The sequence below is a fragment of the Carica papaya genome, chromosome 3 (genome assembly GCF_054855325.1).
Source record: "Carica papaya isolate Zhongbai chromosome 3, ASM5485532v1, whole genome shotgun sequence".
Classification (NCBI taxonomy): Eukaryota; Viridiplantae; Streptophyta; class Magnoliopsida; order Brassicales; family Caricaceae; genus Carica; species Carica papaya.
Genome location: NC_142311.1, coordinates 32,482,724 through 32,590,818, shown reverse-complemented (window position 1 = coordinate 32,590,818; position 108,095 = coordinate 32,482,724). Strand labels below are relative to the sequence as shown.

The 108,095-nt window shown below is 35.0% G+C and overlaps 11 protein-coding genes across 16 annotated transcripts; 6 read left to right on the top strand and 5 right to left on the bottom strand.

The window, feature by feature from the left end:
• The first annotated feature begins 2,829 nt into the window (after positions 1-2,829).
• LOC148268578 (uncharacterized) lies at positions 2,830-3,411 on the top strand. The gene is made up of 2 exons (XM_088216101.1): positions 2,830-3,198; positions 3,277-3,411. The coding sequence occupies exons 1-2, from the start codon at positions 2,830-2,832 to the stop codon at positions 3,409-3,411; spliced, it is 504 nt and encodes a 167-aa protein (XP_088072227.1).
• Positions 3,412-14,463: 11,052 nt separating this feature from the next.
• Positions 14,464-21,200, top strand: SUS2 (sucrose synthase 2). Its single transcript, XM_022042685.2, has 15 exons — positions 14,464-14,999; positions 15,149-15,281; positions 15,725-15,876; positions 16,006-16,198; positions 16,403-16,521; positions 16,690-16,906; positions 17,086-17,181; positions 17,288-17,461; positions 18,045-18,161; positions 18,274-18,440; positions 18,741-18,965; positions 19,275-19,596; positions 19,678-19,922; positions 20,005-20,143; positions 20,847-21,200. Exons 1-15 carry the CDS (start codon positions 14,911-14,913, stop codon positions 20,880-20,882), a joined length of 2,424 nt encoding a protein of 807 aa, XP_021898377.1. The 5' UTR covers positions 14,464-14,910; the 3' UTR covers positions 20,883-21,200.
• Positions 21,201-21,965: 765 nt separating this feature from the next.
• IBR3 (acyl-CoA dehydrogenase-like protein) lies at positions 21,966-29,534 on the top strand. 3 transcript variants are annotated; one of them, XM_022042687.2, is made up of 17 exons: positions 21,971-22,253; positions 22,376-22,510; positions 22,782-22,922; positions 23,012-23,143; positions 23,422-23,607; positions 23,880-23,957; positions 24,185-24,304; positions 25,025-25,123; positions 25,232-25,349; positions 25,913-26,169; positions 26,300-26,494; positions 27,255-27,397; positions 27,610-27,694; positions 27,774-27,983; positions 28,255-28,407; positions 28,676-28,780; positions 29,137-29,534. In XM_022042687.2, the coding sequence occupies exons 1-17, from the start codon at positions 22,119-22,121 to the stop codon at positions 29,326-29,328; spliced, it is 2,484 nt and encodes an 827-aa protein (XP_021898379.2). In that variant the 5' UTR covers positions 21,971-22,118; the 3' UTR covers positions 29,329-29,534. The 3 variants fall into 3 exon arrangements, with proteins under 3 accessions (XP_021898380.2, XP_021898381.2, XP_021898379.2); XM_022042688.2 differs by lacking the exons at positions 28,255-28,407; positions 28,676-28,780; positions 29,137-29,534 and adding an exon at positions 28,099-28,247 and having other exon boundaries at positions 21,966-22,253; XM_022042689.2 differs by lacking the exons at positions 28,255-28,407; positions 28,676-28,780; positions 29,137-29,534 and adding an exon at positions 28,095-28,244 and having other exon boundaries at positions 21,967-22,253.
• Positions 29,535-30,603: 1,069 nt separating this feature from the next.
• On the top strand, positions 30,604-32,884 carry LOC110815072 (putative pectinesterase/pectinesterase inhibitor 58). The gene is made up of 2 exons (XM_022042728.2): positions 30,604-31,908; positions 31,989-32,884. Exons 1-2 carry the CDS (start codon positions 30,900-30,902, stop codon positions 32,678-32,680), a joined length of 1,701 nt encoding a protein of 566 aa, XP_021898420.2. The 5' UTR covers positions 30,604-30,899; the 3' UTR covers positions 32,681-32,884.
• A 1,155-nt stretch (positions 32,885-34,039) lies between these two features.
• Positions 34,040-42,555, top strand: HEB2 (condensin-2 complex subunit H2-like protein). 2 transcript variants are annotated; one of them, XR_015818026.1, is made up of 11 exons: positions 34,040-34,675; positions 34,796-34,895; positions 36,026-36,132; positions 36,214-36,356; positions 36,444-36,885; positions 36,974-37,149; positions 37,234-37,404; positions 37,487-37,585; positions 41,336-41,437; positions 41,579-41,696; positions 41,941-42,051. XR_015818026.1 is itself a non-coding variant. In XM_022042721.2 (11 exons), exons 1-11 carry the CDS (start codon positions 34,483-34,485, stop codon positions 42,319-42,321), a joined length of 2,073 nt encoding a protein of 690 aa, XP_021898413.2. In that variant the 5' UTR covers positions 34,042-34,482; the 3' UTR covers positions 42,322-42,555. The 2 variants fall into 2 exon arrangements, 1 of the variants encoding a protein (XP_021898413.2); XM_022042721.2 differs by having other exon boundaries at positions 34,042-34,675; positions 41,538-41,696; positions 41,941-42,555.
• Positions 42,556-44,486: 1,931 nt separating this feature from the next.
• ATL2 (TOXICOS EN LEVADURA 2) lies at positions 44,487-45,738 on the bottom strand. Its single transcript, XM_022042778.2, has one exon. The coding sequence runs from the start codon at positions 45,567-45,569 to the stop codon at positions 44,709-44,711; it is 861 nt and encodes a 286-aa protein (XP_021898470.1). The 5' UTR covers positions 45,570-45,738; the 3' UTR covers positions 44,487-44,708.
• A 1,628-nt stretch (positions 45,739-47,366) lies between these two features.
• LOC110815030 (uncharacterized) lies at positions 47,367-48,708 on the top strand. The gene is made up of 2 exons (XM_022042658.2): positions 47,367-47,704; positions 47,807-48,708. Exons 1-2 carry the CDS (start codon positions 47,618-47,620, stop codon positions 48,263-48,265), a joined length of 546 nt encoding a protein of 181 aa, XP_021898350.1. The 5' UTR covers positions 47,367-47,617; the 3' UTR covers positions 48,266-48,708.
• Positions 48,709-54,459: 5,751 nt separating this feature from the next.
• Positions 54,460-57,521, bottom strand: LOC110815029 (oxaloacetate tautomerase FAHD1, mitochondrial). The gene is made up of 7 exons (XM_022042657.2): positions 57,210-57,521; positions 56,964-57,129; positions 56,603-56,655; positions 56,029-56,091; positions 55,616-55,666; positions 55,409-55,526; positions 54,460-54,869 (listed from the first exon to the last, which is right to left on the bottom strand). The coding sequence occupies exons 1-7, from the start codon at positions 57,315-57,317 to the stop codon at positions 54,754-54,756; spliced, it is 675 nt and encodes a 224-aa protein (XP_021898349.2). The 5' UTR covers positions 57,318-57,521; the 3' UTR covers positions 54,460-54,753.
• Positions 57,522-57,813: 292 nt separating this feature from the next.
• Positions 57,814-66,898, bottom strand: GEX2 (gamete expressed 2). Of its 2 annotated transcripts, none has more exons than XM_088216585.1 (17): positions 66,601-66,898; positions 66,195-66,530; positions 65,318-65,656; positions 64,750-65,076; positions 64,427-64,633; positions 64,248-64,336; positions 64,037-64,178; positions 62,919-63,227; positions 62,178-62,302; positions 61,340-61,557; positions 61,002-61,205; positions 60,470-60,699; positions 59,913-60,151; positions 59,059-59,215; positions 58,571-58,734; positions 58,278-58,354; positions 57,814-58,094 (listed from the first exon to the last, which is right to left on the bottom strand). In XM_088216585.1, exons 1-17 carry the CDS (start codon positions 66,683-66,685, stop codon positions 57,959-57,961), a joined length of 3,384 nt encoding a protein of 1,127 aa, XP_088072711.1. In that variant the 5' UTR covers positions 66,686-66,898; the 3' UTR covers positions 57,814-57,958. The 2 variants fall into 2 exon arrangements, with proteins under 2 accessions (XP_088072711.1, XP_088072710.1); XM_088216584.1 differs by having other exon boundaries at positions 61,002-61,229; positions 66,601-66,895.
• Positions 66,899-82,142: 15,244 nt separating this feature from the next.
• BCE2 (2-oxoacid dehydrogenases acyltransferase family protein) lies at positions 82,143-87,743 on the bottom strand. Of its 2 annotated transcripts, XM_088216583.1 has the most exons (9): positions 87,504-87,743; positions 86,741-86,887; positions 86,464-86,589; positions 85,795-85,909; positions 85,533-85,710; positions 84,964-85,211; positions 84,057-84,145; positions 82,869-83,096; positions 82,143-82,407 (listed from the first exon to the last, which is right to left on the bottom strand). In XM_088216583.1, the coding sequence occupies exons 1-9, from the start codon at positions 87,678-87,680 to the stop codon at positions 82,294-82,296; spliced, it is 1,422 nt and encodes a 473-aa protein (XP_088072709.1). In that variant the 5' UTR covers positions 87,681-87,743; the 3' UTR covers positions 82,143-82,293. The 2 variants fall into 2 exon arrangements, with proteins under 2 accessions (XP_088072709.1, XP_021898440.1); XM_022042748.2 differs by having other exon boundaries at positions 85,533-85,909.
• Positions 87,744-92,073: 4,330 nt separating this feature from the next.
• LOC110815082 (MATE efflux family protein) lies at positions 92,074-94,214 on the bottom strand. The gene is made up of 2 exons (XM_022042739.2): positions 93,948-94,214; positions 92,074-93,791 (listed from the first exon to the last, which is right to left on the bottom strand). The coding sequence occupies exons 1-2, from the start codon at positions 93,993-93,995 to the stop codon at positions 92,319-92,321; spliced, it is 1,521 nt and encodes a 506-aa protein (XP_021898431.2). The 5' UTR covers positions 93,996-94,214; the 3' UTR covers positions 92,074-92,318.
• Positions 94,215-108,095: the final 13,881 nt, after the last annotated feature.

The following is a 108,095-nucleotide window of genomic DNA, read 5'->3' as shown; positions in this document are numbered from 1 at the left end:
GAGAGAGCCTGGTAAACCGTTGGTTCAAGGACGGGTGTTTGCCATAACAATGCCGGAGGCAGCCGCTACTTCGAAAGTAATATAAGGTATACTTTACATTTCAAATATTCCTGCTAGAGTACTAATTGACCCTGGTGCCACATATTCATTTGTATCACCTAGGTTCGCGTCTAGAATAGGGAGGGAACCTCAGGTGTTGGATCGGGTATTAGTAATAGTTGCGCCAACTAATGGCACTTTATATACTGATGTAATATTTAACTCATGTAGCGTAGAAGTAGAGGGGAGAAAATTTAAGGTAGATTTAATTTTACTAGACACTAAAGACTTTTATGTAATACTGGGGATGGATTGGCTTGCGGCACAACATGCTCATATAGACAGTTTCCGTAAGAGGGTAGTGTTTAAGATCCCAAACGAAGAACTTTTTTCTGTATGGGGAAAATCAATGAATAAATGAAGTTTTGCGTTAACATAATGTGTTAGAAAGAAAATATATGCCTGAGCTACAACTTTATCTATGTCTTTGATAGGGAACGAGAGTAAGAGGCTTACATTTCAGGAGATACCAGTGGTGAGAGATTTTTCGGATGTGTTTCCGGACAATCTTCTAGGATTGCCACCCAATAAAGAGGTCGAGTTCACTATAGAACTCCAGCCCGGCACCCAGCCAATCTCTAAGGTTCCATACAGGATGGCGAGGTCAGAACTACTAGAGCTAAGTAAACAGTTACAAGAGTTACTGGATAAAAAATTCATCCAGCCGAGTGTATCACCGTGGGGGACCCCGGAATTGTTTGTTAAGAAAAAATATGGGACTATGAGAATGTGTGTTGAATATAGAGAACTGAATCAAGTGACAATAAAGAATAAGTATTTGTTACAAAAGATTGACGACTTGTTTGATCAGTTGCAAGGGGCACAAGTATTTTCAAAAATAGATCTACGTTCGGGGTATCACCAGCTACGGGTTAGAGCAGAAGACATTGCTAAGACGGCGTTCCGCACCAGGTATGGGCATTATGAATTTTTAGTGATGTATTTTGGATTAACGAATGCTCCCGCAATGTTTATGGATTTGATGAATCGAGTGTTCAGACCCCTGTTGGATCGTTATATCATTGTCTTCATAGATGACATATTGATTTATTCAAGAAATTCAGTGGAACATGCAGAACATCTGGCAACTGTGCTAGGGATGCTTCGGAAAGCCAAACTGTATGCAAAGCTCAGTAAATGTGAGTTTTGCATACATCAGATAGCATGCTTGGGCCATATTATATCATAAGATGGGGTATCAGTGGACCTAGCGAAGGTAGAAGCAGTGGTGAAATGGGAAAGACCAAAGACTATAACAGATATCAGAAGTTTTTTGGGGTTAGCGGGGTATTACCATTGATTTGTTCAAGAGTTTTCGAGTATCGCGGCACCTCTTACTAGGTTGACGAAAAAGAATGTGAAGTTTGAATAGGATGATAGGTGTGAGGGCAGTTTCCAAATATTGAAACGCAGACTTACTACTACCCCAATACTGGTCATTCCGTCGGGAGAATGTGAGTTTGCAGTGTATAGCGACGCATCTCATGTTGGATCGGGTTGTGTATTAATGCAACAGGGGAAGGTTATAGTGTACGGGTCCCAACAATTAAGGGTACATGAAAGGAATTACCCCACCCATGACTTAGAGCTGGCGGCAGTAGTGTATGCCTTAAAACTGTGGCGACATTATTTATATGGGGAAACTTTTGAAATTTTTACGGATCATAAGAGTTTACAATATCTGTTCACACAGCGAGAGTTGAATATGCGATAAAGGAGATGGATGGATCTGTTGAAAGACTTCAACTGTAGAATCAGGTATCACCCCGAACGGAAAAATGTGGTGGCAGATGCCCTCAGTCGTAAGAGTACTTGGGTATTGGCACATTTGATGGTGTCGGAGTGGTGTTTACGGGAAGCCATGCAATAATTATGTATTCAAGAAGGGGATAATGGAAGGTATGTGGCCAGTTTAAGGGCACAACCTACCTTGGTTCAGAAAATCAGAGACGGCAAATGGTGGACACCGAGATACAGAGGATCCGGAAGGGGGTGGAACAGGGGACAGTGAGAGATTTTGGGGTGGAAGGTGATGGTGTACTCAGATTTCAAACCATAATATGCATTCTCCGTGATCGTACGATACGAGAAGAAATACTTAGTGAGGCACATGACACCAAATTTGCCATACATCCAGAAAGTACTAAGATGTATAAAAACTTATAGAAAAGTTTCTAGTGGAGGGACATGAAAAGAGATGTGGTCGAGTATGTGTCAAAGTGTTTGATATGCCAACAAGTGAAAACGGAACATCATAGGCCTGGGGGTTTGTTACAGCCTTTACCCATACCCGAGTGGAAATGGGAACATGTCTCCATGAATTTTGTGACCGGGTTGTCAAGAAAGCACAAGAAGTATGATAGTATTTGGGTAGTAGTTGATCGTCTAACTAAATTTTCCCATTTCTTAGCAATGAAGGTGACTGATTCAGTGGAGCAGCTGGCCAGAGTGTATGTCAAAGAAGTAGTAAGGTTACACGGTATTCCCGTATCGATTGTTTTCAATCAAAATTCTCGATTCACGTTTTGGAGAAGTTTACAATAGGTGTTGGGTACTAAATTGAGTTTTAACACAGCTTTTCACCCACAAACGGATGGGCAGATGGAACGGACAATACAGGTATTGGAGGATATGTTGCGAGCCTATGTCATCGACATGGGGGGAGATTGAGAGGATATATTGCCTTTAATAGAGTTTACATATAATAATAGTTATCATACTAGGATCGGTATGGCTCCTTATGAAGCTCTGTATGGTAGACCCTGTAGGTCGCCAGTGTGTTGGGGGGAAGTAGGGGAGAGACAGTTGTTGGGACCAGAAATGGTGGAGGAAACTACGACTAAAGTGTTGGTGATACGGCAGAATTTACGAGCTGCTCAAAGTAGACAAAAGGGATATGCAGACAATCGCCGAAAAGATTTAAGCTTTGAAATAGGGGATCATGTGTTCCTGAAGGTATCTTCCATGAAGAGTTTGTTGAGGTTTGGGAAGAAAGGGAAGTTAAGTCCTCGTTTCATAGGGCCATTTGAAATTCTGGAGAAGGTGGGGGTGGTTGCGTACCGGGTAGCACTTCCTTCTCGGTATAGTGGGGTTCGCAATGTATTCCACGTATCCCTACTACGGAAATACCACCCGGATAAGTATAAATCGTTACCATTGGAAAAGGACTTGTCTTAGGATGACGAGCCAATCCGGGTTCTCGAGCGTCAAGAAAGGAAGTTGAGGAGTAGGATAATACTCATGGTGAAGATACAATGGAGACATCACGCGAATGAGGACGCAACGTGGGAACGGAAGGATGAGATGAGATGAAATTATCCGCAACTTTTTGGAGGTAAGGTAACAAAATTTGAGGGACCAAATTTTTTTTTTTTGGGAAATATATGTAATAACTGAAAAAAAAAAGAGAAAATTAGTATGTATGTATAGATGTATATGTAGAGTGAGGATTTTAGAGGTGAAACGGCATCGTTTGGTGAAGAGAGAGAGGAAATGGCATTATTTGGAGAAGAGGAGAAAAACGACGTCATTTGAAGGAAACGGCGTTGTTTGGAGAAGTGGAGGGGGAAACGATGTCGTTTGGAGAAGGGGGAGTGGACGGTTGGGATGAGGTGAGATGGACGGGTAAGATGAGAGGCTGGTGGGGTATAAATAGGAGAAGGGAAAGAAAAAAAATAAAAGAAAGAGAGGGAGGTAAGAAAAGAAAGAAAATAGAGAAGAAAGAGATCGGGGGCAAAAAGAGAAGGTGAGAGAGAGAGAGAGAGAGAGAGAGAGAGAGGAGCTGGACTAGAGAGAAACGAGAAGAGAGAGAGAGCAGGAAGGAGGACCGTGACGGTGCGAGCCACCTGAGGAAGGAAGATGGAGATGGGAGGTACGATAAATTTTGAGTTCTTGTATAGGTGTGGTGTGATTTCAAATTAGTGATTTTAGGTTGAGAAATCTAGGTTCTGTTTAGTATATAGTGCAATAGAACTACGATGTAGGGACAGGTGAGTGTGGATGGCAGATGGAATCGTGGAGGTGTTCACGGAAGAGACTGCGGAAAGAAAGAGAATGAAGACGTTGGAGAGTAGGAGAGGTCCATGGGAGAGTGAGGATATTTTATGTAAAATGAATGTAAGTACATGGTGAAGGTCGCGGGAGGAGAGAGTGAACGAGGAGGTCGGTGAGTGAGTGAGATCCGTAAGGGCGAGGAGATTTTGTGTGTGCGAGCGGGGTGTATGGAGGAGGCTGCGGGAGGAGAGAGAAGGAATAATAAGGTTGGTGAGTGTGAGTTGTGATACTTTGAATAGGCCGTGGGAGGTAAAAGAAGAATGAAAGCAGTGTGTGAGGTTTGTGAGAGAGAGGAGAGTTCATGATTGTGCATGGGGTCCTTAGTATAGGCTGGGGAAAGAGGGAGAAGAAGGAGTTCGGTGTGCGAAGAGGTTCGTGTAAGAGGAGAAGTGCGCTATGGCTGTAGGGAGGAGTAGATATAGAAGGGGAGGAAAGTGTATATGCTGGAAATTTGGGAGAAGAAAAGGGAGGCAGGTAAGGCATGGTTTGAGGTATCGGGATAGAGGTGTGTTGGTGTAGTTGTGTAGTGTGAGGGTGTGGATTGTATATAGGTTGGTATAGCTGCTGTAAATTTAGGGGTTTAGCGAGGGAACATTATTGGCGTGTGTGTGAAATGTTAATGTGTGTCCTATGGGGAGATGTATGTAGGTTCAGTATACCGATTGAAGGTATAGGAGAGCTTCAGGATAACATGGTGAAGCGAGTACGGGATGGTATGGTTCTTGTGTTGGTAGCATTGGGGGATGCCGATATTGGTGGTCGCTACCTAAGAAGAGTAAGTTAATCGCCGATAGTGGTGATGGTCGGGAGACCCCGACGGGCAAGGAGTTGGGTCGCCGATATTGGTGATGGGAGATAATGGTATCTATGTGTGTGTGTGGCCTATTAGGGGTCGAGAGATAGAAGGTTGAGTGTTGGTCGCTGATATTGGTGACGAGTGAGAACATTTGTACTCATGCAGTGACTTCGGAAGGCGGTCACATTTGATATGCAATATAACTAAATTACCGGGGCAGGTTAATTCTGTGTAGTCCCAGGGTGGTACTAAAGTAGGACTTAAGTTGTATAGATAGGATACATACAGGAATACTGGGTTTTCTGTTGTTGCATGTGTTACTTGTAACCATAACTAGATTTTCGAGATAAGTTAATGTTGTATAGTCCCAGGGTGGTACTAAGGTATGGCTTAGGTTGTGTAGGTAGAGTGCGTATAGAAATATTGAATTTCCTGTTATTGCATATGATACTTGTAACTTAATTTTTACCGTATTGAGTTATGTGTACTCACTCTTTATCATTAACAGATAAGGTAGGGATGGAGTCGGGATCGAAGTTGCTAGTTTCCGAGCCTAGTATATAGCGCAACAGGGCAATGATTCTTGTTGTGGGCGAAATGGAGTGTGTAAAAATTTATAGTAGTATGGATAATGTCTACTGGAAGTGTATGAGATAGTATTACTTTGTGATGTATTTCTAGGATTGCATGTTTATCTTGATTTTGAATAATGAATTGCGGAAAGATTTCTAGGTGTCTGATTGATTTGGAATGAGACTTTCGTGGTTGGTTATGGAATTGTCTTAGACTTTACCATTATAAAAAAAGCGGGACGTTACATCTACAGGTTGACCGAAGCAAAACACTCAATCGTAAAGGTGAGCTGGCGAAGCTGCCGCACCAGAGAACCCCACCATCAGTAAGTTTCGATTTTTTAATTTTTTTCGACCAATCGAAATCTCTTAATATGTTTTCTCGTAGGGATTGATATAAACCCGATCGAATTCGACTAAAAATGACCAAAAACAGCCGATTTGAGGCAAACCGTCGTCACCATAGCACGGAGTCGTCGTGTTAGAGTTTCGAAATTGGCCAAAAAGGGTTCCTAATGCTGATTTTAGATTTTTTGAAATATTTTTAGTTACTTGAAGAACGTTTTAATCTCCGAAGAAAAATTCAGGGAATCCGGGGACTGCCAGTAGGTAGAGTCAAAGGTTTAGCATTTCGGATATCAATTTGAGTAAGAATCCCTCACTTTATTCTCTTTTATAGAATTGAAGTCTGATTAATAATAATACAGTATTTTGTGTAATTTAAAAAATATTCATAATTAATTACAAGTTATTAATGGAGCGAGAACCAGAAGTTATTCATTGTTGATTCTGTTGATTTATTTTACAGTTTGAATGCATGATAATACCTGATTGATTGATCTTATAGTTTGAATGTATGTATTGCTTGCTTTATGCATTTACGGTTGAATTGAAAAACTGTAAATTAAAGGAAATTGAAAAATTGTTTGATTAAGTGAATAGATGAAACAACAGCCTTACTGAATATCCTAAGAGATGGTAGACGGACCGGGTACATACGGAATCCTACCGTAAATGTTGTTTCATACCGGACGGGGTATCGAGATTTGGTAATTTGGCGCTCATACCGGACGGGGTATGGGGACGACCCGTTTCACCTTTATACCGGACGAGGTATCGAGGTTCAGTAATTTGGCGCTCATACCGGATGGGGTATGGGGACGACCTGTTAATTGGAAATATTAAAGGAAAAGGTTCACGCGTTGTGAAGACATCCTTATGGACCCCTATGGATACCAGTAGGCTGATAAAAGAGAAAATTGTTGTTTCAACCGATTGCTTATGAAATTATGATATGTGTTACATTATTGACTCTATAAGTTGTTTTGTAAATTTTGCTACGGAAAGTGTACAGTAAATAATTTTATTTATGATAAACGAATTTATTAAATTAAGAGCTCCATTAGTTGTTTTTATGATTTCTACCAACCTTCATTTCTGTGTCGGTGAATGTCGTGATATTCTTACTAGGCTAGTATACCTCACTCTTTCATTAACTATTTTGAATCAAGAGGACGAGGATCTAGAGCCCGATCCACAAGAGGGTTGCAAGTTGGACGTTTAGTTGTTTACTTTTAATTTATTTCTTTGGTTATTAGTTGTTTTTTTGAAAAGGTTATGCCCATAAGTGTTATTTGGTACTTTTAATTATTGTGTAAGAAATGTGAACCCTAACTATTTATTTCGCTTTCGCACTAAATTTATAATTTATCTCTATTTAAAATTTTTGGGATCGTTACAGTTGGTATCAAAGCCGCGTTCTTCAGAACCATTCCTTACACAAAAACCTTATGAAACACCAAAAATAGTAAATTACCGCTCAACCATTTCTTGTGAAATGTAAGTACAGATAGATGATGAGAGGAAGATACCCACTAAACCGAGTGGCCCAAGAGGGTTCGCTTTGAGAGGATGTTGACTAGTTATTTGAAATGCTAGAGAGACTCATCCCTGCCCAGCAGGCCCGGAAGAAAAGGAGAGAGCTACCTGACCCTCTCCCGCTGCCACAGATTGAGCCACCCCTGCAGCGAGAGGATCCTGAACCACCCCAGTATCATGTTCCTCCACAGTACCACCCAGCACCACCACAGTATGAACTGGTGCCACAGCCACAGTACCACCCAGCAGCACCATAGTATGGCCCAATGCCCCAACCGCATCACCCGGCACCACCACAGTACAATCCGGTGCCTCCACCGTATCATCCAGTACCACCACAGGGCCATCAAGTCCATCCCTAGTACAATCCAGCCCCTCTTCCACGGGACTCGGTTTTACCCATGATGGGCCTGATAGAGATTGACATAGAGGACTCTAATGTATTTCCAATGGTGAACTGGTTAGCGATGTATCACGTCACCGTAGATTGTTCCCACAATAAAAATGGTATTGAAGCCTCCTAACGAAGAGTCATTTACAAGCCAATAAAAGTTTTGAATACCATTCCTTCATAGTAATTTTCCTATTACATAGCCCTTTAACTCGGTTGTTTTCTCTAATTAGGCAAATCTAAGAAAGAAATTTACATCCAAGAGATCGCAGTAGTCTGAGACTTCCCGAATGTGTTTCATGATGAATTTTCCAAACTACCAGTGGACAAAGAAGTCGAGTTCACTATAAACCTTCAGTTTGACAAGTAGTCTATCTCAGTTTTTCCTTACCGAAGGAGTCATATAGAAATGGAAGAGTTAAGGAAATAGATCAAGAAATAGTTGGACGGTGGGTTCATCTGACACCGTGTTTTTCCTTGAAGTGTTGGAGTCCCATTTGCAAAGAATGGGAGATGGAACATTGAGGTTATATATCGATTACAATTTGAACAGGGTCACGATCAAGAATAAGTACTCTCTCCCTAGGATCGTGACCTTTTTGATCAGTTATAGGGTGACTAGATCTTCTCCAAGATAGACTTGCGTTTAGACTACCATTAGGTAAATATCAGGGTAGAAGACATTCCCAAAACAGCCTTTCGAACTAGGTACGGACACTATGAGTTCCTGGTCATGCCATTTGGACTAACCAACGCACCAGCTATCTTCATGGACTTGATGAATAGAGTTTTTAGATAATTCCTGGATCAGTTTGTCATTGTCTTCATCGATGATATCTTGGTTTATTCAGAAAGTAGAAAAGAATACATTCACCATCTGACTCAGGTTTTGCAGGTTCTTAGAGAGAAGAAGCTATATGCAAAGTTGAGTAAGTGTAGGTTCTGGCTCGAGCAGGCTACCTTCCTAGGGCATATCATATCAAAGGATGAAGTGTCAGTAAACTCCAAAAAAGTTGAAGCAGTGGTCGGCTGGAAAAAATTGACCTCGGTCAAGAAAATCTGTAGCTTTCTGGGGATGGCAGGTTATTACCGCAAGTTTGTGAAAGAATTTTCTAGCCTAACTGCTCCTCTGACTCGGCTCACAAAGAAAAACGTCAAGTTTGAGTGGAAAGAGAATTGTGAAAGAAGTTTTTCAGAACTAAAAAAATTATTAACTACTGCACCTGTGTTGGCCTTGCTGAGCAAATCGGGCAGATATACAATTTATAGTAATGCCTTCTACTTAGGGTTGGGTTGTGTTCTAATTCAGTATGGGAAGGTCATAGCCTATGGGTCCAAACAGTTGAAGAGTCATGAGAAAAACTACCCCGTCAATGACTTAGAACTGACCACAATTATCCACGTCTTGAAGACTTGGCGCCATTACTTGTACGGGGAGACCTTTTAGATCTATACTGACTATAAGAGCTTGAAATATATATTCACTCAAAAGAATCTCAACATGCGTCAAAGAAAATGGATAGAACTCCTCAAGGACTATAAGTACAACATCTTATATCACCCAAGTAAGGGCAACATGGTAGTCGATGCACTCAGCAAGAAAAGTGCAGGTATATTAGCTCACTTGATGGTTTCAGAATACAGGGTAATAGGGGCCGCACAACAGGTATGACTTTAGGACCTAAAGAGAGTCACATATTTGGCCTACATGACTGTTCAACTTGAGTTGATTTAGAGAATAAAGGAAGCTCAGTCCGCTAATTCCATCTTAACAGCTCTCAAGAAGGATGCAGAACATGGAGTAAATTTAGAATTTTGAGTCTCTACCGATGGATTGCTCAAATTTCAAGACAGGGTGTGTGTTCTACGTGACAGTGAACTGAAAATGACATCATGACAGAGGCTTATATCTCAAAGTTTGTCATGCATCCCGTAAGTACTAAAATGTATCAAAGTATGCGACCCTAATTTTGGTAGAACGGGATGAAAAGAGAGGTAGCTGACTTTTTTTTCAAGTGTCTAATATGTCAACAAGTTAAGACAGAGCATCAACGCCCAAGCGAACTACTTCAGCCATTACCGATCCCTGAGTGGAATTAAGAACACATCATAATAAATTTTGTGACAAAGTTGCCTAAGGCACGCTCATGACATGATATCATTTGGGTAATTGTCGACCGACTCACCAAGTCTTCTCACTTTTTGGCTTTAAAGATGACCGATCCCTTGGACAAACTAGTAAGAATGTATATCTGGGAGATAGTTAGGTTATATGGAGAGCTAGTGACAGTAGTATCCGATAGAGGCTCTAGGTTCACTTATTGATTTTGGTCTAGTTTTCAGTCAGCCATGGGAACAAAACTGCCTGATAGTACCGCATTCCACCCTCACACCGATGGACAATAAAATAGGATGATTCGCACACTAAAAGATATGTTTCGAGCTTGTGTTCTTAATTTCGGGGGCCATTAGGATGATCACTTACCTTTAATAGAGTTCACCTACAATAACAGCTATCAAGCAAGCATCGGTATGGCTCCGTAAGAGGCATTGTATGACCACCCATGCAGATCGTTGATCTGTTGGTAAGAGATGGGTGATAGAAAATTATTCAGCCCAGATCTTGTGGAGGAGACTATAATCAAGATAGTTAAGATCAGAAAGAACATCCAGACGATCCAGAGCAGGTAGAAGAGTTATACAGACACCCGAAGGAGAGATTTGGAATTTGAGAAAGATGATCGAGTGTTCCTCAAGGTCACTCTTTCAAAGAAATTAGTAGGTTTGGCAAGAGGGAGAAATTAAATCTTCGACTCATTAGGTCATTTGAGATTCTATACAAAATTGGTACCATCACCTATATATTGGCACTACCTCCAAAGCTATTCAGGATTCATAATGTGTTTCATGTGTCTATGCTACAAAGTACAACTCGGACCCCTCACACATCTTGGCCCACAAGCCCCTTTTACTTTAGGATGATCTATCATATGAGGAGGTATCAGTAGGCATTATAGACCGAAAGAGTAGAGTACTTCGCAATAAAGAAATTCCTTTCATCAATGTCCTATGACAGAATCATAAGTAAAAAGAGGCCACATGGGAGAATCAGACTTCAAAGTCCAGTATCCCCAACTGTTTGACTAAGTGAGAGCGCGACAAATTTGAGGGACCAAAATTCTTTTTAAGGAGGGGGAGAGTTGTAATACCTGAGCCCAGAATTTGGGTCGGGATCAATTTTTGCATTTAAAAATAAATAAAAATTGATTTATAAATTAATTTAATTTGATTTTTGTTGAAATTATTGGAAAAAAAATAGGTTAGGAATGTAATCAAAAATAATTTTGAAAAAAAGAGGTGAAAATTTAGGTTCGAGGGTATTTTTGAAAGAAAAATTAGAAACATGGGGTCAAAGTGCAAATAAAAAAAATTATGCCACATAGGACTGTCCAGTCAGCAATCCCGACGAACCTAGCACGCGCGCGTGGTAAAGCACACTGACGTTAGTGCCATTCGGGATGCCATGCAGGCGATCCATGTGTCTCGCGATCGGACGACCCAGGATCGATCTCGTGAGGGTGGACGGCCCGGTTTTATTTCTTCTTTAAGCATGATTGGACAATCGAGATCAAATCACGATAGATGACCCATATTCATTTCCTCTTTAGGCGCGATCGAACGAACAAGATCGATCACAATAGACGGTGCAAATCAAAGCGGGATAGATATAAATACTTCACATCACATGAGAACCCAAACCTTAACCGTTAACCCTTGCTAGAGAAGAAAAACCAGACGTCGGAGAACGAGGCCGACCGTCAACCGCCACCGCACTAGAGCCACTGCCGACAGCTAAAAAATGTTGAAATTCCTCTTACCTGCTTGTAATTCGATTCTGAACACCCCTGTGGCCAAATTGGAGTAAAAGGGATGGCGAGTTAGTCAAGAACCACCACGGCCAAAACCCCAAAACCCCTCCGATGAGCCCTTTTCTGGTTCCCGTTTCACATAATTTTTTGATTATTATGTTCACAGTCCTTTTTTGTGCAGGTTACCCGAAGAAAGAACCTCAGCCGCGAAGGAGGACCGGTCAGTTTTTTATAATTTTCCGGTCAACCGAGGTCCCTAACGTATTTTTCTGCAGGGATACCACTAAAACTAGCTAGGCCGAGACGAACCGCCGCTGTGAGTGGTGGAGCCGATGCCGGAGCACGGCGATGCCGCCGTGTTGGAATCCCAAAATTGGTCATAATGAGTTTTGGACATCGAATTTGGATTTCTATGGTATTTTTAGGTACATGACGAATGTTTTGGATTCCGCAAAAAAATTCAAAAAATCTGGTAACCGTTTAGAGATATAGTAGACAGTGTGACGTCTCAAAACACCGAACCGGATAAGGATCCCTTACTCTATTCTCTGTTATGGTAAAATTGAGATTTAATGATGTATTGTTTTATATTTTTATGAAAAATTAGAAAATCCTAAAAATAATTACAAGTTACTAGTAGAGGCAGAACCGATTAGTGCATGTTTGTCCTAATTCCCAGTTTATTTTCCTATTCTGCCCTAAATTTCTTATCATTACATTGTGCATGCTTACATTGATAGTTTTTATAGTCTTCTCGATTATTTGGGTTAATTGGTTCCTTCTGTATGATTTATCTAGTTATCTGATTACTCAGTTATTGGTTATGATAAGTTTAATAGCTTACTTGAATGCCATTTTATTGATCTGTAAATATAAAATGAGATGTTGGTATTGCGTGGTTAATTGTTATGCTGATGGAATCTGTAAGTGAAAGACTTACTAGGTACCCGAAAAAAGGGCGAACGGATCCAGTACATAAAGAACCTTACCATGAATATTACCTTAGTCGGATGGGGCTGAAAAGTTCCTTACTAGTAAGGTTTTAGATATATAAGTTCACTCTCATACCAGATGGGTATCAAGATGGTGGAACATTTGGCACCCATTACCAGATGGAGTATGGGAACGGCCGGTTAATTGTTTAATTGAATATTAGGTTCACGAGTAGAGAGACATCCCTATGGACTCCCAAGGATACCGGTAAGCGAGTAAAAATGAAAAGTGATCGTCTCTTATTATTTTATAAGTGAAAATAAAAAGTGTATGAATATGGATCTTCATAGGTTGTTTTTGAAAAAATTCGTTACGTAAGTACGAAATAAATAACTTTTTTTATATTAAATGTATTTATATCAAATTAAGGACTCCATTAGTTATTTTTCTTATTTTTACCAATCTTCAATTTTTCATATATGTGATTAGTATGATATTCTTACTAGACTAGTGTATCTCACTCTTTCATTAACTATTTCATATCAAGATGACTAAAATTCATATCCTGATCAGTAAGAGTGTTGTGAGTAGTTCACCACCCGAACTCCTTTCAAGTACTAGTGAAGGTTGTCGTAGGATATTTATTTATTCGTTTTGCTTTAATTACCATTTGTCTTTTAGAATTAACATTCTCATAACTCTATTAGGTATTCTAAACTATTGTGTAAGGAATGTAAATATTAGCTCTACCATTCGCTTTTGCATTTAATTCATGAATTTATTTCCATTTAAGTTTCGAGTTCTACATCCTGAACCAAGATATGCTCATGATATCATCAGTGATGAGCTGTTGGATATCATCCAATACGTGAGCATGTGAATAAAGACCTATTTGTAGAGAAAAGCTAGTAATCGTCAACCGGTCAGCACATTTGTTATATTCGCAATAGACATGATGGATACGGACCTACCAATCCTGCTGTAGCAAGTGCTTAATTGTACGAACGAGAACGACATGCACATTAATATCGTAATCATCATTTATAAGTAACTACACTGTTAGAGAGCTATCCATTTTTAGAATGATGTTGCGAAACTAACTTCTTTATTTATACCGGGTAAAAGCAAAGTTCATTTTTCTCATTTATATATGTTAAAACATATTTTATATGCTGAAAGCATAAACAATTTTCAAAAAGTATATAAAAATTACTTAATTGTATATATTAAAAGTATATTTTAGCTTTAAATTTGATCAAAAGTGCTTTCAACTTTATTTTATTTTAGTTTTAGATTTGGTCAAAAATATTCTTAACTATAGCCAAAATTTGTATTCAAATACCCATATCAGCCAATATATATTAGGTTGTTCTAATACTTTGTGGCACAAATTAAATTTTATATTGGGTAAAATATAATTTTATATAAAGAAATTTTAGTTATATTAATATTTATAAGCCATACCCTAAGCACTAATATGAAAACTCATCATTTAGAAGAAAAAATTATAATTAAAAAAACTAAAAAAATAAATAGTGCAGATATTATTATTTTTAAAAAATTCAAAAATAATTATTTTATATAGGACTATTACTTCAATGAAAATATAAATGTGAATATCATATAAACTAAATTAAATTTTAAATGAAAACATTGTTCTAATTTTAAACTAATTGTAATATTCACTTTAAATTAAACTTTAGGTTATAACTATATTAATAAATAAAAATATTAATATTATAAAATTAAAATATAAACAAAAACCATTTTGATTTTATATTAAATATGTAATTTAACAAAAATTGGAGACGAGCATGGGGCATGTACTGCTTCGTTTCAACTCAGTAGTTTACAACCAAAAAGAAATTGAATTTGAAGAAGCCAAACGGTTAAAACTGAGTTTGGCGGGTTCCAGTGCAAACTGAAACGGCCTGTTCCCCACTGCATACGCGACCTCAAACTCCACGCTCCGTTTCCACTTGGCGCGTGCATACACGAACAGGAGATCCGAATGGGCGTGACAGTCTATGTTCAAGCGTTACCTGATGGAGAAGCAGAGCCCATCATATCGAGATCAACAAGCGGGCGAAAGGCTGAGAGCTTTCCGATGAAGTTCCCCAAAGGCGATGCCAAGTGTCGATGCCGGATGAGCAATGCACAGTTTTCAGTGTTTGCTGAGGAGGACGATAATGGCTTCTTTTGTCTGCATTTCGGTTCTATCGTTCTTCTTTCTCCGCTATTTATACCGTTTTCTCTGCACCTCTCCAAACCCTCTCTGTGCTTTATTTCACTTTCTATGTTTGATTTTGAGAGAGAATCATGCCGACCACTAGGTTTGAAACAATGCGAGAACGAGTTCAGGACGCTCTCTTGGTTCACCGCAATGAGCTCGTTTCTCTCTTCTCCAGGTTCCTCTTCTGGTTTTTCATTTTGGCACAATTTATGTAGATATCTGCATGCATGTATGATTTTGTGGCTTTCGATTACTATTTTTTCAGTTATGTTTCGTTTGATGTGTGTATTGAGAATTTTTGAGGGGGTTTGGTGTTTGTGCTAGGTATGTTGATCAGGGGAAGGGGATTCTGCAACCGCATCAATTGATAGATGAGCTACAGAAAATTATTAAAGAGGATGAAGGAGTGCAAAAGCTCAGTGATAGTCCCTTCATGAAAGTCTTGCAATCTGCTCAGGTAACAGTTGGGTTAGCTTCTTGATTAATGGCTCATAGATTCATATTTGAACTTGGTCTTAATCTAGATAGAATTATGCAACAGATATCTAAACCAATACACATACTGGTACTTGGTCGATATAAGATAAATATCTCCTAATAAAGCTTAAGCACGAAGTTTTCCCTTTTCCATGATTGTTAAGGAGCCTTTTTTCATTTGATTGCAATGATTTTACCAATATTGTAAGAAGGATCTGCCATATTTCTGTCCTTCGTCATTGCTACTTCAAAATCATATCAAATGCTGTTATTCCAAAACTTTCTCTTGAGAAAGCAGTGGTTATGGATGCTGCTGCAGTATAGTTTGTAATAGGGGTGTTAAAGCAAGTTGAATACTGGACTTGCTGGCCATAGCAGCACCTCTAGTTTCCCGATAATCTTGTTTTCAATGGTATTTTACAGGAAGCTATAGTTCTACCTCCGTTTGTGGCAATAGCAGTTCGTCCAAGACCTGGTGTTTGGGAGTATGTTCGAATTAATGTCTACGAGCTCAGCGTGGATCACTTGACCGTTCCTGAATATCTTCGATTCAAAGAAGAGCTTGTGGATGGACAGTAAGTTTGTAGCCTCAGTTATGAATTTTGGATATGGATATGTTAGTTTCCTATTTGGCAGATACAGAGTCTTTTTTATTACCTTGAATTGCATACGATATTTTAACAATTGGACTTTATCTGTGCTAGCTGCAACAACAACTACGTGCTTGAACTTGACCTTGAGCCATTCAATGCAACGTTTCCTCGACCAACCCGGTCTTCGTCAATTGGCAATGGGGTTCAATTTCTCAATCGTCACCTATCTTCAATTATGTTCCGTAACAAAGAAAGTTTAGAGCCTTTACTTCACTTTCTTCGCAAACACAAGCATGACGGGCGTGTGAGTATCTTTCAGAGAGCATACTAGATAAATCCTTTAATCCAAAATTAACATTCCGTTCACATTATCTGCTGAAGCTTTCTTGTACAGTTTTTTTAAAATGTTAATATATACTTACAGGAAATTTCTGCAATACTGAGTTAATTGCCAGTTTCATTTTTTCTTGCTGTCTGACTGAAGTACCTGAACTTTGCCTTTGTGCAGGCAATGATGTTGAATGATCGTGTACAGAACATATCCAAACTTCAGTCTGCCTTAGCTAAGGCAGAGGAGTTCCTTTCGAAGCTCCCACCAAATACACCATATTCTGACTTTGAATTTGAGTAAGCAGCTAGCTATATTGGTTCTTGCTGTATTTTTTGTCACTTCGCAGTTCTGGTGAATTTGAGTAAGCATCAAATTGTCAAGTAGATTTAACTCTTTTTTTCCTTTAATACATTGAATAAATAACTACTATTTACTTGATTCATTATTTTATGAACTTTGCATAGATTGCAAGGAATGGGATTTGAGAGAGGCTGGGGTGACACAGCACTAAGGGTATCAGAAATGGTGCATCTTCTCTTGGAGATCCTTCAGGCTCCCGACCCTTCTACCTTGGAGACATTTCTTGGGAGGATCCCTATGGTGTTCAATGTTGTGATCATGTCTCCTCATGGTTACTTTGGGCAAGCGAATGTCTTAGGCCTGCCTGACACTGGTGGACAGGTCTTATCATCAAAAATTTAGTCTAATCAGATTCAACTATGCTAAATTATGTTTTGACATCAGAAATATGCATCCACCTTCTTATTCGTTACACTGGCTAAGATTCTGTAGTTTACATATGTTTGGTTATATATTAGATTCCAAATAACAAAGTCATTTTATTCATTGTCGAGTAATAGATTGTTTATATACTTGATCAAGTGCGCGCCTTGGAAAGTGAGATGCTTCTTCGGATACAGAAACAAGGGTTGGATGTCATTCCAAAGATACTTGTAGTAAGTGCAGTTGATTTTTCATCTAGAAAAGCAGTTTCTTCCTTTCCCTAAGTTGGCTTTCATATAAATTTTCATTTTTACTTCATCCCTAAAATGGCCATTTAAGGTAACCCGACTCATACCTGATGCAAAAGGGACAACATGCAACCAAAGATTAGAAAGAATCAGTGGGGCAGAACATGTGCATATACTTCGGGTGCCTTTTAGAACAGAAAATGGGATTCTCCGCAAGTGGATTTCAAGGTTTGATGTGTGGCCATATTTGGAGACTTTTGCAGAGGTAAGCACTGTCAAACTTTGAAGTGCTTCTGTAGTTCTTTTGTTTTGTTCTTCTCATGTCCCTACTGTGCGCAGATGCCCCTAAATTAATTGTGATAATTCTAACACACAAATTTCATTCTAACTATCAACAGTAAGATTAACATGAAAACTAAACTAAGAATTGACTAGGAATTAAATAGAAAATTAACCAAACAAAATGTTGATGTAAAGCATATTCAATCAGTGATTTCTAACTTCATAGCATTGTAAAACCATTTCTCAAGCGCATAAGAAACTCTTACATGCAAACTCTGCTTTTTTTCATCAAGATTTAATTGGAATACATAAAAACTAGTAAAGAAATATAAAATGTATGAAACACATTTATAGAGTCCTTTTATTGGAATTTAGCATGTATAGGTATCCTTAATGGTTCACATTGACAAACTGTTGAATTTTAGAATAATGTTTTCTACTTCTAGAAGGAAAAGAGGGAAGCAAGAAAAACATAAGTAGACTGTCTAAGGTTAGATGGTATCTTATATGGTTTCTCTCTTTAAAAACTTGGGTTTGTGTCCATTTAATTTTGTGTCTTCTATTAGGATGCAGCAAATGAAATTACTGCAGAGCTACAGGGTCTTCCGGATCTGATTATCGGAAACTATAGTGATGGAAATCTTGTTGCGTCCTTGCTATCCTATAAGCTGGGAATTACACAGGTTCAAATCATCTTGTAATTTTGGCTTTTGGACAAACATACCAAGATTTGAACATCCACAATGATACAACTAATTATTCTGACCTCTGCTATGTTTTTCATTTCTCATGTAGTGCAACATTGCACATGCATTGGAGAAGACAAAATATCCTGAGTCTGACTTATACTGGAGAAAATTTGAGGAGAAGTACCATTTTGCAAGTCAATTCACAGCTGATCTTATTGCAATGAACAATGCAGATTTTATAATCACTAGCACATACCAAGAAATTGCAGGAAGGTAACTGACATTTTCTTTTTTTTCCTGGATAAAATGAAGTTACTCATCTAGCAATGTGAAAAATTATATTATATGGTATGTCCGATTCCTGCTTGCCTTGAAATTGCTTACACACATTTTGTGTCTTAGAAACAACCCATAGTTTTGGCTTTTTGCATCAAGCACTGCTGCATGTAAGGATATTGATTATTGCCAAAGTGGAAGATTGTGGCTCTTGCAATCCTTCATATCTACCTACGGCACTTTCAGCTGATGAAATTCTTCTCCAATTGCTGGCTTATATATTGTTGTTTTTCACAGTAAGAATAATGTTGGGCAATATGAGAGCCACACAGCTTTCACTCTTCCTGGTGTTTATCGAGTTGTTCATGGCATAGACGTTTTCGATCCCAAATTCAATATTGTCTCTCCTGGAGCAGACATGTGCATATATTTTCCGTACTCTGACAAGGAAAGAAGACTTACTGCGCTGCATGGCTCAATTGAAGAGCTCTTATATGATCCGGAGCAGAATGATGAGCACATGTGAGTTTCTTCTCAGTCTAAAATGTAAAACTAATGATACTATGGCCTCTCTTCTGGTTTTCTTTTCAAGGCCCTTCAGATAGCACATTGTGAACTCTAAACTTGATTACTTCACATGCATCTCTTGCTTAAGCTTTCTCAAACTGCTGAATCGCATGCAAATCTCTTAATGTGTTCCAAGAAAATTGTTACTCAACTCCAACATGAAATCACTCCAATGACCATGTTTGTAAATGCATGATGTTTACTTGATGACATATCAAATTGTACATTTTCTTTGTTTGTCTTACTATTTATATGTCACTGCAGTGGTTGGTTAAGCGATCGGTCAAAGCCTATCATCTTTTCCATGGCAAGGCTTGACAGAGTTAAAAACTTAACAGGACTTGTTGAATGCTACGCTAAGAACAGCAAGCTGAGAGAGCTTGTAAATCTTGTTGTGGTTGGTGGCTATATAGATGTGAAGAAATCCAGGGATAGAGAAGAGATGACAGAAATTGAAAAGATGCATGCTCTCATGAAGCAATATGCATTACATGGCCAGTTCAGATGGATACCAGCTCAGATGAACCGTGCACGTAATGGCGAGCTCTACCGGTACATTGCAGACACAAGAGGTGTTTTCGTGCAGGTATTTGATAGATGGCTATGTAGTAAAATAGTTTGTTTAAGTTATCAAAGGTACATTAACACATAATATTATTTCTTGCAGCCTGCCTTTTATGAAGCTTTTGGCCTTACAGTTGTGGAAGCCATGACATGTGGGCTTCCTACTTTTGCAACTTGTCACGGTGGTCCCGCTGAAATCATTGAGAATGGTGTTTCAGGGTTCCATATAGACCCCTATCACCCTGATCAAGTTTCTGCTCTTTTGGTCGACTTCTTTGAAAGCTGCCAGAAGGATCCTAGTTACTGGAACAAGATATCCGATGGGGGGCTTAAACGAATCTATGAAAGGTACGAGCTCTGCCTGATGGAACTGCATGATTAAGCTCTTCATTCACTTCATCATTATCACCAATCCGGTGATTATCTGTAGGTACACATGGAAGATATATTCTGAGAGGCTACTGACATTAGCCGGGGTTTATGGGTTTTGGAAGCATGTGTCGAAGCTAGAGAGAAGAGAGACAAGGAGATACTTGGAGATGTTTTACATTCTCAAGTTCCGGGATCTGGTGAGAGTTCTTATCTTTACTAAATTTGTTTCAGAATCAATAATACCCGTGAGAGATTCTAAATTGGTTCTCTCTTGTCTTAGGACAGTAAATTTGTTTGTGAGATTTTCTGTAATAGACCATTACCATCAGCTCTAATCCCAGATAATCTTCCCAAATTGCAGTTGATTGCTTAACAATTTGAATAAGCTCCAATACCACGTAATCTGTCGCAATCATCGTTGATTAGTCAACAGATTTTCATAATTATTAAATCATCACTACTCTTGGCAATAGTCATTATATGTATATATGTATACAAACTTACTGTTTTATGAAATAATACAACGTTATTTCTCATCGGTTTAAGTTTTTAATAAAATTCAATTCAATTTTATTATCCAACGTGTTAAAAATCTAGGTACTAATAAATGTAATATCTATGCTATGCTTGATTTATACTTTTAGCATACCAGATTTGTATGTGAGAAAGTAAGCAAATTTACAAATAATAAATTGTTCTCTTCTCCCTCAACTCAAATTTTTGAATCGATTGGTCCAAGTCCATTTTATTATATGGTCCGGTTTCACATCAAACATTTCAATTTGAGAGGGCAACATTCTTGTAATTGTAAGGTTAATATACACTGTTTAGACAATAAACAGTATTTCAAATTGGAGAGAAAATGCATTTAATTCCATTTCCTTGCTGATAATGTTTCAGATTAAGTCCATTCCGTTGGCTGTGGACGAGCATTGAACTTCCGTGGGCTGGAGAAGCCGAGAGACATTGCCGTTGGAGTTTGCTCTAGTTATGTAGTTGCCTTTGTTGTTGTTGTGTTTTTCACCCATTATTGTGCTTATGGGTGGAATTTGTGTTTGTTCGTGAGGGTTATTTTTATTGGGTTGGTAGAAAAATGCTTTGGTTTCAATGTGGTTCATGTTCCCTTTTGCAGACAATGACTTTGGAGTATGCGTTAGTAAGTCTCTGTTGATTTTGTCCGTATATTGTTGTTTAGGATTAATGAACTTTGTTTATGAAAATAATAAACTCTTAAAAAATTAATTAATTTCTTAATTCAACTTTAAACTATCAGATGTGAATTTTTATTATTTTAAAAATATTATTTTAATAATATATAATATTAAATCTTAAAATAAACTTTTAAAAAAAATAAGATGAAATTAAAAATATTTTTAAATATACTATTCATATTTTATTGTTTAGGTTTTGTGCCTTTTTATTCTAACATTGTCTTTATAGTTTTAAATTATTTTTAAATAAATATTTTTATTTAATTTTAAAAAAAAAACATCTGGCATTTATTTATTTTTTATTTTCATTCTTTTGCCTTTTTAATTGTTAATTAATTAATTTATTTTTTTTTTTTTTTATCAGAGTAAACAATTATCTCTCTCATGGCAGGTTCAAACCATTTTCTTCACTATGTTCCCCTGTCTGTTGTATTACCTAATTTAGAAAAAAAAAAAAAAAAAAAAAAAAGGACTTTCCCAAGTAGGACATGTGGGACCCACAAAAAAATACAAGAAATTAAAATGGATGATTGATTATCACGATCATCATCTCTACGGCTCCGTCTTGCACGAAACAGACGAACACGACACCGTTTTTACGTACTGCGGCTATTATGCGCCTACGGCAGATAAAAACCGCAGGAGTTCCTTGACCCAGAAAATACTTTTATTCATTAAAAATGCGGCATAATAAATGTTTTTAAAAAATAAATATATAAATGATTTTATTTATTAAATAGAGATATATTTTTTACTGAAAGAGAAAGACAGAAAAAATAGTTATATCCGTTAGGTAAAAGCAATAATTACATCAGAATATATGATAATCTGTGTCAGGTAATTATCCTTAGTATCTATATCTTCTCCTCCATGTCTGATGAATTCAGCACTTGATTCTGGAGCTCGGAAAATTTGTTAAATTCAAAATAAGTGAGAAACAAAGAGAAGCTAAATCGAGAAAATGGGGAGCCGTACGGCTGATCTGGTGACCCAAGTTCAGGCAGCTCACAGCTTAGACCTCGACGCCTTGCGTCGTTATGCAGCTGCTAATATTCCCGGGTTCCCTGTCTTCTCATCGAACTTCTCCGTTTCTCAGGTACTAATATTACCCTCTGTGTACAAAGATATTTATCTGTAACTATCTATTTGGATTTTTTTTTTAAATATTATTTCCTTGTTTTTTAATTTTTTTTTCTCATTTGTGTGTGAGATATTTAGTTTGGACATGGGCAATCGAACCCGACGTTTCTGATGGAGGTTAGCTCGGGAGAATCTGTGAAACGATATGTTTTGAGGAAGAAGCCTCCGGGGAAATTGCTGGAGTCTGCTCATGCTGTGGAGAGGGAATTTCAGGTAATAATTTCTTTACCTGTAAATTTCGAGGGTTTCTTTTCTGTTCTACTAATTTTTTAGAATTTAAATTGTATTTGCTGCTTATTTTTCCTTGCTGAGAAAATATCACTTATGTTTTCATTTGGTGAGAGTTTGGGTATATGTGATTTATCATAACTAATTATCAACAAAATAAGAACAAGAGATTGATTGTAAATTGTGAAGAACTGAGAAAAAAAGAAAAGACAAGGTATATATTATATATATATTTTCTAACACATTGACGCGGCAGGTTCTTCGAGCATTGGGTGAACATACCCAAGTTCCAGTTCCTAGAGTTTTCTGTTTATGTACAGATCCTAGTGTGATAGGAACTGCATTTTACATCATGGAGTTCTTGGAAGGACGCATATTTCTGGACCCTAAGTTACCAGTAAGATGTCACTCTGTTTGAGTGCTTCTGATTTCAATTATCATCACCTTGAATGCTTGAAACCGGCCTTTTTCATGGCTTTAATTCAGGGGGTAGCACCTAAGAGGAGAAAATTGATATATCGAGCAACTGCGATGGCATTAGCTTCTCTGCACTCTGCTGATATTGATGCCATTGGTCTGGGAAAATATGGACGACGGGACAACTATTGCAAAAGACAGGTTCATAAGTTTTCTTATTTTTCACCTCATGACCATTTAATTTGTTTGTTTGGGGAACAAAGCTTATAGATTGAGTAAAGGATGCATATGTGGGATGGTCAAACTATGGATAGAATCTCATAGCATTCTAGAGGCATAACTTATTGTACTCTGATTTAAAGCTTCTTACAAAAGATTATTTCTTTTTCCTACGTAAGGGGCTCATGAACATAAATATAAAGATTAAGAAGTAAAAATAACGTGTACAAATCACCGTAACAATTTTGTGACTATTTCAGATAGAAAGGTGGTTCAAGCAATACTTGGCTTCGACCAGTGAGGGTAAGCCCGAGAGAAATCCGAAGATGTTTGAACTGGTTGATTGGTTACAGCAACACATCCCTCCAGAAGATTCATCTGGAGTAACAGCAGGTCTAGTTCATGGAGACTTTCGCATTGATAATCTTGTATTTCATCCCAGTGAGGTGTGGTGCTTCAGAACTATCTAGTTCATTCTTAGTGCATGTCTCATTGTACAGTGAGATGGTTGATATATCTATTATTTCAAAGGATAATCAAATCTTTAAAATACATACTTCAATATTTATATTATTGTTGGAAAGAAATTTCAAATAGGGGTTTTGTTCAGCACACTCTGATTGATTTTTTAATGCTCCCAATCTCAATATTCAGAATAAGCTTTGACAAGCATAAGAATCTTAGCTTCCCATCTGACAAGATGCTCATAATGTTACAGGACCGAGTAATTGGCATTCTTGACTGGGAATTGTCTACCCTTGGAAACCAAATGTGTGATGTTGCATACAACTGTATGGTATTAAGCTAATATTTGAACTTCAGTTTTGGCATGGAAAGGCTATTCAGTCTCTTTTGTTTTTAGCTCCCAGTGCACACATTATTATGTCCTGTTCCCTCTTGATCTTCATGATCAATATGCTTCTGCATTCCCCTTCATCTGGTTCCTAGAGACATAATCATGTAGAAGACCAAGGGTTATTTGGTTATATTCCTATGCTGATTACTATATCTTTTTATTGTCAGCCTTATATTGTGAATGTTCAGCTTGAGAACAATCATCTGGGTGACGGATTTGAAGTGACTGGAATTCCTGAAGGGATTCCTTCACAGGCAGCGTATCTGACAGAATATTGCTATGCATCTGTAAGTTCTGCTCGAATAGGTTTGATCAAACGATGTTTTGTGCAGAGCTATTCAATCATTAAGTTCATGTATCTTTTTTTTTTTTTGAAATAGAAAAGTTCATTTAGTATTATTCTCTCTTTTAACAGAAAGAAAAGAATTGTGTGGCAGTTGAGAGAAGTCTGCAGTATGCATGCTGCTAATGCAACTAACTGTGGCTATGATTTGACTATGATTTTGAAGTAATTATGATCTTACTTAGTGCTGACTTAATCATCTTTAATAAACAGAAAGTGCTGATGTAATCAGTAATGATGCTGACTCAAGAAAATTGTAGTCTCAAGGCTAGCAAAAATGGGCTGCTTCGTGAGCCTGATACAGAAGGATGCATTGTTTAAATCATTGGCCATGAGTATTGCCTTTGTTGATTATAGAACATCCCAATAAACATTAATATGGGCCTTGTTAATCCGTAACTGAGAACCATCTGTTTGCCAATTATGGCCTTCTTTTGGTATTTATTTCATGATTAAGCCTCATTGTTTAAATCATTGGCCATGAGTATTGCCTTTGTTGATTATAGAACATCCCAATAAACATTAATATGGGCCTTGTTAATCCGTAACTGAGAACCATCTGTTTGCCAATTATGGCCTTCTTTTGGTATTTATTTCATGATTAAACTATTTAGTTCTTAAACTAATTGAGGAACTTATGTACTATGTGAATGTTGCAACCTAGGGAAAACCATGGCCAGTCGCAGAGTGGAAATTCTATGTTGCCTTTTCTTTGTTCCGGGGTGCATCAATCTACATAGGAGTATACAATCGATGGCTTATGGTATTCCCTGAATGAGCACAGATGATTGTTATCGTTTTCTTAAAAGGTTAAGAGGTTGAATACTAATGCATCGCGTTTCGTATGATACTTTGTTCAATGTGATGACAGGGTAATGCTTCAGGAGGTAAACGCGCTCAAAATGCTGGAGCTCAAGCTAATGCCCTTATAGATGCTGCACTGGCTTTTATTGCACGAAAAACTGTGCTTCCTGAGCGCCCTTTATCTGGTAGATTCCTCAACTTTTTGGTCGTGAAATTTAATATGTACAGGACATTCAGTTATTTGCTTTTTGTTCTTGGAAGATAGTGATTTGAGGATTGCACTGAATGTGTTGAGAGTAGAATTAGAAAATTAACAGACAGGGACAATGGCATATGTTTACAATGGTAAAGCTTTGGAATTAAAATGTCTTCTATCCAGTCATGCCAAATAGATTACTTTTTTTTGGGATTTTGTGTTTGGTTCTCAAGGCTGTGCATAAATTCGAATACCTGTAAAAGAGAGTAGATGTCATAGAGATATAGAACAAAATATAAGTTATTGTCATCTCATGAAAAGTTCTTTTCCCTCTTATATTGAACTCCTCCATCTAAAAAGTGATATTGAACAAAACATAAGAAGGCCATCGTTTTCAAAAAGTGTGCAAAAATCTTTTCTAAACCATATTCCTTTTTGTTAAATGTTTGTGAACTATGCTCTGTGTGCACATTTCTTGCCCTCAGTCTGGTGACAACTTGTTCCTACCTAACATTTATCTGAGCTGCATTTCTTTTTATTGCTTGGATGCAGTTGGTCAAGATGCGAAACATGTCAGAAATGAGAGTGAAGTTCAAGGCCTTTCTGATGGGAGAGGGAGGTTTGTTCCCAATGAGAAAGTTCTGGAGTTGAGAAACAGATTGATTAAGTTTATGGAAGATCATATTTATCCCATGGAAACTGAGTTCTACAAACTAGCACATTCTACCTCACGTTGGACAGTTCACCCCGAGGAAGAGAGGTTGAAGGAAGTGGCGAAGAAAGAGGGTTTATGGAATTTGTGGATACCTGTATATAGTTTATCTTCTTCTTCATGAAATTTCCTGCCTTTTTTTATTTTCTGTGTTTCTCTAGCTTCCTATTCTTAATTGGTTGCTTTTCTCAGAAACATGATATTCTTGTGAATTTGGTTTTATGCAGTTTGATAGCGCCACTAGAGCAAGAGAACTACTCAGTAATGATTATAAAAGTATTGGCTCTGGCAATTCATCTGATTGTTTACTTGGTGTGGGTCTCTCAAACCTTGAATATGCATACCTTTGCGAGATCATGGGTCGTTCTATTTGGGCTCCACAGGTGTTTAATTGTGGTGCACCTGACACGGGAAATATGGAGGTAAATATTACTAGTGAATTCATTGGGAACTAAAATGACTAGTTGCCATGACTGCTTATTGATTGTTAATGCTCTCTCTTGTTGAAAAGGTAATATTACCATTTTATTCCCTCCGATGAGCTTATGTGAAGAGCTTATCATTCCTGGAGATTGATTGAAATTTAGGATACATATTTGTTTGTTCTGAGCTAGCTCTTTATCACTAAAGCTTAAGGAAGGAAGGGAACTACCTTAAATATCATGAAAAAAATTTGTAACTTTGTTCATCAGTTCCACCATTTAAGGGTTATTGACTAATATTCTACAATGTATTAGAAGTAAATTCTTTTTTTTTTTTTTAAATAAGCACTAGAAGTAAATTCAGCAGAGAAGATATCTTTGTTAGCAGTCTCAGCTGAAATATGTGCTAGAATGAATAATTTATTTATTAATGAATTAAACATAAATTTATTTTATAAATTTTGTTAAAGTTTACATAATCAATTAATTTTATAAATTAATTTATTTATCGTGTTGTAAGATCCAATTCATACACCCAAACACTGTTTTTGTTCAGTTCTATTTAGTCATACTTTATGTATCCTGTCATATAACATGTATCCACCAAATGAAATAACACTTATTTTGGTTCTCTTACTATGGTGGTGGAAGATACACTTCTTGGGCTACCTTTGATATGCATATTAATACATCTATTACTCGCTATTGGATCACGTACCCATGGGTTATTAATATTTCCTTTTTCTTTTGGTACCTTTAGGTGCTTCTGCGGTATGGAAATAAAGAACAACTATGTGAATGGCTGATTCCATTGCTTGAGGGTAAAATCAGGTCAGGATTTGCAATGACAGAACCACAAGTTGCATCCTCTGATGCTACCAACATTGAGTGTTCTATTAAAAGGTAGATTTATCAGCTTCTTTTGGTATGCTCCTTCGGTAAAGTCATGTTCTTTTGGAAACTTACTAAAATAATGGAGTCCACATTAACAGCATATTTTAATAAAAAATGATGAAATTTTTTGTTATTTGCACCTTGGACTCATACCTAAAAAGGAAAGGCATGCAATTGGACTGGAATTTCTTTATCTGAGCATACATGCATTCCTCTTATAGACATGGGGATTCATATATTATTAATGGGACCAAGTGGTGGACGAGTGGAGCTATGGATCCGAGATGCAGGCTTCTTATAGTCATGGTTAGTTGCTCAAATATGGACTCACAGGAAATTTTGTCAGTTGCTCATGTTTTCTGAAGAGGTAATTTGAACAATGTAGGGAAAAACTGACTTCACTGCTCCTAAGCATAAGCAGCAGTCCATGATCTTAGTGGATATCCAGACACCAGGAATAATCATCAAGAGACCTCTCACAGTTTTTGGCCTTGATGATGCACCTCATGGACATGCAGAAATTTTGTTTGAGAATGTACACGTGCCAGCAAAAAATATTCTATTGGGAGAAGGTCGTGGATTTGAGATTGCTCAGGTATTCTTGTACCATGTCTTCTCAATTCCTAATTAACCTGAAAACTTATGTTTCTGTTTGCATTTCTGTCCATGTAGAGTCATGAATCTTTTCTTCTTTCTGATTTCCAAGGTAGAAGTGGGACTCCATTTATGATCCTTGCAGTAGTATTGACCTTGTCATTTTTACCACACTGAGATTTCTTTTACAAGAACATGGATGAAAGGCATTGCCATTGCAGGTGAGACTAATAGCTACAGTTTCCCCTTTGATATTATTTACGTCTTTGCAGGGAAGACTTGGACCAGGAAGATTGCACCACTGCATGAGACTGATAGGTGCTGCAGAGCGTGGCATGGAGCTAATGGTTCGAAGGGCTCTTAACAGAAAAACATTTGGAAAGTTCATTGCTCAGCATGGTTCATTTCTTTCAGATATGGCCCAGGTAATTTTAATTTGATAGTATCTTTTTCATTTGTGCTGAAATAATTTTATAATATCTTGCACACAATAAAAACTGGAAACTGATGATAGAACCTAAACAAATGGGAACACCATTTTCCCCAGGAGTGATGAGGCAGGGGGTAAATTTTCTTCAGTTGGAAATAAGTTATCTTTGCAGTCTTACCTTCTGAATCCTGATCATCTTCCCCACCTCTGAGTTCAGTAGTGTGTGATGACGAACTGGTCTCATATAATTAAAATTTGTGCAGTGTCGAATAGAGCTGGAAAGAACCAGATTGCTGGTTCTGGAAGCAGCTGACCAACTTGATCGGCTTGGGAACAAAAAGGCCCGGGGAACCATTGCGATGGCCAAGGTGATCACTATTTTTGTTCATTTGAGATGCAGAATTCTGGTAGCTTGTGCCATTACTTCTAAACATGGTGTATCTCTTATATATAGATGTGTTCTTTCTTTTGAAATAAAAAAGGAGAGAATTGTATTAATAATCGGCACTAAGGAGGTGCCTACCCGTATACATCATATTTACATACCTACCAAAACATCAATGAAGTCTCCTAAAACCTCCATTGATCCAGAAATAAAAAAGTCAGACGCCTGAAACTATTTATTCTTTTGGTTTGGTATAAAAAGCAATAGGTTGACCCACCCGTATACATCTATGTATCTGTTCGTACGGGGATATTACAATCGTTTGGCATTGCGTGGCAGGTGGCAGCTCCAAACATGGCACTGAAGGTGCTGGACATGGCAATGCAAGTGCATGGTGGAGCTGGCTTATCATCTGACACTGTTCTAGCCCATCTCTGGGCTACAGCAAGAACATTGAGGATTGCAGATGGACCTGATGAAGTTCACTTGGGCACCATTGCCAAACTAGAATTGCAAAGAGCCAAGCTATGAAGATTCAAGAATAGATTGTAACCGGGGATGCTTGGGAGATAAAAGTGAATGCATAATTCAAAATTCATCTCCCTACTCAATAGAACCAAACTTGAAAGGAGAGAGGACCCACCCTGTAATAAATCTCCTGTAAGATGTGTCCTTGAGGACTACAATACTTGGAAATAAAGCTTTAATAAGAAAAATATTGGAGTTTATTATTTTTATACCATAGTTTTTATTTCATTTTGTATATTACCATATCTATTTATGCAGTCAATCTATCTTTCTTCCTTCATATATATATATATATATATATTTCATTTTTTATAAATGATAAACTTTAGATATACAACATATACTACTATTAATAGTGAATTTATTTTATAAAAATTAAAAAATATATTTTATTAAAAATTAAGTGAATAATCTTAATAAATAAATAAAAAAACACACACACACACACATACTTTGAAAATAGTTGGAGGTATTCAAATATTTGGGCAGTTCCAATTTCTATTATCTACTAATAATATTTTCATTGTACATCAAAATTAATGAAGAGTATAACTCTATGTTTTTTACCTTTTATTTTAAAGATAATAATAATGAAGAGTATAACATTATGTAATACATACAAAAAAAAAATGCCTATAAATGTACATTAATAAAATATTTTGACAAATTAAACTTAATTAAGAACATGTTAAACTTAATTAGTTTATTTATCAATTAATTTATATAATTCAAATAATGAGATTATTAGTTAAAAAATTAACAATTTATATACTATTTTTTTTCCTCTTTTTTTTTTTTTTTTCTGGGAGTAATGCTGTGAATCTTGTTTTGAATTATTCTAATTCTGCAATGAATATATTTCTATTAGATTATTAAAATAAATAAATTATTACATAAAAAAAATAAGTTGACTGATATTATGAAATTATTGTATTTCTTTTAAAGTATATATTAACAAAAAAAAATTATAAAAATTAAATTTAAAATTAAGTAATTATTACATTTTAAAAATAATTTTAAATTTAAAAGCATCAAAAGAGTGAAAAACAAATTATAATAAAGTAACGTGTTAAACAAGTTTCATGCTTGGACATTGCACTGATTTGGACATCTATGGTAAAATATAGCAAATTGAGTATATACATTTACTTTTTTCCTTTTTAATATTATGTACCGCTATATATATATATATATACATGTCCCATATTTGTGGATAGTAGTTACAAGAGCGTGCGGCCCAATGGAAAGTCGCCTATATATAGAAAACTTGCAGATGGAAAATAAGAAGCTAGAAACCTGGTAAGCCTTCAACAATGGCGGAAGATTCTCTTTTCCTCAGATTTCTAAACAGAACTCCTCACATTTTCCTTCATTTTCTTTGTATAAATACCCCCCTTTACATCCCTTCTTCATCAACACAGAGCCCGAGGGGCATCAAGTACAGGAATAAAGAAGCCCCCACCGCTCTGTTTTGCTTTTTCTCGTTCCTTAATTTCATCTTCTTCTTGTTGTTCTTCTCTGGTTTTGGGAAGAACCCAACAAAAAAAATTTAAAATCCCGCAAAACCCAAAAAAATGTCTCGCGATAACAGCTCAGGCAAGCAGAAGAAGATGGCCATCATGGGCATCTCTTCCCTGTTACTGGTGGCTATGGTGATCGGTGTCGCCGTCGTCGTTACTCGCTCCACCGGCGGCAACCACGAAGGCGACGGCGCTCAGATCACGGCGAGTTCCAAATCTGTAACAGCCATCTGCGCACCCAGTGATTATAAAGAAACTTGTACAAACGCTTTGAATTCCGCCAAGCCAAACACCACTGATCCTCGGGAGCTCATCCAGATCGCTTTCAATTTAACCATTCAGTCTCTTAAAGATGGAATGGAAAAGGGAGTGAAAGCTTTGCATGATGCAGCTAAAGACCCACTTACTAAAGAAGCCCTTGACAGTTGCAGTGAGCTCACAAACAACGCCGTTGAAGATCTTCAAAGATCTTTCAACAAGCTTGGTGCTTTTGAATGGGCTAAAGCTGACGAATACATTGAAGATCTCAGAGTCTGGTTAAGTGGCGCAATTACTTATCAACAAACCTGCATTGATGGGTTTGAAAATACAACAGACGACGCTGGGGAAAAAATGAAAGCTTTCTTGAAAACTGCAAAGGAATTGACAAGCAGTGGGCTTGCCATGGTTACTGAAATCAACTCCTTGGTTAAGTCACTGGATTTCTCAGAAGTCACAAATACTGGCCGGAGACTTATGGCTGACGACGGAATTCCGTCGTGGGTCAGCGGGGGGAAAAGAAGACTCCTTGCTGCAAACCCAGGTGGAATCCAACCAGACGCCATTGTTGCCAAGGATGGAAGTGGCAAGTACAAGACTATTACAGAAGCTTTGGCTGCTGTTCCTCCCAAGAACAACAAGACTTTTGTGATTTACATCAAGGCCGGAGTTTACGTTGAGCAAGTCAATGTCACCAGACGCATGCCTAACGTTATGTTCATTGGCGACGGCCCTACCAAAACCAGAATCTCCGGCCGCCTCAACTTTGCTCAGGGCACCAACACCTACCGAACCGCCACCGTCAGTAAGTATTTCCTCCCTTTTGGATTTGGAATTTGGTTTTTTATTCTATAACTGGTGCTTATATATCATCTTTTTGTACAGTTATTAGCGGTGAACATTTCATGGCAAAGAACATTGGATTCGAGAACACGGCGGGAGCCATCGGACACCAGGCAGTGGCGATAAGGGTTTCGGCCGACTACGCCATCTTCTACAACTGTCACATGGATGGGTACCAAGATACCCTCTACGCTCACACCTACCGTCAATTCTACAGAGATTGCAGCATCAGCGGCACCATAGATTTCATCTTCGGTGACGCCACCGTCGTCTTCCAGAACTGCAAACTGATTGTCAGAAAACCATTGGACAACCAGCAATGCATCATAACCGCCCAAGGAAGAATCGACCCAAGAGAACCCACCGGCATTGTTCTCCACAACTGTTTCATCACCGGCGAGGCCGCTTACATCCCGGTGAAAGCCAAGAACAGAGCTTACCTCGGCCGGCCATGGAAGAACTTCTCAAGAACCATCATCATGGGAACCCATATCGACGACATGATTGACCCAGAAGGGTGGCTGCCATGGATGGGAAGCTTCGCTCTCGATACTCTTTACTACTCTGAGTTTAACAACAAAGGCCCTGGTGCTGTTGAGACTTCTAGGGTTACATGGAGGGGAATCAAGAAGATTAGTGCTCGCCAAGCTAAGGGTTACGCTCCCGCCGCCTTTTTCAGAGGGGATGCATGGGTTCGTGAAAGTGGAGTACCTTATACGCCTGGCATGATATGATGATGATGATGATACAAGCATCATTGGTGTATGCATGTACATGGGAATTAAGATGAATATGCATGCATGCATGCATTGATGGGTCAAAAAGTATGTGGTATAAGAAATTGAGAGAGTGAGAAGAGATTTTTTTTTGGATCTAATCTCCTTCTTCTTAAAATAGTAGTTTCTTAATAGAATTGAAGAAAAATATTATTTGTAAAACTATTATTATTATTATTATTATTATTATTATTATTGCTTGGTTTAACTTAACTGGGCATCGCCTTTCTAATAAATTTACATCAATTTGTAACTATACATTTTGCAATCAATGAATTAGAGAACCATTTTTTCTTCTCTCTTCCGACTCTCAATCTCTTTTTTTTTTTATCCATCTTTATTATTATTATTTCTTCAATTATATCTATATATATACATATATATGTTTATATGTTAGTCCTTTCTTTTTTTCCAAAAAAATAAAATAAAATAATGGGTACTATTTATTATCTTTTGAACATAATAATTTTTCTATTAAGATAGTAATTTCTCTTTAAAATTATGATTTCATTGGTGTATTCTATATAAATATTATAATTTATTTACGTAAAAAAATTAAAAAAAAATTATCGAACAAATAAGTAAAAAATTCATTAAACTGCAAAACGTTACCTTGTCGTAATGTGATGTGTTTCCAACACCAATAAAAAAAGTAACTCATCCAATAATATTTAACATTCAAAAAATAACCAAATAAAATACATCACAAGTTAAAATATTACAAATATCATCTCGTCCCAGACCATCACAAGAAAAACTATAACTAAAATTCTTTTTATCTGACATTAACTTAGAACTACGTGCATTTAAAGTATTTTTTATTAAAATCAATATAGTTTTATGTAAATCTAAAACAATAACATGATAAATTAAAAAGTCTTTAAAACCTATTGTTAAGAATAATAAATTACTATTTTTATTAACAACATTTAACTAGCCGTACAACTATATGTTTCAACTTGCATTGAATGCTGGGTCAGTCGTAAAATAGAATTCGAAGATCTAAATAAATATTCTATAAGATTTTGGTTTTTTTTTTTTTCAATTTATCCTCCTAAAATATTAATTTTGGGTTTAACAGTGATTTTAAAATTTTGGATTAATTAATTATAAAGAGGGGTAATATTCATTTTCAATAATAAAGACTCAAATATTATATTTAAAAATTAATAAATGTCATTATAATTAAATCTAAAGCTCAGAAATCCCACAAATTTACTTTATATAAAAATTGGGCCGGTAGGCCCATTAAAGCCCAAACCGGTTTGCTGTTTTTGATTTCTGAGGAAGGAGCCATCGAGCGGGAAAAGATTGTTGTGTAAATTCCCACACGTGTGAAGAAGCTTCTCTTTTCTCCGTAGCCATAGCAAATCGAATCTTCGTCCTTCAAACACAGAAACCTTCGCTCTCGGCAACCACTCTCGCTCTCTCTCTCTCTCTCTCTCTCTCGGCTACCTTTGTTCCTCGGTGACGTCCTTCTCTCTCTTCGAAACTTCTCTTTCTTCGACGCCATCCGCTGAGTGCGATTTCTGGGCAAGCCGGAAGTCTTTTTGCTTCTTCAACGATTTCAGCCTCCATCTCTCTCAATCCGGTCTACGTGAATTATTTTACTACATTTTTTTGGGTTAAAATAGTGCGTATTTTGAGGATTCACGTTCTTAATTTGCAAAAGTCGGATTTTAGGGTTAAAGATTAATGCTTGAGGCGAATGGTCTTAACTGGTTGATGAAGGATATTTTCTGGGTTTCTATGCTGCCATAATGAGCCATCATAGGGAGGAAACCGGCAATGAAGGCGGTGGAAAATTCCATACCGTGCAGGCAAGTCGTGATTTAGAGGCTAATTGGGAAGTTGATTTAGCCAATAAACTCGAAGACTACCTCTTGAAAATATTTTCCGGTGAAATAATTGCAAACGGGGAAGAGTGTCAAATTCGAGTTAATTTTGCCGAAGGTTCGTTCTTTTATTGTTTTCATTTACACTTTGACAGAACTGGATTTTACTTTTTTATGGTCCTTTTAGGGATTTGTTTGTATTAGTGAATTTGGGATTTCCCTTTTGTGCGAAATGTAGCTGCTTTGCTGCTTCAGGGTTCCGTTCAAGTGTATAGCCGGAAGGTCGAGTATCTCTATAACTTGGTTTTGCATACTTTGGAGTTCCTTTCTCAGCAGAGGTTAGCTTTCTTTTTCTCCCTTTTTTCTTCTTTTCCCAAATTAACATTTCTTTGGTTGACTGTTTTAGTTTGAATCGATCTTTTTTAAAAAATAAAATTAAAAAGTTAAGGCGGTACTTATTTCTGATGTAGAATGATAATCTTAAATCTGTAATAGCTCGATAGACCATTTGACGGCTAAGACAGTACTTTTCTTATCTGGGATGTAAATGATTTGGTTCATGCATCGCATCTTATGTACTGCTTTTCAATCATTCAGTTAGGTAAGTACGTAGGCTTCTTCGTTGGGAGAATATATCTTGTTTATATTCGCGGGGTACTTAAGTAAGCAAACTCAAAAAGGATATTTAATCTTTCCTGAAAAGGAATATCCTGGGATGCCCTTCAGAGAACTCGTCCTATAGATGTGCCGAAAGTAGATAATCTTAAATCTGTAATAGCTCGATAGACCATTTGACGGATAAGACAGTACTCTTCTTATCTGGGATATAAATGATTTGGTTCATGTATCGCATCTTATATACTGCTTTTCAATCATTCAGTTAGTTAAGTACAGAGAGGTCTTCTTCGGGAGAATATATCAAGTTCATATTCACGGGGTATTTATGTAAAAGCAAACTCAAAAGCTAATATTTAATCTTTCCGTACAGAGCTCGTCCTATTGATGTGCAGAAAGTAAATAGCTTTTAACTGGGGTTGGGTGCTTGAGCTAGGGTATCCATTCAGTCATCCTTGTCTTCCTATATGATTTTTAGCATACTGCAGTTTGGAAGTCTTATTAACATTTTTCTTTCCCTTTTTAAGTATGAGTTTATACCAGCATCTTCCTCGCATAATCAGGCATGAAATTTTGTGAGGTTTCAAAAGTTTAGAGGAGAGAAGTAAACCAATTTGCTTGTTCGCATAATCATAGAATCAATCAACCGAGTGAACATAAGCATATCCTGGACATTGGCATATTACACGGGTTTCCTTTGACAGTCGGGGTACATGCATTCACAAGATGCTATCTTTCTATTATTACTGGAGTTCTGTAACTCAGACCCATTATGATCACTTCTCCTAAATTTCATAAGTATAAAGTAAACAACTAACTTTTAGCCATTTTCCAAATTTTTGTTTATGTCCAGGACGGAAGATCAGTTAGATGGCACATTAGCTCAGCCTAAAGAAAGCTGTCCTGATGCAGTTTCAGATGAAGAAAATGATCTATTCTGGAGTGTAGATGATGTGCAAGGTAGCTTATGACTTTACTTGTTACTACTTTACCTGGTGAAGTTATGGTGCTAGCTTAGCTATAGTTTTTCTTATATTGCAGTGGATGCAAAGAATCGCTTAGATAGTTCAAGTAGCAAAGATGCTTATTTTAATAACTTTGTGAAGCCCCCAGCAAATCTAGTTGTTCTTGAAGGAGATTGCTTAGATCCTACTGGAGATGGTGGGGAATTAGAGTCCTATCTGGTATTGCAGTTGCTTCACTTTTTTAAAGTATTAATACATTGACTACGTGTAATTTCCTTTATTTAGTAAATTTTTATGTTGTTGCAGTTAGCTACTAGTGATCTCTACCGGGATTTTATCCTATTGGATCCATGTGATGCTGTAGCAGTTAATGAGTTTTTGGGTAATGATGAAACTGCTACGGGGAAAACTGATGCTTACAGGGAGAGCTCAATTCGCAAGAGTTTTCAGTCTCCTACAAGACGATCTGCAGGAACTGCAAATAAGTCAGCTTCTCGAAAGAATCAAGATGCTAATTCCAATCTATCTTCTACCCATAACTGTGGTTTTAATGTTAATAGTTCTAGTAAGGGGCCTAATCCTCATAAATTCGATAACCTTGAAGACAACGAGCAAGTATTTGATATGGACGACGGAAGCTCAGAACCTATGAATATGAATGATTCTGGTTCTGATGATAATGATGATCCATGGAAGCCTTTGAATCCCCATGAACCTGGGAATTTGAGAGTGAAGCCTTTTAGAGAAGGTTCATAGATTGTTTATTTCACTCGCTTTATTTAACAGTAAGATTTCATTCTGCACCTAATGCACTTTGCTTTGACCTTCATGAGCAGTTAAAGCTTCCAGAAGGAGTGGAACAAATTCTATGAACAGGATCTCTATAACTACACTCTTTCCACTTGCTAGAATGCGTGGCACTGTCAGTCCTGAACTTAATGGAATATGGGAAATGCATCGTGATGCACTTCATAGAGAAAGAAAATCTGAGGATCCTCCATTGTACGAAAAGGTACAGTTTCTGAAACATGTATCTGTATGAACTTGTTTATGTATTGTCATACATGAGACCAAGAGGTTTGATATTCTATTGCAGCTTAGACAGTCACTCGTAGATGGTGAATGTCAAACTTTTGATGGCTTTGGTAATCCTGATGTTGAAAATGAGGATAATGGATATGATGATGACATGCCTGATTTTGTGCAACCAGATGGTGATATGCCGGAGAATATGTACATGAATGAAGATGTACTTCATTTTGAAAAGGTTAGCAGTGGTTTGATTATGCTGTCTATCTGCAATTGAAATTGTATTAAATGATATATTGTTCGTCTATTGAGCTCTACAGAACAATGACAGTACCGCTCACTTTGATGCTAATGGAGCATTTCAAGATGGAGGTCCAAATTCTCAAGCAAGCCTTGAAGAGCTTTGTCGTTCACATCTGGTGAGCAGGATTTTTTTTTTTTCTGGTTTAGGAATACAAGTAACTTCTTAATTTTTGTTCAAGAAACTTAGTAGTTGACTCTCGCAGACTTTCTACACTAACAATCTTTATCTTATCAAAGTTTTTTATGACTTTTAATTACTATTTTGTATTCTTTTTCTTTTAGAATGTTGAACAAAATAAAACTTAATGTTCTTTTTAGATTAGAAGGAATTCAATAAATTTAAAAAATACATAATAATTGATTAAAAATTTTACACAAAATGAATTCAATTAAGAGATAACAAGAAGTGGGACTTCGCTCAACATATTTGATGTCTTCTCCTTTGGAGAAAGACGTAATAGCTATTCAATTGGCAATTCCATCAATTTGTCTTTTATCTAGAAAATGAGTTCTACATCAGGACCTAAATAATTCTTAGGAGTGAAGTAATTTTAGGGTTCTTGTTACCGTTAATTTTGTTTTTTGTTTTTTCATTATTTCTTTCTGTTATCTCCCTTCAGTTAGCATATTGGCAACACGTGGAGAATATTCTGATTACCTGCTGGTGACAAGTCTAAAATGTATGACTATCCTCTGTCGTACCAGTGATTGATACCTCAAAAGGTGGTCTGCACCCACCATAATGCGATGAAAATTATTGAGAACAATTTCTAAATCCTTCTCTGCTCTTCTTTCTGTTTCCCCCGGTATTCTCTTTTCTCTCCCTTTTCCTAATTCTTCCTCTATTTCCCTTCACTTTTCTGCTAGTCTAACCTAGCAAAACCCTAATGAGTGGCCCATGATAGCCTGGTCAAAGCATAACGGCTCCGAAGCACCTACTGCAATAGCTTCCAAACTGGCGAAGGGTAAAAGAAAATTTGTAACAACTGGTACCTAGAGGGTGTCTCAGCATGAGGACACTGTCTGTGGAATTGACTATCATTTCTAGGACTTTATGGTTGAAATATATGAGTCCATGGAAGCCAGAATGACAGAGAACAATGCCTTTTATGCAGCCTATGATGGTAGAAACCATCAAGAATTTTCTTGCACCACATCAACCCTTTCAACACCCGTCTCCATCACCAATTAACACAGCCGTCAAGACGAACAAATATCGCAAGCCCCTTTGCCAACTAGAGGTTTTCTGCCCACCCCTGAAGTCAGGATAACATGGGTGGTAGCCAAACATAGATGGCCTTCAGAAACATGGGAGAATAACATACCCATGTTGACTTACCTATTTTCAAAGGGACGAAAACCCCAGGGAATGGCTGTCATGCTGCCAGTAACCCCAGATGAGCTGACGGTGGAGTTAGCTGCCTTGTTCCTTGGAGGTAAGTCGGACACTTCGTACTAACCAAGTGGAGAACTAATCATGTGATCATTTCTTTGAATGTGCCTTTCATGGATGCAGGAAATCCACCAGTCTTACCAAAGAGATATTACCGCCCAAAGTCTCATCACCGAGCTGACCATAACTCCCAAAATGAGACCTCCTTACTCCCATACAAGGGCTTTTGAGGTATAAGGACAAACTGTATATAGGAGAAGGAACTGAACTCAGGGAACAGTTGCTACACCTTCACCGTGACTCTCCAATAAGTGGTCATTTAGGGATGAAGGGAACTTATGATCAACTCAAGCAAGGGTTTTTCTGGCCCAGAATGAAACAAGTGGCAGTCTGAGTTCGGACGTGCAATGTGTGCCAACAGTGCAAGAGAGAAAATGTTCCTTATCCAGGGGTATTGAAGCCATTCCCAATCCCTACGCAAGCATGGGCACATGTTATCATAGATTTTCTAGAATAGCTACCAAAATCCAAACAAAAAGACACAATCCCAGTGGTAGTGAACAGATTCACAAAATTCAGTCATTTTATCACGCTATCAAACCCGTTTACAGCACAAAAGGTGGCTAAAGACTTCTTAGATCATGTCCACAACAATGCATTGAGAACTATCTCATATGCATGGCCTTCAGAAAACCGAGAGAATGGGCTAGGTGGCTGAGGTTAGCAGAATGGTAGTCCAACAGAACCTACCAGAGCAACCTAAAAATGTCTTCCTTGATTGCCTTGTATGGCTGCCCACCTCCCCTCATCACTGAGCAGATAGTTGAGGAGACATGAGTAGCACAATTGGAGGAATGAGTTGAGACCAGGAAGGAAATGGACAAAATGCTGAGGGAACAATTAGTGGAGTCCCAGAATCGGATGAAGTTATTTGCGGACATTAAGAGGACTGAAAGAACATTCTTGGGGGCTAACTTAGTTCTGCTAAAATTGCAGTCTTACCACCAGTCCAGCGTGGCTATTAGGAAATACCTCAATTTGGCTCCAAAATTCTGTGGTCCATTCCAAGTTGAAGCAAAGATACGGTCCATTGCATATCAGCTTCAAAATGTCCCCAGGAAAAAGTATTCATCATATGTCTTATATGTCACTACTCAAAAGGTATATTGGAGATCTCAACCCAAAAGACAGGAAACTACGTATTACAGATTCTGAGGGGCAGATCAGGGGGGAGCCAAAAATTATTCTGCAGAAGAAGACTGTTAATTGACGAGGAAGACCCATAGAGCAGGAAGACCCATAGAGCAAGTTCTTGTCAAATGGCTCAGTATGGGACTAGAGGAGACGACCTGGAAAGATTGGAAATTTCTGAAGGGGAAATTCCCTCACCTGAACCTTGGGGACAAGCTGTTCGGAAAGGGTGATGTCAGGACCTGACTAATTCTTAGGAGTCTATCAGGGTTCTTGTTACTGTTAAGTCTATTAGCAGCACCTGGAGAATATTCTGATGTACCAGCTGGTGACAGCTGTAAAATGTGTGACTGTCCTCTATTTAGTACCTTAAAAGGTAGTCTGCATTCACCAGAATGCGGTGAGAACTATCCAGAAGAATTTCTAAATCCTTCCCTTCTCTTCTCTCTGCTTCCCCCTGCATTCTCTTTTCTCTTCTCTCCCTAATTCTTCCTCTATTTCCCTTCACTTTTCTGCTAGTCTAACCTAGCAAAATCCTAATGAGTCAAGTCCCTGAAATTATATTGTATAGAAAGCATTATAGCCCTTATTATATGACCAAATCATATATCAAATTTATTTTGTTCACAAAATTTTAGAACTCTTTCCACAAGTGAATAATTAGATGAATAAATAAACTTTATACAAAAGGATGCTACAAGTATTTTTGTGCATGAATATACATCTGCAAGCATTTCAGGCATCAAAAGTTGAGCTACTTAATTATATTGCACTTTTATTATGATATGAGGGTTCTGATCATATTGTGGATCTGCACCTTGTTTACTATGTAACATGAAATGTAACACTGGTTCGAATAAATAAGGACTTGCACATTATCCAACATCAGGTTAGCAGTTTGATAAAAAATGTTTTATTTCTGAAATAAGTCCTATGTAGAGAACACATACTTCCACAGAGTGGTCTGGCATACAATGCAGCCGCCTTAGCTATTTTCTGGCTAGAATATTCATTTGCATTATTTAGAAGCAAATACGGAGGTGTTATCAATATTCTGACGATTATGTGTGGTTGCTCACTTATTTTCCCATTTTTCACTCACTTGACAACCTCAGCATCTTGAAATACATTTTCCTGGAGCATTAAGTTCCGGGAACAGGAGTCACAAAGGAAAGAGGAATCCCTTTGGCTTTTATTAATGTGTGCAAATCCAAAAATTCTGTTAGTCTCTTTTATTGGTGATTGTGAAGTTGCATGCTTAATTGTCTTTTTTTGTGTGTAGGATGCTCTCCTTGCTAGCATAGCTGAAACTGAGAAGCAGACTGAGCTGGCTGTCCTGGTTTCATCTTGGAAACAGAAAATTGAGCAGGACCTGAAAGAGCAAGTAATTAGTCATGTTTTGTTTGCCTTTAATTTTTAATTGCTTTTTGAGTTTCTTCTTTTTCCAGTATAAGTTAGATAGTTATTTTCCTTTTTTCTAATAGGATTCACGCTCTCCATTTGATATTCATGAATATTGCACAAGGATTCTTGACAAACTCTCTCTGGAAGGAGACAGCGGAAACATCACTTCTTTTGCTGATGTCGTGAAGGGCCAACAGAAACATGATGTGGCTCGAAGTTTTTCAGCACTTCTTCAGTTGGTAATTCCCTTGCTTATGTTTGAATTTTGGTTCGTAGCATTAGCCCAAACCAGAATGGTTAGTTGAAAGATCAGTTAGCTTTTGTTGTCTAACTAGATTTATACTTATTTCTTTCTTGACCTCTTTTACAAGTTCTGTGTCTCCAAATAATATTCGAGGGCAGTTGGTTGAAGCCATTTGAAAAGAACGGCTGAAGTTATCTGTGTGACATAAACAAATTTGATTTTGATATTTGAATTTTCAGGTGAATAATGGGGATGTGGATTTGGATAAGGGTGGAGCTGTAAATGGTTCTGTCTGCTATGCAGCAACGAATCCTTTCCATATTCGGCTACTTAACTCTGGCAAGACAAAAGAGACGAGACAAATTCGATTGTCAAGAAAGAGAGTTAAATCTCCAATCAGAACCAAAGGGGACAGAGAGAAATCTACAAGGAAGCCAACATCTCCAAATGCAAAACTTTCTCCGGGATGCAGATCAAATTTGTTGTCGTCACAACAACCTAGCAAATTTCCCAGGAAGCCCGGAAAGCTGGGTGGCTTGAGGTGTACGCCTGAAAGCAAGAGGAGGCGAAGGTCTCGGTTTGTTGAATCAATTGACTTGCATTCTGCAGGATATTCTTAACATCAATTTGTTCTCTGCAGCGCAAACATATCGAAAATAGCAAGATTATCCATTGTATTTCTAGTCTGTAGATTAATTGAAAACAATCAGCTCTCCTTTGTAACACTTCATTCTAAGCTATTCCTCATATAAATTAACCAGATCCCCTGTAATAGCACTCTATCCCAAATTCAAGATTAGTCTGATGATGTGTATAATAACATCACTTGCCTTTAATAATTATCATGTTACATATGTACATATATATATATACATATGTATAATGTCATATTTATTTATATCAAAATTAAAGTAACTTATCCATTGTGTTGGTTCAATAAAGCCTTAAACGTCTAAAAAACTCAAGGAAACAAGATTTCTTACACACACACATATATACATACATATATATATATATATATATGCTTTGAACTACTTACCACTCATGTTCAATAAGTTACGTAACCACCCGAAGTCTTCTTTTCACACACAGACGTCTAAAATTTCGAAATATATCATTCATCCAATTTTTCTTTTGATTGTTATTTTGTTGGCCTTGAAAAAAATTAATTTATGAGAAATCACCCTGCAACACAATAAAATTAGTGTTCATGTAGAAAATAAATTATATATTGAATTGAGTTTTTTTTTAAAAAAAAATTACGTATTTATTAATAAATTAATTAATAAAAGTAATTTTTAAATAAATATATATATATATATGTGAACATAACTCAATTCAAATTTACTACCAAATTTTCTTTTCTTCAACTCTGTACCGGAATGTGGGTCCAGGGACTCTTAACCTTTCACAGAATTCACCAAGTGTGTGTCCGGGCGCTCGAGATCACGTTGCCTGCAAGCTTACAGTCTTTGACTTTGACTTTGACTTTGACATTGGTGGGAATTTCTTTCCATCCATGCCACGTCACACCAACCAAGCAAATGGATACATTATTATTTACAAAAGGAAAAACAAAAAAAGGGACATGAAATGTCTAAAATACCCTTATTTGTGTTTAGACTTTTAGGAAGGGGACAAAAACTTTGGTGACTTTTGCAGCAGGTACAAAACGCGTGAGAATAGAAGCAAAACGACAAGCCCTAACCCATTTGTTAAAACAAGTGAGGGGACCCCACCACCTGCGTTGTTTAGGTTTAACCAAAAAATGATTAACACTAATCATAAATTATTTAAAGAAAAGTGAATGGGTTGTGGTTATGGGCGGTCCGGTCAAATGCAGGCAGCTCGAGCTAACAAGCCACCCACTGTTCTGCGTGCGTGCGTGCGTTTTATGTGTCTCGAGAAGTGCCCAATTAAGTTTTTTTTTAAAAAAAAATAATAATTAAAATTTATTTTTAATAATATTATAATATTTTCCAAATTTTATACTAATTAAAAATAATACTATATTTATTGAATAAAATATTAAGAATTAGCCTTAATTATAGCAATAATTTTATATAATTATTGAAATGGTTATTATGATAAATTAATTAGACACACATGATGCCCGTGATCAAATTTCTTGCAAGACCATGCTTCACAACTCATCAATGCCGGTATGTATATACATACATACATATATATATATATATGTGTGTGTGTAAGAATCTAGGTGAAAGAAAAAGGGGTGTTTGGAAGTTTGAAAATAACTAATTTAAAGTGGATTATCTCCATTTGTCTAAGACACACTACCAAGAAGAATTCTGATACGTAATGAGTTCCAAAATGATCTGTTGCCAAACAGACCACTTCCTGCCGATTGGGACTTCTCTCTTTTTATTTTTAGTAATATTTTAAATTACGATATTGAATCCTTTATATATAGATATATATAAATTCATATTTATTTTAATTATAGAAACATATAAATTAAATTATATTGAATTAATCTTCTATAAAATTTTATTTTGCAGTTATGACAAGTGTGTTTTAATTATAATTAATTATAAAATTCAATTATTTTTTAATAATTTACCCATTAAAAATTATGAATGAATCATTAAATTATCTTACGTTTCAACGAGCATCATAATATCTTTGGGAGCTGGAGTTACTTACATTGATTATATATCGGACCAAATCTATCCATTTTGTAAGTAAATATTTATTATATATTTGAATATAATTATTATTTATTGAATAATACGGATGTTGTAAATAATAAAATAATTAAGATTAATTCAGAACCAAAAATTACTTTTATGTAATTAAGAATTATTTTCAAATGAAATGTAAATATATTATATATATATATACAGAGTCAAACATGCTTCGTCTCCAAAAGCGTGCCGCCACGTGTTCGACGTGCATACTGACGTAAGCCGAAATGACATTTATACCCCCGGATGTTTTATCCCACACTGCCGCCACGTCGCTGTTACGTGTACAACTGAGTCAACTCTCACCGAGTCGCGTCTCTTCCGCTCTCAATGTCCGATTGGGTAACCGACCCACTACAACCCGCCGACGGAGAAACGGAAGCTCTCCTGTCCCTACTCAGAATCCTCTTAAACGACAACATCCGACTCATCGGGGATCTAAACTGTTGACTCGCCGGTGAGTCACACGACTCGGACTCGAACCCTTCGTTGTTCCTCCTTGGCACCTCGATTGCCAACGGTTTCCGTCGAGCCCCAAACGACGACGTCGAGGCACCTGTCTGTTCCTCCTCGTGCTGGCACGTCGAACACAACCGGGGATTCGAACCCGGTTCATCTCCGGTCGGATCAGGTATACTGATAGCTACATCAGCAGGGTTATCGGTTACAGAACCAGCTTCCACAGGGTTCCGACAGAGAGGGCATGTGGAGTGAGAATGAAACCACATGTCAATACAATCAATGTGAAAACTGTGATTGCATTTGGGTAGCAGCCGACCCGATTCGTTCTCCTCAAACTCTGATAAGCAAACGGCACACTCGAGCGGATCTGCGTGGGTTTTGGAGGAGAAGGTGAAGATCGGGAGGGACTTGAGCACGGCTGCGTCGAGGCCGCGCGTGGCGGCGGAGTGTACGGGTTGTGCGGCGGTGGGGTCCACGTAGAAAACAAGGTGAGTACGACGATGCCGGTTTCTGCGACGGAACTGACGGCGTCGAGCTCGGAGAAGATACCAGCGAGCGTAGAGGTGGAGACAGACCATGAGGATGACGACGAAGAAGAGAATAATTATGGCAGTTAGCATTATCTTACCGCTTAAGGCATAGCCGCGATTGGGGAAGTCTCCGGCGGGTATTTCTTCTGGGATGGAGTCAGAGTCACCCATTTCGGGAAAGGGCACGGCAGAGAGAGAAGGGGTTTGGTTGAGGAAGGAGAATAGGGGAGATAAAGAGGGAGGTGATGGGGATTATGGAATAAAAGGAGGGAGAGAAGAAGTGGAAGAGGAGGAAAGTTCTTGAGAGTTTCTTAAGGGGCTCAGCGTGAAGGTTTTCCACCTGCTCTGCTAATCACTCTCTTAAGACTGCTAACAGACGCCAATGTTGACGCGGGATTCTTCTTAAATTACATTGATACCCTTTTTTATAACTCATATATATTATACTTCTACTCCATTATTATGTAGTTTAAAAATATATTTTGAGTTCAGTTCACATTTTACCCAACACACCATAAGCTTTCTTTTTATTTTTCTTTTCTTTCGCCTCCTCAAAAATGGGAGGAGAGAAAGGATATTTGCAGTTAGATGGGCTTTCAAATGGGCCTTTAAATGGGACGGACTCAAGAGGGGACTGGCCTCAAATTGGGCACGAGATGAGCCTTAAAGTGGGTCTTTAAATGGGCCCCCAATGGTCCCGAGATGGGTCTAAAAATGGGCCTATATGGGCTTTAGATTGGCGTTATACGGGCCTATAAATGAACCTTAGACGGACCTTAAAATAGACCTTAAATGGGCATTAAAATGGGTCTTGTATGGGGCACTGTATGGCTTCAGTTGGGCCTGAAATTGGGCTTAGATGGGCATCATATGGGCCTTTCTCTTTCTCTCCTTCCCTCTTCCATCTTCTCCAGATTCCTTGCGCCCGCGCCCTTCTCTCTCAAATCTTAATGGCAGAAGCCTCTACTCTATACCTCTCTCCTTTCTCTTCCCTTCCTTCCATTTCTCGGTCCAGGGAATCCAATTCATCCGTTTTCTCTCCGCTCAAATTCTCCACAATTTCTCGTCCTCCTCGACCCTCCTGCTTCCCTACGCTTCACCGTCAAAAGCCTCGGACTACGCGGACGAACCTTTCAGCTTCTTTTCCATGGTCTGATGGCGACGGCGGCCAGTTATTACTTCCTTTTGCACCCAAGTTTTGTTTTGTTTGTTGGGTACTTGACACGATGGTCGCAGGAGAGTTTGTTTCTATTCGATTAATGGGATCTATATCTATTGTTTTCTTGATTTACTTTAACATTTTTAAAAAAATATATATTATGGGTTCAGTTCACATTTGTTCCCACCATAAATTTTTTTACTTTTTTTTTTTGGTTTTGGCCTTTTCTAAAATGGGAGAAAAAAGGATATTTGTGGTAAGATAGGCCTTCGAGGGCCTTAAAATGGGCATTAGATGAGCTTTAAAGGGCCATAGACGGGCCATGACGGGCCTTAAAATGGGCATGAATGAGCCTTAAAATAGACCTTATATGGGCTCTAGATTGTCTCTATATGGGCCTTAAATGGGCGTGAAAATAGGCCGTCCGTGGGCCTCATAATGAGCCTTAAAATGGGCCTTTCTTAATGGTATCTTTGTTGTCTTTTATTGTCTTGTTTGGTTTTCGGCTGACTTTTTAAGACACTAGATTTCAACCCACACTTTCTTGGATTAATTCCCAAATATATATATATATATATATTCACAATTAAATAATTATTCTTTACACAACGTCCGTATATACATATAATGCGTGTCTAATTAAAATAAATAAAAAATTGATAAAAATAATTAAAAATGTCATACAAAATAGACTACCATAATTTGATAATAGATATCTTGGATAAAAAAGTAATACACGTACAAAGTATATTATTCTATTCAACAAATTAAAGGTGATCAAGTGTTTTGCCCATTCATAGTTGAATCGTACGGTGTAAAAAATTCGAAAATATTTTGTAAGAAAAAAATTCAGCAACTACTCTTTATAGTCCCATGATTCACCTTCTCCAACGGCCAATCCCATCTCCTACCTCGAGCCCCGAAAGTCATATTTTTCCACGTCCCACTTTTCTTCTCTCGTCTATCTTTCATTTTCTTTTGCAAAACTTTTCTGATTTCTCTAACCTGCAAAAAACAATCATATACACTACCTAACTCTACCCAATAGCAAATTCAAAAAATGTCTAACAAATCCCCAATTTTTCCAATGCCAGATCCTCAACATTTCAGTGACTATGGCTTTGACCCCCAGATTGACTACTTCCAGGTTCTTCATCTTTCTTCCATCTCTTCCTTTTTCTCTGTTCGGTTTTTCTTTTTAAATTTCTCTGTTCCTTCGCTGACCCATTTTGTTTTTGTCCGTTAAAAGGTTTTGGAAGAAGCAAGGAGACACAAGCGGGATGTATCGAGATCTACAGACTCTTTACACTTCAAGCTTCAAAAACCCATTTCCAAGGACGATTCGAGGAAGCCCAACAAGATTAAAAAGAAGCGATGGTGGAGAAACGCTCTTCTCTTCTTCAAATGGAAATGGGTCAACCACCAGCTCGACGGAAATCTCGATCACGATGTGCATCAAGCAAGAGCTCGGGCTTTCAGGGCATCCATATCGGGTCCGGTGTATATTACAGAGAGCAGAAGTGGGTCAAGCACTCCGTACCGGACCACCAGTCGGCCGTCTTCGGGTCCTCTCGCCGGAACTTTGACTCCGACGAGGAAGGGAGATGTTGAAATTCCGTACCTGAGTCTCAGGGAGCTGAACTTGGAGCAGCAGCAGCAGCAACAGAGGATCTCTACTTCTTCACTGCCTATATATTTGGTGACTTGATAACATAGAAATTTACATTAAATGTCTCATTTTCCATGTCCGATCTCATCTGCGTCTACACTCACTACCCAAATATCGATTTATTTTCCATTTCAAGTTTCCTGCAAAGGTGTTTTAATGATGCTTTGCACAATGGTGGTTGGAGACAGAAGAAAGGTGTGAGGGCGGCAAAGGCTGCATCCTTCGTACTTTTTAGTGTTGTTGGATTTGATGCTTACTCTTGGTTTCTGTAATTAATGGAGTCATCCATTCCTTGCTTTGACTAAACCTTTTTCTCCACTTTTTCTTTTTTCTTTCTGTACCCTTCAATTGAGTGCAGAGGAGGGAGCGTGACTGAAAGTGAGAGCACAGAGACTTTTTCTGAATTAAAAAAAAATGGGCTTATTGTCGAGTTAATTAGCAACGTTAGATTTCTTTGATTATATTATGGTGATCCATGCGCATGTTTTGAAATTGTAAATGGGTATTATTTTATTGTATTGGGTTTCAGTTCGGCATCAAGATATTAGGGTTTTTAAGAAGGTGACAGCAGCTATTCAATGTAAAAAATTCTAGAGTGACTTACAAGTAACGTTTGCTTATTGGTGTAGAAAGTTATAAAACTGTATAAAAGTAGAAGAAAATCTGAGAAACGGTATAAAAGATTTTATGGGATCCATTTGATAAATGAGAAGAGGAGGAGGAGAGAGGAGAGAGGAGATAACCGACAGTTAGGTTGTAACAAAGATATTTGGAAATTGAAAATGGAAGAAGAAATTTGAGGAATGGGAGAGAGGGTGAGAATGGTCAGGGTGTCGGGGTCGTTGTCAGGGGCAAAACCCTCCAAAATAAGGAGCGGCGGAGCCCATGTGCTTCGTCACCTGCCGATCACGTGATCTCCTTTTCTTGTAATGTGCTGCTGATTCTCGATTTGTCAGTTTCGTTACTTTTTTTAAATTTATTTGAAGATATTTCAAGTGGGAATGCAAGCATTAATGATAAAAAGGAAAGGATGAGAGAATTTTCTTACCTAAAATGGCATTTGAGGTGTAAATTCTTATATATTCCAAAGGATATACTTTGGACCTATAACCTTTGGTGCCGCTAGATTTCCTCTTAATTGTTTTGCGAGATGAGCTTCAAGGGGTAGAAGATGGTCTGGATCAAAACATAGTCTTTTGGTAGCTTTTTTGAATATATACCGGTTCTGAGCTAAGTCCTCTTGTTCTTGGTCAGACTACCAAACATTCTTCCTCGAAAATTTGACCCTATCACCGAAAGAATTCAATTCGGAAAACATATAATTGTTCTTGATTTCTTAGGATTTGGAAACAGAAAAGTCTTATGATGGGCATATACTTGTTACGGACTCATTAGTGCTAAAGATAATAGGAAGTCAAATATTAGGTCAGAGCATAATCAGCAACTGTTAAAGTGGTTGTAATTAGTTAGTTAAATTTATTTAGATTAATTTTAGTTTATCACTATTAGAGTAGTTAATTATGATTAGATCTTATATATAAATACCAAATTTCTCATTAATAAAAAAAAATTGTTTATTTTTCTCAATCCTCAATATTCCTTCTCTCTCTTGCACTCTATGTCTGTAAAATTGCCTCTGATTGATAAGGAGAGTTTCACCATTTTTCTTCAATTTCTGGATAGTTTCAAGCTTTAACATGGTATTAAAGCAACATCATGTATTTTAATTCTATTTTCCCTCACCATTCTTCTCCAAATCGATGAACAGAGAGGAGCCATAAATTGAGGTCTGTCAAGTATCAAGGAAAGAAAATGAGATTCTAGTTTGAGTCACTTACAAAAATATTTCAGAATGAATACCACAACTGAATCAGTAGTAATTGAGAACTTTTTGCTATTCCATTCTACCTCTACCCAAGAAAAAGCCCGTCTCTTCAACTCACAACTATGACACTCACAGAAAACAATTTCTATTCATGGTCTCGGAGCTTCTTGCTAGTTCGTTCTACCTCCACCCGAGTGAAAGCCCGTCTCTTCAACTCACAACTATAACACTCACAGGTAATAATTTCTATTCATGGTCTCGAACGATGAAGAGAGTCCTTATTACCAAAAATAAATAGGAGTTCGTAGATGGAACTATTCAAATTTCGAATACGGACGATCCGATATATAAATTTTGGGAGAGATACAACACCATAGTATTGACTTAGATAACGAGAAGTGTTATTTTAATTGATCATGCTAAGGACCTGTGGAAGGACCTATATGATCACTTTGCTCAAGGAGATTTAATAAGAGTTTCGAATTTGCAGTAAGAGTTTCGAATTTGCAGGAAGAGTTAAATAATCTAAAGCAAGAAAGCTATTCTATAACACAATATTTTACACACATGAAAGTACTTTGGAATGAACTGCATAATCTTTGTCCGACACCAATATGCAAATGTGTTATTAAGCGTGCTTGTGATGCTAAATCAATTTTTAGAAAGTACCAAGAAGAAGACAAAATCATAAAGTTTTTAAAAGGGTTGAATGAAATATTTAGTGTGATCAAATCTTAGATTCTATTAATAGTACCTCTGCTACATCTGAGTAAGGTATGTTCTCTTTGGTGATACAACATGAGAAAAGTACAAATGTTGAAACACCAAATGATTATTACAACTGAACATCATAGTGGAATATACCATCTATAATTTCTGAGAACTGAGAGCATTGCTGCTGTTAATAATATTTGTAAGAATAATTCTAGCAAACATTCTCATGTTGTCAATAATGAAACCTTATGATATTTTTGTCTTGAACACCCTTCTTTGCCAAGACTTAATGTACTACATAAACTTGATACTTCCATCATACTTGGTTCAAACTTTGTCGGTGATACTTGTCACTATGCAAACAAAAAAAAACTTTCTTTTCTAATGAGTAATTCGAAAACTACATACTACTTTGATTTGATACATCTTGACATGTAGGGTCTAATTTCCATTGTTTCCTTATATGGACACCATTATTTTGTTACTATTGTTGATGATAAAAGTAGATATATTTGGTTATTTTTCATGAGGACAAAAGGAGAAACAAGAAAAATTATTATTCATTTCTTTACATATGTAGAAGTACAATTCAATAAGAGAATCAAGTGCGTAAGATCAGACAATGACAAAGAATTTGACATGCCAGAATTTTATGCTGAAAAAAGGGTTATTTATCAAAATTTATGTCCCTATATACCACAACAAAACAATGTGGTGAAAAGAAAATATTAACACATTTTAAATGAAGCAAGGGCTCTGTGGTAAACACATCTGCCAACAAAATTTTGGGCAGATTGTGTCCTTCATGCAGTTTATCTCATTAACCGAATACCTTCTCCGATCATCAATAATAGAACACCATTCGATATACTATATGATGTTCCACCAAAATTCAACCATTTGAAAGTCTTTGGTTGTCTTTTCTATGCTTCAACTCATAATATCCAACGATCTAAGTTTAATTCTCGAGCTACCAAATGTATTTTTCTTGGTTACCCTTCAAACATAAAAGGATATAAAGTCCATGATCTTGAATCTCAAAAAAAATTTGTATCCCAAGATGTAGAATTTGTCGAAAATTCTTTTCCTTTTGCCTCCCTTGAAACAGCAAATTCCAGTCTTATAAATATACCATATACTGATTCTTATTTGACAGATATTAATAGTGGCAGCTTCGGGTTCATATCTTCACAAGATGGAGTCCATAACAATTATGTTCAACCAATCACTTCTACTAATGTTTCTGATCCCCTCTTACATTTTATCATGACTTATACACTTACCAGCAACTAGACATAATATTCCTGTCATACAACAACCTACATCAGAGATATCTGAACTTATATAACATAACATACCTGATCATCCTATTATACAACCTACAGAAAATTATATACCTGCAGATAACCATACTGAACAACATTCTAATACACAACCAGTTTCAGACCAATACTCCAGGCAGAATCTTCCAACATATAAACATTCTAATAGGTCTCTAAAGCAACTATCATATTTGAAGGATTATTATTTGTATGGTCTAAAGTCCCAAGTCAAATCCAAGTCATCTACACCACATAAAATTTTAAATGTCCTTACCTATAACCATATAAATGACACCTATAAATCATTCATCTTTATCATATATAAAAAAAAGAACCCAAATCATATAATGAAGCCATCATGCATCCTTGTTGGAAAGAGGCTATGTTTGCTAAAATCCAAGCATTAGAACAAAATAATACTTGGGAAGTGACAAGGTTACCTTCTAATAAATAACTAATCAGATGTAGATGATTTTATAAAATAAAAAGAAAAGCTGATGGGTCTACTGAGAGGCATAAAGCCCGACTAGTTGCAGAAGGTTATACATAATAATCGGATATTGATTGTCTTGATACTTTCTCCCCAATAGCAAAGCTAACAACAATAAGAATGTTACTTGCAATGGCTACTTCCAAAAATTGGTTTTTACATCCATTATATATTAACAATATTTTTTTCCATGATGATCTTCATGAAGAAGTATACATGACACTTCCACCCAAATTTCAAACTGCTGTAGGCAATCAGGTATGTAGATTAAAGAAAAGTCTTTATGGGCTTAAACAAGCAATCCGACAATGACATTTCAAACTTACTGAAGCCTTGAAAACTCAAAGTTTCAAACAAGCTCATTCTGACTCTTTTTTATTTTTTAAAAATGCATATTCATGTTTCATTACTCTTATCATATACGTTGATGATGTTACTCTTGGAAATAATGATATGCATCAGATTCAACTTGTCAAAAACTATTTGCATGAGAGATTCAAAATTAAAGATCTTGGTGAGCTCAAATTCTTTTTAGGTTTGGAAGTAGCTCGTTCTGCTACAGGAATCAACATATGTTAGCGCAAATATAAATTAGACTTGCTACATAATACTGGATTTTTGGGTTGCAAATCTGCACCTACACCTATAAATACCTCAATCAAATTATGCAAACAAGATGGTTCACCTTTAATTGATTCTATTTCTTATAGACGCCTTATTGACAAACTTATATATCTTACTAACACTAGACCAGATATATCTTTTACAGTTCAACAACTATCTCAATTTTTAGATTCACCAACATAACGTCTACAAGCAACACATTGGGTCCTACACTATTTGAAGAGCGCACCAGAACAGGGACTATTCTATCATTCTCAAAACTCTTTACATCTAAAAGCCTTTAATGATTCTAATTGGGCTTCTTGCATTGATTCAAGGAAGTCTATAACCGGATTTTATGTATTTTTAGGTGATGTCTTGATATCTTGGAAAACAAAGAAACAACAAACGATCTTCAGATCATCGACAAAAGCTGAATATCGTGCTATAGCAGCAGTGACGTGTGAACTTCAATGGCTTCGGTATGTATTTCAAGACTTGCAAATTCCTTACAAAACAACAACATTATATTGTGACAACCAATCAACAATTCGAATTGCTAAAAACTCTGTCTTTCATGAACGTACAAAACACATAAAAATTGGTTGTCATTTAATTCAACAAAAACTTTTTAATGGGCTTATACATTTGCTACATGTTTCTTCAAGTCTTCAATTAGCTGATTGTTTTGCAAAAGTTCTTCCTATTTCAACATTTCAAAATGCTATCATCAAGCTGGGTATACAAAATATATATACTCCAATTTAAGGGGGGACTAATAGGAAGTCAAATCTTAGATCAAAATATAGTCAGCAGCTGTTAAAGTGATAATAATTAGTTGGTTAAGTTTATTTAGATTAGTTTTAGTTAACCACTATTAGAGCAGTTAATTGTGATTAGACCTTATATATAAATACTTAATTTCTCATTAATAACAAAAAGTTGTTCATTTTTCTCAACTCCCAATATTCATCCTCTCTCTTGCACTCTGTCTGTAAAATTTCCTCAGATTGACAGGGAGAGTCTGCACCATTTTTCTTCAATTTCTAGATAGTTTCAAGCTTTAACAAAAGAGAGGAATATGGTCAGCCCAAGTTCTTGTGAAGATTTGAGAATATGTTTTATTATCATACCAATAGAAACAAGGGCAAGTTACATACAATCTTTCTCTTCTTTTGTGTTCTTTTTGTTTTTTTTTTGAAAAAAATGAACACTCAGTTTTTCTTTCAACTATTAAACATGAATGCGTAGAAAAAAAACATGGAAAAGAGATGGCGGATGAAACACATCAATATTGGGGTTTACTGCAAAAGTTAGACCCAATAAGATCCACAGTTACCAAAATGCTATATGTCTATGAAGTCAATAAATTGTATTGACATAAATGTTCTATGTTAAGAAATCCATATGCCTTTGAATGTCAAAGCTTTGGAGGAGAAAAGATGATTATTTGATTTTCTTAAAGTGCTCTCACCAGGCATTTATTCTGATAATCTCTGCTAAGCCCCTTGAAGAGAATTTGAAAGGATTGTTTCTGCCAAAACCAGCAAACAGTAGCCAGAAGCACTTGAGATCAAGAAGTTGGTGGCTTTCGACGCTTGTCTACATCAAAGTGAACATCCAGGAGGCCTGTTATTCCAGCAGTTATCTTTTGGCCTACTTTCACAGGGCCAACACCTTCCGAAGTGCCTACCAAAACCATGATATAAGTTAATCCAAAAAAACTGAATCCAAGTACAACCACGAAGTCATCTAACAGTAATTTTAAACAGGAAGGTGAAGAAAACCAGTGGCTACAAAATACTATTTATTAACTGGTGTAACAGTAAGGTCAAACAGATGCCAAAGAAAGAAAAAAAATTAAGGCTTATGAAGAAAGGAATGCTCTCTTCAAAAAAACAAAAAAAAAGGTATGCTAGAGCCTGAATCTGCACTCTACTCCAAACCACACGGATGGAATGATGAAGAGGTTCATCTGTAATATCACAATATAAGGCAGTAGAAGCTATTTGCCTATATTTTATCTTAAGTACATCTATAATTAAGTTCAAGTCCTACATTTATGCAATCAAACCTCAGAAAGAACCTCGTACATCAGAAAGGAAAGTAGGCAAAAAGGTAATACAGTTTCCCTTGTGTCAGATGTCTCAAGAACTTGTATTATCAGAAACCTGAATTTATTATTCAATCTATAACAAGAAAATGGTAAAAACCAAAAAAGTCAATACCTGTTAATATAACGTCTCCTTCAAAAAGTGTCATGATAGAACTTATATGGCTAATGAGATATGGAATCTTAAAAATCATATCTTTTGTGGAGCCCTTCTGTCGTACTTCACCATCAACCTGTCATTTAATAGTTCCACTTAACTTCTTCCGTTGGAATGATGAATTCATGGAAACAAACGAGAGTACAGAGGAAATGGCTATAGAACCTTTAGCCAGAGTTCAAGGTTATCAGGGTCAGGCACCATCGATTTCGGGAGCTGCATACACTTCTAATGTGAGATTTTGTATTATTGACTGAATCTATACAGAAGAAAAAAATAAATAGGAGATCTCCCGCCTTTGAATCAAATGTATACAAAGAAGATGACTGAGCACATGATCACATGATCAGGACACGAGATGACTGAGCACTTATTCTCTTATTAACAGGGGTGTACTCATATATTTCAAAGGTGAATTTGTGAAGCTTCCTCTCAACTGCAATCACAGGCTGTTGATAGTTGCCCTTAGTAAGCCCCATATTTTGAGCTTAATTTAGTTACCTAGCTTTCAACTAATCACAGCATCATGAAAGTTTTGGATAGACAGAGAGTTAAAAGAAGACATTTGTATCTCTTACAACAGAGCTAATCGGTGTAAACGTGTCCTGCCCTTTAGAGACTGTCCAAGGAAGACCACCAGCCTGATAAATAGGATAAAATTAAGAGAATATCAGTTTTGGAGAAACACAATAAATTTTCAGATAGCTTTGGTTTTGACTTGCTATGAAAAAACAAGAGAAAAAAGCAAGGGTAAAACAATATGATTCCTGCAAAAGTATATGAAGTTTTGTATTTACAAAGTTTCAGTCTACTGGAACGAGGGCAGATTACACAAAAGGTTACAGTAACATGATCTTATATACCTAAACTGACTTCAAAATAGTTTATTTTGGGCACCCATATTTAACAGTCTAATTTTAACACTTGGTCATAGTGCGATAAATGTGGAAGTACGAGGTTATCAATTTATGGCCTTCCTTAAGAAGTTCAAGGCACCCATACCTAGGGTGAAACAAAACATTCAAAACTATGAGAAAGAACCCAAGGAAGATAATACTCATAAAAGATCTAGACAGATCACAAGAAAACAGATCATAACCCTTTAATAAGAAAAGTCTACCTTTGCAAAATTCATGTGACAAGAAGATCTACCTTTGCAACAGACTGAATTTCTCTGGCAGTCATATCCAGTGCAACAGCATAGCCTGCAGTCCCAAATTAGACATATATCCACTGAATCACAAGCTCAAAGAGAATCAAAACGCAGTAAATTAACAACATAAAACATAAAACATAAAACACAAAAACAATTAAGCAACATTCCGATCAGATTTCAACATATTTATAGCCTAACAGAGACATCGAATTGCTATAAAGATTATTTCATCAAGGCGACAAAAACAATTCCGGCTACAATAAACAAAAACGAACAACAGAAATGGAATTGAAGTTGTAATAGAGAAAAATAGGTACAACATTCATGACTCTATAAGGATGGCAGGGAAGAAAATACCTCCCACATAATCCATGGCAGAGGATTGAGGTACATCACGAGCTTTCTGACCGATCACGACTGCGAGCTCAACCTCGTAATGAAGCGATTCCAACGGATGTGGAACCTCAATCGTACCGCCGTTCTCTAAGTACGACGACGTCGGTTTCAGAAACAAAACAGGCTCCTGTTTCCATGAAGGTAATTAGAATATAACAGCAAACCAGATCGACTGCAATTCGACATCTGCCGGCAATGGGAAATTACCTTAGGAACAGCGTTTCCGAGTTCTTTGGCATGGGCGGCGTAGTTACGCCCGACGGCGACGATCTTGGTGCCTATATTTAGGAGCTTGTGTAAACCCGATGTCGCCATGTGTATTGAGTAATAGAAAGTTTCTGATTAGACTACAGTTTGCTTCCCTGTTCCGTCAATTTATAAAAAGAGAGATCGTTCTGGAGTATAGCAATGGAGGAGGGTCGGAGATGGTCTTTGAATTGAATTGTTTAGGGAATGATTCTGGGCCGACGCCATCGCCACTGACCATACCGTATTTCATTTTAACCCGTTTAAATTGGGAAGACACCCGCTATGGTATCTCATTTTACTTCACCTTTTACTTAAATATTTTCTTGGAGTATAAACAAAATTATATTTTTAATTATAACAAAAATTCATACATTTTATTAATTAAATATAATTAATACGGTATTAAAATTAAATCCAATCAACTTAACTGATAAATCAAACCAATTTAAGAAAATCAGTTATGTTAATTGAGTAGTTTAATTAATTTAATCTAAATACAACAGAGAGGTTAGATGTTTAAAAAAGAGTCTAGCTTTTTAGTAAAGTAAATGTCTATGGTGAATACAGACAAAAAGAAACTAAATAATGATGATCAGTGTATATCATAGCACAACCGTCACATATGTTTTGGCAACAGTTTTCTCAAGTACATTTTAACTATGAACATAAAGTAGGTTATATATATATATATATGTATATACCAAGGTTTACATTACAGTTTGCACTTTTTCAATCTCAAGTGGGATGAGATCAAGCCTAGGGCTAGGAGCCTGATGACTCTGTTCTTCAGAAGAAGATGATCCAGAGCTGGAGAACATGGCCTTGCTGGATTCTCCTATAGCCCTGATAAACATAATCCAATTGTGGGTAAGCTAGAAAGTTCAAAGCAAATCATAAAATAACTTCAAATCAACCTGATCATTTTCTCCGAATTATCAATGCTGATTTATTTTGCACATCACTTGAAATCAATTATTATTATACAGACATGAAATTTAATTTAACTGCTTCTGCATAAAGAGTTACCTCCGCTGGAAGTTAGGTTGGCTACCGTGACCGAAAGGCCTTGAAAAACAACCATTGTCAGATGAATTTGCACTTGGCTGTAAAGAGGATTGTAATTGATTGAGCATCAGAAATTCAAGCCTCTATATCAACCATTTGAGTAAGACATGAATTCTCATGTAGAACATGTATATGATCATTAACAGAAATTCTCAAAAGCAATAGATAGATGTAAGGTGCTCGAGTTAGGAAGGTAACAACATAGACATTTCATCTTGGCTACTAAAGAAACACGAATTTGAGGTAAGACTCACAATTCGTTTCTTGAAACTTTGTGTTCTAAATAGCCGAGATTTCTTGCCATCGCATCTTCTCCTTTCATTCACAAGAAGAAATGCACATTTGCATGTAAAGAAAAGAAGCAGTAATCCAAGCAAAAGCACCACAAGAGATTCAATGACAACAGCTGAACCTAGTGCTGTAACCAAAAAACAGAGAAAAAGAAATAGAAAAATGTTAGTTATTAAGTCCCTGCAAACGTCTTCTTGTCCGATATTGGAGTCTTCATAACATAGAGACCAAGGTACATATAACAGAGTTGTGTGAATGTCTGATTTCCATCTATGATTAAAATCATTACTGAGTTGATCTACGTCTAAACATTCTCTCTTTTAAAATTTTCAAAACATTGACCAATACTAAAGCTAGAGAAGTTCCAAGCAGCATAGGCATACTTACAGACAGAGTTATCTAACCAAGCTATAATTTAGAAAGGGATGTATAAGTGTTGATCCTCACTTACTATGAGCTTCAAGTGAACTCATTGGCCTTCTTTTGATCAGATTTATAGTAGCCCTGGCATGTAAAGGCATAGATGTACTTTCCTTGCAATCTAAGTAGCATCCGTAGTACCCCATATCACTTAATTTCACTGTTAAAACAGCGCCATGTTCTCCACCCTGTATATAAGAAGCTTAACTGTTGATAATTTCATAAATGGACGTAAGCAGTTTGCATTCCAACGTGCCATAATATAGTTATCAGATTTTGAAACAACAATGTGACAAAACAATGCCGAAAAGACAAGGAACAGAGATTGATATATCCCAATAAGGTGCATCGAACAGGGGTTCCATTGTGCTTTTACAAGTAAATCATTAAATATACCACATAAATGTTAGGGTTCAAATGTCAAACAGTGAATTGTTCACATTTTTATTTCAAGACATCACGCGGTGAAACAGGAAGTAAGTTGCCAATTTGGAAATGGGAGAGCATGCCTTCATTCACTAGTACTACAACATGAGGGCTATAAAATGCTGCCTCTGTTAGTAACATTTAAAAAAAAAAAATTCTTCTATAGATTTGTATTACACAGGTAATCAAGACCTAAAGAATTGTAGGTAAAAATATCCCATGAGGGTAATCAAGACCTAAAGAATTGTAGGTAAAAATATCCCATGAGGGATAAGGTATCTTCTTCTATGTATCGGCCACTCACAAGGTCTATCACATTTGTTGCAGCCAAAATTTCCCATCTAACTTGCTAAAAGAAGGGATAAGGTATCTTCTTCTATGTATCGGCCACTCACAAGGTCTATCACATTTGTTGCAGCCAAAATTTCCCATCTAACTTGCTAAAGGAAGCCAACTTACATGATATAGAAGGTTCTGAATAACACTGTTGCATTGACTAATAGTTGCATGGAATCTTATTCCAGTGGCTTTGATCATAAAATGTCTGGAGATACTAACATATGTCTGCAGTGGTTGCCACTGGTAGCTGGTCTTTACCTTCAATTCGGTTGAATTAATAAGTTCTGCTGGTAGACTGGTTTGCAGAAACCCATCACTAACTTCCACAGACAATGTAACTAAGAAGAAAGATTCACCCCCTGAAATCAATTTCACCCAGTCAAGGAGGCAAAAGAGATTTCTAAAAGTCTACAGCATGGAAAAGCTAATACAGGTAAACAGGACATCAATTCCGCTGGTGTTTATCCCCATTAATGTCAAGCTAAAACAATGCAATAACTTACATTCTTAAAGGCTACATCTATTCATAATGTTAATTCCATAAATATTAAACAGGAACACATTCAAGTAAGATCGAAGTTCGAATGAAACCAGTACTCTAATTGTATCTCCAATTTAAGTTATCTTTTCCTTTCACCTGCGTTATTTTAGAAGTCATCACACAACTTTCAACGTACCAGGAAAGTTGGGAAGATCTGGATCCCCAACAAAGAACTCAAAGTTGTCCTTTTCACTATCAAAGATCAGTGATTTATCTCCATTTTCTCCCAATAGAATAGATTCCGGAGCACAAATAAATGGAGGATCATTGATAGGTTCAACAAAAACCGGGACGTCAAGTTTGTTTATTCCATTTGTGTTCCTGGTAGAAACTTGAATTGCATCGACGCCAGAAAAGTTCTCATTTCTGATTTAGTTAAGAAATAGGAAAGGGAAGCAAAAGAAGTTACAGACACATGCTTAAAAATTGTTAAGATAAACAACTGCACCTATAAAATGGGGAGATAAATAAACAGTATTAGTGAGAAAGAAATATGCAGACAAGTGACTTTGGGATCCAAGACCACAACAATAGACAGTAAAACAATGTTGGCTAAGAAAAGATGGCCGTAAATGTATTGTGGAAGATTGATGCCACACAATTGTGTATAATTGCAGATGTCACCTCATTCAACGAAGAAACAAAAGGTTGAAAACAGTAATTTTTACCCAAGATATTGAATAGACCGAAGAGCAAAATTGATTACTTCTACATGGCCCTCCAAGATCAAATGCTCTGCTTCTTCTCCTCCTTTCTTTACTGATAATCCTCTCCATATTGGCTGCCAAAATTGCATTAGCATAGGAGACAAAAAGACTGTACCAGAGACTGCCTTGACAGTTACTGAAATGTTCTCTTTCTTATCTGAGTACCTAATCTCAAACCCAGAAAAGCCACTGCAACAAGTGAGAATGTTGAAGTGAGAAAAAGCATTTCGATAATAACCATTAAAACACTATATATATTTGGTACATATACTTGAATGCCAAGGATGAAAACAACCTACCCAAATCTAGGACTAATCAGATCCTCTGTTGCTTGCAATCCACTTGGGAAGGAAACAAATTGTGGTGGGGCAGTAAGAATAGAAATGTTTACGGTGGCAGTAGCGAGGTTCCTGTTTACATCAGATATTGTGTACAAAAAAGAGTCTTTCCCAGAAAAATGTTTGTGAGGAGTATATCTAAGGAGCCTTCCATATTGGAGAAGTGAACCATGACCTGGCTGACAAAATGTAAGATATACAGTAATAGGTCATGTTTCCAAATAGATTCTTTAGTGAATTGTATTCTGAATCTTCCAGATCATATCATAAACTAAAGAAACTTATGGCATAACATGCATATGACATAACCTGATCATTGTTGGGAAGGATTTACTAATTATCACCTTCCTCAATTTACTTATTTAAAAGGACAAATGTTTACAATGATATGTTTTTATATAAAATAGTATCTTGGTTTTGAAAATGAAAGAGCTTTCAGAAAATAACACCCCAAAAGTGACAAGTTCTAAAAATAAAAAATGATTTCCATCTTATCTCTAGTTTCACCATTAAATGTTTGAACCTTATTTTCATTTTCTCCAACTACGTATTCTTTTATGTATCAAATATATGTGACTTCAAAAATAAAAACTCAAAACCAGTTTTTTAAAAGTAAATGGGCTTAAGTATTCAACAGACCAAGAATATCCACCAATTCTTCTGACAAGCAGGGAAGGCATATTGCTATATCCCCGCACTGTAGCAAACATCAATATCAATTTTTAACTGGGAAGCAGAGAGGAGCATAAACAGTGGAACAAGAGAATATAGGAAAAATTGCTCCAAGTTGCCATCTTACTTTCGAGAATTCAACAATACTTGCATTGTCACCCGCAAAGTAGTCATTTGCTAGAGCATCAAAAGCAATTGACTCATCCTCCCAAACAGATACCGTATCATCATAAGCTTTTGGAAAATATTCACCTGAAGACAATTGAAAATGTCAGTAATGCTGAAAAAGGCTATCACAATCAAATCCCAGTTATGTCCCTTATCAGGTTTCTGAAAAGGAGAAAAAGTTAATGTCCCTTGTACACAATCCTGCAGTATCATAAGTAAATCCACTATTATGTTTCATACATTTTCCTTAGCTAAACAAAAATTCAAATAAAGTAGACTAGGTCATCCTAGGCCGGATCTTTTATGAATCTCCAAACTTTTGCCCTCGTTATTTGACAAGTATAGAGCCCCCCCCACTTCTTTCATTATTATTCTATTGAACTCATTTTAACCAAAAAAATCATTAAATAGCTGGAAAGGTAGATCAACTACATGATGACAACCAACTGCTTCACATCAATAGGCAAAAATAACTAAAATTGATTTGCTATCCACGGCTATCTTCAAATGTATATCTCTTTCTTGTAAAGCATTATGCAGAGATTCAATAGGATCTCCATTTTGAACTTCTCCAAATTCTTGGCAGCATATAGTATTCACAAAATATTCATTCAATTAAATGCAGATGTATGATCCTTCAATTTTTTAAGTATACAAACTGAAAGAAGCAGACAATAGTAAGAGAACCATCCCAACTTACTACTATACACGTTAACTCCAAATGGGCAATGTAAGAAATATTTGCCATCAAATGAAACACACATCTCATAGGTTCCTACATCCTCGGCAAGGTAGCTACCAGTGTATATCCCATCTCCATTATCCAAAAACATCCAACTTGAAAAACCAGACCTGTTTACCGATGCAATCTCTAGCTTTAGTCTCAACTGTTGTAAAGGCATAGGATTAGAAAATGAGTCAACAAGCTGCACCACTATTTCGTTCTTAATGAGCTTTGGCACTTTCTCCGAAAATTTTACAACTCTTGACAGTGATATGTTAACCATACCTACAAGAATGCTTAAGTATGGATAAGAATGAATGATATAACTCAACCAATTCAAAATACAAAAAATAAGGGGATGCTAAATTAAAAGTTTGATAATTGAAGGTTGTATAATTAGAACTTATCACTAAAGATTACAGTTCAAAAAACTGCCATCTTGCTTTTACATCCCATCTGAAAGCGTCAAGAATCTACATTTTGATCTTAAGTATCTTCTACTCTTAAGAATTTAAGTGCTAAATGGATTGAATTAAAACTAGCAAATTAAAACTAGTTTCCTCAAAGTTTGAATTATTCAAACTCAAAGCAGGAAAACATAAAGAGTGCTCAAGTATAGACAAGAACAACTAATATAACCCAACTGATCCGCCATACAAAAATAAGGGGAAGCTAAATTGTATATTTTATACTTATCAGTAAAGCTGAAAATTACAGTTCAAAAACCTGCCTTCTTGCTTTTACATCCAAGCTTAAAAGCTTCAATAATACTCATTTTGATCTTTATTATATTTTACTCTTAAGAATTCAAGTATTAGCCAGACTGAAAAAGAAAAAGAATTATGAATAGTTTAAATACATCAATTTACACCCTTATCTAGCAAACTAATTTCCCCAGAGTTTTAATATCTTAATTGCCCTGGCCATAACAACACCCCCCCCCCCCCCTCCCCCCAACAAAAGAAATAAGAGAAAGTAGTTGCTTCTGACAGAACCTGCAAGTCATTTTAATTAAAATATTTTCATTTACTTTCAGAGCTGAAAATTACAATTATGTGACTTGGAAACATATTACAATAACTGCAAAAGAATACCTGCTTTTACCTCCAAGGTGAAAGGAAGACCACCATTAAGAAGTATATTTCCACAAAATACATGAATTTTATAAATTCCACTCTTCTCTGGAGTATATATGACGTTAAAAGCACTGGATTGAAACTTCTCTCTACCTGAAGACTGTCAACTATTGTTCATATCAGAACTTGCATGGTGCAAATACTTGAAGGAAATTAAAGATGCACTTACCGTCGTGTTTCTCAGTCCAACAGATGGCAAAGGTGCAGGTTCAATCTGGCTGATAGTGCTAGCATGTAATTCTCCAGTTGATCCACTTCCTAATGACACAGTATTTTGTAATAATCTGTACAGATTGTGATCAAATGCAGTCACCTAAAGGAAACAAGAAGAAGCTAATTTGTACATACCGTTGCCAATGTCTCGTGGATGTATGCTTGGCTGTAAAAAATATGAATCATTTTCTCTCATAATTTGGACTTGAAGTTTTTTTAGTTCAATTGGACAAGGATAGAGAAAAGCATCATTCAGGTAAACTGAGAATGCTGAAGTTTGCCCAGAAATAGAACCATTTAGACCTGAACCATTGACAACACTGGTAGACCCATTGCAGTAACCTACTTAAACCAAAACATCAGAAGAAACTATTTCAGTGGCTAAAGGAGTTAGGATAAATAAAAGCCCAGAAGCATGGAAGATAATGACAACATAAAGAACTTTAACAAACGCGCACCTACATAAACAGTATAAGCAAATGGCATATTGGAGATGCTCTTGTTATGCTTCGCATCAGAAACTGTGAGCAAGAAGCTCCCCGGCTCCAGCAAGCTGAAAGAAAACAACTGAATTCCTGGCTTTACCTCTTCAAATTGCAAATCTGCTATAGGTATTGAAAGGTTTGTCCCCTTCTCGATAACATCAGCATCAAATTCATATAATCCTGGAACGAGGTTCCCATATTGATCTTGCTGGTGTAGAAATACTTCCATCTTGGAAAATATCTGCCATTCATTCATCTCAAAATTCCATCTAGCCACACAATTGGAAACATCCAAAGGTCCTGGAAAAGACCAGTAGAACATTTAATATAAGTCTTGAATCATTATTCTCAGGTTACATAAATGTAGGATATCTCCATGTACCTAGATTATAGAACTGGAGACTGGAGGAAGAAACATTATAGCAAGAGACGTCTTAATGTACTAGTATTAATACAAGAATGACAAAAAACTTGCCCATCTTAAGAATCTAATATCTGTAAAAACATGTTTGAGCTGGTTATAAAAGCTGCAGCACATCACCTGGATTCACCTTGAAGGGCAGTGGAGCACCATTCAGGACTTGGTTGTCCCCTTCCACATGCAATAAAAAGTTTCCAGCTTCCAAGATAATAAACTTAACAACAATATATCCAAAATCATTCCAACTCATGTAGGTAATGTTCAGAGTGCTTGCAACTGATCCATTTTCATACAATGCATAAACTGAATAATTGTAAGAACTCGCCTCTTTTACAGCCAAAGAAATGTTATTTCCAAATGCATCCTTAGGAAGAATCAAAACTGTAGCATTTTTCCCCACTTCAAACTCATTAAGGAGACCCATCCAAGAAGCAATGCAAACAGATGGATACATTTGCCCTTTAACCAAACAAAAGCAATTATGGGGTTAGCATATATTTTTGAACATCACCAATAATATAGGAATCCTTTCATGCTAAACATTAATTATGAGAAAATCTATTAAGCTTCAATTAATAGTAATACTAACTAAAAGCCTGGTTTATCATTGAAAAATGGAAACAAATTTAGTACAAACTAATACCTGAAACTGAATAATTTGAAATTCCCCATCGGATCCTTATTGACCCACTTTCTTTTTATTTTTAATGAACCCCCATGTTGCCCACTTAAGACCACTTTTATTCAAAGCAAACAGCAATAATTTCAGCAGCTTAAGGTTTCTTTCTTTTATGTTCTCATCCTAATATCATTCAAAAGCTTGTCATTCATAGTGTGAACCCAGCTATGCCTAGATGTTGAAATTGGACAAAGAAGCAAATACTCGGAAAACTTTGTATCATAAAGTAAACAGGTCTGGGATCAAGCAGAGAAGAGCTAAATTACCAAACCCACTCGATTTATTTGAACAAAAAAAAAAGGAAGAGGGATTACCAACCTGCTTCGACTTCAAAATGGAGGGATGAATCCAGGACTTTGAACCTCTCATCACTAATAAGCACATTAAAGATCCCAACAAGGATGGGAGTGAAGAGAATCCTCCAAGTACTAGGGTCCCCATTAACATCCAGAAAAACCCCAGACACATAAGAACTGTTCCCCATTTTTCCTTTAACTGTAAACGTAGGCTTGAAAGCACTTTTGTCAAGCGAGGCATTCCCTCCATTGTTGAAGTTTCCAAGTACTTTAATCTTTACAGTAGCAGTATCACCAGCTTGGAACTCGTTCTTATCATCCAACCAACTAAAAGCAAATTTGGGCGTCGATAAGTCATCTGTAACAGAAAATTTACGATGTTGGTATTTCTCGATTTAAATTGGAAAAAATAAAATATAGAGGAGCACCTGTAAGTTGAGCGACAGAAGAGGCAAAGAAGATGAAAGCAAAGGGTCCGATTAGCGTATACAAGGGAAAGTGAGTTTCTGCCATGATCTGAGAGAAGATGATGGCTGTGAGTGAGGATTTTCATTAGGGTGGGAGAAGGGAGCGGGGAAACTGTAATAGTGAACGGGTAGATTAACGGGCAGTTGAAGGAGACGCCTCCCGATTGAGACACGTGTCAATTAGGACTCAGTTTTGCCGTCGATTTGTTTTTTCTTTTGTGGGCCGGGGGTTGTGACGGTTGCAGCAGAATACGGTTGGCTTCCTGGCGCGGGAGATTCAAAAATCGAACGCTGTTCACAAACTCGTTGGCTCTGATCATTAGAAGATCAAGTTTTAATTTTTGTATAATATAAGATTTAAATTTTATTTAATATAAAATTAATATATATCATTTTGAAATTTAAAAAAAAGAATTTTTTTTCAGTTTTAAATAATTCTTTTTTTCTTCTAACAAAGAGTTTGTTTGCTTAAAGAGGTAAAATAATTGATTAATAAATGTTTATGCTTTTTAAGATTAGATGTGTTTAAATAAGTATTGATTATAAAAATTATTTGAAAAAAATATAATTATGAAAAGTAAATAAAGGTGTATTTGTTATTAATATTTTGCAATTTATATTACTATATTTATTAATTTTAAATAGACACAAATGAAGTAATTGAGTAAATCAATATATATATAAGTAATATCGAATTAATAGTTATATAAAAATAAAATTTTAAATATTACTCACTCAAATTTTTAGAATATAAAAACAAAATTAAAGTAATAATTATAATCATATATATAGAGATAAAGTTTTAAATATTATTCAGTCAAATTTTAAATATAAAAATATTTTTAATAATATATATAACAATTATTCATTTAAAATTTTCAAATATAAAAATAATATATATTTTTTAATTACTTATAATTTATATTTATATGATTAATTTTTAAAAAATAATTATTGTTTTCTCTTGTTAAACTTTTAAAAACTAGGTTAAAAAAGAATTAGATTTAACTTCCAAATATCTTAATGCAATAATCACTTATTTTGTAAAGATCTAAAACCTTAAAAAAATGAATTTATAATTTAAATGCGGAAGCAAATAATAGAGTTAGAGTTTACATTAATTACATAATAGTTTAGAATGCTCAATAGAGATATAAGAATATATATTTTAAAAAACAACAGTTATTAAAGAAAAACGAATAAATAAGTATTATAAAACAACCTTCTGTAACGGCCCAGAATTTAAAAGAAAATAAATTAGAAATCGATTGTGGAAGCAAAATAATAGTGTTAGAGTTTACATTTCTTACACAATAATTCAGAATACCCAATAAAACTATAAGAATGACCCTTCTAAAATAATAACGAAAAATTAAAGAAATAACTTAAAAATAAACAATTAAAAATCCTATTCGCAACCCTCTCGTGAATCTGGATCTAGATCTTGGTTCTTTTGATATGAAATAGTTAATGAAAGAGTAAGCTATATGAGTCCAGTAAGAATGTCTTACTATTCACCGATACAGAAATAAATATTAGTAAAAATCATGAAAATAACTAAATGGAGCTCTTAATTTAAATAAATTCATTTATTATAAATAACATCATTTATTGTATACTTACAGTAGTAAAATTTTCAAAACTGATATATGGAGGCGATAACACAACAATATCATAATCTCATATTCAATTAATCAAAACAACAATTTTTCCTTTTAACCAGTCTACTAGTATCTATGGGGATCCATAGGGATGTCCCCACTACACGTGAACTTTTATTCAATATTTTCAATTAACCAGCCGTCCCCATACCACATCCGGTATGAGCACCAAAAATATCATCCCTCAATACTCCGTCCGGCATGAGGGTGAAAGGGATCGTCCCCATACTCCGTCTTGTATGAGTGCCAAAACACTAATCCTCGATATCCCATCCGGTATGAGGTAACATTCACGGTAGAGTTCCCTATGTACCTGGTCCATCAACTATCTCCCAAAATATCCAATAAGGTTACTATTTATTCATTCAATTAATCAAGTAATTTGTCGTTTACATTTAATTTTTTAGTTTTTTAATTTAACTGTGAACCATACAAAACAAGTAATACATGTATCAAGAGACACAAACGAATCATCATACCAATTTTAGTATATTATCATGTATTCGAAACTGTAAAATTAATCAATCAATTAAAACATGACAAATAGTAATAAATAACCGGTTCAGGCTCCATTAGTAACCTTTAATTATCAATATCTCTAAATCACGCAAAATATCATATTATTTATAATTAAACTTCAATTCTATAATAGAAAATAATGTGAGGGATTCTTACTCGAATCAATATTCGAAACGCTAGCTGCGTTTACTGGCAGTCTCCGAATTCTCTGAATTTTTCTTCGGAGATTAAAACACGCTCCAAGTACCTAGAAATACAAAAAAAAAAACTCAAAATTGGTGTTAAAAACCCTTTTCAGCCAATTTTGAGATTCCAGCACAGCGGCGCCACCGTGATCCGGTGATGGCACCGCCATCTGCGGTAATGGTTTGCCTCAAACTGGCTATTTTTGGCCAATTTTGTACTCATCCCTGTGAGAAAATAGGTTAAGGGGCATCAGTTGGCCGAAAAAAATCGAAAAATAGAGGCTTACCGGTAGTGGAATTTCTGGTGCGGCAGCTCCACCGTCTTAGCTTCGCGGTTGGACGTTTTTCTTCGGTCAACCTGTGAAAAACAAAATGGTGAATACAATGGTAAAAAAATTGTACGAAACGAGAATCGGGAAAGGCCTCGTCAGAGGCCATTTTTTATTTTTTCCACGGCAGCGTCGTCGGGCTTTACCCGTAGTTTTCGGCCTATCTGTCAATCCTTTGGCTCCAATTTAGTCATTGATGTGTTCAAAATCAAATTCCAAGTGACTAAGAGAATTTTTATCTTTTTTGGCAGTTAGATGTGGCTCCGGCGCGGTGGTCAGCTCCCTTCCCAGTGACTGATTCTTCTTCTCCGCCCGGGGGGGGGGGGGGGGGGGGTAAGGTTAGGGTTTGGTATGAAATGAGATATTTATATATGTTTTCTTTTAATTTGTGTCATTCATCGCATTTGATCTGGACCGTCTGATCGCGTTCAAATATGAAGTGAATCTAAACCGTTCATCGCGATTTGATCTGGACTCTACAATTGCGTTTAAAAAAAATAAATCTACACCATTCATACGTGTTTGATCGCGACCGTCCTATCGTGCCTGATGAGGGAACAGATCCAGATCGTCCACGTGTGCGAGAACAAATCTGGACCATCTGATTGCAGACATGAGGATTGCCAGTGTGGTCTCCTGCGTGGCACTGCATCAGCACGCCTCGCCACGGGGCGCGCTCCGGTTCGTCGGGACTGCTAACTAGGCGGTTCTACGTGGCACATCTTTTCTAATTTACTGTCTGACCTCCAGTTTTTTATTTTTTTTTTCAAAAATACTCTAGAACCCAAATTTTCACTCATTTTTTTCCAAAATTGTTTTTAATTTCATCATCCAGCTATTTTTTCCAAATTTTTACATCGAAAAAATTCATAAATTAAAAAAAATAAAATTTTATACATTAATTTTAAATTTTTTTAAAATTAATTAAGAGTATTACAACTATCCATCCTTAAAAGAAATTTAGTTCCTTAAATTTATCTCTCTCTCAGCAATCAAACAGTTGGAGTTACTGGGCCTTAAAATCTTATTCTAGCTCCCATGTGGCCTCTCCTTGTGTGTGATTCTGTCATAAGACCTTAACGAATGAAATTTTCTGGTTGTGAAGTACTTTACTCTTTCGGTCCACAATACTAATCGGTATCTCCTCGTAGGACAGATCCTCTTAGAGTGAAAGAAGCTTGTGGGCCAAGATGTGAGAGAGGTTCGAGTTATACTTGCGTAGCATGGACGTATGGAACACATTATGGATCCTAAATAGTTCTGGAGGTAGCGTCAGCCAGTAGGTGGTGGTGCCAATTCTGTTTAAGATTTCAAATGCCCCAATAAATTGAGGATTTAATTTCCACCTCTTATCAAACCTACTGATTCTCTTGAAAGGAATGACCTTAAGGAACATCCGATCACCTTTTTTAAATTCCAAATCATTCCTTCCGGTATCTACATAACTCTTCTGCCTGCTCTGAGTCATCCGAATATTCTTCTTGATCTTAACTATTTTGGCTGTAGTCTCCTCTACAAGATCTGGCCCAAACAATTTTCTATCATCCACTTCTTTCTAACAGATCGGTGATCTGCATGGACGGTCATATAGTGCCTCGTACTGAGCCATGCCAATACTTGTTTGGTAACTGTTATTGTAGGCAAACTCCATTAGGGGTAAATGATTATCCCAATGACCATCGAAATCAAGAACACAAGCTCGGAGCATACCCTCTAATGTGCGGATCGTCTTTTCTGATTATCCATCGATATGAGGGTAGAATACAGTACTAAGGGACAGTTTCGTTCTCATGATTTGCTGAAAACTAGACCATAACCAAGAAGTGAACTGGGAGTTCCTATCGGACACTGTCACTGGTACTCCATGTAATCAGACTATCTCCCGGATATACATTCTTGGTATCTTGTCCAAGAGGTCGGTCGTCTTGATCGCAAAGAAGTGGGAAGACTTAGTGAGCCGGTCAACAATTACCCAAATGACATCATGTTTTGAGTGTGCCCTAGGCAATCCTGTCACGAAATCTATTGTGATATGTTTCCACTTTTACTCCAGAATTGGTAATGGCTGAAGTAGCCTACCTGGGAATTGATGCTCTGTCTTGACTTGTTAATATACCAAACACTTGGAAACAAAGTCGACCACATCTCTTTTCATCCTGTTCTACCAAAATCGGAGTTACATATTTTGATACATCTTAGTGCTTTCAGGATGCATGGCAAACTTTGAGCTATGGATCTCTGTCATGGTGTCTCTTTTCAGCTCACTATCACTTGGAACACACATCCTATCCTGAAATCTAAATAACCCATCGGTAGAGACTCGAAATTCTAAATTAACTCCCCATTCTGCTTCTTTCTTGAGAGCTGTTAAGGTAGAATCGGCGAATTGAGCTTTCTTTATTCTCCAGATCAACTCAGGTTGAACAGTTAGGTGGACCAAACATGTGACTCTCTTTAGGTCCTAAAGTCGTACCTGTTTTGTGGTCTCTATTACCTTGCATTCTGAAATCATCAAGTGAGCTAATATACCTACATTTTTTCTGCTGAGTGCATCGGCTAGCACGTTACTTTTACCCGGATGATATAAGATGTTGCAATCATAGCCCTTGAGGAGTTCTATTCATTTTTTTTTATACATGTTGAGATCCTTTTGAGTAAATATATGTTCCAAGCTCTTATGGTCGGTATAGATCTGAAAGGTCTTCCAATACAAGTAATAATGTCAAGTTTTTAAGGCGTGGATAATTGCGGCAAATTCTAAGTCATGGGTGGGGTAGTTTTTCTCATGACTCTTCAACTGCCTGGACCCATAGAATATGACCATCCCATGCTGCATCAGAACACAACCCAACCCTAGGTAGGAGGCATCACTATAAACTGTGTATCTATCAGTCCCGCTCGGCAATGCCAACACAGGTTAACTACTTTAGCTCTGAAAAACTCCTTTCATAATCTTCGTTCCACTCGAACTTGACGTTCTTCTTTGTGAGCAGAGTCAAAGGAGTAGCTAGACTAGAAACTTATTCCACAAACGTGCGGTAATAATCTGTCATTCACAGAAAGTTACGAATCTCCTCGACTGATGTTAATTTTTTCCAGTCGAGCACTGCCTCAACTTTTTTGGAGTTCACTAACACTCTATCTCTCGATATGATGTGTCTTATGAAGGTAGTTAGCCTGAACCAGAACATACACTTACTCAGCTTTGCATACAACTTCTTTTCTTTGAGAACCTATAAAACCTGAGTTAGATTGTGAGCGTGTTTTTCTCTACTTTTTGAATAAACTAGGATATCATCGATGAATACAGTGATGAACTGATCCAAAAATTATCTAAAAACTTTGTTCATCAAATCCATGAAGATGGCTGGTGCGTTGGTTAATCCAAATGGCATGACCAGGAACTCATTGTATCCGTACCTAATTCGAAATGTTGTTTTGGGAATGTCTTCTGCCTTGATCTTTACTTGATGCTAACCTGAACATAAATCTATTTTGGAGAAGACCTAGGCACCCTACAACTGATCAAAAAGGTCATCGATCCTGGAGAGGTGGTACTTGTTCTTGATCGTGACCCTGTTCAAACCACTATAGTCAATACACAACTTCAACGTCCCATATCTTTTCCTTACAAATGTGACTCCAGCACCCCAAAGGGACATACTATATCGAATAAATCCACTATCTTGTAATTCATTGATCTGTTTTCTCAGCTCCTCCATCTCAACACAACTCATGCGGTAAGGAGCAACCGAAATAGGCTGGGTGTCTAGCTGAATATCTATGGTGAATTCAACTTCTCTGTCCACTAGTAGTTTAGGCAGATCATCTAGGAACACATTCGAGAAGTCTTAGACTACAGAAATTTCTTGAATATAAATTTCTTTCTTAGGTTTACCTAGTTAGAGAAAACAACCGAGTTAAAGCACTTAATAATAGAAAAAATTGTCATGAGGTAAAAATATTTAAAGAATTTTATTAATTTGTGAATGACTCTTTATTAGGATGGTTGAATACAAGTTTCTTATGAAAATAATTTATAATTGCGTGATACGCCGCTAGCTAGTTTATTCCTAGGATTACATCAAAGTTTCTAGTATCAATCTCTATTAGATCTACACACAATTTTCTATCTGCTATATCTAGGATACAGGCTATGTATATAACTTCTCCCAATAGTGTCATACTCCCAAGAGTAGACACAAACAATACAGAATCAAGTCTTTCAGGTAATACATTTAAGTTTGATGCAAAAACATGTGAAACGAATGAATGTGAGGCACTAGTATCAATCAAAACATGTGCAAGATGATTACAGATAGCGTACATACCCTGTATCACATCTGGGTTGCTTCTGCATCTTGCTGAGTGAGGTTGTAAGTCTTGCCCTAGATAGGAGGTCTGGCTTGATTCTGATTTCTCGAGCACTCCCTCGCGTAATGTTGGGCACTCCCATATATGCGGTAAGTATTGTTGATACGATAGTAGGGCCAGTCCCTATGATCTTTACCACAGTGTTGGCAAGTCCTACTACGTTCTATTGTACAAACCTAAAGATGAGACTAAGTCATAGGCCTAGGTCTCTTATTTTGTTGAACAGGTGCAGTAGGTGCTAATCTGCGGTATGAAGCCGAGGGCCTGAGGTTTCCTGCTGCTTGAGGGAAAATGCGAAAGTTCCTCTCCACTAGCTGTGCTTTGGCCAGAATAGCCGAATAAGTGCTGAGCTCGAACACATACAGCTGATGTCTGATCTCAAGACGGAGACCCCACTCGAACTTTCTTGCATTCCTAGCTTCATTCATCATGCTCTCAGGGCAATAACGACCCAACTCTCAGAACTTTCAGATATATTCTGATACATTCATGTCACCTTGGACCAAGTGTACAAACTTCATTTTCTTCAGATGTCGAAGATGCTCTGGGAGGTACTCTGTATTAAAGGCAACCAAGAATTGTTCCCAAGTAACTGGAACAAGCAGGGTGACCTGCTTGAGTTGTCACCAACGACCTGCCTCTCCCGCCAGTATGTAGGTGGTAAGTATGACTCTCTGTTCGGGAATCACCCCAAGAGTCATGAAAGCCTTTTCTGTCTGAGTTAATCAGTACTCGACCTCTTCAAAGGAGGATGCCCCTGTAAAAATAGATGAGTTTAGTCTTTTATACATCTCAATGTAGTCTGGGTCTATCATGGGAAGAACTGGGTCTTGTGGAAGAGGGACTAGATTATGTTAGGGATGGACTCGATGGCCATATGGTGGTACTGGATGATACGGTGGAGGCATCGAGTTGTACTGTGGTGGTGCCGGGTGATACGGTTGGGACACCGCACTATACTGTGGTGGTGTCAGCTAGTATTGTGGCTGAGGCATCGGATCATACTATGGTGGTGTTGGATGGTACTATGAAGGAGCAGAGTCGTACCATAGTAGCTCAGGATCCTCCTGTTGCAAGGGTGGCTCGACTTGTGGCAGCGGGGGAGGGTTAAGTATCTCCCTCATTTCCTCCCGTGAATATCCTATTCGTAACCCTCTTGTGGATAGGAATTTGGATCTTAGTCATCTTGATCTGAAATGATTAATGAAAAAGTGAGCTACACTAACCCAGTAAGAATGTTATACAACTCACCGATACAGAAATAAAGGTTAGTAAAAATCATAAAAACAACTAATGGAGCTCTTAATTTAAGTAAATTCATTTATCATAAATAAAATCATGTATTGTACACTTACCGTAGCGAAATTTCTAAAACTGATCTATGGAGGCAATAACACAACAATATCATAGTCTCATATTCAATTAATCAAAACAACAATGTTTTTTTTTAACCAGCCTACTAGTATCTATGAGGGTCCATAAGGATATCTCCACTATGCGTGAACCCTTATTCAACATCTTCAATTAATCGACCGTCTCCATATCTCATCCGATATGAGCACAAAAAATATCATCCCTCAATACTCCATCTGGCATGAGAGTAATACAGATCGTCCTCATGCCCCATTCGGTATGAGTGTTAAAACACCAATCTTCGATACCCCATCCAATATGAGACAACGTTCGCGGTAGGGTTCCCTATGAACTCAGTCTGTCCACCATCTCTCAGGATATCCAGTAAGGCTACCATTCATCCATTCAATTAATCAAACAATTTTTCGTTTACATTTAATTTTTTAGTTTTCCAATTTAACTATGAACCATGCAAAACAAGCAATACATACATAAAGGAACACAAGTGAATCGTCATACCAATTCTAGTATATTATCATGCATTCGAAATTATAAAATCAATCAATAAATTAAAATATGACAAATAGTAATAAATAACCGGTTCAGACTCTATTAGTAATCTTTAGTTATTGATATTTCTAAATCACACGAAGTACCGTATTATTTATAATTAGACTTAACTTCTATAACAGAAAATAAGATAAGGGATTTTTACTAGAATCGATATTCGAAATGCCTACCGGCGATCTCAGAGTTTCATTAATTTTTCTTCGGAAATTAAAACATGCTCCAAATACCTATAAATACCCCAAAAAAATCTAAAATCGGTGTTAAAAATCCTTTTCGACAAATTTTAAAATTCCGGCACGGTGGCCCTGTGCTTCAATGACAGCACCGTTGCCCACGACGATAATTTACCTCAAGCTGGCCGTTTTCAGCTAGTTTCAGCCGATTTCGGTTGGTTTTATACTCATCCATGCGAGAAAACACGTTAAGTAGACTCGGTTGGCCCAAAAAAGTCAAAAAACAGAGGCTTACTTCGCGGTTGAGCATTTTTCTCCGGTCAACCTGTGAAAACAAAGTAATGAATACAATGGTGAAAAAATTGCACGAAACGGGAATCGTAAATGCCCTCATCGTAGGCGATTTTTTGATTTTTTTCTACAACAGCGTCGCCGAGCTTTACCCACAGTTTTCGGCCCATCCGCCGGTTCTTTAGCTTCGATTTGGCCATGAATGTATTCAAAATCAAATTTCAAGCAACTAAGAGAATTTTTATCTTTTTTGGCGAGTGGAGGTGGCTTCGGCATTGCAACGGGCGGCGGTCGGCCCCTTCCCAGCGACTGGTTCTTCTTCTCTGGCAGGGGCTGGCGGTTAGGGTTAGGGTTTGGTGTGAAGTGAAGTATTTATATTCGTCTCTTTTTAATCTGGGCCATCTATCGCATTTGATTTGGACTGTTCCATTGTGTTTAAATAGGAAGTGAATCTGGACCGTTCATTGCAATTTGATCTGAACCGTACGATCGCCTTTAAAGAGAAAATAAATATGGACCATTCATCGCGTTTGATTGCGACTGTCCGATCGTGCCTAATGAGGGAATGGATCCGGACCGTCCACGTGAACAGGAACAAATCTGGACCATCTGATTGGAGGCACGCGGATCGCCAGCATGGCACAGAGTTAATGTGCCTTGCCACGCGGCGCACTCCGATTTGTCGGGGCTGCTGACTGGGCGGACCTACGAGTCACATCTTTTTTAAATTGTATTTTGACTCCCAATTTCTGATTTTTCTTTTAAAAATACCCCCAAAACTCAAAATTTTCACCCTTTTTTCTAAAAATTATTTTTAATTTTTTCTTCCACCTATTTTTTTCTAAGTTTTACATCAAATAAAAATTCATAGATTAAAAAAATAAAATTTAATACATTAATTTTAATTTTTTAAAAAAATTAATTAGGGGTATTACACCTTCACTAGTGCTCCAATGGAGTCTGGGTGGTGAACTACTCATAACTCTCTTTCTGATCGGGATCTGGATGTTTTCTTCTTGATCTAAAATGGTTAATCAAATGGTGAACTACACTAACCCAGTAAGAATATCACACTAATTACAGATATGAAAAATTGAATATTGGTAAAAATTAGAAAAATAACTAATGGTATCCTTACTTTAATTAAATACATTTAACATAAAGATTTTTATTTGATACATACCATTATGAATTTTTTAAAAGCAACCTATGAAAACTCATGTCCATATCACTTTTTATTTTCACATATAAGAGAACAAGTGACGATAATTTTCCTTTCTTACTTGTTTACTGGTACTCTTGGGGGTCCATAGGGATGTCATCCTACTCATGAACCCAATAACTGATCGTTCCTATACCCCGTCTAGAAATGGGTGCCAAATATTCTATCATTTCAATACCTCGTTCGGTATGAGGGTGAACCATATCTCTCAAACATTCCTGATATGGGATTTTCCTGCCTCATCCAACTGAGGTAACGTTCACGGTAGGGTTTCCTACACACCGAGTTCATCCGCCATTTTCCTAGGTACCAAGTAGGCATTTCACATAAAGATTCACATCAACCAAAACAACCAACAAACGCATACTAATATCTCATATTATATTTACAGATCAATTATACTATATTTATACAGACATTGTAACTTATCATAATAAAGAATCGAGTAACCATGTAACAGTCCGGAACTTAAAAAGAAATAAATTATAAGTTGAATGCGAAAGCGAAAAAATAAAGTTAGGGTTTATATTCCTTACACAATAATTTAGAATACCCAATAGGGTTACAAGAATGACCCTTCTAAAAGAACAAACAAAAAATCAAAGAAATAAATAGAAAATAAACAATTGGACATCCTATTCGCAACTCTCTTGTAGATCGAGATCTTGATCTTGATCCTCTTAATATGAAATGATTAATAAAAGAGTGAGCTACATTAGCCTAGTAAGAATGTCATACTACTCATCGATACAGAAATGAAGGTTTGTAAAAATGATAAAAACAATTAATAGAGCTCTTAATTTAGATAAATTTATTTATCATTAATAAATTATTTATTACATATTTACCGTAGCGAGGTTTCAAAAATCGACCAATAGAGGCAATAATATAAACAATATCATAATCTCATTTTTAATTAGCCAAAGCAACAACTTTCATTTTTTATCTGTCTACTAGTATTCATGGGGTTCATAGGGATGTCCCCACTACGCGTGAACCCTTATTCAATATTGTCAACTAACCAGCCGTCCCATATCCCGTCCGGTATGAGGATAAAATGGGTCGTCCCCATACCTCGTCCGGTATGAGTACCAAAATACCAATACTCGATATCCTGTCTGGTATGAGACAACGTTCATGGTAGGGTTTTCTATGTACTCGGTCCGTCCACCATCTATCAGGATATCTAGTAAGACTACCATTCATTTATTCACTTAATCAAGCAATTTTCTATTTACATTTAATTTTCAGTTTCACAATTTAACTCTAAATCACGCAAAACAAGCAATATATGCATCAAAGAAACACAACTTAATCATCTTACCAACTCCAGTGTATTATTAAGCATTTAAAACTATAAAATCAATCAATAAGTTAAAATAGGATAAACAGTAATAAATAACTAATTCTTCTTCCATTAGTAACCTATAATTAATTATCGAAGTTTTCTAAATTACACAAAATACCGTATTATTTATAATTAAACTTCAATTCCATAATAGGGAATAAGGTGATGGATTCTTACCCGAATCGGTGTTTGAAATACTAAACTTTCAGCTGCGCCTACTGGCGGTCCTCGGATTTCTTGAATTTCTTTCGAATATTAAAATACGCTTCAAATACCTATAAATACCCAAAAAAAAACTCAAAATTGGTTTAAAAGTAATTTTTGGCCAATTTCGAAATTATGGCAGAGCGGCCCGCCGTCGCAAGCGGCGGTTTGCCTCAGATTGGCTGTTTTTGACTAGTTTTTGGTCGATTTCGACCAATTTTATATTCATCCTTACGAGAAAATACGTTAAGAGGCATCGATTAGCTGAAAAAAGTTGAAAAATAAAAACTCATTGGCGGCGGGATTTTTCGGTGCGGCGGCTCCACCAGTTCACTTTCACGGTTGAGCGTTTTTTCTTCGATCAACCTGTAGAAAACAAAATGATGATTATAATGGTGGAAAAATCGCATAAAACGAGAATTAGGAAGGGACTCATCGGAGGCAATTTTTTTATTTTTCTTGCGGCGGTGCTGCCGGGCTTTACCCACAGTTTATGGCTCATCCACCAGTTTTTTTGCTCCGATTTGGCTATGGGGGTGTTTAGAATCAAATTTCGAGCGAATGAAAATTTTTTTACCTTTTTTGGTGATCGGATGTGGCTCCATGCAGCGGCAGGTGACGGTCGGCGGTCGGTGGTCGACTATCGGCTCTATTCTCCAGCAACTGGTTCTTCTTCTCCGGTGGGGGGCTGGTGGCTAGGGTTAGGATTCAATGTGAAATAATGTATTTATATCCGTCTTCCTTTAATCTGAACTGTTTATCACGTTTGATCTGACCGTCTGATCACGTTTAAAGAGAAAATGAATCTGTACCGTTCATTTCAATTTGATCAGGATCGTACAATTGCGTTTAAAGAGGAAATGAATATAAATCGTTCATCGCGTTTAATCGCGACCATCTGATTGCGTCTGAGGAGGGAACGGTTCCGGACTGTCAACGCGCATGGGAAAAAATCTGGACCGTCTAATTGCGGGCACGTGGATTGCCAGTGTGATCTCCTGTGTGGCACCGAGTCAGCGTGCATATTTTTTTAAATTACGTTTTGACCATCAATTTTTTATTTTTCTTTCAAAAATACCTCTGAACCCAAATTTTCATCCATTTTTTTCAAAATTATTTTCAATTTCATCATTTACTTATTTTTTTCTAATTTTACATTAGATAAAAATTTATAAATTTAAAGATTTTATTTAAATATATTTATTATTATTATTATTATCATTATTTTAAAATTAAGCCCGGGCCAAATTTTGGGCCCGGGTATTATAAACCAAATAAACAAATAAACCAGATAAATTGAATAAACCATTGAAACTATAAATTAAGAACATGCACAATACGATAACAAAGAAGTAGGACAGTACAGAAAATCAAGACAATTATGAACTAACCAGTTCCGGCTCTACTAGTAACCTGTAATTATTTTTAGGATTTTCTAACTTTTCACAAAAATACAAAATTATATATTGTTAAACCTCAATTTACTGTAATGGAAAATAGAGTGAGGGATCCTTATTTAGATCGATGTTTCGAGACGTCGCGCTGTCTACTATGCCTCCTAACGGGTATTGAGTTTCTTGAATTTTTCCTACAGAATCCAAAACATTCATCATGTACCTAAAAATACTCTCAAAATCAAAAATTAGTATCTAAAACTCTTTCCAGCTGATTTTGGAGTTCCGGCACGGCACCGCCGCTGTGCTTCGGCGCTGGCTCCACCGCCCACGATAGTGGTTCACCTCGACTTAGTCATTTTTGGTCGATTTTAATCGGTTTTACATGTATCTCTACAGAAAAACACGTTAGGAGACATCAATTGGCTAGAAAATTACCAAAAACACCAAACCTACCAATGGGAGGTCACTGGATGCGGCTGCTCCGCCGGTCCTTCTTTGCGGTTGGGGTTCCTTTTTCGATTAATCTATATAGATAAGGACAATGAGCATAATGATCGAAAAGTCGCATGAAATAGGAAACATGAAGGGACTCATCGGAGGAATTTTTTGGGTTTTGGTCGCGGCAGCTCCGCCAGGCTTTGCCTGCGGTTTCCAGCTCACCCGCTGTCCACAGGGATACTTCGAGCGGGTAGGAGAAAATTTTACATTTTTTGGTGATCGATAATGGCTCCGGTGCGGCAGCAGTCGGCGATCGATCTCATTCTCTAGTGTCTGGTTCTTCTTCTCCGACAGGGGTTGGCGGTTAGGGTTTGGGCTTCTATGCGACGCAGAGTATTGATACCCATCCCGCGTCGATCTGGGCCATTCATCGTGATTGATCTCGTCCGTCCGATCGCGCCTAAAGAAGAAACGAATCTGCGTCATTTATCGCGATTAATCTTGTTCGTCCGATCACGCCTAAAGACTGAATGAATCTGATCCTCCATGTGCGCGGGATCAATCCTGGGTCGTCTGATAGCGGGGTACGCGGATCGTCCACATGACACCGATGTCAGTGTGCCTTGCCACGCGGCATGCTCCGATTTGTCGGGGCTGCTAACTAAGCAGTTCTACGTAGCCGAACTTTTTCTATTTGCATTTTGACCTCATGTTTTTATTTTTTTTTTTCAAAAACACCTCCCGAATTCAAATTTTCACATCTTTTCCTACAAAATTGCTTTTAATTACATCCCTACCTACTTTTTTCAATAATATAATAAAATTAATTTATAATTAATTATTTATTTATTTTTTAAAATATCAAAATTAATCCCATATTAAATTTTGAGTTCGAATATTATATATTTATTATCATATTTTAGTTCTTACTTTTTTCTAGCTAATACTAAAAATAAATAAATAAATAAATAACAACAAAAATATCACAAATTCTATAATTTTTTAGTGTCAATACGGTTAATCGAACTTGTTATAATTTAACTTTTGTAATTTTTGTTATTTCTTTTGACAGTTTAATCCATAGTAATTTAGTTTTATGTTATTTTATTTAAAAATATTGTTTAATAAGCATTTTTTTTATTTATAAATTTTTAATTTTTTTAATTTTAATTTATTTAATCTTAATATTTCACAAAATTTGGTATTTAAAAACTTAAAAACTTATAGATTGTTTAAATAATAGCATATTTTCAAATTGGTTTAAATAATAAAGATCTGATTCTACGTTATGTTTCTGGAAAGATCGAACCGAGTTCTTTGTAAGGATTAAGATCTACTTTCTATCAAACAAGAGTCTCGTCACCAAAAAAATCAAAACAAGACTATACTTTGCAATAAACCCTTAAAAAATCTCCATCTCCCTACCCAACTCAATCACATTAAAAATAAAAAATAGCCCAGTTCCTGTCAATCTTATTGCAGATCAATCTGTGAAGGTTGTGCTTACAGAAGTATATTTACTGGTTTTTCAGCTATAGGGACAGAAAAGGGAGGGTGATAGATACATGAACAAGAGGTACTTGAGCCTTGTCATTTCATATGCAACATAAGCAGCTCTGGTTTTTCAATAAATTGTTTCCACTCACTGCAAAATCTCGCAACCGTTGCACCGTCTAGAACTCTATGATCCGCACCTATGTTAACCTGGAAACAAAAATATATTTGTTAGTGATCAAATGGAACCCCCATCAATAATACCCCAACATGTTGGCGATGAAAATTCATTTGCAGATTCATAATTAATTCAACTAGGCGATGTGAAAATCTTAAAATGATAAAAACTGACCTCATCAAATTTTTTGTGTACTTGAAATGATACACTTCAAATTGTGTCAAAGTTGATGGAATTTGAAAAATATTATATCAATTCTAATATAAAATTCCACACGAGTTTAAAATTAGTTTAATCTTCTAATATAACTTATATTTTTATTCTCTTAATTGACCTGAGTGTTAATTTGCAAATATATTCCATAAAATTTATGTATCTGTTCCAAAAGTAGTCTAATTAAAAATGAGGTTGTACTCTTTGCTTTTGCCCTTAGAGGCATATGCCAAATATATGAAAACTATGAAACATAAACACATAAGGTGTGGTTGCTTACTGTCATAATTGATGCAGGATAGACATTTCCGTCATCTGCAAATTGTGGAATTTTCTGAATTCGGCCAATAGCAATGATGGAAACTTCTGGCAAGTTTAAGATGGGGGCACCAAACTTTCCACCTATAGCCCCGATATTGCTTAAAGTAATTGTCCCACCAGTAATATCTCTAGGACTAAGTTTGTTCTCCATTGCCAATTGTTGTAATCGTGACAATTCCTTGGTTATCTAAGCACAAAAAGAGTAGTAAAGAGTAAACGAAATACAACAGTTAAGTACATGCATATGAAGATATAAATATAAAATCAATGTACTAAAAGCAAATAATAAATAGAACTCAAAAAAATAGATAAAAAGGCTAATAACCATTTTAGTCTGCCAAGTTTGGGCCAAGTACCATTTCTTTCATCTATGTAGAGATTAAAGATTAGCCAGCTATTCTATAGTGACTTGTTTTGTGGCCGAAGTATTTCTCCTTCTCTGGTTTGTTTCCTTTCTTAGGAGGACATCCACTCCTCCTTTATTGTAACTTTCTACATTTTTATTATATTTCTTTTTGCTGTAAAGGAAAAAACATAACATAAACTTTCTCTCCCATCTTATTTTGAGCCATCTTATATCATACAGTGTTTCACAATTGTTCCTTAAGGCTCATTTGGGAAAGTAGAAAAATCTCGGAAAGCTTGTAAAAAGTTTGACGTGCAACAAAGATGGGACTGAGTCATAAAAGAAAAAAGAAAGAAAAAAACCACTTGCAAGACTGGCACTTCCTACTCATAGTGTGTAACTGCGAAACACATCAAAACACCCATTTGCACACTGAAAGAAAATGTAAAATGCTGCCAGGACATCAAGTTTAAGATGGCCAATTTACTGTGTATGCAGTGTGTTTTGGAGAGAGGGGAGGGGGGGTTGAGAGAGATAAAACAGTTAGAGAAACTGAGAAAGTAAAACATGCCAAGGTCAAAAGAAAAATGCAATAATTACCAAAATCTAGCATTGCATATTCTTGAGAACACCAACCTTGTTCGTTTTCCATTATGCTCCGAAAAGTGGATTAATGAATAAGACACTAAGTCCTTTTTCTTTAAAAGAATGAGGACTAAGGCAAAACTATTACATCGGACAAATTGCTCAATAAGAAAGAGGAGAAAAAATAAATTACTTGACTAGTCAAAAAGAGCTAACCTCCAAAATGGAAAGAGACTGAACATTCTTTATGTTTGGTACAACTAGTCCAGAGGAAGTAGCCATGGCAATTCCAATATTATGGGAACCTATAATAAAGAATAGTCAAAGGACAGTCATACCCAACATATATAAAATGGAGAAGAATAAAGTGGGAAAAAAAGATGGGCCACATCAAAGATGGAAGACAGCAGCCTCAATATAGTGAATATACACGGCATACAATTTGCACCTAGAAACTCAAATTACTAACATCTCGAAACTTTATTCTTAAAAACCAAATTGTTCAAATCATTAAACCTGAACATGAAAATCATGAACACGCTTCTCTTCAAGAGTTGATGGTTTAACAGGTTAGAAGTTCAAATGCTAATCCTATTCACACTGGCTAACCAAGTGCCTCCCGTTCATGGATTCTTCCCAAGTTAGGTAGTTCCAGAAAAATTAAGGACTGTAATCATATGCAACATTAACTCACTAATACGTGAGGATATTAATTCTTCTAATGCTTCAAGTGTTAAGAAAGTTAGCGCAGGATAAAAGACCTAGCTTAAGAAAATGAAGTGCAATCACATGGCAAATATTCTTCAATCTTAATTATCCAGTATTCCACTTCAAGCAAGTAAGTATCATCATATAATTCATTTTAGAATAATAAATCTATATCAAAATATAAAGAACACAATCACTGAAGTTTTTCCACCTAAAACTAGAACATTTTATAAATGGGAAAGAAAAATAGAAATTGTAATCAGCTCTAATTATTCAAGCATAATCACAAACGAGAAGAAAATGCATCATTAATATTGCTAGAACACATATCTCCTTATATTTTACTTGTGGTATTTAGTTTATTGAATATAATGTGTTTACCAGAAAATTAAAAGGCAAAACCAAATACGCAAACCTTTTAGGATAACTTCAAGTGACTCTTCATTGAAGCAACTATTCACTGAGGGATACTTGCTCAAGGCCATAGAAAGTGACTTGATCAAGAATGGAAGGAAAGTGTGCTTGACATCAGGGTCCATATTATTATTTTGGAAAGATGACTTAAGCTCAACAAGTGCATCGCAGTTTATCTCTTCTACATAATGAAAATGTGGAACTTTTGCAGCCATAGACATTGTCTTGACCATTGTTCGCTGGAATCCCCTGCAAAAAACAAAGTAAATTAACTTGAGTTTGACTTTGAACTTAACTAGTAACCATGATTTCACCTAAAGGCTAAATGAGAAATAAGCATTATGGATGTTCTTTTCTGATTTTAATAGTTCCTTGCACTTGCAAAGCTTATAGAAAGTTCACTCATGGAACGAAGAAGAAGCAGGCTTGATCACTGTTAAATAAGTTTTAATTCTGTGTGTTTTATTTAATTACTAGTGTGTCTGTTATTGTATTTTGAAGGTATGCACCGGAACAGACCACTCAAAAAGTCAACTCAGTTTCATTTTTGTTCATGCATGCATCCTGTACCTCAGGGGAACTGTCTTATCATCATAGTTGATTGAAACTGCAGCAGATGCATAATGATGACACTCTTCTCCCCCCATAAATTGCTCTCCAGAATGAACACTCACGGTGGTAGATGGATCTTTAATTATTCCTTTACTGACAGCATAGCTAAGCACATCTTCTTTTAACACCCTTCCATCTAAACCAGTTCCTTGGACATCATTAATGTTTATACCATGTTGCTTTGCAAGGTTCCGAACAGCAGGAGTGGATAGAACTTCACCTTTATTGTTTCTAGTTGGCCCAGAATCAACTGGCTCTATTTTTTCTAAACTCTCAGAAGATACTAGTGGAACCTGAGATTCTTCAACTACCATCTTTAGAAGAGTTTCTCCAACCTGCAGTTAGTAGAACTTGGAAGCATAAATACCCTTCTAGATGTGTTAATAAGCAAGCTAGAAAGTCAACTCAAGAATAAAATCCAATTGGTGGACTCACTTTCCATGATTATAAAACATGGGCGAATTTGGAGAGAGTAAAATGTTAAAAGAGATGCATAACAGTGTCAGTCCTTTTATTAAAGAAAAAAGAAAGTTATTCTGGGGATTTTTGTTCCAATCTTTTGCTGCACGTGACGCTCAACGAGGTCCAACCTGAGATTTCAAAGGCTAAGGATATTTGAAGTGGAAATTTTTATGACATGAAGCAAAATGTTGATGTTGCAGCACATGTTCTAGCAATTCTTTTTCTACCCAAGATTTGCTCAATCACAGATTCAAAAAGTAACTATTTCCATTTCTTAAGGTTGCTACATTTCCCTTCCACACTGTACACCATGTCGAAAACCAACAAACTAAATAGCTAAGAATCCAGACAATAACAAGAAAATCAAATAGCAATGGCCATAATGCAATATAGATTATTGGTGTGAGTAATGGTCCTGAACTCTCACCTTTACTATGTCACCAGGAACATACAAAATATGAGCTACTGTTCCTCTGTAACGACTTGTTATTTCTATTGTTGCTTTGTCACTCTGGACTTCACAGAGAGGTTGGAATTCTTCAACTTGATCCCCCTGCCATACCATCTCTTTGTTTAGAACAGGAGAAGTTTATTACTAAACATACATTAGGGCAGAAATAAAAACAACTCAAATTTGAAAAGAAAAAATATGATCAGTGAAGAGACGTGAGAAACAAAAATCCATAGTAGCATCAGCCACTCACCTCTTGCACAAACCATTTAAGAAGTTCACATTCAGCTATACCTTCACCAGTTTGTGCCAGTGGTACATCAACTACAGCTCCCCGTGAAAGATCAGCCAGAGCTTGAGTTGAAAACCAACATCTAGTCATTAAATGTGGAATATTGAACTACAATATTAAAAGAGAATAACATTAATGGTTAGCAATGACATATCATTAAATCTCGATAATCCAGATAGGAACATGTACACTCCAAGATAAATTCACATCGATTTCCTACAGTGGTTCTGTTTCAAAGCCATCCAGTCATATCCAGAGAACATATAAATCAGAACTCCACCATTTTTTCTGCTGTTTTGTTTTTCTTTTTTTTTTTTAATATCTAAAAAAGACAGAAGACATGATCAATAAGCTTGAAAATCGATCTTTCCGGATGTAAGGTTGCATTGATTACACGAAGCAGAGAAAAATACGAAATCCCTCACAAGAAAGATACTAACTATTATTCCTAAGAAAAATTCCCCTTCCGCCAGAACAAAAACAGTTTTCTATTAAAGTGATCGAGAATTGTTTGAATTCTGAACAATAAACACTGAAAATTTTGTTGGAATAGTGAACTGTAATTTCATCTAACAACTGAATATACAACAGTGCTCGTTGTGCAACGGTGACAGAAAACAGATAGCTAAAGTACGAAGATTAACTGCTAAGATGACACAAAAATAAAATCAAGCTCAACTGTTTTAGCTTTAAACAAAGATTAAGTATAGCAGCAAACACTCACGTCGACATAGCTGCTACCCGAGCGAAACGACACCGAAGTGTCCCCGGAAAGGGGATTTAGAAACGGACGCTTGTACACTGGAGGCTGAAACGACGGACAGACGGTGTAAGAGTGGTATTGACGCAGCCACCGCCAAGGCTTCTGCTTCTGCCAAATCCTCCTCCCCATCATCGTCATCGTCGTCCTCCAACGTCACTGTGATTCACCACCTAAAATGACAAAATAAAAGAAACGTGAAATAAATTTTCCTTTTAGTGACAGGTTTTTTTATTATTAAATATTTTTACATTATTATATTATAAAATAAAGTTTTTAAATATATTCTAAATTTAATTATTATTATTTTATTAATTTTTAATTTATTATAATAAAATAATATCATTTTTATTTTTATTTTTATTTTAAAAAATAAGGATTAACGAACTTGAAGAGTAAGGATGATGATGGTGTAACACGTAAGCATAACTTCTGGTCACTATCCAAACAGTAGGAAACTTTTGTACACTTGGTGTCATTTGTGATTATCCAATTATTTATTTATGTTAATTTTCATTATAATATATTACGTGTAAGCATTATATAATTTATTTTTTATTTCGATTAATATTTAAATTTTTTATTTTAAATTTATTATTTATTTAAATATTTTATAAAAAAATTTTAGAACTAAAAAACAAGTGAACTCAAACCGAACGAGTGCAAAGCTAAAGCCCAGCCCAAATTGAAAAGCCCGGCCCAAGTCAAAAGAGCCAAGCCCAGCCTCTACCAACAAAAGCGGCGTCGTTTTGGAAAAAGAGAAGATGTTTCAGACTTTTAGTTGAAAGCAATTATTTTGAGATTTTTTGCCTTCTGACTTTCAGTTGTAGTGGGCATTAAAACATTAGAACTGGTAGGCTTAGAGGGAATTTGTTCTGTTCTGCATTAAAACAAGGACTTCTGGGTTCATCATCTTGAATAAGTTCCATAAACAACTATTTACCATTTATATAGTTCATAAAACCTGTTATGCATATATGTGTGTGTTTGTATATTTATCGGTATGAAACCCCAAAAGCAATGCATATTTATATATATATAACATCTTTTAATGGATAGTGGCTATGATTTTAGGATTTTGTGTTTGTTTTTATTTAGGGTTTTGCTTGTTTAATTATTCCTATAAAACATTAGATTATTCTTTTCACTCCATATATACTTTAGGTGAATACGAGTTTTTCCTCTAAAATTTACTGGTGTAAGTAATTTAAAATAACTTTACAAAAGAAAAACATTTACAACGAGGATATAGCATTGGCATAGTTTACCATATGTATATGTTCGTATTATATATATACATATACACACACAGGCGGATATGTATAACCGTTTAAGTTGAAAAGTCATTTTCAGGAGGCATGCACAATACGTCATGGGTAATCCTGCATGTTCTGTTTGGAGAGACAAAATTATGGTGGCCCACGGGTTAGAAAACCAAGGAAGCAAGACTCCGTTAATATGTTTTATGTGTATATATAATGTGTGTATATATATATGTGCACGTAGCTCTCCATCGACCAAGCTTGCAGGGCGCAAATGAATATGAACATGCATGCTTGGAGTTATTTCGACAATGTCCACTGTTAAGTATCTCCTTTACTGTTCATCTCAAAATCTTCTTTAACCTCTCCTTCTTCTTAGCTAGGGCCAAAACCCAGAAGAAATAATAATAATAACAGACATATGCATGCATGCATCGCAGATATTGAGTACACAACTAAAGAAGACAAGAGTACTCAGAGTATATACTATATATATATATATGTATGTATGTATGTACGTATCTTTTTGTTTATGCATAAGGACTAATATATATATCCACCTCAAATAAATTTTGGTGATTCATAAGGTTGGGACGTCTGTAAATTCTCTAATTATATGAATGACTTTTGTTTTGGTGTAACTTGTTTTTGAAGAAGGTAGTGTTGAAACTTGAGCAAGTGAAGTGAAATGTTAGGATGGCAAAGTTGAGGTGTGTTAGTTAATTTGCAAAGATGATTAGTTCAAATGATCCAATAAAGCTAACATGATAATTAAGTTACCGAATCAAATTATTTAGTGATAGTTGATTTGAGATTTTATATTACACTATAGATATAATATGCTAGAAAAATAATTAATACACAATAGCTATTTATCAAAAAGACTTTTCGGTATATACTTGTGATGAATTGCACAATATTACCCAATGTACTTTACGTATGCAAAATAGTTGTCTTTTAGATTATATATGATATTGGATATCATGAGTTTATGTTGTTATCTTTTTATATTCTCTCCCAAAATAATTCGGTATATATGTATATATGATGATTTGTAATGTATCAATTATAGATAATAAGATTATCGTGTTACATGTGGGACTGGTGGTACCTATTCTTTTACATTTACTCTTCTGAAATAATTTAACATATAGATAATGATTTGTAATATATTAATTATAGATAATCAGATTATCATTTTACATGTGGGACTCTTAGTTTTTTTTTTTTTCTTATGTGGTGTAGCCATATTTATATTATTCTTAATAAAAGTTTTATTTTTAATGAGAAAAGATATCATGTGGGGATGTTGTATATCGCACTCACCTATTCGATAGCCATGTGATGTAAGCTTATCCATCGGTGCTGGGGACACCTTTGGAGAAATTTGATTTGATTTTTGCAGTTGATTTGTGAATATGTTGTTGTTGCACATATTTTAGACACTTTTTTATTTATTTTTTATTCTATATATATGTAGTGTTCAGTTTTTATAGATTCAGACTTATAGTTTATTAGATATTAATAAAATTTAGATTGTTATGATGTCTCTCTCTTCCTACAATTTGTCTGGCATTATAGTTTTGCCTGTCTCCTCATTCTTTCATTCTCTTGTCATAATCTTGACAATAATATAGTATAATCAATTATTTAAAAGTTTAAGATGATAAGAAATTATTTATATATTAACATGTTGCCTCAAACAATGTAGTCAGGTTGAAATTTAAAGGTGCAAATCAAAAGTAAAACCCTCATATCTTGTGTTAAAATTTAATTTATAGAGACTATATTAAACAATAAAAAAATAATCAATATTCTAAATACTTGAGCTAATAAAAAAAGATTTAATTTTTTAAAAAATAAATTAATATAATTATGAATCATAAGATATACATACACCAATTATAACATAATATAAATAATTTCTAAATAATAAAATATAAAATAGTACAATTTGATTCGAACTTATAAATTTTTATAAATTTAAGTATGTACTAATTATTTAATCAGCTGATGATTAAATTTTTATAATATATATTTAGAATGCATCTATTATTAAGACTATATCAAAAGTCGAGCATAGCCTAGCCTAGCCTTTGTAATTCATCGAAATTAAATTTTCATTTGCTTTGCATTGGTTGAGTTTCGATAGCTTTTATTTTAAGGGAATGTGTCCCTCCATTATTTAACGGGAGAAAAGATGCTTCGCAAATGTTTCTCCCCCTCATAGTGGGACCTTAATTATATAGTATTGTTAATTGAATAGATTAGGTTACTTTGTATTACATTAATTATCTTTAATTAATTATTAAATTTACAAATATAATATTCTATTTATATTAATTATTGATTTCAACATAGAATATTGGTAATGTATAAATAATTAAATTAAATTATTTTTATCAATTTAAATTTTTATAATAATAAGTCACATCTCCAAAAATTTTGGAATTCTTAATTTGTTATCTCTCCCCATATATATATATATATATAAAATAAATTTTTTTTAAAAAATAAATAAATATTAATATAAGAAGTTGTTTGGCTGGTGAGCAAATCAAGGTAAATTAGACTGTCCTACTAGCTTAAAAATGAGGATTGACTACCACACATGAGGGGCCAAGTTAAAGGCGTGTCCAAACGGTACTTATAACTCCATTTCCCCTTGTTTGTCCTCACATGTGACCCGCACATGCCCATACCTGCCCACACATGCACATGGCATGCACATGTGTGCCAGCAAGCAAATGAGCACGATTTGTTACTTAATTTGGGCATGGTCGATCCATATTACTCACCACATGAACATGTTTTATGTATATATTTTAGCTTAATTGCATATATATATATATATATGACGCTTATATAACTGAAACTCATTGCATATATATATACATACATATGTAGCCACATGCATGTGATTTCATTAATTAATTAGTTACACGTACGTCCTTAATTTATAATATCTATATTTCAAATCTAACACTAGACTAAATATGGTTTAAAAAATTTTAAATTATGTTTTTTTTTTTTAATAATTCTTCAATGAAATGAACCCATTAATTTTTTAATGAAGATTTATATATACTATTAATTATGTGGTATGTATGTGTGTATATATACATACAAATTGTAATACATAATGAAAATACCCAATGAATAAATTTTATATGGGTACAAGTAATATTTAGTTATTAGAGTGGATAAATTTAAATTATAATTTATATTTGTGGTTTTTCTTATTTATCTATATTATTAAATTAGTAATAATATTTAAGTGAGAAATATGTAATAAAATAAAGAAGAAAAGACAAATAAAAAATAAAAAAAATAAAAAAGAGGAAACTAAAAAGTTAACAAGTATGAAATTAGACGATGAAAATCAACAAAGTGTAGTTTGAATTTGTCCTGTCAAACCCATATTAATTTTCTTTCTCTTTAGTATTAATGGTGGAAAAATAGTTTCATTATAATTAGCGGCTAGTCACTTCTGCTGATCACAGAAGAATTAATCAAATCAATCCCCATAATTTCCTTCTTCACATTTCATAAGGACTGTTTGGCAACCCGGATATGAACATTCATCATTCTTGTTTCCCACCAAATCTTTCGCCTTCAACCACTCTCTCTCCCAATCTGTATTATAAACCACTGTTAGGATTGAGACTACACAAGCAATCTGAGCAGCTAGTAATCCGTAACAGAGACCCATGAAACCTAGTTGCCAAGCAAACCCCAAAGCTACAGCCACCGGTGCACCCACCATGTAAAACGAGTAGAAGTTTATTGTTGCGCCAACTCCTGGCCGAGCGCTCCCTCGTAGGATCCCACAGCTCGTTGTTTGCGGGCAATTTGCTAACTCACATACACCAATTATAGGTAAAACCTCCATGGTCAACGCTAGAACTTGACTGTCTTCTGTGAAAACCTTTGACCATGGCTGTCTACCTATTGTCGTCCAAAGCAGACCCAGAAGAGAGAATACCAGGGCGAGCCCAATTGCCACCACGGTAGCCAAACGTGCCTTATCTGGTCTTCCTGCTCCTAGCTCGTTCCCTACTCTGGTTGACACTGATGCGCTTAACGCTGTTGGAATTGTGTACATAAGCGACGTCGTTTGGATTACTATCGCCGATGTTGCAAGAGCTACCCGCGGGTTATCTAAATACCCTGCGAGAATCGTCATGAACTCGTACCACCACCATTCTAAACACACGCCGAGACAACTGGGTATTGCCAGACGGAGCAGAATCCCCCATTCTTCTATTTTCAGCAAAGTTGACGGCGACCATGGCGGCGGAGCTGGCTGTAAGAGTACCAGTGGGGTATTGAGGGAGTCGTCTTCCTTGTTGGGTTGAGTAGAAGTGGAGAATAACATGTAAGAAATAAGGAGGAAAAGCGTATTGAAATTTGCGATGAAGTTGGATATGGCTACTCCTGGGACACCTAAAGAGAGTGTAAAAGCTAAGAAAATGGTGATGGGTATGTGAAAAATGACTGAGACTAAAGTAGACCACATTAGTGGCCATGTCGTGCCTTTGCTCCGTAAATAGATGCGCAGTGGGTGAAGAAGACTATTGGCGATTAAATCAGGTATGGCAAACTTACAATAGATGCTGGCAACTCGAGTTATTTGAGGGTCTTGGTGAAGAACAAGCATGAGAGGTTGAAGATTAAACCAGAGAAAAGCAATAGGGAGTGAAGTAAAAAGTAACATGAGAATTGTCCTTTGTAGAGTTAAAGATGCGAGTGATGGATTTTTCGAACCAAAAGCTTGGCTGCAAAGTGACTCCATGCCCATGGCAAGTCCAGATAAGAATGAATAGCCGGTGATGTTGGTGAAGCCAATGGCTAAAGCTCCACCGGCGAGCTCCAGACTGCCGAGTCTTCCCATGCAGACAACTAAAACCATGTTTTTGAGATAACCCAACACGCCCATGGCGATTACAGGGAAGCCTATATCTGTTATTCTCTTAAACTCCTCCACCACCTGATTAAAAATCATCATTGACCCAAAATGGAAGCAGATTACTAAAAGAGTCAAAATTCTAAAAAAAATAATAATTAACAGAGAGTAAAAATCGTAATTATAGCGTTGATAAGATGAGATGAGAAGATTCTGTAGGATTGTTCTAAGATTTTCAACCTCTGGCACTGTCGGGTACTTTTGAGAGTTCTGTCCTGCTGCAACCATCTTTTTCTCTCTTCTCTCCTTGCTTCCTTACTATTGCTCTTGTTCTCTCTTATTTCTTCTGTACCTTCAGTTAACTAGCTGATAGCTTAATCATCAACAGTATAACATATATATATATGTAGAGAGAGAGAGAGAGAGAGAGAGAGAGTGAAAGAATGAGAGAAAGGGAGAGAGAGAGAGATGAGGGAAGAGTGTGTGCAGAAATGAATAATGAGAAGGTGTTTAATTTATAAGGCTGTGTGGGTGGTGGGGTTGCGTATAGTGTGTGTGTGTGTATATATATGTGTGTGTTTGGTATTACGACATTGCCGCTTCTATAAAAGCTCATGAAGAAATTATATATAAATAGAAAAAGGTTAGCCAGTTGCAGCAGAGTGATGTAATGGGTGATGGAGAAGCTTATTTTTGGTCTTTGTATAAAAGCAGAGAAAGCTTATTTTAACCGTGTGATATTCTTGAATTGGTCTTGCCATATAATTACTGTTTAAAATCTCTTTGTCATTTTCCAAATTATACGCAAACATATCAACTTTGATTCTGGAAAAACCCACGGCAAAAATGTTGTTAATTCCCCCCCCCCCCCCCCCCCCCCCCAAATCTCCACGTGACCAAATTCCACACCATGTATGTGTATATGTGTATGTATATGTGTGTGTGTGCATATAATTACGGCATTTAATATCTAAGTACAAGGTTTAATTTATAACCCAATTAATATATGTATCCAACACAAAATGTGGACAACCAAATTTCATATTTTGTTAATTAATGTCAACACTAAATAGTGAATAATAGCATGATATTAAAATTTTAGCTTTTTAATATTACATAAAAAAATTAAATTTAAATTACCAAAACAAAAATATATATCTCATTGTCAACTAAACTACTCGTTGTATGTGTGTATACGGTTTAAATTTATTTAAAATTTTAGCAATTAAGGTATATATTTGTGACCCAACTTTTAAATGTTAATTGAGATCAACAAATTTTTTTCGAAAAATCTTTAAATTAAACCCTGTCACACTAATATAACTCATTCGTAACGTTATCTGTAATGTTTAATTCATATTAAAGAGATGTTTGCATCTGATAACATCGTCGGTATGTAAGTATGTAATCAATTAATTTATTTTTATATGAGAAGACAAAGACAAGGGTAAGCACGGTGGCTATTTGTCATAGGTATATATTATTATTCAGATATTATTTTATTCTAAAGTGATAATTGGTTTAAATTGTAGTCTAATCCTATTAGAGTTTAGTCATTATCAAACTCAGGATAAAATATAATTATGATACAACTTTCTGATAAAAACGTATAAAAATATACAATATGACTTTAAAAAAAATATTTTTTTTTTAATGTATAGAAAAAAAGATACAATTATTTAACTAAAACATAATTGATCTTTTAATATAAATATTAATTGCATACTATTTATTTGATTTAATAGAACACATAACTTAATTAATCAAATTAAATTAAATTTTAATAAATTTATTATGTTACTAGATGAAAATATATATCTTATAAAGATTAAAATTTTTTTATTAAAATAATTTGAAAAAACTAAAAGATCAAAATGAATATTTTTTTTTTCAATTCATTGATGATAAATAATTAAAATTGATTTACTAAGAGACGAATATATATGTGTATGTATATGTATATGTATATACAAAGATCGTTGGTGCAAGGTCATATATTTAAGGTGAATTATTCACTAGGGCCATTGATTAGGGTGGTTTATGGTTCAAGGTCCACATCAAAAACATAATTTTTTAAAATAAAAATAAAAATAAAAAGAGGAAATTGGAAGCTAAAAAAGCAAATTTTTGGTGCCTCCAAGTTTCTTTCGATGGATCCAAAATAGAAAACCAATATGACGTCTCAATTTTAGCACGCGGCTTGTCTATTAAAAGCACTACACTTAGTCTCCTTTTCCACTTCATCACTCCCTATTTTCTTCTTTTATAAGCTTTATATATATATATATATATATATAATTTTTATTCAATGCCAATCCATCTTTAATGCCTTTTCTAATTACCTCTCCCATATATAGGAATATATATATATATATATATATATATAAAATAATATTTTTTTATTTTAGATTTAGGAGGTCCTTTTTTCTTGTTTTCTTTGTGAAGAAATTTCAAGAAACAAAAATTTAATTTTCCTTTGAGCATTAATTTTTTTGGATTAGCTTTTAATTCCCAAAGAAAATTTAAGTTTAAATTCAAATTCCTTCAATTTTCCTTCAATTCTATGCGGACATGTCATATATGTGCAAATTTCACTAGTTTCAACACTTTAAATTGTCAAAATAAGTTACCAGTGTTTAATGCTTGTAATTAGATGTCTATGATTTCTGACTATTAAATCTTATTTCAGTACTTGCATATGTTGAGATTTCCGCTTCGAGTTTTAATTCTTACATATATGTGCATCAAATGTCTATATACAATCAAAAATTTAAAATTTTCATGCACTGACACCCTCATAATTATCGATCATCAGTATATATCTCAACACTTTCAACAACCAACAATCGTAATTTAGTTTTCTCAATTTCATGTGTAAACCTCCCCCATTCTAAAACCATTCCTCATGCATTGGCTCAATTTCTGCCCCTAACATTTAAAACAAACTAACTTACATAAATTGTAGCCAAATTTCAAAGTGTAAAGATTCTTTCACTATTTCAAATCCAATTTCACCTTAGTTACTTCCCAGATTGGTGAAATCCCACTCTTCCTTCTAGACTAAAATTTAGATTTTCACACCTCCCAAAATCAACTTTATTCTTCCTCTTTACTTCCACCTGCAAATCATTGTCTACTTAATTTTAATAGTCCACTGTTAAACACTAAAATTATATCTTTTTCTTTCTCAATCTTAATGCATTTGGTCTACAAACTCAACCAAATACACTTTCCATAACTCAACTCTTTTTGCATAAACCCCACTCATTACCCCAACTTACTTCATCTTCTTTTCAACAACATTAATTCTCATACACCAAATCTTTCATCTACAATTCCTTCATATAAGTGAACTCATGCAATGATTCTATGGTCTTTATCTCTTGACAAACATTAAACTCATCTCATCTAATTGTCATGTTCCTCCATAATTGACACTTAAGTTGAACCCATCACTTTTAAACAAGCCAACTATTATAAAATATGGATAAAAAAGTTGCATTTAATGAATTTCAAGCTCTCTTTGTTAATCATACTTGATCAATAGGCCCCAAACATTTTAATTGCAATCTTATTAGAAATAAGTGGTTGTTTTTGTTTTAAAAAAAAAATTGTTATGACAGCATTAAATGTCATAAGGCTCATTTTATACCCAAGGGATTCAATTAATGAGAAGGGTTCAATTAGACAAAGACTGTCAGCCCTATTAAGAAATACATTACAACTCGATTAATTTTATCAATTGTAGTCTCCTTTCTGTAGATTTTAAATGTTTCTTTACATGGTTATTTAGAAAAGGAAGTGTAGATATAATCTATTGAATTTTCTGATGCTTTCTTCCCAAATCATATTTGTCATATTTCTAAAGTATTTTATTATCTTAAGCAAATACCAAAGGCATAATTCATTCATCTTATTTAATTTTTTTAAGAGAAACTAGCTTTATTGCTTTGAGATTGACAACTCATTGCTTATCTTAAACGTGACTTAGTTTTTCTCTTTATTTTTCTTTATGTTGATGATATGCTATCAATATAATAATCAAGACTCCAAAGACTGAGTTTTTTATTTAGCATTTTGGCAAAATATATTATTTTCTTGGCATAGAGATCATTTTATGCCAAATACGCACTCATTCTCTCTCAATAAAGAGTATTTTTGTGATTTACTGAAAAAGAGAAAACTGATTTTGCAGAGAGTGTTCAACTCTCATAGTAAATCATAAAGGTACTCTTTATTGAGAGAGAATGAGTGCATATTTGGCATAAAATGATAGTTGCCACACTAGATCTCACAAAAATGGGTAGGCAATAATTTTTCAATCTAGAACCCTCTTTACAAGTGGCATGGACTTGCTAATATGTTACTCTCACACAACTTAACATTTTTTTTATGTCAACAAACTCTGTTAGTTTATGCACAATCCAATACTAAACCATTAGGTGGGTGTAAAAAGACTTCTTCAATATGTTAAGAAACACTGCAACATAGCCTTCAATTTATCCCATCATTATTATATTTTTCATGTCTGTCAAATGCGGAGTACGGTGATTGTCTTGATCATCACCACATTATAAACAGCTTCACAATCTACCTAGGATCTAATCTAATTTATCGTCAAATAAATAAGAAATCTACCATTTTGTTTTCATCAATCAAAAGTGATAGGAGGCTATCACTTGACATAGTCTTTGTTTCATAAACTTGGGATTCCATTATCATCTTCCATGATAATGTAGTGTAATAATATTGTTGTTATATATCTCACTGTTAATTTAGTTTTTCATGCAAGAATAAAACACATTTAGATTAACTATCACTTTATTCATAAACAAGTTGCAAGAATAATTGCATGTTCGTTTAATCTCCTATAAAGAATATATTGCTAATGTTGTCACCAAACTTCTTCCAAAGCATATGTTAAATAAAATTCGAGGTTAGTTATGATTTTGTTTGCCATCAACTTGCATGGGGGTATAAAAATATAAACTCTTAAATAGTATATTATAAAATTGATTATGTAGTTATGTTGCAAATATGTAAATAGTAAATTTTGATTCTCCCCCTTGTAAACTTACTTTGTATGCCTATTAATAGTGACATCACAAGAATAAAATCATCTTCTTATTTTTTAAAATAATAACGGTTGTTTTCCTACAATTGCATTATATTAATGCACTTATATACTAGCTTAAAAAATTGTGAGGCTTATATATATACAAAAATAATAATAATAAGACTATTATAAAAAACAAGGATAAACATAAAACTTATTTTGTGGTTGATAAAGATAAGAAAACAAGGTGAAGTACCAATAGCCATAGAGGAGAGAGTCACTGCATACTTTAATGAACTAAATCAAAGGATGTGAAAGAAACAAAGTCGTAAAGGGAAAACATGTTATATTCAAATTTCATATGAAGCACAAGTAATATATTTTGTAATAACAGACACTAACTGAAATTGATGTGCATATATGAGAAATAGAAATATTACTATGGCAAGAATACCAAAGTCTATATATTACAACGATAATATATTTTAATAGAAATCATCGAGGATAAATAAAACAATCAACCAATTCTTGTCTCATTCATTTTTTTATGTGAATACTTTAAAGTATAACCATGACCCAAAAATATAAGTTGAGACCACATTCACAAAATTGACTAAGAAATACAAGATTTAAAGGCATTTTAGGGGAAAAAAAGGTCGAATGTGTAAGATATTTAAGATACGACCATAGTGTTTATACTACTAATAGGTGAGACCAAGTTATTAGCAATGTGAATAATACAACTAGTATATAGAGTAGGCTGAGAAAAAAACATGGATGAACTAATAATCATAAGATTATAATATATAAAATCAAGAAAGCATGAAAAGAAGGTAATAATATGATGGGGAATACTAAAATTAGATTGCATTTAACGAAGAATGGCTTAGAGTTTAGTCGTGGATATGTATTTAAACTTAACTTCAATTATAGAAGTGCATTAGAATTCACAAGATGTTCACACTTATGTTTGTTGACGTTATGTTTGTTGCTCCTTACAATGACATCCAAAAGTGTAATGGGTTTTATCTTACAAAGGATAGAGTAAGGTTTCTTATAAGGCTCTGTAACAAGGGCCAGAGCAATAGATGGATCAACTATCTGAGTAGGGAAAAAGATACAATAACGAGTGCAATATTAATAAAAGGGCAAAGATCACTCAATTTAAAATATGTTGAAACAAGTATCTCCTTCAATTAATTCACTAATCATGAGATCAAATTTAGGAATAAAACTTTGATGAGGAAGTGCAACACCTAGAATTAAACTCATCTCAAAACGATAAAAAGATTTTGCACATGTTGTAACAATCATGAAGATCAACATAGACAATATAACATCAATATGGCTATACATGATGCATAAGGAAAATGATCGAAATACCTTGTAGCTCATAAATACAATTACAAATAGTCTTAATCTAACTATTTTTATATCATGTGAATATGGCTATAGAGCTAAGATTGATGTACTTTATAACAAATAAAGAAATGAGTTTTTAAAAATGTATATTTCTATGGCATCTGTGACGTAATTATTGAGTATTTTGTGATTCTTTCCAATCATATTTAAGTAGATATTTAAAGAAGTTATATTGATTTTTATGGTCTTCTCATATAGATTTTTGTATTTCACTAATAATAAGCTAAAAGTAAGATACACATCTCTTGTCCTAATAAACTATAATTAAAACCACTAAAAGAAATATTAATATGTTAGGACTTCAATAGTATCCATAAGTGAAGAAAATGATAAAAAAAAAAAATAGAAGTTCAAATAAAGAACTAGTTTGTTTGATAGAATTTGAGAAAGATGATCACATATTTGAATTCAAACTTAATTGAAAACTTTAGAAATTGGTCTCAACTATGAAAGAAAATAAAATAAAAATAGCAAATTGGTTTAGTAAAAGTTTCACATATGTCTTATTAATAGCCAACTCGACAAATGTGGTCGCGACGCTTGCAAATGACATGAGAATAATGGTATCCACTTTGCATAAACAAATTGATTGATCAAGAACAAGGTCACACATAAGTTTTTCCGAACTCGGCACGTGACAACATGTTTGGTATTGTATTTGGTTAAGTGATCAACAACTTCTAATTTTACGTCCACGGATATTATTCTATTCATGCTTTGAACTTCATTTGAAAGTGAATTCCACAACAACTTAATCTGATGATAGGAATAAATTTAATAATTAAGATAGTTTACAGTAATTAGAATAGAGTATATTTATGTCAAGTTTGAATGTTATATTAAATAATATTGTGTTTAAACAAATTTTGATACTATAAATATTAAATATGCAAAATTTTAAATAATTAAATTACATTATAAGATTAATAACGTGTAATAATTGTACATAAATATAATAATATATATTTTTTAAGAACGTTATAATTTTTAGTTGACACTATCTATATATATTACTTTATATCGTTAATAATATATTTTGTTTTTATACCATAACACTTTTTTTTTGGGGGGGGGGGGGGGGGGGGGGGGTAGGTAGGCCGTGCATGCTTGTCATGAATTTAGTAGCAAAAAGCTAATTAATTTCTTTAAATTCAAGCAACCACAATTAATAATTTTGTAATAAATTTGACTAATCCACACTCTTTATTACTTATAAACTATATATATATATATATATACACACACACACACACACACACTTAACTAACTTTATATAATATTCATCTTCCTTTTTGTAATGTTAATTTCCAATTCTTTTTGTATGACCGTATGACATATATCGTGCTCCTTTTTACACGTGAAGTTTGAAAATGGCATTCAAAGCATATATACACATAAAATAAAAAAAAAGTGACTTTTGGACTTGCTATCATCAATACATATATGTATATATATATATATATATATATATATATAAGGAATGTCGAGTATCATCAATACATATAGTTATAAAATATTATATATCACATTAAGTTAAAATTTTTTTACATTTATTATCTATTTAAATCCTTAAATATAAAAACAAAATTAATGTGAATATATATAATAATTATTTATTTAAATTTTTTAAATATAAAATAGAATTTAATTTTTAATTAACTATAAATAATACAATATATAGTTTTAAAATACAAAAAGAAATTTTGATTATATATATAATAGTTATCTACCTAAATTTTTAAATATAAATAATTTTTAGTTAATTATAAATTATACATTTTTAAAATTATAATTCTTATGTAACAACGATGGAAAGACCACAAAACACTTTTCCCTTAATTTTCTTTTTAATATAATATAATATATATACATACATACATATATCAAGAATTCGAAACCAAATATTTACATACATAAATATATATATATATATATAGAGAATGAAATAATTAATTTCTAAAAAAAGAATACGAACTTTAGGTTGTTAATTCCGCAACAGGAGACATCTCAACTACATATTTTTTGACAGAATATATTTACGTACATACATATATATAATATGTATATCGCAAAGGTTCAACATTATGAATTGAGTTAAAGTTGATTATGGCCGGTGCATGCTGATTGTTTTTATTCACGTCTTCGCACTCGGTGATGTCGTCAAAAATCTACGCTTCCTTCCAAGACTAAAGTCGCACCGTATCTAATTTTTCAAACGTTTTACCATGCCTTCAATTCCTTCTTCTTTTAAAACCTTACGTATAATATACATATATATATATATATTTCCTCTATAATACATTACAGCAGCTGCTTCACGCAGCCCATTTCCAGAAATACCTTGAACGTACGTAGAAATAGTTACGTACGGGCAGTTATAAACCTAGTTTTTGCACCGTCTCTCTTACTGGTGCGTAGGGATTGTGTGGGATGAGAAGGATGTATAGAATCAAAGTGAGTAATGAAGAGTAAAGAAGAAAATGAAATGTGGGTGTCAGGGTTAAACAAAACCAGGCATGTGGATGTGGTTACACCAAATGACTTAAAAAGAAGAAGCTTAAATCAATGACGAACCAGAATTAATTATTACATCCACTCTCTCTCTACAATATATATGCATTTCAATCAAACTTTTTTTTTTTTTTTTTTTTTCTCTTTAATCTCTCCAGATTGGGATTTGACACCTTCCCTTTCTCTCCCCCCCCCCCCCCCCCAAATCCAACAGTACCCACCACATCTCCTTCCCATAAACCCATATAGCTGTATCTATATATGTATATACATATCCATATACATGTAACAGTCAGATATTTGAACAGTCACATCCATCTTAATGGGTTTAATTTGATGATGATGAGGATTTGTTACCCAAAAGATGCGGTGCTTGTTTGTGTCCTTTTTGGCCCCCATTGTCTGAGGCATTAATATTTGTATCCAACAATTCAAACTCTTTTATATATTTCTCCCTTAATGTGTGACAAAACTATACATATATTCAATCAATTACTCATTCATCCACCCTCCATCATTTTTATTTGATTCCCTGCCTTAATTATTGTCTTAATATATAATTAATTTCGTCTATTATTATTATTATTATCATTATTATATACACTGACATAATTCTTAATTATGTCTACTTTATTAATTAATTTAATTAAATCAACAATTATCCCAAATGGGTATGTCTTATTCAAACGTTATGCAAACACAGTTCCATTTTTCTTAGATGGGGTGGCATTAATCAAATATGTTGAAACCCAAAATATTTGATTCTAAAAATAATTTATTGCTGTTGATTATTCCAAATTTCATTAGCAATTTGATGGGTAATTAAGAATCTACTTACTAACATCAAATCACACAGTGTACATACAGTTACAGTCATGTACATATATATAATCCACAAGTTGCAGAATTAGCAAACCAGCTAGAGTTGGGATTATTATAAAGTGCTTTTGTTGCTATATATATATATATGTCCCACACATATGTTGGTTGCTAGGCATGCCTCCCCTTGGTTGAAAAGCTAAGATCATGTAAAAGAAGGCTTAAAAAAATATCTTCATGATCAGAGAATTTCTAAAAGAAGACTCTTAGCATATCCATGTTATGTTCTTTTTCTTCATCTACCCCTGCATAATTTCAGGTCCTCAATAACCAAAAGCAAAATGTATATATATATACATACATACATATATATATATATAGATTTAGTGAATCTTCAGTGTAATAATCCAGGGTGGGGTCACTGAATTTGACATTTCTTAATAGATAAAGCACTTATTAAATATTCTTCTTAGTCAACCTACTTGTATATATATATATATTTTTTTTGTATAAGCCCTAATCATCTTCATTTATATCCTTCAAATACATTATATCTATAAAAAAAAAAACAAAACAAAACTAAATGAACAATTAACATATAAATGAATATGTTAATAAATATTTATATAACTAATAATTTTATTTAAAAAAAAAAAAGATAATTTCGTTCCACAATTAAATTTCAAAAAAAAAAAAAACAAGAAAATCTAAGAAGAAAATTATAGTGGAGATCTGGAGAATCTCCTTCCCATAGATTACTATCCTCATTTCCTGGTCCTTATGATCTTCACCCTCCTAAAATGTCAAGTAGCTAGTAGTAGATAGGGTTAGATTTATATCATCAAAGTCAAAAGATAACCGAAGTGGAGTACCATGTATATATATATATATATATATGCCTTTTGATCACCAATAATCAATTAACAATATATATCTATATATATATATATATATATATATATATATACATACAAAAAAAAAATTAATTGGAGATTGGACATAATTTCCCATTAATTTTTGTGGCTAACAGAAGTTCTTTATCGCAAGGCACGAATACAAACAAAATATCTTACTTGTAAATATACGTATGCATGTATGTATAACATGCATGAATTATAAGGTAAATATATATATATGATATGTAATAAAGTGTATGAAATATTGAATTTACTCCAAGAAAAGAAAAAAGTTGAGACAGAAATGGGGAACAAATGCCCACTTTGAAAGACCTAAACCTAAATTCTTTGATGATTTAGGGCAACCCTCTTTTTCTCTTATGTCTTTCATTTTAGTTACTAATCACTGTATGACAATAGTGATTGATGATCCACTTAATCACCTTAATCAGAGACAACCATTTTAACGTGACATCCTACCAGAAGTTCAAGCTTGGGACCATGCATGCTAACTTTACCTTCAGTAATATAATATAATATATATATATATGTATATATGGAAAATATTGGATGATCGATGTGGATGATTAAAGCACGTTACCTTTTCAAAGCTATAACGAACACCAGTAAAGCCTGCGAGTGATTATTTTGGTATTATCGATATACTAGGCAAAATATAATATCATGAAAAATAATAATAATGGTGTATCCAAACCTATGTTTAGTGCTAAATGATGAACGTGTAAACTAGTGGATCAATTATGTGAGGAGCAATTATCATTATATGCACATATATATATATATATATGTAGTCTAAATACACCTATAAATATGTATATATATATATATATATGCATGAATGTGATGGAATGAAGATGTTGTGATAAAGTTTAGTCCAAGACGACATTTGGGCCCGGCGCGGTGTGTTGTAGAACTTTAGTTTATATTGGAAAATCTGTTCAACTTTGGGCTGGAAATAAATAAATTTTCTTGTTGAGCCTCATAACTTCTCATGCCCCTTGTAACATTCTAGATTTTTTATTTTAAATTTAATAATTATATTAAAAAAATGATAAAAATATTGTTTTATATATATAATAATGTAATAAACATAAGAATATTTCTAATAAAAATATTATAATATTATATTTAAATTTAATAAAACTATTTCATAATTACGTGACACATGGTAGCTCGTAAGGAAAATTGAGCATAGCAATTCTACTGAGACTCGATTTAATTTGGTTTGATAGGGTCAAGTTTAATAATGGCCAAGGAACGAGTATGGGACATATTTAAATTTAGTCATGCATCCCTACTATGCATGTAGTTTTTTATCTGTTTCTACTACCAAACTCATTTATCTGGTTTTTTTTTTTTTAAATACTTTAAAATAATTATTTCATATAATTCAACAAAATTCAAATTAATGATGAACAGAAATCGTAAGTCATTTATATTGTTTATATTAAATATAGTTTTGAAATTCATAAATGGATTAGGATGGATACACATAAGAGCAGTATATTCCTGCCATACTTGTAACAAAGTTCTATTCTTTTACCTATAAATACCATATATTTCTTATTGTACTTATTTATTCAATTCAATGGCGAGATACCAAGTAACCTACTCCGTTGGACATCCCTAATCAAATTAGTTTGATCAACACGTAGTGACTCACTTTTGAGGTACGATAGCTTTTTAATATTTTAATGATAGTGATTTTTTTACTGGCGAATGATCACTTAACATTTTAAAATTTAAAAAGTACTATTTTTGTATAATTCATTTTGAGAATACGGAATAACAGTAATTAATATGATTTGAACATTAGCAAATACAAACACAATTACGAATCTTTAATATTCTAGATAAGCTCTCTCTTACCCTTTGTTTCCGTGTGATTTTTCTTTGTATAATTATTTGCTCAAGTTCAAACATGGGCACGACTGAAGTTTAAGGATGTTAATTCTTCTCTCTGAATGACAATCATATAGAGTATCTATTTGATATTGATGCATTATTTTTTGAAAATCGTCTTATTTTTATTATTTGTTAAAAATTAAATAAAGTTGAGAATTGTATTTAATACTCCTCTATAAATAGATGGTTTTTCTCTTATATTGATATATAAAAATATATATAACAATGTTTCTTAAAAATACAAATTTTACTTGTTAGAATTCAAAATTTTCAAAGAACATTTTAAAGTATTTTTATAAAAGTAATTAGTATCGTTAAGTTCTTAATATGCAAAAATAAATACGAAATCAATGAAGAAACCAAAATTTAATTATAATTTTTTTAAAAAAAAATTAGAGTAACCAATCATAGTTTAAATTTAAATTAATAATATTTCTTTTTTATTTAATTGTAAATATTAACGATATATTTATATCAAATCATCCAATTCCTTATTGATTAATTTGACACCACGTGAAACCAGTTATCAACAAAATAAATCATTAAAGCAAATAATATCTTCTATACACACACACACACACACACATATATATATATACATATACATATATGTATATATATTCCTTTTTTTTTTTTTTCCTTCAATTAAAGTAATTGAAGAATCTAAGAAATTAGCGTATATAAATAAATTAGGTGATTATGATTATCAATGCTCATGGAATCCAGCTAATGTATGTACTTCTAATGATAATTATAATTTTAAAAATATTAATTATATAATATATAATGTATAAAAAATTAAAAATAATTTAATTATTATTTTAAATAATTTTAAAAAAATTTCATATGTATGTATGTATTGATATGTGTTTAAGGTTTAAAATGTTGATTGGACTTTCTTTTTATCTACATATATATATATATTATATTTAATGGAATTTACTATTTAATTTATATTATTTTGCTTCATTTTATTTTTTATTTTTTTAAGGGGGATTTTGATGTGATACCAACTGAATAAAACATAAAAAAAAAAAAAAGTGTCAATTTTTAATTGCTTCGGTTAATTGACGTCAGTGACAAATCATTCTTCTTTTTTCTTTTTGAATTTTTCAATTATGGAAAGGAATAATCTTCATAGTTACTGAGATATATACATACATACATACATACATACATATATATATAGTTTTATTTCATATGAACACGATGATATTGATTGCTTAGACAGCCAATTTGGTATTAACAGTCAATTAAACAGTAATTGTAGAATTGTTAAAGCATTTATTTGAAAAAAATAAATAAATTACATAATGAATTCCGAAAATTCAAAAAGAAATATATAATAAGTTAAGTATATAAACAAAATAAAATATTGAAATTTACATTTCTTATATAATAACTTAAAAGCAATCAACAACATTACATAATTAATTATTTGAAAAAAATATGAAAAATAAGAAAACAAATAAAAAATAAAAAATATATAACATCTACTCATAATTTTCTTGCGGATCGGGCTCTGAAACTTGATCCTCTTAATCTGAAATAGTTAAATAAATAATGAGTTACACTATTCTACTAAGGATATTACACTATATTATCGGCACAGAAATAAAGGTTGGTATAAAATCGAAACCACTAATGGGGCATTAAATTTTAATACATTCGTTTATTATAAATAAAATCAGTTGTCGTTCACTTACCATAGTGCGATTTAAGAAAACAACATATAAAAATAATAATACCATACATATC

Coding starts and splice junctions, on each gene's coding strand:
- LOC148268578 (XM_088216101.1), top strand. CDS start 2,830: ATGGCTCCTTATGAAGCTCTGTATGGTAGACCCTGTAGGTCGCCAGTG. Junction 3,199..3,276: donor GGTATAGTGGGGTTCGCAAT/GTATTCCACGTA, acceptor GACTTGTCTTAG/GATGACGAGCCAATCCGGGT.
- SUS2 (XM_022042685.2), top strand. CDS start 14,911: ATGCCGACCACTAGGTTTGAAACAATGCGAGAACGAGTTCAGGACGCT. Junction 15,000..15,148: donor CTCGTTTCTCTCTTCTCCAG/GTTCCTCTTCTG, acceptor TGTTTGTGCTAG/GTATGTTGATCAGGGGAAGG. Junction 19,923..20,004: donor CTTAAACGAATCTATGAAAG/GTACGAGCTCTG, acceptor GATTATCTGTAG/GTACACATGGAAGATATATT.
- IBR3 (XM_022042687.2), top strand. CDS start 22,119: ATGGGGAGCCGTACGGCTGATCTGGTGACCCAAGTTCAGGCAGCTCAC. Junction 22,254..22,375: donor CGAACTTCTCCGTTTCTCAG/GTACTAATATTA, acceptor TGAGATATTTAG/TTTGGACATGGGCAATCGAA. Junction 25,350..25,912: donor TCCTGAGCGCCCTTTATCTG/GTAGATTCCTCA, acceptor GCTTGGATGCAG/TTGGTCAAGATGCGAAACAT.
- LOC110815072 (XM_022042728.2), top strand. CDS start 30,900: ATGTCTCGCGATAACAGCTCAGGCAAGCAGAAGAAGATGGCCATCATG. Junction 31,909..31,988: donor CTACCGAACCGCCACCGTCA/GTAAGTATTTCC, acceptor CTTTTTGTACAG/TTATTAGCGGTGAACATTTC.
- HEB2 (XM_022042721.2), top strand. CDS start 34,483: ATGAGCCATCATAGGGAGGAAACCGGCAATGAAGGCGGTGGAAAATTC. Junction 34,896..36,025: donor GAGTTCCTTTCTCAGCAGAG/GTTAGCTTTCTT, acceptor GTTTATGTCCAG/GACGGAAGATCAGTTAGATG. Junction 37,150..37,233: donor ATCCTCCATTGTACGAAAAG/GTACAGTTTCTG, acceptor ATTCTATTGCAG/CTTAGACAGTCACTCGTAGA.
- ATL2 (XM_022042778.2), bottom strand. CDS start 45,569: ATGGGTGACTCTGACTCCATCCCAGAAGAAATACCCGCCGGAGACTTC.
- LOC110815030 (XM_022042658.2), top strand. CDS start 47,618: ATGTCTAACAAATCCCCAATTTTTCCAATGCCAGATCCTCAACATTTC. Junction 47,705..47,806: donor CCCAGATTGACTACTTCCAG/GTTCTTCATCTT, acceptor GTCCGTTAAAAG/GTTTTGGAAGAAGCAAGGAG.
- LOC110815029 (XM_022042657.2), bottom strand. CDS start 57,317: ATGGCGACATCGGGTTTACACAAGCTCCTAAATATAGGCACCAAGATC. Junction 57,130..57,209: donor TCGGAAACGCTGTTCCTAAG/GTAATTTCCCAT, acceptor TCATGGAAACAG/GAGCCTGTTTTGTTTCTGAA. Junction 55,667..56,028: donor TTACACCGATTAGCTCTGTT/GTAAGAGATACA, acceptor AAGTGTATGCAG/CTCCCGAAATCGATGGTGCC.
- GEX2 (XM_088216584.1), bottom strand. CDS start 66,685: ATGGCAGAAACTCACTTTCCCTTGTATACGCTAATCGGACCCTTTGCT. Junction 66,531..66,600: donor TTCTGTCGCTCAACTTACAG/GTGCTCCTCTAT, acceptor TTTCTGTTACAG/ATGACTTATCGACGCCCAAA. Junction 64,337..64,426: donor TCCACGAGACATTGGCAACG/GTATGTACAAAT, acceptor CTGTGTCATTAG/GAAGTGGATCAACTGGAGAA.
- BCE2 (XM_022042748.2), bottom strand. CDS start 87,680: ATGACGATGATGGGGAGGAGGATTTGGCAGAAGCAGAAGCCTTGGCGG. Junction 86,888..87,503: donor CGGGTAGCAGCTATGTCGAC/GTGAGTGTTTGC, acceptor TTAATATTGTAG/TTCAATATTCCACATTTAAT. Junction 86,590..86,740: donor TTAAATGGTTTGTGCAAGAG/GTGAGTGGCTGA, acceptor ATGGTATGGCAG/GGGGATCAAGTTGAAGAATT.
- LOC110815082 (XM_022042739.2), bottom strand. CDS start 93,995: ATGGTTGCAGCAGGACAGAACTCTCAAAAGTACCCGACAGTGCCAGAG. Junction 93,792..93,947: donor AGTACCCGACAGTGCCAGAG/GTTGAAAATCTT, acceptor ATTTTTAATCAG/GTGGTGGAGGAGTTTAAGAG.